The 138223-nt window shown below is 42.2% G+C and overlaps 17 protein-coding genes, 5 non-coding genes and 1 pseudogene across 28 annotated transcripts; 7 read left to right on the forward strand and 16 right to left on the reverse strand.

Annotated features, from left to right (window-relative positions):
- The first annotated feature begins 3623 nt into the window (after positions 1–3623).
- LOC127784499 (uncharacterized) lies at positions 3624–5791 on the forward strand. The gene is made up of 6 exons (XM_052311823.1): positions 3624–3968; positions 4254–4312; positions 4391–4469; positions 4553–4691; positions 5362–5475; positions 5600–5791. Exons 1-6 carry the CDS (start codon positions 3772–3774, stop codon positions 5789–5791), a joined length of 780 nt encoding a protein of 259 aa, XP_052167783.1. The 5' UTR covers positions 3624–3771.
- Positions 5681–8596, reverse strand: LOC127784496 (pentatricopeptide repeat-containing protein At5g56310-like; annotated as a pseudogene).
- LOC127784497 (fructose-bisphosphate aldolase-lysine N-methyltransferase, chloroplastic) lies at positions 8536–10937 on the reverse strand. Its single transcript, XM_052311821.1, has 6 exons — positions 10326–10937; positions 10152–10180; positions 9822–10033; positions 9450–9572; positions 8945–9349; positions 8536–8852 (listed from the first exon to the last, which is right to left on the reverse strand). The coding sequence occupies exons 1-6, from the start codon at positions 10829–10831 to the stop codon at positions 8640–8642; spliced, it is 1488 nt and encodes a 495-aa protein (XP_052167781.1). The 5' UTR covers positions 10832–10937; the 3' UTR covers positions 8536–8639.
- A 965-nt stretch (positions 10938–11902) lies between these two features.
- On the reverse strand, positions 11903–14272 carry LOC127784498 (uncharacterized). Its single transcript, XM_052311822.1, has 4 exons — positions 14029–14272; positions 13606–13715; positions 12490–12632; positions 11903–12216 (listed from the first exon to the last, which is right to left on the reverse strand). The coding sequence occupies exons 1-4, from the start codon at positions 14177–14179 to the stop codon at positions 12174–12176; spliced, it is 447 nt and encodes a 148-aa protein (XP_052167782.1). The 5' UTR covers positions 14180–14272; the 3' UTR covers positions 11903–12173.
- Positions 14273–18883: 4611 nt separating this feature from the next.
- On the reverse strand, positions 18884–19901 carry LOC127783773 (NAC domain-containing protein 79-like). Its single transcript, XM_052310939.1, has 3 exons — positions 19733–19901; positions 19313–19644; positions 18884–19210 (listed from the first exon to the last, which is right to left on the reverse strand). Exons 1-3 carry the CDS (start codon positions 19899–19901, stop codon positions 18884–18886), a joined length of 828 nt encoding a protein of 275 aa, XP_052166899.1.
- A 1004-nt stretch (positions 19902–20905) lies between these two features.
- TRNAI-AAU (transfer RNA isoleucine (anticodon AAU)) lies at positions 20906–20979 on the reverse strand. Its single transcript has one exon. It is a non-coding gene; the product is annotated as a tRNA-Ile (tRNA).
- Positions 20980–26328: 5349 nt separating this feature from the next.
- LOC127785523 (small nucleolar RNA Z267) lies at positions 26329–26401 on the reverse strand. Its single transcript, XR_008019775.1, has one exon. It is a non-coding gene; the product is annotated as a small nucleolar RNA Z267 (small nucleolar RNA).
- A 129-nt stretch (positions 26402–26530) lies between these two features.
- On the reverse strand, positions 26531–26614 carry LOC127785533 (small nucleolar RNA snoR122). The gene has a single exon (XR_008019783.1). It is a non-coding gene; the product is annotated as a small nucleolar RNA snoR122 (small nucleolar RNA).
- Positions 26615–26740: 126 nt separating this feature from the next.
- On the reverse strand, positions 26741–26844 carry LOC127785526 (small nucleolar RNA R44/J54/Z268 family). Its single transcript, XR_008019776.1, has one exon. It is a non-coding gene; the product is annotated as a small nucleolar RNA R44/J54/Z268 family (small nucleolar RNA).
- A 2327-nt stretch (positions 26845–29171) lies between these two features.
- LOC127784997 (SKP1-like protein 5) lies at positions 29172–29733 on the reverse strand. Its single transcript, XM_052312427.1, has one exon. It carries the CDS (start codon positions 29710–29712, stop codon positions 29173–29175), a length of 540 nt encoding a protein of 179 aa, XP_052168387.1. The 5' UTR covers positions 29713–29733; the 3' UTR covers position 29172.
- Positions 29734–30713: 980 nt separating this feature from the next.
- Positions 30714–33862, reverse strand: LOC127783676 (O-fucosyltransferase 31-like). Its single transcript, XM_052310869.1, has 10 exons — positions 33692–33862; positions 33327–33389; positions 33172–33253; positions 33020–33090; positions 32831–32919; positions 32540–32743; positions 31971–32226; positions 31644–31871; positions 31370–31567; positions 30714–31289 (listed from the first exon to the last, which is right to left on the reverse strand). Exons 1-10 carry the CDS (start codon positions 33827–33829, stop codon positions 31080–31082), a joined length of 1539 nt encoding a protein of 512 aa, XP_052166829.1. The 5' UTR covers positions 33830–33862; the 3' UTR covers positions 30714–31079.
- Positions 33863–36412: 2550 nt separating this feature from the next.
- On the reverse strand, positions 36413–37354 carry LOC127784197 (probable calcium-binding protein CML17). The gene has a single exon (XM_052311387.1). It carries the CDS (start codon positions 37118–37120, stop codon positions 36599–36601), a length of 522 nt encoding a protein of 173 aa, XP_052167347.1. The 5' UTR covers positions 37121–37354; the 3' UTR covers positions 36413–36598.
- Positions 37355–50368: 13014 nt separating this feature from the next.
- Positions 50369–51391, reverse strand: LOC127784150 (uncharacterized). Its single transcript, XM_052311345.1, has 2 exons — positions 51242–51391; positions 50369–51131 (listed from the first exon to the last, which is right to left on the reverse strand). The coding sequence occupies exons 1-2, from the start codon at positions 51309–51311 to the stop codon at positions 50950–50952; spliced, it is 252 nt and encodes an 83-aa protein (XP_052167305.1). The 5' UTR covers positions 51312–51391; the 3' UTR covers positions 50369–50949.
- Positions 51392–60689: 9298 nt separating this feature from the next.
- Positions 60690–62010, forward strand: LOC127784218 (uncharacterized). Its single transcript, XM_052311405.1, has 3 exons — positions 60690–60878; positions 60983–61053; positions 61633–62010. Exons 1-3 carry the CDS (start codon positions 60773–60775, stop codon positions 61759–61761), a joined length of 306 nt encoding a protein of 101 aa, XP_052167365.1. The 5' UTR covers positions 60690–60772; the 3' UTR covers positions 61762–62010.
- Positions 62011–65775: 3765 nt separating this feature from the next.
- Positions 65776–67791, forward strand: LOC127784127 (pentatricopeptide repeat-containing protein At2g36730-like). Its single transcript, XM_052311319.1, has one exon. It carries the CDS (start codon positions 65776–65778, stop codon positions 67405–67407), a length of 1632 nt encoding a protein of 543 aa, XP_052167279.1. The 3' UTR covers positions 67408–67791.
- Positions 67792–71246: 3455 nt separating this feature from the next.
- On the forward strand, positions 71247–76350 carry LOC127784734 (uncharacterized). 3 transcript variants are annotated; one of them, XM_052312082.1, is made up of 9 exons: positions 71247–71428; positions 72516–72625; positions 72719–73078; positions 74642–74713; positions 74798–74862; positions 74976–75126; positions 75246–75323; positions 75417–75526; positions 75899–76350. In XM_052312082.1, the coding sequence occupies exons 3-9, from the start codon at positions 72824–72826 to the stop codon at positions 75912–75914; spliced, it is 747 nt and encodes a 248-aa protein (XP_052168042.1). In that variant the 5' UTR covers positions 71247–71428; positions 72516–72625; positions 72719–72823; the 3' UTR covers positions 75915–76350. The 3 variants fall into 3 exon arrangements, with proteins under 3 accessions (XP_052168042.1, XP_052168040.1, XP_052168041.1); XM_052312080.1 differs by having other exon boundaries at positions 75417–75506; XM_052312081.1 differs by having other exon boundaries at positions 72516–72599; positions 75417–75506.
- An 887-nt stretch (positions 76351–77237) lies between these two features.
- On the reverse strand, positions 77238–80622 carry LOC127784732 (uncharacterized). Its single transcript, XM_052312078.1, has 5 exons — positions 80474–80622; positions 80152–80388; positions 78438–79073; positions 77923–78021; positions 77238–77824 (listed from the first exon to the last, which is right to left on the reverse strand). The coding sequence occupies exons 1-5, from the start codon at positions 80552–80554 to the stop codon at positions 77474–77476; spliced, it is 1404 nt and encodes a 467-aa protein (XP_052168038.1). The 5' UTR covers positions 80555–80622; the 3' UTR covers positions 77238–77473.
- LOC127784733 (uncharacterized) lies at positions 80553–84115 on the forward strand. The gene is made up of 10 exons (XM_052312079.1): positions 80553–80816; positions 81096–81184; positions 81423–81530; positions 81642–81724; positions 82011–82144; positions 82900–82949; positions 83040–83132; positions 83253–83344; positions 83636–83742; positions 83966–84115. The coding sequence occupies exons 1-10, from the start codon at positions 80553–80555 to the stop codon at positions 84005–84007; spliced, it is 1062 nt and encodes a 353-aa protein (XP_052168039.1). The 3' UTR covers positions 84008–84115.
- A 296-nt stretch (positions 84116–84411) lies between these two features.
- LOC127784731 (pentatricopeptide repeat-containing protein At1g74600, chloroplastic) lies at positions 84412–89980 on the reverse strand. 5 transcript variants are annotated; one of them, XM_052312077.1, is made up of 5 exons: positions 87336–89980; positions 86470–86532; positions 86232–86339; positions 85733–86038; positions 84412–84895 (listed from the first exon to the last, which is right to left on the reverse strand). In XM_052312077.1, exon 1 carries the CDS (start codon positions 89882–89884, stop codon positions 87452–87454), a length of 2433 nt encoding a protein of 810 aa, XP_052168037.1. In that variant the 5' UTR covers positions 89885–89980; the 3' UTR covers positions 84412–84895; positions 85733–86038; positions 86232–86339; positions 86470–86532; positions 87336–87451. The 5 variants fall into 5 exon arrangements, with proteins under 5 accessions (XP_052168037.1, XP_052168034.1, XP_052168035.1 ...); XM_052312074.1 differs by having other exon boundaries at positions 86232–86532; XM_052312075.1 differs by having other exon boundaries at positions 86232–86812.
- A 116-nt stretch (positions 89981–90096) lies between these two features.
- On the forward strand, positions 90097–90177 carry TRNAL-CAG (transfer RNA leucine (anticodon CAG)). Its single transcript has one exon. It is a non-coding gene; the product is annotated as a tRNA-Leu (tRNA).
- Positions 90178–90888: 711 nt separating this feature from the next.
- LOC127783527 (60S ribosomal protein L34) lies at positions 90889–92827 on the reverse strand. Its single transcript, XM_052310717.1, has 4 exons — positions 92661–92827; positions 92466–92545; positions 91302–91411; positions 90889–91217 (listed from the first exon to the last, which is right to left on the reverse strand). The coding sequence occupies exons 1-4, from the start codon at positions 92737–92739 to the stop codon at positions 91127–91129; spliced, it is 360 nt and encodes a 119-aa protein (XP_052166677.1). The 5' UTR covers positions 92740–92827; the 3' UTR covers positions 90889–91126.
- Positions 92828–94127: 1300 nt separating this feature from the next.
- LOC127784493 (uncharacterized) lies at positions 94128–98951 on the reverse strand. Its single transcript, XM_052311816.1, has 5 exons — positions 98281–98951; positions 95826–98185; positions 95150–95560; positions 94817–95046; positions 94128–94693 (listed from the first exon to the last, which is right to left on the reverse strand). The coding sequence occupies exons 1-5, from the start codon at positions 98445–98447 to the stop codon at positions 94442–94444; spliced, it is 3420 nt and encodes a 1139-aa protein (XP_052167776.1). The 5' UTR covers positions 98448–98951; the 3' UTR covers positions 94128–94441.
- A 12687-nt stretch (positions 98952–111638) lies between these two features.
- On the forward strand, positions 111639–116673 carry LOC127785200 (uncharacterized). Its single transcript, XM_052312627.1, has 4 exons — positions 111639–111901; positions 113746–114061; positions 114434–114593; positions 115971–116673. Exons 1-4 carry the CDS (start codon positions 111728–111730, stop codon positions 116437–116439), a joined length of 1119 nt encoding a protein of 372 aa, XP_052168587.1. The 5' UTR covers positions 111639–111727; the 3' UTR covers positions 116440–116673.
- The last annotated feature ends 21550 nt before the right edge of the window (positions 116674–138223 follow it).

Consider the following 138223-nt stretch of genomic DNA (forward strand, 5'->3'; position numbering starts at 1 on the left):
GACCACAACGCCTCCGCCATGGTCTCCGCGCTAGCCCTTGTCATCCGTGCTGCCACCGACCTGCAGCTCACCCACCACCACCCATCATCTTCATCCGCTGCCGCCCACGCCCACCCGCGTCGATGTGGAGCCCGACGCCCGGCCACACGTCGATGGCGAGCCTGGCGCCTGGCCGCGCGTCGATGGGCATCCGAGCGGCCGGCGGCGCGTCGGGTAGTCCCGGCGTTGCATCGATGGGGAGTCGGCGCCGCCTCACTGGAACTTTGGGAGACAGGGATAGATCAATTTGTCGGGGTAGACGGTGTGCTAATGTTTTTAGTCAACAAGTCAAAGGGTATTTTAGTCATTAAAAGAAAATTAAATACACAAAAGGATGCCAACTAACGGCTCGTTGACGGTGATGGCACGGAGTAGAGGTTCAAAAAAACATGATGGTATATTGTTCAACTTGACAAAATCAGTAGTAGATTATAGAAGTGGAGAAAACTCAATGGTACTGAGTGAATTCTCTCTTTTTTTTTTTAATAATGATGTGAAGTGTGTAAGGACCAACAATATAACTAACTATTGTATGTACAGGTTGCAAAGTGAGCTATAGATGAGTTAGGTATAATTGTAGCCAACTGACTACTTTACTATTGACCCTGCTCTTATAGTTGACTTATAAACCACTACTCTCAGCAGGTTGCCTTGTGCTCTTCAGCTGATCAAAAGGAAATGGCAAGGAGGGGATGAATTCTGTAAATTGTGTGGCAAGATTGAGTCTACTGATCATGCCCTTTTTAAGTGCCCTCTGGCTGTGTTTACTTGGTGTGTGGTGAGAGACGCTTTGGGACTAACTAATAGTCCTACAAACATAAGGGATTGCTTGAGGCTAAAACCAGGGAAAAATGTTCAGGGTGTGTGGGTGATGTTCTTTGCTAGTGTGCTGGGCTATCTGGCTAGTTAGGAATGATTGGGTGTTCTCAAATATTTTGGTAAAATCTCCCTTACAAGTTGCTTACAAAGCTATGTCTTTTGTTCAGCGGTGGTGTATCATGCTAAAGGAAGGAGATCAAGCTGCTATGAAAGGATGGGGTGATCTACTGATGGCTAAACTACAACAGCTGAAGCCGTGCTGCCTCCCTGCTTCAGTGTGATGCTGTTGTTTTTCAGTTTGTGTAGGCTTTTGTTTCGGGTGGGATAATATCTTGGGGAAAGGTTTCGCGTTTAGGAGGGTCAATGCCGAAAAGTCTGTGAGGTGTTTGTAAGATTTGCAGCAGTGGTCTAGAGAGAACCAGTCTTTGTACTGGCGTCTGTTCTTTTGTTTTGCTTTTGCTGTTTACTTTCAGCCTGTGTAAGACTCTGTATGCTGTTTTGGGCTTTCTTTCAAAGCCGGGTCAATGAAAAATTTGATCTGATTTTTTTAAAAAATAATAAATCACTACTCTAAGCCCTTGTTTAGTTCTAAACTTTTTTCTTCAAACTTTCAACTTTTTCATCACATCAAAACTTTCCTACACACACAAACTTTCAACTTTCCATCACATCGTTCAAATTTCAACCAAACTTCCAATTTTGGCGTGAACTAAACACACCCTAAGAGCAAGTTTAATAGTATAGTCCAACTAATAGCTCCAAATCATCTATAGCCAATTGATACAATAGTTACCTATAAATATATACTACACTATTAGCATTTGCTCACACCTGTCATACACACATTGTATCTTAAAGCCAGGGTACAAATCTGTAGCCCATTGCTCATCTCTCTCTTTTTTTATCTTCTCGATATATGTTTATAGCTGGCTTATAGTCCACTTTTGTACCTGCTCTAAGCCCCTTATCACTAGCCCCAAGGTACCATGTAGATCCATAAGATAATGTGCAAGAGAGAAAAGAAAAAGAAAAAGAATGAGCAACTTCTCTCGTGCAAAGTTCAATCTCTATCCAATCTTTAAGGAATGAGAGAGAGAAGTGGATTGGTACAGACGACGTGTTTAGTTCCAAAATAATTCTTCAAACTTTTAATTTTTTCATCATATCAAAACTTTCCTACACACACAAACTTTTAACTTTTCCATCACATCGTTTAAATTTCAACCAAACTTCCAATTTTGTGTGAACTAAACACAGCCAGAGTGTATTGGGAGTAGTGTAGATAGATGCACGGCCCTATCATTTCGCTTATTTCCTCTTTAGGGAATAAGCAAAACGGTATATTTACAAACAAAAAATAATTTGTGAATAGAACGTTTATATATGTGTTCTTAGTGATCTAAAATCAAAGGCTGAAAAATAAACTTCGATGAGAAAACCCTAAAATCAACTCCAAATTTAAGATTGAAAATTCAAACTTTGGCTCATAAACATAAACATAAGTATAAACGAAAAGATGAAGTCGGCAACCTATTGTATGTGTTAGTTCTAAATTAATAATAATTTAAATAAAATTAGATGTTATCGCTATCCCTATTATAAAACTTGCTCGTATGAAACTTGCGCGGGCAATAACCTTAAAGACGAAACAAGCGAGGAAATCATCTTCCCTTCACAAGGATTCCCATGGCGCGGCGTTGTGGTCTAGCTGCCGTGCCGCTCGCCTGACAAAGTCGGCCACGCAAGCTGAAACACGGACCGAGGAACAACGGCCAATCTGGACGCAACGCAGGCACGGATCGAGGCGATAGAGAGACGCGACCTTTGCCAGGTTGGTTGATGCTTCGAATCGAATCGGATCGCGCGCGTGTCCGTCTTGTCTCTCCGTGCAGCTACGACTCTCTGCGACGCTACGCTGCCCCAAGCAGCGGAAACAATTACCGATGCGGCTACTACTCTGCCGGCCATGGCCGAGCCAAAGCCAAAGCCCAGTGTCAGCTCCAGGTCTCCCCGTCTCCAGGCACGACGTGACGAGCGACATACCAGATGCCTCTCCCTTCTCTCTCTCTCGACAAATCTCGTTCCCGGCTTCGTTTCCTGAAGGTCATTGGTAAAAAATGAACATTTCTAAAATTTAGTAGTAATACTAAAAATGATAGGCTATCGTCGAAATTTTTTTTACATCACCAATATTTAATAACTAGTTAAAGGCTTGTTTAGTTTGAAACTAATTTTTACTCTACCAAAATCTTGGTAGTGCCAAAACCGTGGCAAGCTTTGACACTACCAAATTAAGTAGTGTTGAATTTGAACTATTGTGACAAGAATTTGATAAAAAACCAAACATGCATTTGCTATTATTGAAGTTACCAAGAATTTGGTAGGGCAATAAGTTGATATCAAACCAAACAAGCTCTCAATGTAACCACATAATTATCAATTTTACCAAATTAATGGTATGGTTTAAAATGACATCAATCTGAACAGGCCCGAAGTTTGGGTGGGCCGGGCTCATTCATCATCAGCCCATCACCCTGGTCGCGGGACGATGGATGCCGCGGTTGCGGGCGAGAATATTCCCGGCTGCTGCAGCCCGCGGGGGACTCGCCAACGGAAGATCCGGTGGGAATCAGCATCGTCTCGCCTCCCGTTCTCTTGGCGTCTCGCGCACTGCCGAGAGAATTCAACCCAGCACCGCGACACGGGTCTCTCCATCCCATTCCACATTTTCCTTCCCCCTTCGCGCAAACACGCGCACTATTTATTTCCTCCCGCCGGCTAGCCGCGGCTGCTGCACCGCATCGGCCGGAGAGGAGGAAGAAGCTAGCCAAAGCAAAGCAGGAGGGGGCCAACCCTGATCTTGCGCGTTCTGCAAGCTGTGAAACTGTGCTCGCCACACGGGTACGTTGATTGATGGGGGTCAAGCCGTCTCCCGGAGTTCTGGATGGGCTCTACGGGGTGCAGCTTGGCCGTCGGCCGTCGCCGGGCGACGGCGGCGGCGGCGAGGAGGAGGAGGAGGCTGTCAGGACGACCGTCGTGGAGTACTCGGCAATCTCTGATTCTGAAGCCAAGTTCGGGGACGGCACAACGCTGCAGAGATTGCCGATTAGGTAATTCCATTTCGGCTGTGTTTAGTTCATGAAAAAAGTTGAAAGTTTTGGGAAAGTTGAAAGTTCGGAAAAAAAAGTTAAAAGTTTATGTGTGTAGGAAAGTTTTAGATGTGATGTGATGGAAAGTTGAAAGTTAGGGGTAGTTGGAGATGCACTAAACATGGCCTTCGTCAAAAAATAACTGGCAAAAGAAGTAAACATGCCGTCAGTAGAAAAGCTCTCTAAAAATTTATACCCTTTGGTTTGCTGAGTCTGACGTTCATATACCGTTGTTGCAAACTGCAGGCGATTGTGGCAGCACAGGCCCTCGTTCTTGAAGCCCGTCCATTGTAGAATCTCATGCGGTAAAGCATCCAAGTTATAGCTGCATCAACATAGCTCTTCTCAGTATACAGTTTCTAACTGAATTTTCCTGCGAGCAGGTGACAAGCATGCTGGTGAAACTATAGCTAATGTAGTCACCTCGCTCCCCTTCATTATTCTCGGAATGCAAACGCCAAGGCGAGCTACTCTAGCTAATTTCTGGTTCTTTTTGGTTTAGATTCTATGCTTCCCGTCTAACGGGGCTGCTACCAGCTTTGCAGGACGAACTTAAACACGGCGCTCTATGCGAATTCGCTAGTCGGAGTAGGGATAGCTTCAAGCTTGTACCATTCCTCCAAGGGAGAAATCAGAAAACTCCTGCGGTGGGCAGACTATACTATGATAGCCACCACTACATTGGTAAGTCATATCGTCGGTATTACTTATTACTCCCACCGTTTCATATTATAAGTCATTTGACTTTTTTCCGCATCAAACTTTATTAAGTTTCACCGAGCTAATAGAAAATTTTAACAACATTTAAAATATGAAATTAGTTTCATTAAATATAACATTGAATATAATTTGACTATATGTTTGTTATGTGTTGAAAATAGTACTATATTTTTCTATGAATTTAGTCAAACTTGAAAAAAAAGTCAAACGACTTATAATATGAGACGGATGGAGTACTCTAGTACTCTCTGTTCACAAAAAAAATGTTGTTTTGAACATACAATGTTAACCACTATATTCTATACCAATATATCTATTACAACAAACAATTATCATAATATTATGAAAGTGCTTTCCGTAATGAATCTCTACATACATTTTTTATGATCCAATCTAAACATATATAAAGAGATATGCATGTTTAAAGTTTCAAATGTTTGACTTAAGGCATGCCAAAACAATATTACCTCTATCCCAAATATAAGGCATTTTGCCCATGCATGTAGTTGTACGAGCAAAATCCCTTATATTATGAGACGGATGTAGTAAGTTTTCGTGACCTGATGGATAATTGTTGTTACATTATCTGACTGATGCAAATTATGCCATTGTGACAAGCCTGTGGTTTGTGCAGTGTTTATCAAGAGCACTTCGGAATGAGAACCCGCGATTACTAATGGCAGCATCAGCATTGCTCCTACCATTTCAGCCTTTGATGGTTTCAGTTGTTCACACTGGAATGATGGAGGCAAGTAATATTAATGGCATGGCATATTGGCTAAATAAAACCAATCATCATTTCAACGATCACTAGGCATATTTGCTGCATAAATCTAGACTTCTCTAAAGATCTAGCATTTTCTATGTGCCAGGTTTCCTTTGCAAAAAGAGCATCAATTGAACCAGAGCTCAGAATGGCACATAACCTGCACAAGATGTCGTCTCTGTTAGGAGGCGCGCTGTTCATCGCTGATGATTGCTTCCCAGAGACTCCCTATATCCATGCTGCATGGCATCTCGCCGCTGCGATTGGCATCGGTACATGTAACAAGCTTCTTGAGTGATATGAGGAACTGCTAGTATCAAAAGTAGTTGACTTCAGTTACTCGGGAGGCCAGACAAAGGAATTTAGCAAACATCAATTTGTCGACATTAAGAACAATTTACAGCATAGGTTCAGACAGAAGAGAAGATTCAAGCATTTTTTAACTTGGAACAGAATAGTGATTTGCATCTCCTAGGAAGGATATAGACAAGAATGAGATGCATTAGATCAGCTTGTGTATGTATTCTGCTATTACTTTATTTTGGTATTCCATTATGACAATGTCCTGAGTTGTCATAAATAGTTTTGAGCACAAGATTAATAAGATGAAACAAGGGATTCAAAAAGAAAGCATCTCATTATCAGAAGTTCTGAGCGATAATTTACTGAAATATACATGTTCCTAGCAGTTTAGCTATAAGTTCAGTAAAAAGAGGATTCTCGGACAATTAAGGGTAAGTAAGAACATATAATATGCTAACCTGAAAAGAAGCAACACTACTGCATAATTTCATGGCTTCACCAGAAGATCAGGAATGCATGCTATACTTTTGCCCCAGCTCAACCTTTATTTTTTTTTCCCAAGGCATTCACGAGAACACCAAATAATTTTGTGCTTGCCATTTCCCTTCAAGCTCCCATGCTTACTCATAGATTCCTCCGAAGTCTTGTTAACGAAACTGCAGAATCAATTGGGCTCATGCCAGCATGCTATGTACCAACATGCTGGATTGGTTCGGATTCACCCTGCTTGTCCCTGCAGGTTTTCCAGCATTCAGGGCAGCTACTCTTTCTCTTACCTTCCCAGCCTGCTCCCATTGTCCAACACCAGCATACATGTTAGCCAGCAGGACAAGGTGCCCAGCTGCTCGCTCTGGCTGCAGCCTAATCAACCTTTCAATCACTTGTGCTGCGAGCTCAAGATTGCCTTCCCTCTTGCATCCGCTAAGTAGTGCGCCCAACACAGCATCATTAGGCTGCAAATGCATTGTCTCCACAAACTCAATTGCTTCACGCAATTGCTTCCCGTGGCAGAGCATGTCAACCATGCAGCCATAGTGCTGTATCCCTGGAGTGATCCCGTAAACTCTTTCCATACTCTGAAAGTATTGTCGTCCATCATCAACCCTCCCTGCATTGCTGCATGCCAACAACACTGCAAGCAGAGTAGCACCATCAGGACGCTCCTGCATTCTGTGAAACAAGTCTAGTGCCTCCTCGGCGCGGCCATGGATCGCAAGCCCTGAGATCATAGTCGTCCATGAGACGGTACTCCTCCTTGGCATCACCAGGAATAAGCGGTGCGCATCCTCCACAGCCCCACACTTGACATACATATTGATGAGTGCATTGTCCAGCAAAACAGTCCGCCACTGTCGTCCTTCCTGCTCGACATGGGCATGCACCCACCGCCCGAGCCGCAGGTCTCCCTGCTCGGCACAGGCCGTAAGCAAAGCAACCATGGTCACAGCGTCAACCTTCGCATTTGCCTTCCTCATCCTCCAGAACAGCTCAACCGCCTCTGCTGCCCTCCCGGCATTCACGCAACCAGCAATCATCGTTGTCCACGCCACAGAGTCTCTCCCAGGCATCTCATTGAAGAACCACAATGCGGCGTCCATCTCACAGCACCGAACATACGCCGCAAGCATGCAATTCCATGCTGCCACGGTCCTGCCAGGCATTTCGTCGAACACCCTCCGGGCCTCCCCCAGTTGCCCAGCCGCCGCATAAAGATCAAGGAGGCTGGTCAGCACGTGCCCACTGGACAGCACTAGCCCGCACGCTAGCGCGCGGGCGTGGAGAGCGCGGCCGTGTGGGAGCGCCGCGGCGCCCGCGTCCGCGAGGGCAGCGAGGAGCGTGGAGAAGGAGAAGGCGTTGGGGCGGAACCCGTGGCGGGAAACGAGGCGCGAGAAGAGTGCCACCAGCCGGTCCGGCGGCGCGCGGGACGACGCGGCGGCGCGGAGAACGAGGTTGGCCAGGGTGGGCGTCGACGACGAGGTGGAGGAGGAGCACTCGGCCGCGGGGGCGGCGAGGAAGAGGGACTCTGCGCGGGGGAGGTCGGCGGCGGCGGCGGCGAGGGAGAGGAGCTTGGCGAGGAGGAAGCGCTTGCGTGGGAAGCCGTTGAGGACCACCTGCGCGTGGAGCTGGTCGAGCGCGCGGCGGGCGGCGGAGGCGTCGCCGTCGCCCGGGGGGATGCGGCGGCGGCGGTGCTGGGCGAGGAGGTAGAGGCGCTGCTGCAGCGCGCGGGAGTAGGGGACGTGAGGGGGCAGGTTGGGTGGGTGGCCGGGAGGAGGAGGAGGAAGAGGACGGCGGCGGCCATGGCCATCGCCGTCGCGCGGCATGGCTTGCGCGCTGCGCGGGAATGGGTGAATCCGATCGAACAAAGAGAAGCGCCCACAAATACCTTGATACAGTTTGGAGTTTGGACTCTGCCACAAATGTGTAACAAAGTGGCCAAAATGTGAAATGTGCCTCGTCAATTTGAACCGATTTAAGCCCAATTTATAGGTTTTTTTAATTTAAAAAAAAACAGTTCGGTTGACGTGTTTGAAATGCAATAACACTACAAGTACTAGTGCAAATGTGCAATGATGTCCAATTTTTGTTTGTATGAAGGAAAATATTGATTTCAGGAATTGAAGTGATATGACTACTGGTAGAGTGGAAGTCATAATTTTGAATGTTGGCGATAATTCCAACTTGGTGGAGTACTCCGTAAACATCTACTACTATTGCACTGGTTACGGCACAAGGTGCATGTGCTAGAATATCTTTTTTTTTTCTCTTTTTCTTTCATTAATTTGCTATTGCACAGTGGCATTTTACAAAACCTTCTCTACCCTCAGCAAATGAATAAAAAATCTCTAGGATTCCCAGAAGATAATTTCACCATTGTCGCCAACTAAACCAATATCCTTGAGTCTCCGTTCTTGGTAGTACTCTAGGCCATCCAGTTCCTCCTCCCTCTGCTTGAAAATGTCATCAATCTGCTGTAACACTTTCTTCTCACCGGCCCTGACTTCAACGGCAATTTGAAGCCTTGGCTGAAGATTTTCACTTCCCAACAGTTCTTCGTCCTACATATATTTTGACATGTTTCGTAATACTAATTTGGAGATAATAACATAAAAAAGAAAATGAACAATGCTTATTCGGGTTATAAACATACCTCTTCTATGGTAGTGTGGTAAGCACCAAGGGCAGATTTGCAGGCATTTCGGATGACCTGACATATCGCTTCTTCATTATCTTGACTCACTGGCAGTTCAAGGTGGCCCCAAACAGCATTTCTGAAGAGTGCTTCCAAGAGAAATGCATCTGTTCCCCCAAGGCAGAGTAATCGCAGGTAAGGTAGCATTTGAGGAGGAAGAGATTCACCAAGGACAATATCAAAGTATGCAGTCTCCCCCATCCCATTTAGCTCTGCAATGTCAAGCTTGTCATCATAAAATGGATCAGATTCAGATATCTCCAAGGTCAGAGTATATGCATCCCTTGATGAATTTGATTCGGTGAAACCATAATCAAGCGCTAATTCTGCGTTGCTCTTGTCCAAATCATACTGAATATATATCTGTCAAATCATTATTTAGTATATAAATGTTGTCAGTGAACAAAAGTCACAGCTGCACAACTATATGATTTCCTTAAAATGAATAAATGGGAACCTGTACCTGTTCTCCAGATTTAACATTCACCGGTGTTCGCAAAGAAAACACAACATCCCTACCAAAAAGACCCTTTCCTTTGATCTCCCAACTGGACTCTTTTGAGGCTATATCATCGCTGTGATTTACCTGGTTTGGCAAAGCACCAAAATGATTAGAACATAATGGTTTCCCAATATTTTGGTTGGATTTGTATTATATATCGAGGGAAAAGTATTGAAAGAGCATATTATAGTGTATAATAAAAAAATTCTGAACGTTTTGGCATGACAAATTACAGGCATGGTTTCCAGTGGTATCTATTTTGCAAAGATAAGTCGGTTCACAGCATGTTGGAAAAGTAGAAAATGCAGGCATGATTGCATTTCAAGATCTTACAAGATCAGCAAATGGTATGAGAGCAAGCTTATCTCCACGGAGCTCCGCAAACACCCGTGATCTGAGTATGCCGAATGCCCATAGGAAATCATCGAATGTTACAGTACCAGGAAAGAGCTCCTTGTTCTCGCTTATGATCTCAGCTTCAACACTCTCAAATTCACTCTGCACATACTCCTTCACACCCATTGTTGTGCTCAGTAACTGTGTTCCTGCAAGGAACAAAAGCATACAGATTTCAACAAAGATACTAGCAACCAGTATGAACAAAACGAGCTCGCTTTGTAATTAAAATTCATGGATTTTGAACTTTTTGCAATGGACGCCCACCTTGTATCTCCAAGAGCTCTTCTTCTGACCTGCACTGGAGGCACGAAGCAACCACTCAAAAGCATCAGCACGGAGAGGAATGTGAGGTTACTCGTGATGAACCACCCAAAACAAACAGGAGCATTTCATCGAACACATGGAGGGCGATGAGCGATCAGCATCACCTCAACTCACCAGAAGATGGTGGAGTCGGTCTGGCGCGGGAGGATGGCGAGGTAGGGCGCCCACGGCGAGCCGGCGCCGCGGGCGGCCTCGCGGAGGAGGAGCAGCGCGACGGCGACCCAGGGCCTGAGCCCCCCGCCGCCGACGGCGGCGCCGAGGTCGGAGGCCGCGACGGCGTCGGCGTCCAGCCAGAGCTTCTTGGGCACCTCGGCGAGCACCTCCCCGCGGGGCAGGTCCCGCGCCGCGACGAGGCCGAGGCCACCCTCCGGGACGGCGGCGGGCGCCGCCGCGCCGGCCCCCGCGTCCGCGCCGTGGGACGACACCCAGCGCCTGAACTCCTGCAGCGCGGCGTCCGTGGGCGGCGGCGCGGCCGCGGTCGACGACGACGTCCCGGCCGCTGCGCCGGACGCGGCCGCGCGGCGGGGGAGCGGGCGCCGGATGCGGAGGCGGGGAGGCTGCGGGTGGACGGAGAGGAGGCGAGGAGGGAGGAGGTGGTGGTGGTGGATGGCAGCAGCCATGGCGCGCAGCCAGAAGGCGGACGAGAGCGGGGTTGCGGATTAGACGAGACGACGACCGTTGGTTCCGCGCGCTCTTGGGGGACAATGGATATGAACAGTCGCTCACAGCTGCTCCGTCAAGCCCGTCAAGGCCCTTTTATTAGTTTTAGGCTTAGCTTATTTGTTTAGAATTTTAAGTTACTAGTTTATTGGTTTGTATATGATTTATAAACCGATGAATTTAATGTTTTAAGGTTAGTGATGAAGTTATACATCTATCTCACATAAGAAAAAAAACTTCTCCAATCGAGTTTTTGACTTAACAGTGTTAGAGTGGCTTATGATTTAAAAAAGGCATTACTTGTTTGTTTAGTCTTAGACTTTTCGGTTTATAAATTAGCTTATAAGCCTAAATAAAGAGGGTCTAGATTCTGCTTATCGGTGTCGTTAGCTCAAAGCAAGCTACGTACCAGATTTCATTGAATAAAACAGAAGTAAAAAGTTTGTATAGTCGTGAAAGAAAATATCCAAAAAAGTAAAACTGAGGATGAGCTCCGATAGACGTTTCACTCCAACTGAGTTTCACCTTCCTCCTTGATTTTCACCACCCACGCCATTTCCGTTGTGGAGAAGTTTACACAGTAGTATTATGGTTCAATTCAGGCTGAGATCAAGTACTTCCTCCGTTTCATATTATAAGACTTTCTAGCATTATCCATATTCATATAGATGTTAATGAATCAAAATATATATGTGTATAGATTCATTAACATCTATATGAATGTGGACAATGCTAGAAAGTCTTGATTCATTAATATCTATATGAATGTAGACAATGTTATAAAGTCTTATAATATGAAACGGAGGGAGTAGAACTTATGCTTTCTAAACACTGAGTTGACTGAATATAAGTGTCATCGTCTAAAAGCTCTTGACATTCGGGAGATTACCAGGACAGCAAGCCAGCAACAGGAAACCACATCTACAAATGCTATGTTACTCGGGATAAATTGCTTATATGGCGCACAAGGTTTATGCATTTTCTAATTTTCAGGCAAGACCCGCCTTGTCGTAAGAGGAGGAACCATCCAATTAGAGACATAACAATAGCTAACAAGATGCCAATTAGATAAGAGACATAGACAAATGCTAAATCTCAGCATATCCCAAATAGATGTCATGCTTGACACCACAGGTTACTTACAGAAAGCACAGTTTTTCAAGACTCTTTCAGAGAGCATTAGGAAGGCTAAACATAGAATATGGATGCCCGTCATTCAGTGCTTATTAAGTTGACAGAGACACGAGGCATCTGCATCTTGTATAGACTGAGGTGCTTCTGTTCCAACCTGAAGCAGACTGATCAGTTCTTCCTTCCTTCACAGAGGATGAAGTGGTACCCATGCCTGAATGTAAACAAACAATGATCATGTTAACTGGTTAATGATGAGGCAGGCGATTAATAATCTAAAGGTGATAACAGTGCAGGCTAAATAATTTAGAAGTCCTTTTATTTTTGTCATAGACCACTTGTTGAAGAAATTCATAGAACCTACTTGCTAGGCCAAAAGGAACACTACGGTATCGCACAGATCAGCACTCATGTCATAGGCGCTACTTGCATTGTTAATAGACCGAAGATTGGAGGAAAAAGGGTAGTAATACAATTATACACATACGTTGACTTAAATGGTGCGCTAGTAGCTCCCACAGGTGTGCTAAATGCAACATCCTGAAAAGGGCCAGCCATTTTTCCACGCGGGAACCATCCAAGATCTCCACCTTTCTTTCCAGATGGACATTCAGAATATTCTTGGGCTATCTGCAGTATCAAAATAGTAATATCAGTCGGATATATACATAGTGTCTAGTGGGTTATGAAAGCAGCCTGAGCCTACAGACAGCAAGCAACATGTAAGTGGATAGCCCTGTAAGTCAAATAAATGATTTGTTTGAAATTGAAATCAAGTAGAAATATTGTCCTTATTTTCCTTCTGATGTCACACACAAAGCCTCAAAAGTAAGGTAAAATATAAGTCTCAACTCTCAAGTAGTGATTACACAATCATACAGAGAGTGAGTCAATTCCCATAGAAAGCAGGCCTACAATCAAAACTATATGTTGTTCAACAACTGACTATTGTACGCTTATTCCACATAGGTAATTCCCATAGAAGGCAGACCTACAATCAAATTTATATGTTGTTCAACAACTGACTATTGTACGCTTATTCCACATAGGTAATCCATCTTTTAAGTGTGTACTGTTTAACCACAATATTCTAATAGTATTATTTGTAATAATGAATAATGAGATCTGGGATCTCATTTTTCAAAAAACAGATTGATCCTGGCCAAGCAAAATATCCTAAGATTTCCTACCACAGTCCTTTGGCTAGTTATTATTCAACCAATTGTCCTAAGCAATAGTACTTTTTTTCCAGCCCGATACAATCATACAACCAAACATACCAAGTTCCACTTCAAGTATCAATATGCAATACTATCACATCAAAGCCAAAAAATCATTGAATGTTAGACACACTTCTCATAAATACCATCTGTGATTCATAGGAGATAACTGGAACTGCAGCATTCAGCTGTGCAAATCCAACAGATATGCATGATTGGTGGAATAGATTAGCAATTGAACCATCGAATCATCAATACTAACATACATAATAAAGTTGTACCATACGAATGTACCAAACTCCTGAAAACTGTAATTCCTTACTTTCTCTTTGGGCCAACCACATTAGTTTTCAAGCTGAGCTGCATGTACATCTGCCGCTTACCTTTGCAAACTCGGCAGGAGGGACCTTGTCCCCGTTGTCCAACCAGCCATCCTGCAACTTCTTGTAAGCTTCATTGATCTTCCCTTGCTTCTCGCACAGTACGTGCCTCGCTGAAAAACCAGTAACAACACAGCAGTCAAGTACCCAAAAAAAAAACATGAAATTTACCACGAACAGAATAATCCTAACCAAAAGAGCTTTAAAGCTAACAATAAATCAGCACCGAAAACAAGGTAGGTTCATGCCCACATCTATTTCAGTACCAAAGACCAAATCCATCCACTTACGATTAGGGACACCCGGTCCCCCCTCCTGCGCACCAAGATCCCAATCCAATATCGCGCCAATCCAAACCGATCTTACCAATCACGATCGAGTCCGAGAACAAATTGCTCGTAATCCGACCGAGAGAACTGGAGATACCTTTGACGTAAGTGCAGGTGCCGAGGCCGTCGGCGGACTTGCCGCCCTTGCCCTTGCCTCCCTTGCCGCCGCCGCCGGCGTCGTCGCCGCCGGACGAGCCGGCAGCCTGCTTGCCCTTCCCCTTGTCCTTCGGCTTGGAGTCCTTCCCCATCTGCTCTCCGCTCGAGCAGCAAAAACCCTAGTCTACTGCTCGGATAGAATCGACGAGATCGAGATGAGGCGACGAGGCGATGACGACGAGACGACCAAGATTTATTTATTTATTTATTTTTTGAGATGCCCAGTTTTTTTTTCTTTTAGAAGAAGGCCTTGTGTTTGTGGGCCTGGCATAATGGGCCAGATTTTCATGATAAGTGCAACTTGGGCCGAATTTTGGGAGGAACTGAATTTTCACAAGTTCAAAATTTAAGGTACTCCTATGCTTTGACGCTATTGAGACTTTGGAAGGAGCATTTAGAAATAGAATAGAGCAAAATCATCTACAAAACTGAATAAAATTATCACTTTGATATTAATTGCATTTTAAAAGTAAATGCATGAAATAACTGCAAAATTTATAACAAATTTTGAAATGCAATCCAACTCAGCGTAGATTGCAAGGAATATTAAATTAGGCTCGCATAGAACTATTGCCCAGTCCAAGTTCAAGGAAAAACTTCTGTGGAGGGTCAAATTCTATCATGACAAGCAAACGAACTCTGATTCATTCAAAACTAACTATCTTTTCTTCAAGTCTAAGAAGTGTGAAAAAAAAAGTCTTAATCTAAAACTCATCCAATGTAGCTAAGAATAATCTTTACTTCAAACCTCTCCCCCTTTTATTTGCAAGGTACCTTCCTCCGTTCATAAATATAAGCACCTATAGATTCTTTAGCAGAGATTAAGACAATGAGAAAAAACTTTGACGCCTCTTATTTAAAAGGGGTGTTTTGAGTGAGTTATGATTGGTATGATAAATAGTACTCCTCAAATGCTTATATCTATAGATAAATTTCAAATCCTTCGAATGTTTATAATTGTGGATAGAGGAAGTAGTGGAATACCTTGAAACCTCTCCCTTGAATCCTTCATTTGGTGGAAAGAAACAGTTGGAAACTAGGACTCCGATCCTATCGTTTGTCTTTCAGCTTGCAAGTCCCAGCTAAAATTTAAGTTTTAAACTTAATTTTTTTGAGCTGATATTTAGATTTGTTTTCATCGATCGTTGTTTTTTCCTATCTTTGACATGCCGGCACGATGCCTTGTGTGCTTCATCAGCAGATCAGCCTGCATGAGAGAATTCCTATATTAATAGCAGACCTGTCTACGTCTGAAGAATGCCGGCTCGGACTCTAAATAATCAGCCAGAGAATGAGAGAATTCTATTAATTCTTCTCTCTCCATTCAAGTGCTGTGTCAGAGAAGCTAGAAGAATGTATACTACAATATCTGTGATGAGACTGTGACTGACGCAAGCCGCGATCTAGAAGGAGATCACGCTCCCGTCTGTAATTAATCTGAAGTTCTTCAGAAACGGGAGGGACACTGAACCTGGCCTGCAGTTTAATTTCTTCAGTTTGATTCAGAGCTTGTGAGCTTCGAGAAAGCCTGCAGCCGTTTAACTACTGTTGCGGCGGTCAGGCGATCGCCGCCCTGGCCCAGTCGCGAGCCGCCACCGCGCCATTAAGGCTTTGACTCAGATCTTAACTGGGAGATTATATTAGCCCCCATCATTAGGCTCGATCAGTTACGCTCTTGGCCATCGCTGGCAGAGTTATTTAGTAGTTTGGAATAATGACATATAAATGCATATGAGTATATGAACATATACCGTGGTTGCAGAAGCAAGATGCCAAGATATCATGGTAGGTAAACAGTGTGTTAGGTCATATGAGCGTAGTTGCTGTTTCGTGCAAGCCAACTTCAGGTTAAGGGTCAGTCTTTGAATGAAAGGATTTATGTAGTAATTTCCTAAGATTCAAATCAAATCCTATATATGAAAAAATGTTCTATTTGCCCCTTTGATAAAAAAAATAGAGTTTTACAAATTCTATGAAACATTCTGTTTCATCACATGTACGTAGATTTTAAGAAAACTTAGCAAAAACTCCTCTCTCTTGAAAAATTTCATTTGATTCTATATCTCTTATTTGATTATTGTGTTTTTCTGCAAACCAATTAACCAGTTATTTTTGTGTTTTTCAATCCCCTGTTTTATATTTATATTTCAAAATCCTATGTATTTTATATTAATTCTTTTTTTTTTCAATTCCTACAATTAAAAGAGACCCTTAAACTGCATGCAACTGAGAACTGGAGATTTTGTCCAGATATCTTTATCGGAAAATGGGAGGAAGAACAAAAAACAATTATGAAAGTTTATTTTTTCCTACACTTTGATCAGATTTTGTAGGGAATGAAAACCGTACGTTGAACCCCGGTTTTTGGCTCAAGAACAGTTTGGTGAACCTTATGCATTGATCAGTTTGGTGAACACCTCTTGCCACCATTGTTGTGATGTATTGCACCCGTTTCAGGTTATAAGACTTTATAGCATTGCCTACATTCATATAGATGTTATATTAATGAATCTTGACACACATTTGTATGTTTAGATTCATTAACATATATATAAATGTGGGCAATGCTAGAAAGTCTTATGACCTGAAACGGAGAAAGTACTTGATAGTGCAGTGGCAAGAGGTGTGTGATTTCAACGTCGAGGTCCCGTGTTCAATCCTAACAAGTTTATAATTTCTTCTTTAAAAATGTTTGTGGGACGACGTCTCTCCCTTTAAATCTCGTGTCTTTTTTTCCATGACAATTTTTGGAGTGAAATGCTAAACACTTTGGAGCATATACCTTGAGATGGCCAATCTCTCTCTCTCTCTCTCTATATATATATATATAGAGAGAGAGAGAGAGAGAGATATATATATAGAGAGAGAGAGTGTGTGTGTGAGAGGGATATTGATAATCCAATTTTCTAATATTAATTTGACTTGGTCCAAAAAATATATGATGTCATGCAAAATCTAATCTCACATTTATTTTTTTTCCTCGGGGGAGGGAATGTGTGTTAGAGTGTGTGATGCAAGTTGACCTACAAATCCCTCTGTCCTGATCCTGCAGTGATGCAAGCAGACTAGCAGGGCTCAAAACAAGGTGAACACACACACGGAAGCAACTAATTAACCTGAAACGAGTTAAGTTAATTCATACAAAACATTGACATCGAAGGACAATACTAATAAGGCCTAACTCACTTCAAGAAAAAGACAGCTGAGCCATCAGAACCCAAGAAAGTCACACCAACATCGACCCCTGGATACTTATGTACGTACGTATGTATATACAGACGTACAAAAATGTCGTACATATACATAATCCTAGATACGCGCTGCGCGCTGGTGACTTACACTTCAGAGAGTCCACCCTCAACATGTATAAAAATTCACACCTATACATTCTTCACAACAACAATAATCTATTTATATGTATAGCACATACGCATGTCCTTACCGGAATATCACTATTACAATATCGATTTTTCTGGACAAAACACTCTTTAGGTTGTAGGCAAACTATAACTGATTCCGTCTAAAAAAATTGATCTCCCATGCACAGGTTCTTAACAGGCGCCGCATACGAAAAAAAAAACTTATTTTTCCACGCAATCCTCTTAAGCGGCCTGCATAAGAAAATACCCCATTTTCTTTCCATTCTTTTTTTTCTCCCCTCCTCTCTATCTCCCCTTTCCCGTCCATCTCACAGCTACACTCCTTCACTCTCCCTACTCCTCACAACCATACCTCTCCTCCATCCCGACGGTGGTGGCGGGCGAGGATGGCAAACACGGGCTCTGGTGGCAGCGGCGGGCGAGGGCAACGGCTGTGGCCCCCTCGCAGATCCGACGGTGGGCTCGAGTGGGAGGCCCACGGAGGAGCAGCGCGTTGATGGCTGCGGCCCTCCCCGCACCAATCCAGCGGCAACAACACTCCCCCGTCCTCTCCTGCACAGATCTAGCAGCGGGCAACGACGTCGGCGGCGGGATGGACTATGGCGAGTACCACGACGTTGGTGGTGGCTGCGACGAAGACATCAGCTTGTGACCTAGGGTTTGTGCCAGCGGTGGGCTAGGGTTTGGGGATGAACAGAGGAGTTAGGGTTTCGGATTTGATTTTTTTTTTGAAATTTTGTTTTTTTTCAACGAAATTATTTTCGCCTGCAGTTGGCATAGGTGACCGCATGCGAAAACCAGCATGATGTTGCTCTGCCCGCATGGACAGTTTTGATTTTTGCAGACACCATGGTGCATGCGGGCTGCCCAGCCGCCTACGAAAATCAGTTTTGGTTGTACGCAAAAAATAGTTTTTTTCTAGTGTATACTCGTGCATGTAGCATGTATACTTTTTTTTAAAGATAGTAGAGTTTTTATTTAACTCTCTATATAAGTAAGATGTACATAGCAAAAACACACAACCACACACTAGTTTTTATAATCTAAGAAAGTAAAAGAAATGCTAAGAGCGCCTGAAATAGAGGCGTGTATAAAATACGCAAACACAAAACGTATATTACATGAATGACTACAGTACAAATATATATACAGATACGTGCAAGTTTAATTACAGAGAGGGGACATATTAAGTAGCTAGTGATCTGAAGAAGTAGACATGGATGATGCATATGCATCTAATGATCAAATTATGGCCTTCATATATATCTCGATTGATCGATCTAGCTAGCTAGCTAGCTAGCTGCATCATCCTTCAGATTTTTTTTGGAGAATACGCAAAAGACTTATGTATCTTTTGTATTAAGAGAAGTAACCAGATCATACTTTAGATTTTAGAACATGCCATTGCTCGTTGGATCAAAGGTCCAGCGAGAAGCTCTCGTAGTCGAGAAGCTCTGGCAGATCAAAAGCCGAAGAACAGTTCATCATCAGCAACTCCTCCTCGTCGTGGCCATGGAGGATCATGTCGTCTCCTATGTTGAAATGGTCGCTTGGCGCCATGGACTCATTAGCACCGGAGAAGAAGCTGCAGCTCGCATGGCCTGCGCCGTCCACAGAGTTCGCCGGCGCCGGCGACGAACGGAGATGAGCGTCGTCGGAGGGAAGATGATGTTCTGTAGTTCCCCTATAGTTGTTACCATCTGGTGTCTTCCTGACGAACACCCTGCAAATCACCCACTCACTCTAACAAAAACAACAGAATTCAGCAGAAAATTCGATCCAATTTAGTGAAAACGTTTACAAATTCAGTCGCACAAGACATTCGAACTGTTGCATTTCACTCACGCGGGCGACAACTGTCGTCGGCGTCAGGGAAGAAGAGGCGGTGGCGGCGGCGCCGCCGTGCAGGAGGCGGTACTCGTGCATGACCCAGCTCGTCTTCTCGCCCCTCGGCGCCCTCCCCCTGTAGAACACGAGCGTCTTCTTCACCCCCACGGGGCGGCCGCCGCCGCCGCCGCCGCCGTGCAGCACCGCCTTGTCCTTCCCCGTCGACTTCCAGTACCCGGCCGCCGTGGCCCTGTTCGTCCTCGTTCCCGACGGCCACCTGAAGCTCCTCGTGCAGAAGAAGTAGCCGCACCGCTCCTCCTCCTCCTCCTCCTCCGCCGCCGCCGCATCACCTGCACACATCGACGACGACGACGACGACACATCGATCAAAGCCAACGCACGCACGCAGCAATGTCTCGTCGCAATCGATCGACTAACAACGCGGCGGCGGCAGGAGGTCCCAGGGCTCGGCGCGGTACAGGTCGGCGTCGCGGATGGCGGCGGAGGTGAAGCCGGCGTCGGCCGCCTTCCGGGCGAGGTAGTGGGCGACGAGCTCCCCGTCGGTCGGCCGGAACCGGAAGCCCGGCGGCAGGAGTCGCGAGATCATCGCCGTCGACGACGACGACGGCGCGCGGTCGCCGCCTCCGCCTCCTGCCATCGTGACACCGCCGCGCGCGCTCATGCATGCAGAATGCGCGCGAGCAATTACCACTCTACCAGGGCAATTAACGTGTGCACTAGTACACTATTTATAAGGGATTAATGGATGGATTACCGCGAAAGCTTTGTCTGCTTTTGTGCGCTTTGCATGCGTCGGCGGCGGCTGTGAGCCCTGATTCGGTTAGTCAACAACCGCCTGTCCCGGTTGGTCAAGAAAAAAAAAATACTCTGCAGTGTACACCCTGCTTAATTGGCTGCTTCGCCATTGTCTATAAATCAAACAAAACAATATATATCTTTTTAAACTTGAATATATGGTCTTGTGTGCATGGTTAGTGGATTTATTAGTCCGAACTGCTAGAAAACATGTGACAGTTTTTTCTTCCCTAGTTTTTAAATTTTCAATCGTACAATGATATGTCAAATTTCGCGCTACACTAACATAGCGCATAAGTTATAGATTATATTATAGTTACAATAAGTTGCAATGATTATAACTCATTGGTACTGCAACTACATCATAATATCTATACAATTTAGATAAAAAAATTTATATACATTTTTAAAGTAGTTGTATGCAAGTTATACATTTTTAAAGTACTTATATTATAATTATACTATAATTATATTAAAAAAATCACTTCGATAATTACTGCACTACCCACTGGGTGGCTAGTTCCAGACACAGGTTCAGGGGGAATGGGTGGCTAGTTCCAGACACAGTTCAGGGGGAAGAGAAAATCACAAAAAAAAAAAACTAATAAATAGTTCCAGACACAGATTCAGGGGAATGTGTGGCTAGTTCCAGACACAGGTTCAAGGGGAAGAGAAAATCACAAAAAAAAACTAATAAAACAAAAAATAATAAAACTAATAAAACAGAAAATCACAAAAAAAAACTAATAAAACAAAAAATAAAAAAAAATAAAATAACTTAAAACAAAAAAAAAATGGCCCATGCAGGTCTCGAACCTGCGACCTTCGCGTTATTAGCACGACGCTCTAACCAGCTGAGCTAATAGGCCTTGACGTCTGAGTACATCAAGAAAATTTTATAAATTCGTGTACGCTTGCAATGAGATCTCCTCGCAAGGCTGCAGCTTTGCATGTTAATTATGATCACACCCTGAACACGGTAAGCTGCATGAGAAGAAACCAATGTATATGTAGTGATTCGTGGTAATGCATTAGTAGTATCATGCATGCATCGATCACAGAACAAATTCGATCTACTGATTATATGGATAGCGTGTAATGAAAATCAATCCACGCGCACCTTTTCGCTCCAGATGCATATATACGTACATAGGAGAAGATCGAGAGCTTGGAAAACCTGACATCTTTGATCTAGCATGAGAGGAGGAGGCAAACATGTAGCCTGAAATGACTTGCCGGCGCCAACTTATATATGCACGCACCATCAACAGCGCGAAACGCCGGCAATTCATCCTTGGCTACACGATAAATTCGATCATCCTGATGATCATCATTGGCCTCCTCCCCACATGCAAGAACTCAAAGACGTCGCTGGGCTCAAAAGAAAAAACCATGTTCTTCAGGCATTGGTACTCATCCATCATGGAGCTAGCTAGAAGAAGCTATAGCAGCAGATGAATCAGAGAGGAGAAAAATAGCAGCTAGCTGACGAGAAGCATTCGCTGTGCCTTTTATACACACAGGGAATGATTGCAATAATGCAGCTAGCACAGATTCTAAGGGGTGTTTAGATAAGGGTGTAAAGTTTTGACGTGTCACATCGAATATTATATTGGGTGTTCGGACACTAATAAAAAACTAATTATAGAATCCGTCGGTAAACTGCGAGACGTATTTATTAAGCCTAATTAATCTGTCGATAGCAAATATTTACTGTAGCACCATATTATCATATTATGAAGCAATGAGGGTTAAAAGATTCGTCTCACAAATTAGTCGTAATCTGTACAATTAATTTTTTTAGCCTATATTTAATACTTCATACATGTGTTCAAAAATTCGATGTTAAAACATGCCCTAATTTCCTGGATTTTGGAGTGACCGGTAGAACGAAATCTGGTGATACATGTGACGTTGTTGGATTGGACAAACGACGACGTGGGAGAGCAGTAGCAATTAAATGGCTCTACTATGGAGGCCAGGTACCCCCAGCGGCCATAGCCGAGTGTGTAGAGATAGATAGGAGCGTGCAACTCCTATCACCCTACCCTACTCGCTGCTCTTTTCGATCGGCCATGCAACCAAATAGTAACATTTGTCCTCGCTCACATTCCCGTCGGAAATTTAGAATTTAGAACGAACCACAATACAAATCATACAACAATTTAGCAAGTTTTGCTCAAAATAAAGCTAGCCTACAGCTGATCGTTTGGCCTACACAGCTGATATAAGCAGTAAAACGGCATATAAACAACTTTAAAATAATTTATGCATAAAATTGTTATATCTATGTTTGTTCACTATTTAAAAGTTAATGCTGAAAAACCAATAAAACACTAAAATTAAAAAAAAAATTTGGTAACAGCATATATGCTGAATGGCATGTAGACAATGGGGACATGCACGATGAATCAGAAAAATTCAGAGTTACTACACGCATACTCCCTCTATACTCATAAATAAAGAAAGTCGTTTAGGATAATGTTTAAGTCAAACCTTGGTAATATAAATCACAAATAACTCTCAAGTTGTTGAGTTTGAAAATGTAAAAATTATATGAATAGATTTGTCTTGAAAATACTTTCATAAAAATATACATATATCACTTTTTAATAAATATTTTTATGGAAACAAGAAGTCAAAGTTATGTTTTGGAGACCGTATCACCGTTCAAAACGACTTTCTTTACAAGTACGGAGGGATTATAAGACAGTAAGAGAGAATACGAAGTTAGTAATGGAGTTTGTTAAAATTCAGTTCTTGTCTTTCCCAAGCTGACGGGGGTAGTGAATTCTGCAAGCATTACGTATACATGATCAGTATAAACTCAAGTCAACTCACAACAGTGGGGGAAGCTGTTGCATGGGGGCTGCCTCATCACTTCATATCTAACTCATGTCATGCGTGAATGCAGAGAAATATGGCCAGTGCTCATCAGTAATGCAAGTTCCTGCTGTTCCCTAGTAAGCCAGTCATGCGTCCTAGTACTGTACTGCAGATGCTCGAGCAAAAAAAAGCCGGGGAAGCAGAGCATGTTGCCCATTGTCTAGTCAAAAACCAGGCGCAGGGTTCTTTATTCACAATAAATTTGTGTGGAGCAGTGTTTTCATCCTACTCCTGTTTAGAATTAGTACCCAATCGTGTTATTACTCTATCCGTCCAAAAAAAAAAAGACAAACCCTGGTGTTCATGTCCAACATTTGACCGTCTGTCTTATTTAAAAAAATTATAAAAAAATTAAAAAGACAAGCCACGTTTAAAGTATTAATCATGTTTTATCATCTAACAACAATGAAAGTACTAATTATAAAAAATTTTTATATAAGATGGACAGTCAAACGTTGGAGAAGAAAACCCAGGGTTTGTCTATTTTTTTGTACCGAGGGAGTATGTATCTTTTATCTTATTAATTTTTCGCAAAATAGAGAGTTGATGTTTGATTTAAAGAGCTGAACAAATTAGACAAAATTTGCTACCGAGATTCAAGGTTCACAGTCTTTTCTATAGAACACGGAAAAACACGTATTTGCTACATTACTCTAAAAAACATGATAATTAGCTGCTGGCTAGACATTGAATATATTATTTTATTATGTGCAAATAGAGAGAGAGAAACAACACAAAAAGTATGAATTTGCCCCTATATCCATCAGCTTGTAAGGTGATTCTTCAGTTTTGATTTTTGAAGGAGGAATAAGGTCTATTTTGCCTCCCTTAGCTCGCAGTCGGGGCTGGGAGCGGCGGCCGGGAGGCGGGAGCTACTCCACAGATTACCGCCGCTACCCGATGAGGCGTCGCTGCCTTGCTCCTCGCTCGACGTTTGGTAAAAGCTTCCCGAAGAGCAACCCCTCGCTTCGCTTCGCAGCTCGATTCGATCCCCACCCAAACCAACGAGAAACATGGACATCGCCTGTGCAGGAGGTGGCGGCGGCGGCGGGGACGAGCATTCTCATCACGAGAACTCGCGGCGGCGGCGCTAGACGGCATCGTGAACGTGAACTCGCTCTTCACCATCACGACCTTCATCGGCCTGGCGTGGCGCCCCTCCGGCCTTCGCCGATGGTCCAGAGCCAGTGATTGCAATTTAGGAACGAAATTTCGATAATTCCCTCACCCCCAACCCCACCAGTAAGCACATATCTCGTCCCAAATTTTCGGTTTTTTCTATTTTTTTGAATTTGGTCAAAATTTATTCAAGTTCATTCAAAATTTATCAAATAATTTCGACCAAAGAAAGTGCCAAAATTTCGGTGATTTTGGTTCTTTTGGTCCCATCCAGCAAAAGGCCCCCATTTCGAAAACGCAAACCCTGTCCAGGGCTCGCCGAAGGCGCCGACCGTCAGTGCGCTGCCGCCGTCAGCTGCACGGCGATGATCAACCGAGTGGCGCTCCGCGTCGGGAGCCTGGCAATGGCGGTAGGCTCCGTGTGCTTGGGTGCAGGTTCCTGACCATGGTGCTCGTCGTCAACATCGTGCAGCTCAAGCTTGTCCGCCTCGGCTGCACGCGGGGCGCCGGTGGTGGGTCGCCGTCGTGCCGGTCGTCCATCACGCTGGTACCCACCGCCATGCTGATCTACATCGGCATCTGTACTTTTCTACACCTCCACCCACTACATCAACAAGCACAGCATTGCTGCCGACACGGCGACATGTATAAACAACTATGAAATTAAGAGCCTCTTTGAATCGCAGGGTTGAAAAAATAGAGAAATAAGAAAACATAGGATTCTGATAGAAATTGAAGTGTAAAACAGAGGATTGAAAAACACAAAAAAAACACAGGAATGGTCGTTTGATTGGAGCGCAGGAAAAACGCAGGAATCGGATGAGAGAGATAGACTTAAAAGGAATTTTCCAAGAGATTAGAGCTATTGCTATATTTCCTCCAAAATCAATATACAATGTACCATTCCATAGGAATTCCATAGGATTTGAAAAACTTCAATCCTTTGAATCAAAAGGCCAAGTAGAAAAATTTCCTATAGGATTTGAATCCTATGAAATTCTTAGATAAATCCTTTGATTCAAATAGGCCCTAAGTGTATGCTTGTGGCGGATTCAGGGCGGATGGAGAGGTGGGGAAGGAGAAAAGGAATTGACACGTGGGACCACCATATATGTTGGCTATCATATATCACTGGCAAGTGGACCATATGCAGAAACCGCTTCCTAAACCATATATAGGAGTCGATTTGTACCGATTCTCAAAGCTGAAGGATATGTTATACACCTCATTTTGTTGTTGTTGAGAGATGCAATTCAATCAGGAGGAAGAAGAAAGGATGCAGAATAGACTTGTTCCTTTGAAGAAAAGCCCACACCTCATCAATTCGAAGCCCATAAAAGATCTGGGCTTTCGGTCCAATTCAGCACATCAGAAAAGCGCAGCGGTCTCCGTCTCCACATCTCGCTGAGCTGATTTTATTTCCGGGCGAAAAAGAAAAATATTTGGTTGTTTCGTGGCTGGGTGAAATGCCTAGGTTGAATTTCATAGTTTGTATAAATCTTGAAGCGTTTCTGCTGCAGATGAAATCTTTCAATACATCCAGAATATACAGTTTGGTCATAGGGATGGCAATTTTACCAATGGATCCGGATATCCATAGTATCCGATCCGATGGGTATGGGTGTGACTTTTTACCCATAGACACACCCACCATAGACCCGAAGACATCATAGACAACAGACAGGTTTCATCTTTTACCTTTTACCCGTAGGTAATTTTCTTTTACCGTAGGTAATTTGTGATGCTAACTGATACTAAGTTGTGACATAATTTAAATTATTGTTGATAACCAATAATTTGATAAATATTGATTTTATTTTTCTTTGTTAAATTATATATCTTTCAAGTTATTATTCATATGAGATCCATTGGATACCCGCCGGACATACCCGCGCCCGCCAGGCACGGATACGGGCAGAGTTTTGCCCACTAACTCTAGTGGGTAGGGTTTGGGTGTACAATATTGGGAATCGGGTCAGGTATGGTTTTGCTCTACCCGTGCCCGACCCGACCCATTGCCATCCCTAATTAATCAGGTTGCAGCTTACAAATTTCTAGTGTTTTCCTTCCGTGAAGAATTCAAAAAAAAATGTATTAGCTTCATGAGCTTTCTGAGCAATCCCCTGAGGAAGATAAGCCTGAAAATATTTGGAGTGTACTGTTCAGAATAAATTGTACCAAAAAACTCATATTTAACAATGAATTCGTGATGAAAATGGCCTCAGATTGTAAGTATTTTTCACAGCGAGCTGCTCAAAGTATATTTAACACCATCATAGGCAATTTGCACCAAACGAACTGCAGATACAAAAAAACTACAAACAAAAAACAAACAAACGAAATAAAAAAAAACCTGGCAAATCAAAAGCACAACAGCAGATGCTTCTGAAAAAAAAAAGTAAGGCTGAGCTGAGCTGCCTCAGTGGTAGTGACAATATTTGTGTGAGATCGTCACGGAAGAATCCGATAATACGTGCATTTGTTTATGCATCACTGGCAGCAACACGAACCGCAAATTCACGTATTAATTAAGCTAAGTACCACAGAACACCAATCAAAACCAAAAGGAGAAGAGAAATAACGAAAAAAAAAATCAAAGCCGATCTGAGTTGGGGGGAAGGTAAAAAAGCATCAGAGAGATTCCCATTATAGACTTAGTCGATCATTCCCATCTCTCTCAAAGGAGAAGAGGGTGCTGATGTCCCTGTCTTGCTTTCATCACCTGCTTCAACCCATCGAAAATCCCCCAAAACCAAGATCCCAAATCCCAAGAGAGAAAGAAACAGGAAGTTGCTCGAAAGAGAAACGAGAGGCGCGAACAAGCAGCTGAGCGGGAAGAGAGGACGCCGGCGACGGCGAAAATCAGAGAACCCTAGAGACGAATCGGAGGAGGGGATCAGCTTCCCGGCGGGCGGCGGCGGCGATGGGATGAAGCCATTGGGAGGAGATGTATATATAGCGCTCGTGGTCGTGGGGTGGGGGGCCATGTGCTAGGGTTTTCTGGAGGCGGGCTTTGCTGGGCCGAAAATTGTATTAGGCCCGTCTTTTCACTCCGATTTTTGTATTGGGCCGAAAGCCTGTGGGAACCTGGAATTTGGCAGTTGGCAGCATGAAGGCATCCGGAGTATCCGACGTGGCAGCCAGGTCACTACGAGCGGCGAGAAGGGCCGACGATCCAGTGCGGTGGCTGCTCTCTCCGGCCGTCGCGCTTCGCGGCCGAACCCCCTTCCTCGGCAAAAAGAAACGACGGCAAGAGAAGGAATAAAAATAATACTCCCTACCTCCCTAAATATTTAACGGTCATCGACTTTTTTAAACATGTTTAATCGTTCGTCTTATTCAAAATGTGTAAAACTATATGTATACATAAAAGTATATTTAACAATAAATCAAATGATAGGAAAAGAATTAATAATTACTTAAATTTTTTTAAATAAGACGAACGGTCAAATATTTTTAAAAAAGTCAACGGCGTCAAACATTTTGGGATGGAGGGAGTAAGTTACAAACAAAGATGGGGTTTAGAAGGGGAGTGGATTATAATCCCTCGAGGGGATATCCCCTCGTATACCTTTTTTTTTCCAAATTCGATGTAAATAGTTGTGAAAAAATCTGAAAAAAATTGACAATGTAGAATATAATGATACCTACTAGTCGACCAAAATTCATGTTCAAATTCGATCTACACATCGAGAAACAAAAAAGACAAATTTAGATATAAACAGTACGCTACTATTCATACGCTGAATTTGTCTTTTTTATATCTCGACGTGTGAGTTGAGTTTGGACTTAAGATTTTGTGAAGTTGTATATATGTGTTATATGAATGTTGTCAAATTTTTCCAGAATTTTTCATAACCATTTAGATGGTTTTTGAGTAAACGAGGGAACATCCCCTCGAGAGATTAGAATAGTTTCCCGTTTAGAAGAGATTGCAACTCAGTAGCTGAGGTCCTGCAGAACAGGCTATAATCTATAGTGGTGGTATCGAGTCCGCAACAAATACAAGCTGATATATAGGGATTATAAGAACTACGCACATGAATGCGTTTGCTTTGGATATGATATTATGGGCCTGGTCAGATTGTAGCCAAAATAAGTCATGCCAAAATTTTAGTAAGATGGCAATATTACCAAAATTTGTCTTTGGCAAAATTTTGGCAGGTTTCTTATGTATTTATCAAATTTGGCAACGACCTAAACGTAGATTTTTTTTTTGGTAACTTTGCCAAAAAATGGTATGGTTGAAAATGACATCAATCTAAACAGCCCCTATATACTTAATCAACTAACTATGCTATAAAGTTATAATTTTTTTCTTTCCTTTCATTTTTTTTACAATATCCGTTGTAACACCTGCTTTTAGCTAGTAAAATAAAAGCATTTAGGGGGATTTAAAGGCTAAAGCTCGTTGGTCAATATCTATATCTATCTTCTACAATGAAATTTGCTTCTGCCTCTTTCCGTTGTGCTTGTGTCCAGGAAGATTCTTCTATTTTGTTCAAACCAAATGATCCACCATGACGTGAGGAGAGCTCCAAGTATTTCAATGACTGACATTCTATTTTACAACTTATAATTGTTTTATATATGCATTATGACTCGCTCGGATCAATCCGTAGTTTTGTTGTGTTGTTTTCTTTTTTAGCTGAAATGTCTGAGCCCGGGATTGAAATTTTGTTTCGAAATTTCGGACCCCCCTCCTCCCGCAAGTCAATATCATGATCGAAATTCGGTTTTTTTTCTTGAATTTAGTCAAGATCAGTTAAATTGTGTCAAAATTTTAGAAAATTTTGGTTCTACCGAAATGACCGAAATTTTAGCCGAAATCGAAATTGAAACCTGTCTAACCCTGGGCCAAAAGCACTGCGAGGAGCTACAGCTTCGATTTCGATTGATAATAAATAAACTATGCCTCGAAACTGTTACTGCAAAGCAAGAAACTAATGCAGCGAGGGCTACTAAACACATAAACCACCTAAATGGCTTCCACCTAAATGGCTTCTATAGTAGAATCATATCAGAAACATCTAAAAATTCTATGCTTCGATGATAATCTAGTCCTGGAAGGCCCACGCGTTCTCCTTGCGGATCTCCGCCTCCTCCTCGGGCGTGAAGTCGTTGGCGATGTTGAACTCGGCCCTGATCTCCTCCACCGTCTTCCCCCTGATCAGGTCGGCCGCGCGCTGGCACGCGAGGGCCAGCAGGCACGGCACGTTGAGGTAGTTCGCGGCCAGGATCAGGTCGAACAGCGTCGCGTTGTCCACCTCGATGAACGCCGCGTCGAAGCTCTTCAGCTCCTCCACCTCCTCGCCGGCGGCGGCGGCGGCGGCGGCGTGCTCGCTGCAGTACTCGAGCACCTTGGCGAGGACGGCGGAGGGGACGTTGGGGAGGGGGACGCCGTTGTCGGTGCACTCGTCCTCGACCATGTTGCGCACCAGCCTCGACATGCTCGCCACCGCCTGCGCCACCTCGAATCTCTGGCCGTCGGAGCTGATCAGCAGGATCATGTCGCCGGCGGCGGCGGCGGCGCCGGCGACCTCCTTTGCTGCTGCTTCCGCCATTGGAGATTTTGGTTTAGTTTTCTCGTCGAACATGCGTGTGAACTGTTGTTGATCACGGACGAACTCGTTGAAGCGTCTGTGGTGCTCGACGATCTGTTTGGAAGTCTGTATTTATTGCGGAGTCCAAATTAAATCAAATCCGATTCGAATTAATTTTAGAATTTTTGTTATTTCTGGGAAGATTGATAAGTTCTCTTTCCGTTTATTACTAGGGTTAGGGTTTAGGCTTGGGTTCCGTATAAGGGCATGTACAAAGGTAGAGTATAATATGAGCTCTCTGTATTAATTAATGTCACTAGAGACCATCCTCCTACAATAGTAGAGACAATAAGATTTATAAACCATTAATGCACTAAATATTTTTTTATTATACTTCTTTCCTTTACTATACCCTCATGCAACAAACTTTCCGTTAATAAATGCATAGCGACGATGTTTCTCATTTCTTCCCTCTCTTTCCTCCACGTAACCAAATTTACTTGCATGATAACGAAAAGAGCCTGCTATTAAACACCATTGTACATACCCTAATCTCTCTCCGTTTCTGTACATTTTACTAGGGTTACTGGGTTCCTGGTTCGAGAGCCTGATGTAAAACAACCCCACCTATTTCCAAAATACTGGCTGAGAATGGATGCAATCCAATCCAAACAACCTGATGTCACAGATTCTGCTTCAATTGGAAGCTAGAGATGAACCCCAGAAACACGAGGTTCCACCACACATTAGCATCATCGCTTAATTATCCTCAGCATGGCAAATGGCACTTTCACAGTTTCACACAGTATTGGAAACGTTTTTTATGCTACGATGACAAATACAAAAGGTAGAATTGTATATACCCAAAATGGGATTAAACAGATGCTCAAGTAGAGCAGTGGAAACTGATAGAGATCTCAGTTTGTGAAAACCGATCGCTATTAGCTAGCCGGTTTTCGTATGGCATTGACCAAATAACCATCGGTTTTACCAGTTTTCGGTAAACGGGTGAGGTGTGATTTTTACCTCGAACTTGAAATCGAAAAGTTCAACCCTGGTGGAAACTCAACATGTGTGCTTACAAGTTCACGGCCGAAAGATCCATGTTTACTTACATATGCACAGAATGTAGTACGGAAAGGACAAAAAGATACAATATGCCAAGTCTACATCACTCACGAAACTACAACCTTTACACTGAATATGGAACGAGACTGAATTTTTTTTCTAGGGTAAAAATTAAGTCAGCTGAATGCTTGGGTCAACCAAAACTTCTTCCCAACCCTATATCCAAAGAACCTTGTCGTCCTAAGAAACTGACAACAATTAGAACCTCATTGTAACATTCACTGGTCGCCGAGCAAAAATCCTTCAGCTTCACACACTAAAGAATCTAGTCTTTTGTTGCAAAATTTAGCAGTCTACCCTTGACACATACAGTCTGGAGCAGGGTAAGTATAAATAGATTGCTTTGGTTTCCTCAGTCTGATTTGCCCGTATCTACCCTTGTGCCCTGCTTGTACAGCCTCCTGAAATTCCAACCACTCCATGCTCTTGTTAACAAAGATGCGCCCAAGCAATGCCATGTTTGGCCTTATGGTCTTCATATTCTCAAAGGTACGGTGAGCCATCTAAATTTCAACAAATTATTCTAGTCAGGACCAGTAACAAAGGAAGCAATCAAGCAAATTCAAGATCGAACAGAACATACCAGTGCGTTGTGCATATTCCCAGGAGATGCAGAGATGAAAATGTCGCTGTGCATGCTGATATAGTAGTCAAGAGCTGCTAGAACAGAAGCCTTGCCTTCAACATTAGTCAGCTCCTCTTCCGACGCAAGGCTCCTCTTGTCCTCCATTAGGGGGAAAAGTTTGCGCAGGCTAGAAATTCTGGCTTCCCCGCCGTATACCTTAATACGTTATGTATATTAGACCTTCCTAATACCACCAGAAAAAAAAATTGGTAAACACACAGAAGAGTCAAACCTTGTGAGAGGCTAGATAGATTCGAGTTCTGCTGTCAAATCCAAGAGCTGCCAGTAACAGCCCAATTTCTTCTGGAGTCAATGGGCAGCGTCCCAAGTTCCGAAGCTCCTCATCAGTTAGCTGTGAATTTAATACCCTCCCTTGCCAGATGACTTGTCTGTACTTAGCCAGAGCTAATCTCTCAGCTCTGCCACCACCGAAGTCACAAGCAGAATGTGCAGCCATATCCTGAAAAATTGATCAGAAGCAGAAATGTTTTAAAGAGCACAACAATGCACATACACTGTGGATCCACAGAAAAAATGTATTGGAGAAGTTTCCATTTACCTTATCAAAACGGAGATGCAAAACTGCATATTTTCCGGCTTGGTTTGTGTCTTCTCCAACTTCTTGGATAAGTTCACCAGATTGGCCCTGGACGGGAGATCTCAAGCGTTTCACAAGAGTCTCCCCCAGTGAGATAATGTGAGGCAGGAAAACAAGAGCTTGGAAGTTAACTTTGCAACGCAGATGCTGAATGTCCACAGGCAAGTCATCAAATGCAAGACGGTGAGAAAAGGGGGCAATGGCAGCAATGCCATAGCTGCAAGGAAACAAATGGAAGGTAAGATGACTGCTAAACGATTTGCCTTGTAAATTGACCAACTAACAAAGTTATTAAACAATGACAGGATGTCATGTTAACACATATGGAGCTAGACCAGTGGAAATTGACCTAGGCTAAATGTTATGACCATTTCTCCGTAACCTTAATTGACCACCAGCTACATATATGAAGACCATTGCAAGGCGTGACTTGAGCCAATTATTTCAGAGAAGTCTATGAAGCTGACTCAATAAACAAAGCGCATGTTTGACTAATAGAGAAACAATCCAAGTCAATTTTTTTCACAAACCTTTGAAGGATAGGACTGACATTCTCCAGATACCAACTTGCAGAGGCATGAACAGGTGCGGTTTTTATTCTTGTAGCACGGATGCCTGTACCATAGTACTCTCTTGTGCTCCAGGAAAATTCTTTTGGGAGAACTTTGACTATTGAAACTTCAGCTTTTAAGGTGTTGATAAAATGATCCACATCAAAAATTTCTTCAAAGGAGCTACAATACAAAAAGGTAAACTATACTTAAAATTCAACAGTGGAAAATGGAAATTAAAAATATAGTGCTCCGAGACTCCAAAAGCACCTTGTGTCTTTCCAAACAGGGTTTACTTCAAGATGTGGGATCACAAGAGTCGCATTCAGAATTTTAGCAACAGCAACCGCATCACATATCTAAAGAACAGAAAGGAAAGAGTTGGATAATCTAAAGTCCCAAGGATGCCAGTTATGTTAAGTTATATATCATAGCATCAATGCATAAGAAGTGTGTTACCCCCATTCTTTGCTGATTCAGTCCACCATCAAGAAATACTTGGATATATCCAGTGGGTTCCAAAGGTACTCCTATAATTTATCAGAACAACTGATCAATAATCTATTTTCTATCGCTGCGGCTGTCGGAATCATGCCATTTCAGTAGGTTACCGTGAACACTTGATGACTTCAAGCATGGTTTCCAACCTTGGTACGGCAATGGTGACCACAGCTCTCTCTTTTGTTTGTTTGACTGTACAAAATACAAGTTACAGATGGGCTCCAACATAAATACTCCAGTTTTCAGCTAAGTATTATGTACTCACAATTGTTCGCCGCAAAGCCTCATTCAGAAGAGACTCATGCATTGGCTTAGGGACATTCCACTCCTGCAAACAATTGACAAAACCCTGCCTAGTTAACCCTCAAAGCAAATATAAGATCATAAAACCTAAACTAGAAGAGCACAAGCAAAATTCTCATCAATTAGACACACCAATTCTTCCCCCATACACTACAAGGAACTAGCTATCTGCCAAAATGGAAGACGACCTTTGCTCATCCCAAGTGATTGGGTCCCTGGAGCTACCAATCATAAATCTACGAAGAGTAGCTTTGAATCTTACTTCACAGCACATCGGCTCCAATTTCGGGCCGCGCGAGGAGGAGAGAGGGGAGGAGGGGGGCTCACCGAGAAGAGGGAAGGGAAGGCGCGGCCAAGCGGGGTGAAGATCGCGGGGAAGATGGACGGAAGTAGCACGACGACGGCCGCCGCCGCGGCGAGCGCCGGGCCCCTCGCCGCCGGCGGCGAAGGCGACGGCCTCCGCATCTCCCCGTCTCAAGTCAGGTGGGGGGAGGGGAGACGACGACGACGACGAGCCCGAAGCCCACCAAGCGACAACTTAGCCGAGCCGAATAGGAAATGGGCCTTATGGAGTGATCTGGATGGGCCAAAATTCTTCGCCTGGCCCAACTATGATCCGAAAAAGAGGAGGAAGGATCCGCGGGACTTCTGTACTGTACTGCTGTGCGGTTCACTAGCCACCCTGCTAAAAACATCTACAGTTACCTGAATATGATATGCTAAATGTATATTTGTAGGTGTCGACGTTTGATGTCGCAATTCTAGTATTTGCATGGTATGGGGATCGTCGGTGCTAGGGTATACGCGAGATTGAGGTAAAAGAGATGGAGACAGGGATTTTTATACAGGTTCGAGCCCCTGAATTGTCAGGTAATAGCCCTACATTCTGTTGGCCGGAGCCGATGTTGCTTTTTATTCACCATAATCACACCAGTACAATATGTGGGGTAGCCTATCTAACTGTTGTCGACATGGCGGTCTGAAGGTCTGACTCGTAGTCGACAACAGGGTAGCCTTCCTTCTCGAGCTCGCGCCCGACGGAATCAGAGACAATGCTAAATCCCTACGGCCGGCCTCTGAAGGTACCGGATAGGGTTGATCCAGGCGTATCTCTGATGTCGATATCCGGCGGCTTTCTTGGCGTATGTTGGCTTGTATGTTGTGGCTTTTGGTGGATGTATGTTGATTGTGTTGGTTCTCCTTGGTGGGTGTCCGCTCTCTTCCTCTCCTAGGGGGTCTTGTATTTATACCTATAGGTGTCCTCTTGTCCAAGTAGAACTAAGGAAATCAATATGGATACAATCCGAGTAGTACTTGTCGTTTCCATGTAGAACTCTGGTTGTCTTTCCTTATTCGGAACTCCTCCTATATCCGAAGGTTGCTTTCGTATAGGACATGGTATGTGGTGGGTCCTACCGAGATTTAGTCAACTACTATTAGTTATGTGGTATCCATAACCCTGACAGTAGGTTAAATCATACTACAAATATACATTTAACCTGAATATACATTTACAGCATATCATATAAATTTAACCTTCAGTAAAAATATACATTTTTTAAACATATACAAATATATATGAGTATATCATATACAAATATACCTGAATATACATTTGCAGCATATCAGATACATTTAACCTACAGTAAAAATATACATTTTTTAAACATATCATATTCTTTGTATTTATTGTAGAGGATATGATATGCGTCCATTATAAGACCTAAGAGGCGTGGACTTGCCAGGGATGTTAACTGAGCAATTATAAACCCATAATTCCAAAGCTTTGAAACATGAAAACATAGGAATATATTACCACATACTCCATCCGTTTTACAATGTAAGTCATTTTAGTATTTCTCATATTTATATTGATGTTAATGAATCTAGATATGAGAAATGCTCTATGTAATATCATAAGATTTCAGAACAGAATAGCACTCGAGATAATGTGTTTAGATGGCTCAGAGGAATTGAAACAGAAAGAATTTGGGAGGAAAACACATGCAAAAGAGCAGTATAGCATCGGACTTAGTAAAGAAAAATATCCTTGAGAATTTTACAATCCTATTCCTTTATAAAGATGCATTTTTTTTAGAAAGTGTGCCTTTTGTTATGGCATCACAATTTCCAAAAAAGAAGTCGTCTTTTGTAAATTACCTACACCTATAATGTAAGTACACTGCAAGTTTATAATTACATTGTAAGAAACATTTACAATGCAAATTTTCTAACACACGATGTATAAGAAAATTAGGATTAAACGTGTTTATTATTTTAGGTCGTGTGCATCTCCAGTCGATGCAGAGACCGGGTATAATTTCAGTTCTAATACAATTATTCCCATTATTAAAAAAAAGGAGTATTTATTATTTACATGAAAGATGAGATATGAGAATTAAAAGCTTATACCTACAAATAGGAGAACAATGGACTAAAATTAAGTGAAAAATGTAGCGACCTTTTTTTTAGCAATCCTGTTTTTCTTCCCTACAGATTCCAAATTTTTAATCCTCTAAAAATTCTACTATAAGTTTCCTTCAATCTAAAGGAGCCCTGGAAGGTTTTGATGAGCCTGAATATCAATTGTAAACTAAAATCAATGAGAGTTCAATGATCGGAGACATGTTTACCATTTATATAAAGGCTTAATTAAATCAAATTGAATCAGTGAAATTTAAACCTCGTTCATATTCTCTTACTACGTCCTTTCCACATGTACGGAGCCATCGTTGGCATATTTGCAAATAAAAAGTAATTGGTAAATAGACTTTTATATACGTGTTCTTAGCGATTTAAAAGTAAAAGTTAAAAATAAACTTCAATGAAAAAAAATCTCAAAATCAACTTTAAAATTTAAGGTTGAAAATTCAAAATTTGTCTGATAAGCGTAAGCATAAGCGAAAAGATGAGACACGTGCTTTAGGTAGAGGATAGAAAAACTGTTCGGTCTGTTTTTTAAGCCAAGGGTAAGGAATTTGATTCAGGGATAGAACCCAAGCACGGAAATTGTCATTTCAATTCGATTTCCATCGATTTCAGTTCAAGTAAAACACAACCCGTTTCTTGGCTCTTTGTATTGCCATGATCCAAACAGCACCTAAACTGATCATAAGTATACACATGCTGCCGTTCTTCATTCGGCTGAGCGATCGAAGTCGATTAAAGAGAAAAATAGAACGAAAGAACAAAGAATTTGCAGAGAAGTGACGCCATGGGAATCCTGTGGATTCCCTAGGCCGCAGCCGTCTCCATGAACTTGAGGAACTCGCGGAAATCGACCCTGCCGTCCTTGTCCGCGTCGTAGGCGTCGATCATGCGCTGGCACTCGGCGTGGCCGGCGCCGGCGGCGAACCCGAGCGAGGCGAGCACGCTCCCGAGCTCGCCGGCGTCGATGAAGCCGTCGCCGTTGCGGTCGAAGACGCGGAACGCCGCCGCGGCCTCCCCCAGGGTGGCCTCCTCCTCCTCGAACAGCGCGGCCGCCTCCTCGAACCCCACCGACGGCGCGGCGCCGCCCGCGCCGCCCATCAGGCCAAGAACCGTGTCCAGGTCAACCGCCGCCGGCGGCGCCACCGCGGGCGCTGCAGCGGCGCGGCGCCGGGAAGACGAACTCGATGAGGAGGAGGAGGAGGATTTGACGAGGGCGGAGAGGCCGATGGCGATGACGTTGAGGGAGATGGTGAGCACGGCCTGCGCCATGGAGAAGTGGAACGAGTAGGTCGACGACGTGCTCGGCGCCGAATACGCTGCCTCCATGGCCAAATCAATCAGTTGCTTCCGTCCGCTTCTCTTTCTCTCGAGAGATCGTCTCCTCTACCTTTGCTTCGTCCGCGTCTCCGAGTTGGGTTGGGTTGCCGGTTGTGTCTTGCGTGTGCCTTGCCGGGATCAACGGCGGGGACGGCATATATAGCTCTGGGCGTGAGGCGAGGCGAGGCGAAGGCGGGAAGGAAGGAGGGTTCGCGGAAGCCGGAAGGAGAGAGTCGCGTGGAAAAGGAAGGAAAGGAAAAAATAGGAAATTGAGGCGGTCTCGCGGGGAAGTGGGAAAGAAATGAACGGTCGTGGTCGTGGGGAAAGACGTGGAACGGGTTGGTTTGGGTTTGTGGGGGAGAGAGATGGTTCGCGGGAGGTTCGGGGGTTGGGCGTGGCGGGGGGGAGAGCGGACGGCGACGTCGCGGGCGGGCACGCAGCGAGGTGGGTCAGCGTGGGGACTTGGCGTGCGGTCGCGTTCGGGGTTTGGAAGGAGGCAACGTTTGTTTTTTGTTTTTTTTTTTTCCTTTCTCCCTTTTGTCTTTTGTCTTTGTTGTCATTTGCGCCTTGTTCTCTACTGCTCCTCCGTTCTTTTTTTTTTTTTGTGCATTTCTCGGTTGAATTTGATGTGTCTCGCGGTGGAGAGAGGGGCGAGTGGGATCCGGTGGACGGGGGGCCAGGGGGTGGTTAGGGTGGTCGAGCGGTTGACTGAATGTCTCAAGATGTGTGATGATAATTTCGTATGGACGCTATCTACTAGTGGGGGCAGATTTTTTTTTTTCTACAGAGATCTACGATCGATATATAGCGTTGATCGGCTGGTCATTGCTGCGGTAAACCCTTGGTAAGTTACATTCAACAAAACACTTATAATTTTCCTGATTATTATCCTCTAGGGTGGTAATTTTTGTAATTCTTTTCATGCTCCATGAATATAAAACATTGCATCGCCTGATGCTATTCGTTAAAAAAAAAACGCTTATACGTTGGCAGCATCTGATGCTGGAGGTAAAAGGAAATGACACGATAAGAATGCATTTTTCTAGTCTAAGAGAATAAATAAAACGGTGAGGAAATTTTGGCTGGAATAATCAAAAGTTTTACTACCTTTATATGTTCATCAGGAAAAAAAATAGAATTTTTTTGCCTTTCTTCACGCGGAAGGACATGACGGTATTGCTATTATCTCCTCTTCACCAAGACAAGAGAAAAAGGCACACAAGATCAGAGAAGAAAAAAAAAAGAACCATCTATTTTGCGGTCTGTTCCTTCTCAAAAAGTAGTAGTGTTTTTACTTGTCATACAAGATTAATTTGCAGTGCAAGGGAAAAATAGAATTGGCTTATGCCTGCTGCATTTCTTCCATCAGTAATTGCATCCACAATGTGCATATAAAATCGGTAATAAAAAATAAAATACTACTTCTATCAGGTTGTATATATTATGGAAATAGTAAGTAACAAATACTAGGTAATATGCTTACTACCTAGCCATAAGCAATAAACAAATGATTTTTCTCATCCCTCTCTCATGGCTATTGGTTGTGCGGCCCAGCTTACTACCCACTTTTGTTATTTCACCATTGTAGCTATAACAAGAACTAATACCCATTGACATAGGGCCCACCCTTATTCTCAAAGTAGGTCGTAAATATTGGTGATGCCCTAACACTGTGTACGTGACTGTGGTTAGGGTGGCAAGGTGGCACGGTGAGCCAGGGGGTGGTTGGTGGCACGGTGAGCCAAGGGGTGGTTAGGGTGGTCGAGCGGTTGACTGAATGTCTGAATATGTGTACGTGATGACAATTTTGTATGGACGCTATTAGTGGGGGTAGATTTTGTTCTACAGATCTACTATCAATATATAGCGTTGATTGGCTGGTCTTTTTTTCACGAACGTAAAAAAATTACACGTCAATATATTAGCAGGAAAAGAGTTTTTTTGTTATACAAAGGAATCAGCTAGACTGGCTTATGCCCTAGGGGGAGGGTTGATTGGCTGGTCATTGCTGTGGTAAACCCTTGGTACGCTACATTCAACAAAACACCTATAATTTTCCTGATTATTGCTCTCGGTGATAATATTTTTATTTTTTTCATACTCTATCAGTATAAATCATTGCATCGTCTGATGTTGTTAATTAAAAAAACACTTATCTGTTGGCAGCATATGATGCTGGAGGTAAAGAAAAGAACACGATAAGGATGCATTTTTCTAGTCTAGAGAATAAATGAAACAGTGAGGAAATTTTGGCTGGAATAATCAAAAGTTTTACTACTCCTACTTTTTATATGTTCAACAGAAAAAAAAATAGAAATTTTTTGCCTTTCTTCGCGCGGAAGGACATGATGGTATTGGTAATATCTCTTCTTCTCCTAGACAAGAGAAAATGGCACACAAGATCAGATAGAAAAAAAAAATAGAACCATCTAATTGCGGTCTGTTTCTTCTAAAAAAGTGGAGTTTTTACTTGTCGTACAAGATTAATTTGCAGTGCAAGGGAAAAATAGAATTGGCTTATGCCTGCCGCATTTCTCCATGGTGATTCCATCAGTAATTAACCACCTAACACTATGACCAGTCAGCTCTGACTGCTATGTATCATGTATGGTCCTGATGAGTCCTAACAAAACACTAACTAGCATTATTAAACATGATTTGGATCGCCCGAAAGATCAGTTGATATAGATTGGTCGCCTCCTGGGAATTTGACGCAGCCACATATTCTCAGCCGATATGCATATGGTGCCTGGGTCAGTTTAATACTTCTTTATTTTTGTTGAAAAAATAAAAGAATGCTACTAAATCCTTTAGAAAAGCACATGGTAAAGGAAAATCATAAGCCAAATAAGCTGACGCGTCATGCATATACACAAGAAGGAAGCCAGTTTCGTACTTCTTTTTTCATCGTAATCTGTATTGATTTTTAAACTACAAATAATATCGATATAAAAATTTCGCACATAGATTTTTTTTTACTTCGTTATTTCCTTACGGCTTACCAACCGTAGCTCGATCAAATGATCATAGACGCTTTCAACGATAGATACATGTGCAGCATCTGATCATGCATGTACACAAAAATCACAGAAAAAGAATAAGATATGGAGTTATTCTTCCCTCAAAAAAAAATTCCCTAAAAAAAAGATATGGAGTTATTCTAGTCTGGAGAACCATATAACTGTTCTGAGAAAATTTGGACGAAATTTGAATCTTCAAAAGTTTTGGTTGCACATATATTCAATAAATACCCTAATTTTTTTTGCCTGTGTTCGTGCTAAAGGACATGGTGGTACGGTATTGCTTTTGTCTCTTCTTCACGAGGACAAAATAAATACAAGTGTGGAAAAAATGCACATATCTGTTTTGTCTGCTTCTTCTCACAATTGGTGTTCTAATTTTACTTGTCGTGCTTACTTTTTTTTTTTCACTTTTTCCGCAAAGGAGGGTAGATTTATTAAATAAGAGGAGAAAGTATAACCCTTCTGTTAGAAAAACTAGAAACAAATTAAATCTCAACTAGAAAAACTAGAATAAAACAAAGATGCTTCACATCTTGAAATACCACAAGATACCATAAGCAATACGAACGGACGATTGCAGTCACAACAATAACCAATTCTGAGATAAGTAAAATGGAAGAAAAAACATATCTTCATTTTTCTAACAGAACAGCAAATTCATATCATAAAAAGTTGATGATCCCAAAATCATTGTGTCGATCTGATCATCGAACAACCTTTCAAACAAATTAACCCCGGTACGTCTTAATGGATGACCTTTTGGACGAAATAGCCACCACCAAGGAAGAAATAGAAAAGACAAAAGTCTTTGAAGAAGCCTAACTCCAAAAATATCATGGAAGACAAACCCTAAATTATCTACAAATCTAATCTATGAGGATTGTATCAAAAAAAAAAAAACCTAAAAACTAAATGGAGACGAACAATAGATGGAACTTAAAAAACCAAGGCAATGAAAAATAAAAGAATAACTCATAATTACTTTCTCCACGATATGACTCCATCAACAATTAATCGAACACCATGACCAGTCAGCTCTGACTGGTATGGTCCTAACAAAACACTAGCAGATTATTAACTACGGATTTGGATTGTCTGAAAGATCAGCTGATACTGAAATGAGTTGGTAGTTTCTCCTCCCGGCAAGCAAAATAAAGTATCTTATAAGCGCATGATTAATTAAGTATGAACTTAAAAAACTTAAAAATAAATTAATATGATTTTTAAATATACTTTGCTATATAAATTTTTATAACACACTGTTTATCAATTTGAGAAACGTGCGTGTAAAAAAGAGAGAGTAATACAAGATGGGAAAAGGTACAATCGAAAGCACCATGTATTATCAACTACTTCTGCATACCTGAGTCAGTTTAACAGGTTTTTTTTTCAAAAAAAAATGGAAATATCGGAGAGGCTCCTACATTGAGTAAATATATATAGTATAAAAAGATTACAAATTACATATGTACATTAAAAAAAAATCAAAGGTTGTCTAGCCATTCCGACATTAGGGGTTTGAGACTATCTTTTGCCCTATGCCCTAAGGATAACCAAAGCAAATTATTTTTTGAATATATCCTTACATATATGAAAATAAGGATTTATGCCTCTGAATATCATGTTGTTTCTTGAGATCCACATACTCCATGCCATCGATCTATCATAGATCCACATACTCCATGCCATCGATCGATCAATATGATAGTTGTTTATTTTTGTTGAAAAAATAATAATAATGAACTTCTACTAAATCCATTAGAAAAACATCTACCTTTTAGAAAGGAAACCAGGAATGCTAGGGGACGGGATACCATTGCTCCAACGGATAGCTTCCCCTCCACCTCCATTAGCCGCAAGAGCACAAGGCACAAGGCCCGAGCCAGCGACGGGGGGAGAGCGGTGGTGGTGGTCGGAGCCGAGGGAGAGAGCGACGGCGGTGGCCGGAGCCTGGGCGCCGGCAGCTGGAGCCAGAGAGCGAAGGGATGGGGCGGCGGCGGTGGCCGGAGCCAAAGAGCCGAGGGAGGGGGTGGCAGCGGTGGCCGGAGCTCGGGAAGGGGGCGGCGACGGTGGCTGGAGCCGGGGGAGGGAGCAACGGCGGTGGCCGAAGCCAGGGGAGGGAGCGACAGCGGTGGCCGAAGCCGGGGGAGGGAGGGGCAACGGTGGTGGTAGCCGGATCCAGGGGATGGGAGGGGATGGCGGCGTTGGCCGGAGCCAGGGTAGGGGGTGGCGACGGCGGCCGGAGCTGGAGGAGGGAGCAACGACGGTGGCCGAAGCCAGGGGAGGGAGGGGCAACGGTGGTGGTAGCCAGATCCAAGGGATGGGAGAGGGTGGCGGTGGAGTGGCGGCGATGGCCGGAGCTAGAGAGGAAGGGGCACTAGGGCGGCAGTGGTCGTCGGCGTCGATGTCGGGTATGTATCGCGTGATACCTGGCTGGTATCGCGTGATTCCTGATAGGTATCACCTGATACATCACAAGTATCATCTAATAGGCATCGCGTGATACCTGATAGGTATCACCTGATACCTCGTAAGTATCATCTTATATGTGGCAAAAATTGCATGATACCTCATAGGTATCACTTGATACGTCGTGAGTTTCACCTGAAAATATGGTAGAATCGCCTGATACCTGATATGTGTCACCCGATGCCGGTTCTGATAACTAACCAGTATCATCCCGTTCGGAAACGGGATTCCGTTATCGATTTTGCTATATATTTGTCGACAAATTTTTCCCCAAAAATTTGACGGATGTAATTACAGTACAATCGTAGTGTAAATACACTGTAACTTGCATGCAATTACACTGTAACTATAGTGTAACTTGTATGTAACTTTCGAAAATCTCTTCGTAACATGTTATTTCGGTAAAATGGAGGTTGTGGGAACAAATTCTTTCACATATGTGTGTGCTATGATTTGTTTTCTTCCTCACCAAAACAAATCTTGTAATAGATCTAACGATTCAAAATTATGTGAAACTTACATATAAGTTACACTGTAGTTATATGCAAGTTACAGTGTAATTACACTACGATTGTACTATAATTACATCTGTCAAATTTGAGGAAAAATTTGTCGACAAATGTATAGGTAGTCCCTTCCTTATATAGCAGCCCTCAAAGGAAAAATGACAAGCCAAATCAGCTCAGGCGTATAATGGGCCTACCGGCCCATCCAGCTTGCTCACACAGCCTAGCTTCCATTGGACGTAAGGCCCATTATATTTCAGCCCGATCACCGGAACAGGGCTGTGTATTAGTCCTACATAGTTGGGCCGGCGAACGGGACTATTAGATCACGGGACGCGTGGATGCCGAAGAGGAGTGGGAGGTTGGAGGGTGTCACGGCAATGTGGGTGACACTGCAATTTTTTATTTTTAACTCATACTAGAAAAAAAAATGCTCGTGCGTTGTAACGGGTAAAAATATTTTTTATCCTACGCACTATACTCCCTTTAATGCCCGTGCGTTTTAGACCAAACGAACGCACATTCCTTCCGTCCTTTTCAGCTCTAGTCCTAGTACAGTCCGCTATCTCCCTCTGCTTAGTCTACCTCTCTTTGGCTCAGTCCACAAATGGAGTTGTAGGCCCAAGTCGAACAGTATCGTGTCCATACTATTACAAAGCCGATCCTTCCATCAAATCCGGTAATCCGCTCGAGCTCCCATAGTCTTATACCATGACGGAGCCGATCCTCCCATAGTCTTATACCATGACGGAGCCGATCCTTCCATCAAATACGGTAATCCGCTCGAGCTCGCTTAGTTCCGTACCCGTACGATGACTAACGAAGCCGATCATCTCCATCAAATCCGGTCGAATCTTTCTCCATATCCAAAATTATTGAGGGATTTTTATCCACTTGATCTCCCTTTTTTTATTAAAATTAAAGCAATAAGCAAAACTCGGGATAAAAAATGACGACGATTAAATGGTTCATCAAAATCGAAGCAATCTGCAAAACTTGGGATACTTGGGATAAAAAATAACGATGATTAAATGGAGATTCAATCTGGTGAATTAAAGCTGAATCGAAAGGGGAATTCATGGGGAAAATAACGAGAGAGTAGATTCATGGGGAAAATAATGAGAGAGTAGTGGGGAATCGGTTATTGCAGTAAATAGGAGGAGGAAGCATATAAGGAGGAAAATCAACTTGGCGGCGGCGCTGGGTTTGGCCCGATGAAAAAACCGCAAAAAAAATATAGCGATAAAAGAAATAAACAGAAAAATTTGTGAAAGAAAAAACGGCGAAAAGAAAATACGCAAAAAGGGGGAAAAGAAAACGGACAAAGAAAACCGGAAAAAAGGTGAAAGAAAAAAAAGAAACGGGAAAAGAAAATAAAACGGAAAAAAAACAGAAAAAAAGAGAAAACGAACAAAATTAGATGGGAATCGGATACGGTAGTTTTTTTTTATTTTCGCCACTTTCTTATGGGGAATCGGACTTTTTTATTTTAGGTTTTTTTTCTATTTTTTTATTTAGACGGACGATGGAAGCACCTCTTATTTTTAAGTAGTATAGTAGAAGTAGATTCATTAACACGTGGGTCTCATGTTAATTTTTTACTTTAAGTGTTACGTCAACACCAAATAAGCGTCACATTAACTAAAACTGCCGTCCAACCTATCATGAGACCTTATTTGCACTGATTTTAAGGGCCTGTTCGGCTGTCATTCATGTGGCAGCACTGCAGCTGCAGTGCTTGTGTTCGTGCAGCTGCAATTGTGTTGTGTTGCTTGCTGCTGCAGCTAGTTGCCGTGCAGCTGCAGAAAATATCAGCCAAACAGGCCCTAAGAGTTCATGGACGAACTTCAGATTTAACCACAAATTAATCCTAGATTACGAGAAGCCCATCAGCGACGTGGACGGGAGCGTGCGGGCCCATGTAGTGATTTTCTATCTTCTTCGCGTTGTTTGTTGGCTGATGCCTCGGATGCACCGATGCACGCACAGCACGGCACAACCACACCACAAGTGAATATGTGATCAGTGATGTGTGCGCACGGCTAGCCGGCCCGGCTACCACCGTTGCCGCTAGCCTTGTTCCGTCGCGACGCCACGCGCACCCGTGCAGCTGTGAGTACACCGCTGCCAGGGCCGGCCCTAACTTTTTGGTGGCATCGTGCGGAATAAAAAATAAACACCCCTATTCACTATAAAAATATAAGATAATATTTAAAAGCTTATTGTCATTAACGAATGTCATTAACGAATTTCACACTAATAAGTCTAAAATACAATCAAACAGTCACAATATGCTCGATCGTCGATCGGTCTTCTGTCTTTCCTCTAAGCCTATCAGGTCTGATACCATAGTATATATATTTTGGAGGCCCCTAATTTTTGGAGGCCTAGTGCGGTCGCACCGTCCGCACTGTCTCAGGGCCGGCCCTGACCGCTGCACACTCTCGAGCTCGTTTAGCTTGACTCGGCTTTGAATGCCAAACGAGTCAAGCCCAAGTCTCTTTTTCAACTCGTTTCTGAAACAAGCCGAGCCCGAGCTGGCTCGCGAGCCGTTTGATTTGGCTCGTGAGCCTAGACCATCATGCATTTATATGGATGATTTATTTTTTACTGGAGTTATTATTTGTCAATATGTAATTTATCATCAATATTTGATGAATTGAATATATAAAGTTATTTTAATTTTACGTGTTGATGATTTGTTATTGCTTTTCTTAATGATTACAAATTATATAGCTTCAACGGAAGGCTAACCAGCCAGCTCGAGCTGGCTCGAGCCAGGAAACGAGCCGAGCCAAGCTCATGTTTTAGCTCGTTTCCCTAACCGAGCCGAGCCAAACCAAGTCTAACTTGTTACGAGCCATTGTAACTAGCTCGGCTCGGCTCGTTTCCACCCTACATAGTACCCACTACTAGTTGATCAGTAGCACAAGACTGGAGGCCAAAAAAGATATGCGCAAAGGCCGGAATAATTGAGCAAAGGCCAGAATATTTGGCTGGAGCTTGTTGAAGCAAATGCCAAAATATTTTATTTCATTATCTAGAAAAAGTTGTGCTCTCGCTGACAAAGTGTTTGACAAAAGAGGTCGCAGTTCTGTAATTTAAAAAATCGCTTAGGCTGAATGGCTGTGGAGATGTACCAAACATAGGGTGCATTTAGTTCACGTCAAAATTAGAAGTTTGATTGAAATTGAAATGATGTGACGGAAAAGTTAGAAGTTTGTGTATGTAGGAAAGTTTTGAGATGTGATGGAAGGTGATGGAAAAGTTGGAAGTAAGAAAAAGTGGGAACTAAACCAGGCCATACTCTGTTATTTTCTCCAAATAAACTTTTGGATAAAAGTAACACACTTTTCAAACTGTTAAATGGTGCGTTTCATACGAAAACTTTCTATACGAAAGTTGTTCTAAAATATCAGATTAATCATTTTTTAAGTTTATAATGATTAAAACTCAATTAATTACACATTATTATTATCTCGTTTTGTGTGAAACACTTAATATTTATCTTTGTCTTTATCTCTAGGAGATTCAAACACCACCTATGCCTCTCCCACCATATCATCACTCTTCCGTGTATAATTAAAAAAAAATGTTCAGACTTCAGCTGGAGTTGACACACAATCACATGCATGCATATCCGATGAGACATCTTATTCCCTTACGGCCCTAGTTCTATTCATATGACAAAGACACACTCATGCATATGTCCTTCTCGAATTCTCGATGACCATGACCTGCAACGTCGCGACGAAGAAGGGCATGCACACAGATCAATCGACTGGACTTTTTACATTTTATTTATTTTCAAAAAATATTTTACAAATATACATATGTAAAAACTTATTTCACATATCAACCCCTTTTTTCGGTGCTAAGGTCATTGGTGTCGAGGTCTAACGTCTCGACGCCAATGACGCTGGCGCTCTTGTCCTCTTGTGGAATCTAAATCACTGTTACGAAGGGGAACGGCGTTAATGACATTATCGTTGATAATCTATTTACAAAAAATATTTTAAAAATAACTATAATATAAACAAAGTCTTACAAATGGGTCCTCGATAGTCGATACAACAGATACAATATATACTAGGGTTACTGACGCCGAGAAAAAGTCCATTCTCATAAAATAAATTTCTTCAAAGATCTATTTATAAAATAAGTTTTAAAAATAAATGAAAATCCAGCACAGATCGATCCAATCCAATAGAGTCGTCGTCGGCCGGCCTAGCCAGCTGCTGCTCAGGAGTAGATAAACCTTGGGTTTCCATGCCTAACATTTGACTGTTCGTCTCATATAATTTTTTTTATAATTAGTATTTTTATTGTTGTTAGATGATAAAACATGATTAATACTTTATGCGTAGCTTGTCTTTTTAATTTTTTTTATAATTTTTTTAAATAAGACGAACGGTTAAATGTTGGACATGAAAATCCATGTTTAAGTTTTTTTTAGACGGATGGAGTACTCTCATGGAGCTGGAAAAGGTCGGCAGCTAGCTTCTGAATTATGATCAGATCAGGCCACCCCCAACTTGCTCTAGCTTTTGTCTGCTGTTCCATCGATCACGACGTCAAGGCGTCAAACATATCCGAATATCGCCAACGGCATTTGTGCCGATATGCCGGCATGTACGCCGCAGTATACACACTATACATACGCGACTCATGTCAAAACTGTAAAAGAAAACAAGGGAAAGTACGAGACAAGTCCAGTGATCCAAGATTTCTAAAGTGTGCAACTCACTTTTCTTTTTTTTTTTGAAGGCATACAACTCACATTTAACAAGAGGTAAACTACAAACTGATGAGTCAAAATGCTTGACCGATTGGCACAAAAACATCCGGGACCCACACCTAGGAAGCACTTAAATAGCATCTCTTCCATTTCTGAATAATTTATTAAGTTTCAGGCAATCAGATCAATCTGATGGTTTGTGCACATGCAGGGGCGGATCCAGCATGGGGGTGGCGGGGTCTCGAACCCCCACTACTGGCGTGAAGACTATAAGAGCCCCACAAAAACCCCATTAAAATTTTTTATCGTATGTAGATGGGAGGGGGACTGTAAATCTATCTAATTTGTTCAGACCCCACTACTATTTCTTTATGGATATCAAACACATCCATAATTCACATATGCAAAGGGGAGGCAATCATCAATTCGGCTGTGTTCTTCGTTCAGGTTCCTAACTCATCTTCCTCGTGTTCCGAGCGTACGTTTTTTAAACTGCTAAACGGTACAATTTTTTTAAAAGTTTTTATATTAAAGTTGCTTAAAAAATTATATTGATCCATTTTTTAAAAAAATAGCTAATACTTAATTAATCACACGGTAATGTACTGCTCCGTTTTCTGTGCTTCCTTTTTTTTTTTTTTGAGCACTATGCTTGTTGGGAACGGGCCGAACGGCTGCTTCCGAACACAGCCACAGCCGTCCTGTTCATCCATCCTACTACTATTCTACTCCTACCTCTTTCGATCGGAGCTAGTTAGGCAATGTGACGACGAAAAGGATGAGAGATAAAGCTCTCCTCTTCTTGGTTTGGCCATCCATGGCTCCATCTCCATGCAAATTAATCTCTCAAGTCTCAAGGCTGACCAAATAAAATGAAGGTGTTTATAAGAAATTCTTCTCCCTTTTTTTTTCCGTTTTGGCATCGCCGTGGACAATTTGGTTTTCTTTCTGCGTGAATGCGTCATCGTCGGATGGATGCATTGATCGGTGAGTGACCGACCCATCACGAGCTTGACATGTTCCAACCGATCAAAAGAATCTACTAAAGTATAACTACTTCACAAGGTGGCCTATTTGATAGAACCAAAAATTTGAAAATTGCAGATATTTTGAAATATTTTGGTCTGAAATATTTCAAAATTTGAATAAATTTTGTTTAATTCATTTTTTTTTGCAAAAATCTTATTTTTTGGATGAAATTGTTTCTTTTTTTTCCTACGGGGAGACCATCTCTCATTTAATCTATACCCTTATCTAAATGAATCTGGCCATTTAATTTCACCTCTCAACTTAATCGATAATTTTTTTCAAAGGTGCTTACTTTCTTCATCCTAAAATAAATAATCTATATGTCATGTGATCCATCCTAATATAATGAATCTAGGATGAATCTTTTCTAGCTTCATTTTATTAGGATAGAGAGAGTACATTGATGGAGTAGCTAGCAGCTCAATTTGCTAACTGGTGGCACGTCACTCAGCTAGTCAGCCCACGTACACTTTCCTGCAGCTTGGAGACGGGCATCATGGCTTGATGGACTTATATCCGAGAAAGAAAATGAGATCCGATCAGACTAAAGCAACAGACTAAAACTTAGGGTTGGTGCAGATCAAACTAGAATTGAACTTGGAGATCACATTCTGCAGCAGCCAGCCCGATGAGTTGACCCAGATCGATGGCCAAATATTCATGTATGTGATCGATGCTCATATAGTCATATATATGGTGTTGTGTTGGTCAAGCAAGCAATGATTTTTTGGTATCCCTAGTTGCAAAAGCATGATTGGTGCTCGAAGAAAGGGCACACAGCTAATTCAGCCAATGAAAAAAACACCTAGGATCGGACGATGACATCAAACTAAGGCAGGATCTTTGATCGAGAACAAAGAAGATTGTCCGAATATATTTCTGCTGAATCAAACCGTTTCCATCGTCAATTTCACCATGTAAGAGGTCTGTCTGAAAAGTTCATGATCCTTGCAATGTAGACGAGCCTAAATTAAACTAGTGTACCAATTTTCATCATCACCTTGCTTGCAACCAAATTTCAAAAACTTAAAAGAAAAAGAAAGAAACCTTGCTTGCAACCAACGACGATGCACACCGTGAGGAAGCTTAATTAACATCAGAAATGCAAGCTATAATTAAGTCTCGCCGACAATGCATGCCAAAACATGTCTGAAGTTCTGAACAGTATCGTGTTTCATTGACCCGTTGAGAATGAAGATGAGTTGACCACATTTGCAAGAGCAGTCCAATAACTGAAGATGAATGATTTCTTGGCTCTTGTTTAATTAGCTTAACTAAACTATAAACTATATTTGTGCGCGCTCACTGAAAAATGGTGTTCTAATTGATTTCACATGCACAAACCCAGACCGTTCAGTGGTCGACAGAGATAGATATAATGTTGTTAGTTTGTCACATCCATGGATAGATATATATATCAAGTTATACAGGAATAAATTAAATTCACGGAAAATGGAATAGAGACGAATAACTGAAGACAAAAAACACTCTGTTACATCCAACAATGACACATTATTATTGATGATTTTATTGCAAATTACATGGATCGGTTGTGATACAACGGGGACGAAATGCAGGACACATCAACATTACACACACGCACGTGTATACGTTCTAGTAACAATTAATCGTCCAAATTAATCAAACAAAACATTGTTCAGAATCTCATAATAATCAATCAACGACGATCAACATCAGACACGCAATAATCACACACACACATGACAGACAGTCAAGCACAAGTCTAGCTAGGTCTCTACTTCAATAATTGGCTAGTGTGTACGCCGCGCATACGTATACGCGTACATGTATACGTATGTACGCGTACATGTATACGGTCACTGCACCGTATATGCCCAAGGAGAAGAACGCCGTCAGCTTATTCCGATCCTTCCTCTTCCTCTACTACTTAATTACGCTTAATTACGCACATGTATTCCGAATTTATACGCCGTATTTACTACTACTAGGTATTTATACGGTAGTACAGTATATATAGTGTATTTATACGCAGATACGTCGCCGGCTGACCGGGGTGGAAGGAGACCGTAGATCGACGGTGGTCGGCGGCGGTCAGTGCGCCGGCGGCGAGTTGGGGTCGGTCGGGGGGAGCACGCCGCCGCGGGGGTTGGTGTTGGGCTTGGGATCGGAGTAGTCCGCCACCGTCGACACCATCCCATCGCCGGCCTGGAGGGCCGAGCGCCACCGCCCGTAGCGGCGCGCTGGCTTCACCAGCTGCACGTCCTTCGCTTCCCCTGCATCGATCGACCGCACACACCACACCACACCAAATCATGAAATTAACCAATCGAAGAAGGAATCTAGTTAACACAGCGAGAGATCGGTGAGGTGAGCGCGTGCGTACCGTGCGAGAAGGAGAGGGCGAGGAGGAGGGCGGCGAGGAGGAGGAGGGCGAGCAGCCTCGGCTTCGCCATTGCTGTGTGGAGGAGATTGGGGAGAGAGATAAGAGGGGGGGAATGGGATCGAGGAGGGAGGGAGGGAGAAGGAGGTGGTGGTGTTTCGTGGGGGCTTTAAACGAGGCTTTTGGAGGGTTCGATGGCGCCGGGATGCGGCGTTGCGTGCGGAGGGGCCAGGTTGGCCTGCCTAATTTCACGTGCCACTTCACAGCCACTGCTAACTGGCCCCACTAAACTCTGTGTTTGGAGGTGGGTGTTGGTAACCCATCTCCTATCCACGAAAAACGGAGTGGTCCATTAACACGTAATTAATTAAGTACTAGTTAATTTTTTTTTCGAAAATGGATCAATATAATTTTTTTAAACAACTTTTATATAGAAATTTTTTTCAAAAAACACACCGTTTAACAGTTTGAAAAGCGTGTACGCGGAAAACGAGAGGGGAGTGTTGGGAACTTGCTCTTGCAAACACACCTGGCTCTTGCAAACTAGGTGAAATCCAGAGTCTCCAAGTATCATAAGAGCAAGTTTAATACTCCCTCCGTATTTTAATGTATGACGCTATTGATTTTTATCTAATGCTTGGCCATTCGTCTTATTCAAAATTTTTATGCAAATATGAAAATATTTATGTCATGCTTAAAGAATATTTGATGATGAATCAAGTCACAATAAAATAAATGATAATTACATAAATTTTTAATAAGACGAATGATCAAACGTTGGATAAAAAGTCAATGACGTCATACATTAAAATATGGAGGTAGTAGTATTACAGCCAACTATAGGCTCCAAATCAACTATAGTCAATTTAATAGCCAATTCATATAATAGTTATCAATAAACATGTAATACATAATTAATGTCTGGTCCCACCTGTCATACACACATGTATCTTGGAGTCCATACTGCTGCTAGCTATAAATTTGTAGTCCGCTGCTCAGTACGTCCCAAATTAGATGTCGTTTGACCGTTTATTTTATTTAAAAATTTAGTGTAAATATAAAAAAGATAAGTCATAATTAAATTATTTTTGATAATAAAGCAAGTCACAAACAAAATAAATAACTATTCCATAATCTTTTAAATAAGACGAATAGTCAAACATTACAAATAAAAACTCAAAAAAGGCTATTTTGGGACGGAGGTAGTATCAAAGTGGCAAATTTTGCAATAGGACAATGTTATTGTGTGGTTTTAGTCGTGAGACACTGCTCAAACTCACTTTGGGGGAAAACACTCCATAAACATGGTAATTTGCCAATGGACACCGCGCCGATTAAAATAATGATTTCCGGTTGAGGAGGAGAGAGAAATCACATGAAATGTCAAAAATGCCCTTGGGCATGTCAGCTGGCCATCTCTCTTCCTCTCTTTCTTTTTCTTTCTCCAGGGCTTCGGCCACCGGCGTGCAGAGTGATGACGCAGCACCGGCGGTGTAGGAGATGGAGACCGAGACGGTGGCCTAGCGGAACGCGGCAATGGCGCGGCGGATGGAGGCGAGCGCAGCGGCGGCGACGCACTCGTAGCTGGCGTAGCTGTGGCCGTCGAGCGCGTTCATGGAGTAGCCACACGGCACAAACGCGTAGGCGCACACCAGGGAGCGCGGGTCGTCCACCACGCCGCCGATCCCCGACGCGCCGTCAACTCGTCGCCGATGGCGTGGTTGGTCCGGCCGTTGCCGGGGCGCTGGTAGAACCGCGCGGCTAGGCCGCGGTCCAGCTCCGTCATGCACACCTCCACCGTGAGCCGCGTCGCGCCACGAACGACGACGACGACGAAGATGCCAAGTAGACGTGCCACCTGTGCGAGGCACCGGGCGACGACGACGGCGGCATCACGGCGGAGTGGCGGAAGAGTAGGAGCTCACAGGGGAGGGCGCCGTCGAGGTACGCCACCTCGTCGGCAAAGTCAGCGTGCGGGAACGGTTGCGCCTCCGGGAACAGGCACTCGCCGCAGGAGTACCTGCACGACCGGAGCCGGAGTGCCCGGCTGAGCCCGCCCGCAGCGGCGGCACGCAGCAGTACGGGCACCGCGCGCAGCAGCGGCGTGGTGCCGCACGTCTTGAGCACCTCCCTGCCGCCGACACGACAGCACACTGCGCCGCGTCGAGCACCTCCCGCAGCGCCAAGGGAGAAAGAAAAAGAAAGAGAGGAAGAGAGATGGAGAGCTGACATGTGGGCCCAAGAGCATTTTTGACATTTCACGTGATTTCTCTCTCCTCAACCGGAAATTATTATTTTTATCGGCACGGTGTCCATTGACAAATTACCATGTTTATGGAGTGTTTTTCCCTAAAAGTGAGTTTGGACAGTGTCCCGCGGCTAAAACCACACAATAACAGTGTCCTATAGCAAAATTTGTCAATCAAAGTAGTACTAAAATACCGCATCTAAAATTTGGTAGTCCTAAAACTTTAACGATATTTTCCTCTCGGTGATCGTATATTTTTTTTGTCTAAAATTTGTTAGGACTGCACACATTATAGATATGTGTTTGTGAGATACTCCATCCATTTCACAATGTAAGTCATTCTAGCATTTTCCACATGCATATTGATGTCTAGATTTATTAACATCAATATGAATGTAGAAAATACTAAAATGACTTATGTTATGAAACGGAGGGAGTATTCATGATCGTTTTCATAGTAGTGTACTCACGCCTTCTAGTCGTCGCGACCTATTTATCATAGGTAGTGTGTTTGTACACAGTCTTTATTATCACCGATGACATTTTTAAAAAGTTGTGACTTATGATCCATCTACCAACAGGATTTGCGTACACCGCCTAAAGGTATGTCACGTTGCACAAGGAAATAAAAGAAATGCGAGTCTTTGCTTTGGAAAAAAAATATGACCTCTTCTTGCTTCTTGGGAGTAGAAACTTCTGTAATCGGAAGCTAGATTGGAAGAGATTCATGCTGGGTTTTGGTTGGCATCCCTTCTCAACTTTACCAAGATATAGGAGTGTTTATTTTGCTAAGAAAAAAAAATGTGTTGACCGTAGACGCAAAAGCTATTCGCCCGAGCTAGGTATGCCACACTTCTATGATGCTATATCTATCGCTGATGTGGTACACCATGCTATCATCTACTAAGAGCAACTTTAATAGTATCGTCCACTACTAACTCCAATTCATCTATAGCCGATCTAATAGCCAATTCATACAATAGTAGCTTACTATGCTATTAATATATGGTCCCACATGTCATACACGTATGGCATTTTAGAGTCCGTGCTGCAACTAGCTACAGATCTGTAGCCCGCTGCTTTTATCTCTTATCTTTTATCTCATTAAAATATCTTTAATAGCTAGCTAATAGTCTGCTATTGTACCTGCTCTAAGCATGTACTTTTTCTCATGCAAAGTTTTTTTTTCCATTGATAAAATAAATGGCACTAATAACTAGGCGTATTTCTATCCGGTATAACGTCGCTTTCATGTCAGTATAACATTCCCCAGTTGCTAGGCTATTCAGAGTTCTTTTGAACCTTGGGCCTTAGCCAGTGATCTGGACTGTTTCTCTCTCGACGATGAAGATCTGGTGACGGGCTTATCCTTCATGGTCTCACTGGCCGACTTTATTATTGGAGAGAGAGGATGATTGTGGTACGTAGGGTCAAACAAACTTTGATACTTCAACAGAACATAATGACTTCCAACATACAAATAGAAGAAGACAACGATGGTAGGGTTGAGCAGGGAAGGGGACTAGCTTTGTAAAATAGATGATAACTCCTAGAAATAAATCTTATTGATGATATATTGGACTGCTCATTATTGGTGGCATGCACAACTAATCACCGAACTTAACTCCAGTCAAATTTGTCCAAATTTTAACATTACAGAATTTCAGCTGAGAATCAGCCCAACCCAAAACCCTTTGTTGTCTCTCCCAAGCAAAAATTGGAAAAAGTCCACTTTGACTTCCTTAAATATCGGCCGAATCTAATTTGTACCCCTTAACAAGAAAACCGGATAAGATGGCTCCCCTAACTATTAAAACTGGTGCAATTTGACTCCCTCGGTGGTTTTAGGGGGTGGTTTTGCTGATGTGGCGCTGACGTAGCAGTGTTAACTTGGTCTTCGTACCACGTGGCGCTTATGTGGCATTAGAATTAAAAATATATATGTGGGACCCATTTGTCATTCACACAAAAAGAATATTATGGGACCCACATGTCATCCTCTCACTCCAACCCTTCTTCCTCCTCCCTCTCTCTCCTTCTCTCTCTTTTCTTTTTCCCTTCGGCTGTGGCGGAGGCAGGCGGGTCGACGGCCGACGGGTGCTGGAGCAACAGCGGCGGCACGGCCTCCACGAGATTCATGTACATGTCGCTACGGCGCAGCACTATGACCTCGAACCACCCCCCGCCGTCGGGGAGCGCTTGGATCGACAGGGTGATCTCGTTAGCTCGACGATGGAGTTTGCGACGGAGAGCAGCCAGTCCATCTCCCCGCATCCACATCGCCTTCCTCGCCAAAGCCAGCGGCTCTAGCCTCCACAACTCGCTCGATCTCCCATCCCTGCACCAGCTCCGGCGCCGCCACATCGCTGTCGTTCCCCTCTCCCTACCCCACACCTCACACTCTCTTTCTCCCTCTCCTCGCATCATCATATCATTTCCTTTTTCCGGGAAGGAAGGGACGGCCGAGAACAACGCCAACGCCTCTCCGCCGCCGCATCCCACCTCTCTCCTCGCCTCGAAAACACCCAACCTAGAGGCGGACAGCCTGGCCCCGCCGGTGCGAAGCTCGTTCCTCTCCTCGTGTCCCTCGCGGTCGGCCTCGCCGTGCGCTTCCTCGCGTCGCACCCTGCCGAGGTGAGCCCCCAGGCATGGCAGCTCCTCTCCATCTTCCTATCCACCATCGCGGGGCTAGTGCTGGGCCTGCTTCCCGTCAGCGCCTAGGCTCCCCGACGACGCCTTCGCAGGGCTCCTCGAGCACGCCACGGACGACGACACGGAGGGCCTGCACCGTGCGCTAGAGCGCGCCCCGCCCGCCGCCGCTGCTTGTTGCTGGGGCTCCCCGCCGCCGCCGAGAAAGAGAGATAAGAGAGAGGCCGGAGGAGAGAAAGAGAGATAAGAGAGAGAGAGAGAGAGAGGGGGGAGGAGGAAGATGGGAAGTAGAGGGAGGATGACATGTGGGGCCACATGTCGGTGGGTCCCACTTCTTTTTCCCTCTTATTCCATGTAAGCGACACGTGGGATGAAAACTAGGTCAACACCGCCACGTAGGCGCCACGTCAGCCAAAACCGCTTGCAAAACCATCTAGGGAGTCAAATTACACCGGTTTTAATAGTTCGGGGAGCTATCTTATCTGGTTTTCTTGTTAAGGGGTATGAATTAGATTCGGCCGATATTAAGGGAATCAATGTGGACTTTTTCCGCAAAAATTAGCCGGGTGAACGGTGCCCAGAATGTAGCCCACAAATCGTGTTCAGTAGACCGTAGACATAAGGCTTCTTTCCACCCAGTAGACATGCGTACGTGCAGGATCATATTTGGGCTTGAACATTACATTTGACCTTGGCTACTACGGGCCACACTTTCAGATATCAAAATTTGGCTAGTGGGCTCTCTATGCCACTATGGCGTATGGGCTGTCCATGCATGCATGACAGATTAGAATAAGTCCACATATCATCTCTCATCTTTACGTCGAGTTAATTTAATACCCCTAACCGTAATACCAGAAATCATAATCTCCCAACTTACAAAACCAGGTTAAATTAAATCCTCTAGTGGTATAGATGTTTTGTTTCATTGATGTGATGCTTATGTGATAATAAAAAAAAGAGAAAGTGGACCCCACATGTCAACCTCACTAATCATAGATGTATGTATTCCACTAAGCAAGAATATAGGGTCACTGATAATATGTTGTTCGAAATAAATAGTGCAACCATAGAGCATGAAACTGTGATTGTAAAAAGAGATGAACCTCTGATCGATTCTGAAACGTTGGAGGCGTCGTGGTTGGTGGCAATCGATCAAAGGCAGCGGCCGGGATGGTTCGGCTTCAGTTTGGTGGCAGGATCGATCGCATCAGGCGCGCGATGGGCGAGAGTTCCCCAAGGCAGCCCCGATTGGCGAAGGGGAGGATCAGCTGAGCGTGGAGTTGCAGTTGCAGTGGACAAATGAAGCAACGAAATCCAGAGTAACCAATCCTAATTTAGCACAAATTAAATTAATTAACTTTAAAGCTCCAAGCGAAGAGTAGATAGAGGCAGGTAAAGCATTATGCATTATACTAATTCTGCTTCGGTGCGATGTTGAGTGGAATTTACGATGCAACATCGAACATCACATAAGCAGCAGCAGACAAAATTTGAAGGGGGAACAAATACATTGGTCTCATCAGGTATTAGATCAGCAAACTGAAGTGAAGGGAACATGTGGGAGTGGAACCCGAAGTGCTCCCCAGTCGCGTGAACGAGGCGCCGTTTGGTCCGTGGAGGAAGGCCTCCATGACCATGACCATGGTGTCGTCATCAGCTGCCGCCACTAAGCTCCCACCACGTCCGGCCCGTAGTCCAGAGAGCTCGAGACGCACGACCGAGGGCGGTAGGGGCGACGGATCCGACGGCGATGGCGGGCGGTAGGGCCTGGAGCAGGCAACACCGGCGCTGTTGCGGATCTGGCTCGGAGGACGGCGGCGGGCTGCATAAATAGGATTTTTGCATGCGGTTGTGCTCGCCGCATGCAAAAATCACATTTGGCCGCTTGCAAAAATGATTTTTTTAGTTTTGCTTGCTTACTTGTATTTGATCATGCACTATGCTAATTAAGACAAATCAATTTATTAAATAAGTTATCACCTCCATGGGTGCATCACAAGTGTCCAACAACTTAGGCTATCTCAATTAGCTAGGCTGCAGCTTTACTGGTACTTGGAGACTTGAAGCAGGGAAGCAGAGATGAGAAGGATATGTAAGGTTCTCTTCATCCTTTACCTCTCACCCTGTTGTACAACATACACGATAGAGTGATACATTTCTTATACCCCATCTTTTTTCTTTGGGTTGCTCGGATGCCCTTCAAAGGTCAACTTGTAGCAGCTTCAGTGAGTGCGCTGCATGGGTGTGAGTGTGGTGACTAGGGAAGGGAAACGAAGAGTGTGCTAAGAAGGCGACAAGTGGATTACACAATTTTGTTGACTTAACTAAAATACTTGTGAAGTCTATATATGCTATCAAGGATTTACAAAAGCAACGAAAACAGAACTTCTTCCCGGGCTGGCTCGGGAACAAATTAATACGGCTCTGTTTCTCAGTCAAGTTAAAAAAAATCAAACTGGATTTAATTTTTTTTTTGACAAAATTTGATCCGATTTTACTAGTAAACAACGGTTTTTGGTCCCGTTTTTGTGAACCCTAATACAATCACAAGACAATATTTTTACAGTGACCTAATATAAGGATGAATATAGGCTGATCATTACTTTTGATCCGATCCGTTTTGTATGACTAATTGTCACAATCATATTGAACTAACACATGACTTTTAGAAAGAAAACGGGGATTGAAACACATAATGGTAGACTAAATTCGCATTTCATATGTCATGTTATAATAGATAAATAAAGTTAAACAATATTGAGGTGCAAATGAAATTAAAACCACACAAGATTCTTGTTTTGTTTTCATTAAAGAGTATAAATTGCATTGTGATACAATAACTTGGTAGATGGGTACGATCTAGTGTCCTAACTTAAAAAATGAGTAGACTGTACGTAAACTTGGCAACATTTTGGTTAAAAACATTGTTATGCACCTTTGATTAATCATGTTTCATTATTTGTATTATAATCTTAACAAGATTGTTGGATCCTGGATTCCATTTTGTGTTTTGCAGTATTTGTCACCGGAGACCATGATACGTATGATTAGTCAAATCGTTTGAAAACTATATTAGTTTGCGCACACTTACTTTTGCTAATCATTATATTTTTCAGTTTCAAATCAACATGCTATTTTATTATTAAAAAAACAATACATAATACATGTAAATCCTTATCGAGATTATCGAGATAGTCTGAGTGATTGCTTTTTTACATCGCTTAAAAAATATATATGGTGTGGAATATTGATTTTTTAACCAAAATATACACATTATCCAAGTCATCGCACCTCTATACTTATTTTTTAAGTTCTTGCATTAGATTACACCACCTATGTACCGTATACATAATTTACCATTTATTAAATAAACTTGGTTAGCACTTGAGCACGAGCTCATAGAGTGCACTATCTAAGTACAGAACTCGTGGACTAATTGCATACCAACCATCTATAGCAGCGCTAGCTAAAACTCTAATAAAGATCCAATCATTCAACACCCCCAGAATTTTAAAAGCACAGATCCACTCCTATAAGAAACCACCCCATTGCTCAGCCGAAATTCTCAAATCCACTGCATGCATGTCCTGTCCCCGTTGCAAATATACAAAAGTGACCACCTTTCCAGCACCATATCTCTCACCACTCTTGGATACCAACCGTACTTACCAACGCACAATCAAAAGTTCTTTTGTGGACTTGTGAAATTCCCATGGGTTTTTGTTCGTTCCAAGACAGACGCCACCACTACTGCCATGCCAAACAAGGAGTTGCAGCCACTGGTTGTTGTGGATGCTTAGCTTGTGCATCCACCACTATGGATGATCCATGCATCTCCCAATGGAAATATCTCTCTCAGTTCGTGCGTAATGCCGTGCATTATGCATAATTGAGAATAGTTCATCAGAAAGCCGTCCTATTAGTTTTGTTGTGATAGTGACATGCATATTATCTGAAATGCAGTACAACTTTGGACTTTGAAATTTCGTGTATGGCACTTTGTTTTGACAGAGGCTAGAAATAACTTTTCTTATTCAGGACTTGTTGCTACATTGAATTTCACCGCAAAAATATATAAACACCAACGTGATGGAGTAATTAAGGATTTTTTTTCTTTGTTTAGACCAAGTCGGTGGATTTTGATAAATATATCTAGTTATATTAATGTGTAAAATGAAATTAAGATGGTGACAATTTTTCCTTCAAATTAAGCAAACACCTCTGAAAACACAAGATACCCATGAAGTAGCTACTTACATATGACTTACTAATTAGTCTTCTTTTAATAGAAACTACACCATCTCTCACTCTCTCCTCATTCAACAAATGGCATGCCATGACCAAATACAGCAATATGAGATATGGACTAATAAAAGCACTTCATCAACTAGTGGACGGGGAAGAAAGGCAGAGAAAGGTTGGGCTAGTGCCAAATTCCACTGACTAGACTTTGTGAATCTCCACCTTGCCTTTTTGACTTTGGCTCCTAAATGAATGATCTAGGTTGCATGACATGTGCAATAAAAAGGGGTTGAGGGCATGACCAAGAAGTAGTGCAAGGGCACATGAAGCCAGCAGAGATTCCATTCCATTGAGAACTTGAGATAGTGCTGCTCAACAGCCTTCTATAGTGCATGCATACAATGGGGAAATCACCAGCACTACCACTCTACTATCTTCTTATCACCTTGTTGGTGTTCTACTTCTTGATTGTTCCTTCCAATGCTATACCTCTCTCAAGTGAGTTCAGAATCACACTCATTGCCTTGATTCCTTGATCCATTTGGTTTTGTTGTTCTAGCATGTAAGATCAACCTGTTCATTCACATCCCTTTTGATTGCAGGAGTGCAAAGGCTGCACTTGCAAGAGTCCAGTGAGATGCCATTAGTCAGAGGCAGCACAGCAAAGCCAAAGGTATTTTAAATAATATAATATTATCTTATCATTCTTAAGGACACATTGTTTCCATCCTTTTATCTTAATTTTCCTGGGTTTTTTTTATATGCATGCATATATAAGAGCTCATAAGACGAATCCTATAAACCGACACAGAGCATCTTGCATAATTCAAAATTTTCTTTTGTTACACATTTTTCGTACATCAAAATTTGTTCTCCAGTGAAGAAAAGGATTAGTGGTTCATAACCTGTTGCTAGTGCAAGAATTGTGTATAGGAATAGTTTTTCAAAGATTCCCATGTTAAAAAGGTGGATAGTTAGCACAATTGAAATCCCCAAGATATGTACTATTGAATTAGAGATGCATCAATTTGCGTCGAAGGACCTAGGTACACAGGTACTCAATCTACAACCTTATCACTTTCCTAGATATCGTTGTTATGGCCCAACCCATAGCCAACTTGAGAGAACCACTCCGTATTGAGTTATATATCAAGAGAGATGGTGGATTCATATCACATGGAAGTCAGAAAAACACTTACTTTACTATATACAGCATAGAATTGTTCGTTTTCATCAATGATATCTCTTTCAGACGGAAATGGAGAGACCGGTTGTCGCCCTAGAGGAGGACGCCATGATCAATGCGAGGATGGCTTTGGAGACACAGGACTATGCACCCTCGGGCCCGAACAACCACCACAAGCCACCGGGTTGGAGCTGAGCAGCTAGCTAGCTAGCTAGGATTCATATATATCACCTATATCAAAGTGTGTGCTTATATCTTACTCATGCAGTCTCATGTGCATGTGTCCTTCCCTTGATGACGATTTTGCAAAACCTCTTGATTGGTAGTCTGAGTCTTGTGACATAGCTTATGTATGAGATGTGGCTGTGAGTCAGCACAAGTGGCAATGATCACGTGTAACAAAAGGTGAATTATATTGCCAAGGCCTCGTATTTATTTGAGTTAGTTTGGGTATGTGAACTCTAGCTTAACTAGTCATATATATACTTCTTCCAAAGAGAATGAATATAGGATCAACTGTTCTTTCATCTGAGTAGTGTTGGGGGATCGGAGGCTCATTCTTATCCTTTCTTTCTCTCTCCTCGTTTGAACAGTGCAAGAGAGCTCTCCAATTCTTTCTCCATCTCCGATGACCGTGGGTCGCTAGGGACGGGATGGGGGAGGGGGAGGGTCCAGGGAGCAGTTGGGCTTGTCCCAGAGTTAGGTTTTTTCCGTAGTTTGTGTAGTTCAATGGAGGAAGTTGTGTCGTCCTTCTTCGTCCCGGAGGTGCTTAGTCATGGATGGAGTTGTTGAAACTTGTTCCAATACTCTCTATTCCAACGGTACTCATTGGGTAAGTACTAGACGCCCTACTCTTTGGTGTGTGCGGCTTCAAGTTCTCCAGATTTGCATGCGAAGAGGTTGTGTCGGCCGTCCAACTTTTCTCTGGTGACCAACACAGAAGAATGGTGTTCTTTCCTTGGTATTCGGTTTTTCGTCTTCTGGGGGCAGCTGTGGTTTTCTTGTTTGGCCAAGGTAGCTTCAACCTCCACTGCGGAGGCCCCGACTGGGTTTGCTCCTCGGCTCTCTCCTTTGCAGCTCGCCATGGAATCATCCTCCCCATCGCCGTCGGCACAAGATGGCTTGCCGTTCCTGTAGAAAAAGTAGGATCTGATTGCTTTTTAAGTTTTTTTAGTCCTCTTTTACATATTTTGTGTATAAGGTTAATTTGCTCATTTCTTAGGGTCTTTTCTACAATCTGGAAGTTCTATCTGTCGACTTCCTCTCTCATGTACGTAGTGTACCTTTACTTTAAAGAAAGTACATAAGTTTAAAAAAAAACATTGTTCATTCATCTTAATTAGACATCATACTGCAAAATGATATTTTATTTGTATTATTAGTAGCGCATTTTACCTATACTGGGTACATATTTTTAATAACATATTTTTTAATCATAAATTCATAAATATAACCTTAAATTACTACTCCCTTTGTCCCATTTTAAGTGCAGACATGATTTTCCGTGCACAACTTTGACAGTCTGTTTTATTTGAAATTTTTTTAAAAAATTTTAAAACATAAGTTACGTATAAAGTAATATTCGTGTTTTATCATCTCATAATAATAAAAATACTAATTCTAAAAAAAATTTAAATAATACGGACGTTCAAAATTAAACGCGGAAACTTATGGTTGCACTTAAAATGGGACAGAGGGAGTACTCAATAATGAATGAAAGGGTTAATTTTGGTAGATCCAAATACAATTATGGAGTCTCCCTTTTGGTGTTGTAACTACTAGAAAAGCAATTTTCGCAGGCGGCCAAAATTGCTCTTTGCAGGTGGTCACACACGCCGCTTGTAAGCAAAGACATGCGAAAATATTATATCTTCACAGGAGGATGGCCGCTCACCTAGAAAAAGCTATTTTTGCAAACGGACAGATGAAGACGGCCGCGTGTGGAAATAGGTTTTTCATAGGCGGTGTCTTTACGTCACCCGCCTAAAAAAATTTTTTTTGTCAAAAGAAAAAGAAAAATAACTGCATAAAAGCCGTTCCACCGACATAAATAGAATGGTTTAGAAATGATTTTTTTCCTCGGATTCATCAACAACAGCACTAAGGTGGTGTTTGGTTGGAGGGATTAAAGTGGGGCTAAACTTTAGTCCCTCTCACAAAAACATAAGTCCCTACCATAGGGACTTATACTTTTATGAGAGGGACTAAATTTAGTCCCTAATTCCCAAACACCCCCCTAACATGCATGCATCAACAGCAAACAAAACACGGACAGCAATAGCTAGCTTCGTACTCCCTCTGTTTCAAAAAATCTAAGCTAGGAACATAATTAATACAACGGATTTGAACTAGATTGGATTCTTTTGAGTCGAGTAATCATCAACAATTCAACAGCAGTATAAAGGCATTCATGCAACAACATCCTCAGATCTGGTTCATATGGGCTCACCGGCCGGCGAGCACGCTGGCAGCAGCTAGCTCGCACCACTCCGCAACAGCATCCGCAGCTGGACGCTTTTGGCTACAGCGTCCTCCTTATATTTTATGAAATCTTAGCAACTACTCCCTCCGTTTCACGATATAAGTCATTCTAACATTTCTCACATTTATATTGATATTAATGAATCCAGATTAAACGGAGGAAGTACGAGTAATTACCACTTATTCAGTTTCAGGATTATTAATTATTGAGAATAGAAAAATCGGGCCCATGTTCATCACCTAACGTGACAAAAAAAATGCAGAAAAAGTACACCGAAGATCACTCAACTTATCATCGAGTTACAAAATCGTCCTTGAACCGTAAAACCGGATATGACGCATCCCCCAATTTACAAAATCAGTGTAAATTAGATCCCTCGGCGGTTTTGACCCCGGTTTTGTCAGATGTGGTAGCTGACTCAGCGTGGGCCCCACATGTCAGCATGTTCTTCCCCTCCCATATCTACCTCTCTTCCTCTCACCTCTCTTCTCCACGAGCGGCGGCGGGTGAGCAGCTGCATGGGTGGCGGCCGGTGGGGGAGCAGCTGGGCGCGGCGGAGTAGCGCGTGGGCGGGCGCAGGCGGCGGGGGGAGTAGCTGGGCGCGACCAGCGGGCGGTGGATCAGCGCGCGGGCAAGTGGTGGCCATCCCTTCCTCTCTTCCCCATCGTCTCCTCCGCCTAGTTGACCCACCAAACACATCGCCCATAGTTTGGTTGGAGGGAGTTTTTAGGAGGGATTGGGAGTTTAGAGGGATGAGGCTATTAAGTGTTTTGTTTGATTGGGAGACATGAGAATTTTAGTGGGATGGGGATGGGGAATTGAGGAAGGAACTCCCTCCTTTTCAATACCTGGGTAGGGGCAGGTAATTGGGAGGGAATTCCTCCTTTACTTAATCTAAGCAAATCTCAGCCATCAGTTTTTATTAATGATCTAATCACCAACTAAACTCCCTATCAATTTCTATCACCTCTACCAAACAAGATATTGGGATTAAAAATCAAAATTCCATCTTAATCTCATCATCAATTCCCTCGTGTAAACTCCCAATCCCCTTCAATTCCACCCCGCTCGCCGCCACAATCCCCGCCCGCTGGAGGAGGTGAGCAGTGTCCACACCACACCCTCCGCCGAGTCCGCCCATTAGACCGCTGCCGTGCTCGTCGGGGGCTGGTGGCTGGAGGAGCTTGCCGAGGAAGTCATGGGCTTGAAGGGAACGAGGGGAAGAGAGAAAGAGAGGAGCCCCCGCCGCCGTCGCTTGAGGAGACCGCGCTCGACCTCCTCCCAAGTTCTACCCTTCAACTCATCGTCGTTTGTGGCCTCATGGGGACCGCCATAGCCAAGGAGGCCATGGCGCGGCCATCCCCATCAATCAACGTCCTCCGCCTGATGAGCACCCGCTACCCCGTGGCCCAACTCCTCTCACGTCGGCTGTCGCCCGCGCCCGCCGCACTGGCCTGCCGCATCTAGCTCCTCTTCGTCGGGCGCTGCCCATGGAGAGGGGAGGAGAGAGGAAGAGAGGTGGAGGGGATGGGAAGAAGAGGCTGACACGTGGGTCCCTTGCTGAGTCAGCTACCACATCGGACAAAACCGAAGTTAAAAATGTCGAGGGACCTATTTTACACTGGTTTTATAAGTTAGGGGATACGGCATATCCGGTTTTGCAGTTCAAGGACGATTTTGTAACTCGATGACAAGTTGAGGGACCTTCGGTGTACTTTTTCCAAAAGATGCAGATGCAAGTATCGAGCGGGCCGGGCCCGTTAGGCCCAACAGCAACCGCAGCGTGTGCTTTCCCCCACGACCAAATCGCCGTCGGCCGTCGCGCGCCGCCGCGCAACCTCCATGGAATGGGCGCTCTCCACCTCCACGCCCTCATCGCCGGCGGCGGCGCCGCCACCACCGCCCCCCATCTCCGGCAGATCCACGGCCATCTCCTCACCTCCGGCCGCTTCCCCTCCCTCGGCCCCGTCCTCCTCCGCCGCCTCATTTCGCTACCCAATCCCCACCTCCACCTCGCCCACCGTCTCCTCCTCTCCCTCCCCTCCCCATCCCTCGACCTCTTCAACCTCCTCCTTCCCCCGCTCGCCTCCTCGCCGGACCCCTCCACCGCCGCCGCCCTCTTCCTCCGCCTCCGCCGCGGGGGTCTCCGCCCCGACGCGCACACGCTCCCGCACGTCCTCAAGGCGCTCGCGCGCCTCGCCCCGGGATCCCTCCCCGTTGTCGGATCCGTGCACTCGGAGGCCGTCAAGGACGGCCTCGCCTCCGCGGTGGTGTACGTCCCGAACGCGCTCATGGCCGCGTACTCGGCCTGCGGGCAACTGGAGCGCGCCGTGCAGGTGTTCGACGAAATGCCGCGCCGGACCGTCGTGTCCTGGAATACCGCGCTCACCGCCTGCGCGGGCAACGGCCGCCACGAGCTGTGCGTCGAGCTGTTCGCGGAGATGCTAGAGGCTGGTTCCGTGCCGGACCCGACCACGTTCGTGGTCATGCTGTCCGCCGCGGCCGAGCTGGGCAACCTGGCGCTCGGCAAGTGGGCGCATGGACAGGTTGTTTCCCGGAGGCTGGACATGACGCTTCAGCTTGGGACGGCGGCAGTGAACATGTACTCCAAGTGTGGCGCGGTGAGTTATGCCCTGCGCTTGTTCGAGAGGATGCCCACGAGGAATGTCTGGACATGGACTGCCATGATCATAGGGTTTGCGCAGAATGGTTTGGCTCAGGAAGCGCTGGAGCTGTTTGACAGGATGAAACTCTCAAAGATCATACCCAATTATGTCACATTTCTTGGTCTGCTTTGTGCATGTAGCCATGCTGGCCTGGTTGATGAGGGGCGCCGGTTCTTCCACGAAATGCAGCATGTTTATGGTATCGTGCCGATGATGACGCACTACAGCGCCATGGTTGATGTCCTAGGCCGCAACGGTCTTCTCCAGGAAGCTTATGACTTTGTTGTAGGAATGCCAGTCGAGGCTGACCCAGTTGTGTGGAGGACATTATTGGCAGCCTGCCAGCTGCATAGCTCCAAGGACTGCATTGAGATCATTGACAAGGTGCAGGGCAAACTACTGGAGCTAGAGCCCCGGAGAAGCGGGAACTACGTCATGGTTTCAAACATCTACTGCGAAATTGGATCATGGGACGAGGCAGCGAAGGCAAGGAGGGTGATGAGGGAAGGAGGGATGAAGAAGGTTGCGGGAGAGAGTTGTGTTGAGGTGGGAGGACGGGTGCATCGGTTCGTCTTCGGGGATGATTCTTGCCCTGAATTTCATGGGGCTTGTAGGATTCTCCATGAATTGAATCTCAACATGAGAAAATGTGAACCTATTGACCCAATCTTATTTACTGATGATGCTGACTAGCTTTCAAATTTCGTGCATTCTTTTCCTTGATGATGCGTTTGGTTGTGTGAAACGGTCTAGAGCCTGTCATATAGTTTTGCTCTATTCTATCCAACCAAGCATTGCCCTTGTAAAATGAAGAGGACAATATGTTTTATTGGTCACTCTTCATTTTTTATTTGTCTATCCTGTATTTCGTCATGAGAAGGGCTCCTTTGGAACTCATGAATTTTACAGGATTTTCATGGGGTTAGTTCAATTCTTATGAAAATCCTTCAGAAGACCTTTGCTTCAAGGAGGCTTAAATAAAAGCCAAGTTCCTTTGTGAGTTAGAAAGAAAAGAAAGAACGGGCATTTTACTTGCTTAGTGAAAACCATGATGTTGTTCTACCATAGGAGTAATGCCACATTGAACTGTCCGGGCCTAAATTGCGTTTGAACTGTAACACTCCAAAATGGCGTTTTATTTATTTAATTTTTAAATATCTGCTAGAGACAGGTACACCGCCAGGTGCCCTCCACTGGCAAGTGTACCCTACTATCATCCGGATGTCGCCGGGCCTAACCGCAGAGTAAGGCGATCCACCCGTCCCATGCCGGCACATAGATGAGTGACGCCCATGAGCAAGATTGTGGATGAGGCCTCCAGAACTTGGTGGAAAAACATGGACCAGGGACTCACCTGGTGAGCATGTCGGTTCATCGGTCCACCAGTCGAACCGCCGATTTATTGCTAATTATTTTTTAAGTTGTAATCCACTCTCAAAGTAGTTTTTTCTATCCTCACCTACAAGATCCTCTTGCATAGTTGGTTAGGTGGGAGCAGCATCTCCAAGAGAGTGGCCATTTGACTCTCCAAGCTAAAATTTAGTAAGTGAAGAGAAAAAACACCCTCCAACAGATTTTGTCGTCCTACAGATTTTGTCGTCCTGCTTGCCAAATCAACCCCCCGACTGGCTAAATCTACCAAGCCTTCTTGGCTTGCCAAAGGTGGGTCACATATTCATATCCTCCTCCCCCCACCGCCGCCACCACCGCCACAATTATGCAGTCATCGGAGCCGCCTCTCCTCTCTGTCCACCGCGTCCGTCGATCGGTGGAGAGGGGTGCAATGGTAGCGGCAGCGACCCCACCTCCTTTTCCTCAATAGCAACCCCACCGGACAGAGCTGACAAGCGTTGCCGCCTCTCATCCTAATCCTTCCCCCCATGATGGGATTTGAATCGACGGACAGGGCACAACGATGGCAGCTCGACGGTTGTTCTGTCGCCCCTCCTCCTTGACGCAGCTCCTCCCTGTGCCCCCGTCCCCATCTCTAGCCCTTCCGATGTTGCCATCGCCGTCGCCAATTTTCGTCGTCACTGCCCATTTTCGTCACCACTATTTTTCACCGACGCCTCTGCCGCCGTCAGATCCGCTCGCCGGCTATCGACACGTAGGAATCGATGAGGGAATAGCGGTTTCAATGTTTGCCGCCTCTATCGGCGGTGGTAGGTGGGAGGAATGAGGAGGGGAGCGTTGTGCAGAGAAAGGAAGGGAGAAGGAGATAGACACTGACAAGTGGGTCCCATTGCTATGATGGAGAGCCTGTTGAATTGAAAGATAAATTTGGCTCTCCAAATTTTTGGCAAGTTGGCCAAATGAACATGTAAAGAGTCAAATTTAGATAACATGTTGGAGATACTCTATAGGCATGCTGATCCTTTCTCAAAAGGTTTGGGGTTGACTCTTAATTGCCCAACCAAGAATTTAACTTTTTTTCTATGTAGCTAGTACAGTTTACGATATGACTCGCTTTGGTTTTTAAGACGGTTCACCATAAAACCGTCCGGTCTTACCGGTTTTCGCCGGTTCATATGCATAGACGATCTTTTCTACAAATTGAACCATGCTAGGGACTGGTTCTGGTTTTTCCCGGTTCAACCGTCGGGCTGATCTCTTTTTTTACTATGCTCCGGAGTCGCACTAAAGTTGTACCTTGGGTAAAAATTATCCTCCCCTTCATTTCCTCTCTTCTCCCCCCCTCCCCACCATATTTCGTTTCCACCGATTTCTTGCAGCGCGTGGTGCGATTTGGGTATTGGATTGTTGTAGGGATGTTGGATTTGTGGTCGCGCGATTGGGGTTCCTTAGGGTTGAGGATGATGGCATTCTATGCAAGAAGCGGCATGCCGACGTTGATTTTCGGAGGTGGGATTTGGTGGATTCTGTTTAAATAGGCTAGCCCAACCATGCCATCTAGACACGATAAAACTATAGTTGGTATAGCAAAGCATGGGCCCGTCGGCTCATGGACAACCCAATTTTGGGACTGTTCAGATTGTAGCCAAAATAAACCTTACCAAGTTTTGCAATGCCAAAATTTTGGCAAGATGCCAATATTGCCAAAATTTTGGCAAGATGCCAATATTGCTAAAATTTTGACATGATTTCTTATGTATTGACCAAATTTGATAACAAACTAAATGTAGACATTTTTTTTGACAACTTTACTAAAAAATGGTATGATTAAAAATGGCATCAAATTGAACATGCCCTTTAGTTGTGCTGAAAAAAAAGTGTAAATTACTATTTGGGCTAGGTATTCTTACAAGTTTTCAAATTAGACCATTCTTCAACCATTCTTTTTACTTAACACCAGCTAACTTTACATTTTATTTCAACTTAGACCACCCTCATCTAATCCATCCACCTAAGTCCAATGACTGTCGTCGCTCCACACACTAGCTATCTCTCATCTTTCTTTCTTCTCTCCAGCAGCTGGGGGAAACATTGAATCCAATAAGGAGGATCATGGATCAGCGTCCCCACTCTCCACTAGGTCAGTTCCTGCCTCTCCAAATCCCCACTAGCCCGGTGCTACCGGTCTCGACAATGACCATAATAGCCGCGTACATTACGATGGGAGGCAAGAGAAGACATGTCGGTGGCTAATGTGTAAGATTGGGTGCAGAGGAGAAATGACGATGGCTCATGGAGAAGGAGCGGCGGTGGTGGTGCGTGGATGTGAAGAGTGGTAGCCAGTGGGTGTCGCTGGCATCCGTGGCGGAGGAGTTTGTTGTCTACACCCATCCCCAACCGAATTCCACCGAAAGGTGGGCCCCTAGTCCAAATTATAAAGAATAGTTGGTTTTAAATGAAAAGTTTGAAATAAGGTTGTTCAAAATAACACCTACTACCTCCATTATAAAATGTAGTAACCTAGTACCCGATGAGACATATTTTATTACTATGAATCAATTATAGGTTGCTATATTTTTAGATAAAGGGAGTACATAATAATGTGCTGTTTAGTAGACTTGACCACCGTCACGCTATACGTAACATTTTTAGCGGGCACTATAAGTCTGTAACAAACACACAGGGACTGTAGCGGCTGGCTACAGTTGCACTGTAGCCAAGCCTACCAAACATAAGCAATAAGCAATAGTTTAGACAAACCTATAATTTATTTACTTCCTCCATCGAAAAAACAAACACTTTAGATATTAATTCGGATGAGATAGTATTACACTAGTATCTCTACTATTATAAAATTTAAAGATGTTTTTGTTAATATTTTGGTACGTCATTCGTGTTTAAGTCGGATTTTAAATTCGTTTGCTTTTAAAAATATAAAAGGAGTCATATAAGAAATCCCTTTAAAAAATCCGTATGCTTACTTGAGATGAAAGTTGGACTGCTAATTGATGTTCATGATTTTCTAAAAAAAATCCAAGCAAATTCCCAAAGTGAATTTCATCTTAGCTAAATCGTACAACAATAATAAGATTAAAATAGCATTCACCCGTTGCAATACACAAACTTTTTTTTAAATATAAAAAGGAAATCTTTCGTCGCTGTCCCTTATGCGTAAAAAAAAAAAAGAAAAGGAAAGAAAAGAAAAACTCCCGTCGCGTGCCAAGAAAAAAAAAAAGAAGAAAAACTCCCGTCTCGTCTCCGCTCCATGCGCCAGCGCTGATCTCCATCTCGCGAGGAGGGCAGAGCAGGGCGCCGATCCTCAATCTCGCGACCGGAGCAGGGGAGGGGTTCCTGCATCCTGGTGAGCATCCAAATCCTCTCTCTCTCTCTCCCCCACCCGCTTTCGTCTCGAATTTGCTTTGCGTGCGTTAACCCTACAGCTTCCTCTTCTAGATCTGGAAGAAGCTTTTCCTCTTAATTTCAGAGCATTAACCTTAGTACTTACAAGTAAAAGTTTGATTTCCACCCCCAAAAGTATGGGGATTCAACTGGATTGAACCCCCATGTCCGGATCCGCCCCTGGGAGAGGGTAATTTCGTCGGTTTATTATGCTTTTCGGTGCTTCGCCGTGAGGGATTTGGTATTTTGGATTTGGGTGGGCACGCCCATGTGCATTTATCGTGGAGCAAGATTGGTAGGAAGGTTGGCTCGAGGTTTACCATGAAATTTGGGACTATTTTTCTATTTGTAATTCCTTGGTAGCGCGATGTACGATGGCAACAATTTATTTTAATTTTTGCCTCCTTCCTCTGGTTTGATAAAATTGAGGGTGGTGGCGGAAGGAAACCTCCATTTCATCAATCCTGAGGCAAGAAGGGTACCCTTTTTCTTGGAAACCTCATATTAATTTGTCATGGATATGCTTTCATGTAACCTTATACTGAGTTATCTTCGGTTTCGGTCCATATAAATTTAGGATTGAGATGATTTCTGAGATGTAATTATTGTAAATTGCATTTATAATCCTGCATTTGCATAATGTTCTGAGCTGCAGAACACCGGTTTCCATTCCCAAGCAATTATACCACAATAGAGACAATAACAAAGGCACGAAATGTAGGGTGGACTCTCGTTCTTGTTATTCTTTTGTTATCAAATCTTTAGGGAATTATAAGGATTATAGTTTAGTGTTCTTTTTGTAATCACACTTGTGACTCATCGCATTAAAATGCTGGGACATGTGTTACCATTTGCATAAGCTGAGCAATACCATTATGTGTGGTCTTGGACTTATCTTATCTGTACTGATTTAGCATTGCATTGCTTTTGATGTTATGGAAACATCGTTTATATATCTTTTTACTATTCAACTGAGAGTTATGACATATGAACTATGAATAATTCCTGTTTCTGCTGCAACATTTGCTGATTGAGGAACTTGCATGCAGAAAGGTGGAGCTCAAATCATTAGTGCCCCATTTATCTCGTACCAAGGACTTTGGTGCCTCATTTTGTGAAAATAAGAAATTTCTGTGAGCTGCTTCGCAACTGTCCTACTGTAGGTTTCATGTTCTTGTATTCGTTCTGTGTAGGTTTTTCTAATTAATCATGTCATTTGTTGAACCCTTTTGTTTTCTTTTCACTTTTTCAGCAGGGGGCTACACCTGATCTAGCAACTAAGATTATGAACTTTGAGCGGATCTCATAGGATTTGTAAAGAATTCTTTTGTTGGAGTAGTTTTTTTTATTTGAAACAATGAAGGATCATCTAATGGTAAATGTTGATGATCTAATGGCGCCTGAATGCTTTGAGACCACTGGGGCAGCCAAGAATTCATCAGGGGAAGCCGCTGCGCAGGCACCCACTACAGTGCATACCTTTTTGGCAGTTGGAGAAAGCATGGCCCCTGAAGAAGAACCTCTTCTGCAGTTGGTGGAATGTCGCATTTGTCAGGAGGAAGACAGTATAAAAAATCTGGAGAGCCCATGTGCCTGTACTGGCAGTCTAAAGGTTCAAACATTATCCCATGAACTCCAGTTTTAGTTGCAAGTGTTTATTCAAGTATCTCTGTTTAAAGGGCAACATATGAAATTAGGCAAGATTAACTCGTCTCGTTAGGTTCTGTTTGTTGTATTTTCGTGTTCACAGCAAAATGTGGTTGGCTGGATATTATTGTTGTCGTTCTTGCCTTTTTGTTTCCCAGATTGGCAGATTGGGTGTTAGTATGCCCTTGATTTGACTCGGTCTAGGTCTCTAGGAGATGTTGGCCCTAATACTAGGATAAAAGAATAGGTGCATGAACTATAGTATTCTTCATATATTGCACAAGCCAAGACACCATTTACACAGGTCGGTTTCTACAGTAACCGGCCTGCTACTTACAGCTCATGTTACACCTCATCTAATAGCTCAAAACTGGCTTGCTACCAAGACAGACATGCTGCTTGTCTGCTTACCAAGCTCAAGCAGCAATGAAACTACTAATAGAGGGTGCTAGCTAGTAAAATTTGCTCTGTATCCTTCCATGCCAACACAACAAAGCATACAATCACTTGTGTATTGTTGAACCTATTATCACTCATTTGTGCTAGAAACTTCAAGCAGCAACAAGCAACCAACTTGACCAATTAGTAGTCAAATGCAATTTGACTTCTTCCTCTTGAAGAAAATAATTAAATATCCAACAGGAGATACATATAAACCACCCATTTCGGAATGCTTCAATTATTTGGTTTTTCAGTTAATATGTATTGTTTCACCAATCATCATATAAATACCCAGTAAGATTTTTTTTTCCTAATTTCTGCACCGGAACTGTACATTATACTGTTTATCTTTCATAGTATAAATATCTTTTGGCACCAAATTTCTTGACAGGCTTTGTAAATTCAGTGCCATGCTTAGGATCTTATTTTCTTTTCTATCCACAGACCGCGTGCATGGAAAATTGAAGATAGATTCATGGATAATATGCAATTGTGAATGTTTAACCTAGATGGGTTGTTTTTGAATACTGAATCTTTTTTAGGGGATGAAAACTGAATGTTGATATATGCTGACAAGATGGAGACTCAAATTTGCAGCAATCTATGAACTGTTTCACATTTTTAGCATGTATCAAATATTTGACATGCTTTTCATGAAATGTGCAGTGTCTCAAGCCAGATTCTTCTGGTTATGTAGGCAACAAGTCATAGTCTACTAGGAAAAAAGTCTCACCTTAATAACATGATTTAGTTGCGGCATCTCAGCATGTCTTCTAAAATCTCATTTATGATGAGAAACAGCTCACAAGTTTCCTGATGCTACTAATGGTTCTTTTTTAACCATACCCCAGTATGTTGGCAAATATTTGCATTGTGTATTATATAATGTGTAAAAGGTGGAAGCAAAACCTATTCTGTTCCACCTGTATCCACACCTGTTTTTATCCTGGCTATATCCACAACTGCAACTGAAGTTCTTGCTGTGGCGCTCCTGATTTTTTTTATGTAACTATAAGTTTCCGAATTTATGATCCCTAGATACCGCCTGTGGATATTGCTCTCATACATTTTTAGTTTTGTGATACAGTATGCTCATCGGGCTTGTGTGCAACGATGGTGCAATGAGAAAGGAGATGTAACGTGTGAAATTTGTCATGAGGTGAATTTATGTTCAAATGATTCATCTTTCCTTCCTCCACAGGAGCAATCCTGAATTTGACCTGTTGGAATGACATTACTGCAGCCATATGAACACGGTTACACTGCACCTACTAGGCCTCATCCTGATGAAACTACCATTGACATCAGGTAGGGCATCATGCTTTTCTATATTGAAGACATGGGTTCTTGTTGATATTATATCGTGGTGTCATTTGTAGTATTCCAGGCTAATTGCAACCTATTTCTTTTGGAATGCACAGTGGTGGCTGGACCATTACTGGTACTGCATTTGACTTGCATGATCCTAGGATCCTTGCAGTTGCACAGAACCACATTATGGAAGCTGAATACGATGATTACTCTGCCACAAATGCCAGCACTGCTGCTTTTTGTCGCTCTGCTGCTCTAGTTGTGAGTTCCTAATTTCTGCGCCACAAATGTATTTATATATTTTTTGAGACAACAGATGTATTTATATTGATTGCACACGTAATGGAAGGTCTTGTTTATTTACCTTTGCTTATGTTCAGTTAATGGCTCTGTTATTATTGAGACATGCGCTGACTCTAACTGATGAAGATGACGATGATACTTCTGCAATGTTTTCAGTGAGTGAAAGAATGCTCTTTAACTATCTGGTTATCATTGTTTTGTTGTACATCATCATTAGAAGTTGGTATTGATGCTCTATTACTTGACAGCTTTTTCTATTGCGTGCTGCTGGATTTCTGCTACCATTCTATATAATGGCTTGGGCAGTGAGTATCTTGCAGCGCCGCAGACAGCGACAGGTCAGTATGTTATCATACAGGTGATTTACGTTATTTTCTACTATTTTAAATTTGTTAGAACTTGGAACGTGTGATAATTTTATTTGTTATTGCCTTGTTCTTCAGATATTTGCATTCGAGTTGATCTACTTGGCTGTTTGAATTTTTAGTTTTTATCTGCTCTCTTCCTCTCCATATGTGAGATCATAGAACTAGTTAGGCTACTGATCCTGGGGGATATTCGAATATCTTAGGACGGAAAATTTTGAACTGCTTTCATTAACATAGTTTTTGCATAATGCAATGGATATTTGAGCATCATTAGTTTCAATAATATTTGTTAGCTTCTGGATTGTAGTTAATTCACGGGGTATCTTGTTTTCAAGTGTTTGTTTCAATGTATGTTTGTTCAGGAGGCGGCTGCCTTAGCAGCAACTGAGGTGGCATTCATTCTTCAGTCTGGGCAAGGAACCGGAGTGCATTTCACCATTGCACCGGATTCGCCCACCACACCGCAGCACGAGCCACAGCCTTGAAGGAGTGGCTTGGTCGGCTGCAGCCGGGCAGTGCTCGAATCGCCCAAGGCTAGAATTCATCGACGGCTGCTGCTACTGTCAAGTGCAGAAACCACAGATACATTTGTTCGCGTGTGTGTGCCAGTGTACTAGTAGTAGAGAGTGTAAAGGCGCATTTGGTTTGGTGTCTCTCTCCCAGTTTGCGCTCCGGATTTCGCTTGTGCGTTTTGCTTGTCGGCCCGGGAGTAACGTGGTGTGTATATAAAGCAACAACGCTACTTTGATTAAGTGTTCTGTAATTGTTCCAAGATGGAACGGGCACTCTACAAGTGCAGTTTCTTCTCTGCCCATCTCGTTGTCTACTTGCTCATGTCATCTGATGCTAGTGCAAAACTTTGTTGAGAAAAATGGTATTATCTCTGTCTCAAAATAAGTTAATATGATACAGGATGCGACATATCTTAGTATTATGAATCTGCGATATATCTTAGTAATATGAATCTGAATGTACCTGATGTATTAGGATGTCTTATCTTGTACCATATTAACTTATTGCAGATTTGTAGTGTTAGTATATGTCATGTCCTATACCAGATTAATTTAATTTATTCCCAAACGAAGATATCCTTTCAGGACGGAAGGAGTAGGACTTGTAACAAAATGGGCAGCAGTTATACTGAAGGTGCTATATAATATCCGGTGTGTGTTGCTGGCACATGGCCAAATTTGGTTTGCCAAATTTCTGGCTAATCCTCGTTTTGGCTCATCAAAGAGCATGGCCTAATGTTTTGGGCCTGATCGCAACAATTGTATGCGATTTGCTTCATGAAAGAAAATGTCCATTTTCGCTCCTTTCTACCAGTGCTCGAATCTGATCTTCAATCTCGGATTTGTCTCTCAACCCGATCTTGTGAGAGTTGATATACCAGTTTTGCGGTTGAAGGATAATAATTGGATTCAGCTGATGATTGAGGGAGTACAAAGGGACCTTTTCCTTTCATGGATGGGCTATGCCTGATCAACCACTGTCTTGAAGACCCATTTCAAAGATCGAATGGGCTGAAAACAACAGTTTGATAGCTACTTTCCAGATGAGAAAGGCCAAATTGCTAGCTCGACTTTGTTTCCATCTCTCTGTTCTTCCTATGTAGTACTATGATTTTTCTGACGGGTTAACAGCAACTACCCAGCAATTATTCCCAAAAGAAAAGAAAGGAACTGTAAGGGCAACAAGAGATAACCAAATGTGCCATTCTCACATTTTCAATAGGTTCCAAGGTATCCTTACAAAAAAGGAGATGGGTATATATGGATGTGTTCATGTGTATGATAGCATTTCTACAGCCTGGTCTGTATTTTGCCTCCTCTGGGTAAAAGCTGAGAACTCAACAACCAGTATGAACCAAAATCGGGGATGACATACCTACAATGGAAGGCACCCATCGACCATCACCATCCACAAGCAAATTAGGCTCAATCAAAATCTTGGGAGCAGTCGAAGTCGTCCCCTTCACGGGGTTGGCCGAAAGAACTGTACGCCAGATGATCACCCTTCTTCATCTTGCCACCCAGGAAGCTCTGGGGGTCCTTGTCATCGTGCTGCAGCCTCCCAGTTACCTCCAGGCACAGGCCATTCTTGGCGAGTCTCTTGCTCTGTCGAGCTCTGTCAGTTTTTGGCTTCACTGGCCCTGTTTCGATGAACACGGGCTGCTCTCTGATTGTGGGGTTGGCTTGTATGCGGTGGATCTGATCCTTCTCTTCAGGTGGTCCCAAGATCCGGTGCTCGGATTCCAACACGGTGGCTCCATCCTTGTTCAAAATTACCTGTCGGAAACAGTTGCAAAATTACGTCCTCTTCCAAATGTTTTGCCTAGAGCTTTAAGCAAATTAGATGCTGTGCGACAGGAACGGCATTGTATTACCTTGCGGCCCACCAAATCAAATGTGACGACCACTTTCCCTTTATCCTTTTCAGCTGCTTCCTGAGCTTCCCCGTGCTGCTTCTTTAGGTCTGACTTTTCCTGAAGCAAGAAAGATTGAGAACTTACTTAACATTGTTCCAAATGGTTTGGTTGGACAAATTTGCTAGTATCTCAAATAGTTGCACAGTAAATTGCTGTCTGATCCCGTCAAGTTATATGTTCTTATCATATAAATATGATGATATATCAAATGCCAATTGTGTAAGCAATTTCAAGCGTAAGATGTAATTAAGAGTGCCGCTGTTTTCTCCAAGGTTTGTAGTATATGTTCATTAGTGTCCTCCAAAAAGGCAACCAGCAATTCTGATTGAAAAAACAATTTGCAGGCAGGATTGGGTGAAGTGTGCACATATAAATAAACAACAGGAACATTCTATAAGGCTGTTTAGCACAATGAATCAGTGAAAAGGTGTTTAAATGAGTCATTAGGATAGGAATGCAAATATAAAATTTACCTTTGAAGAAAGCCAACTATTTCCTTCCATTTCAAAGTAGTCACTTTGATCATCATAAACTTTAGTCCTTGCTGCAGAGTTTCTGTCATAGTCAACAAGCCTCTTTGCATACGCTTCAGCTTCAGCTTCTGCTTCCGAAAGAGGAATTCCAACATCACTTAAACCAGCATATGTGCTTCCTTCCATTAGAACAAGTGCACCACAGAAACTGCATGGTCCCTCACCCTCTTGTTCACACACAATTTTGCCACATGATAAGCAGTTGCTGACAAGGTTGTGCTGGCGTGCTTGGCATGAACAAGGTTTCCCCTGCTTGAAGACAATAGAACCCTTCGCTGCCTCAGCAAGGGAGATGGCCTTTACTGCTTTCTTTTTTGAACCTCTCTTGGAGGCAACTCGGGGTTCAGTAGTCTCTGGTTGATTCTTGGAACTCTGGCCAGAAGAAGATGCTGCTGCATCTTTTTGTGTGCGTGTCTGCTTCTTGGTTTGGGTAGGCCCAGCTTCAGCAGAAGGCTTCACATAAGGCTGAAGATTTGATGATTGTAGGTTTTCATTGCCCTTCAATGGATCAATGTAACCCCTCCTCTGCAAGTACTCCTGAATAAGGTCCTGAGCAGCTTCTACTCCAATAATATTCTGCACCATTACACTGACCATGATCAATGATGAAGAATAAGGACAAAGGACAAAGGACTAAGCAACAGTAATTTCAGATGCATTCATGCATAATATTTACCTAATGGCAAGCAGTGTCACTCGAAGATGAGCAATATGAAACAAATAAAGAAAATAGAACTAAAAATCCTCGTGAACACCAAATGTCCAGTTGAGAACAGAAAGCTAGGAGGAATAGATAGGAACATCTTATTTTTGGACTGAACACACAAGATAGTCCTTTCAACTTTATTGCAGATGTGTATCAGGGATATGTAAATTCCTGGTCATAGTCCTTTCAACTTCATTGCAGATGCACATCAGGGGTATGTAAATTCGTGATCAAGCCTAGAGTTTCAAATTTCAATTCAAAGTGACATGTTTGCTAGGAAAAAAAAAAGGTATCATTGCACACAAGTTCTGCAATTATGTCTTTGATGAAAAGTTGCAGCCGCATAAATAGACATGGATACAAACTAACAACTGAACAGAAACACAGCTAACTCAACAATTCAAGCACCATGCTGCTCCGAGATTGCAGATACACCTCTTAGGTAAAAGACTGTTCTAATGCACTCATCGTGCTTAAACTTAAAGTGACGCATCAGGTTATAGAGTTTCATTCATCACGGTATAATTCATAATAGTATCATCATATTCTAATAGTATCATAATTGCAAATCCCCCTTCTCTATTCTCTAACAAATCCATGAGCCATACATTGTTTTTCTAACCCCGCTTAAGTATTCATGTTATCCTCCCTTTGCAATAATAACTCGCAGAAATCCCAAAACCAAAGAGGGAAGCAGCACAACGCATCAAACTTCGCACCAAAAATCGCGACACACCGACGATCAGACTTTCAAAATTAACCCTAGAAATCGCTAAATCAAATCTCACAAACCCTAACCCGACAAAGGCGCACGCACAGATCAGGCCACCCGCGACACACCAAACAAACTAACAATCGCACAACCATCTCCGATCAGAACCTAAATAGAGTAACCCTGCATAGCTGCGCATCATCGTAGGGGGGATGATGGATAGTATGGGTACGGACCGCGAGGTAGTCAGCGGCGTCGGGCGGAGGCGCGAGCTCGCAGAAGGAGACGAGGCCCGAGATGAGGTCCGCGTCGAGCTCCAGCGCGCCACCCATCCGCTCCCGCAGCTCCTGCAGCGCGCCCTTCAGCCACTCGCCGGACGTGCTCGCCGTCGCCGCCATCGCCGCCGCCGCAAGAGCCCTCTCTACTCTGGAGAAGAAGCGGTGTGGTTCACTTTTGCAAATTCCACCCTGAAACTATACACAATTCCGGAGAAGGCTTATCACTTCGATTTTTATTTTAGTCCTTGTACTTTTACAGTTTTACAAATTGGTCCCTCACCTTATCCCGAAGGACACGTGCGGCTTCTTCGGTGAGCCAGCGAGCACTCGAGCTGAGAGCAAAGAAGCGCATCCTTCTCATGGCGGCCTCCTCGTCGTCGGCGGCGGCGGCGGCGTTGTCGCCGGCGATCTCTCTTCACCTGCTCCGGCCGCTCCCATGCAGAGCCGTACTCCTGTCCAGGCAACGGAGGCCATTTCCATCGCCAAGAGCTGGCTGCCTGGCGGCGGTAAGAGCTCAGCGGCGGTGGCTCCGGTCGCCGGAGATCGGCCGGTGGAGGAGGCGCGGGGGCTACGCCTGCCTCTCCTTCAACTCCGGCAACAAGCCGCCTCCGCCTTCCAGTGAGGTGACTCTACGCCGCCGCCGCCGCTTCAGATTTTGAGGAATTTAAATACTAGTAGCTTCTTGGAAGAACACACCTCTAAGATCTTTCTTCCTTTCTTTCTTTCTTCTTTTTTTTCTTTTTTTTTTTTACGGATGCATCGGTAGAATGGCAAATGTGCATTTGATAGGAGTATCTTATTATGATGGAAAACATGTCTAGTTTAGTTGGATGTAAGTATTCCTCTCTTTTGCGATGGTTTCTCTTGCTGAAGATTTTGTGACATAATTTGGATGTGAGCAGAATTCAGACGAATGGCCAATCCTTCGCCGATGGGATGTGCCGTGGGAGTGGCAGACGGTGGTGCTCACCATGGTGAGCTGTGGAGTAAGGTACTCCTAAACTTTTGTACCCTATGCTGGTTAGTGTTTTAGTGATGTCTATCTGCTATTGCAATGCTGCACATAGTATTGGATTTGGAGCTAATTATGAAAAGAAAATTCCATATGTTCATAACTTAGAATTGGCAGATACATAATGCTCAAATTTATTGCTCTTTACAGTATTTTAGTGTATTCAATCATCGACAGCTCTATTGAAGAAAGCTTTTTCTGAATGTTCTTTAGACAGCTTTGTTCTGACAGGATTGGTTGAGCAATCGGTTTTGACGTATGTGGGGTTTAGAGCTGTCGAGGCAACGGTAGATCAGAAGGCAGAAATACTTTTCCTTGGACAACTGTACGAATCCAAGCACTTGCTGTTTTTTTTTTTTTTTTTGCATTTTTCAAACAATGGATACTTTGACAGTTGCCAAAGTATTTATCATTTTCTTTTCGCTGTCTTAAGCAGTAGCGTGACAGCAGTTGTGCTGGGTGTTGTATATGGCATCACCAATACCTTCCGACCACTGCCAGATGATATATTTCGTTATGGTCAGGACATGATATTCTTTCCATGTTACTTACAATAGATTTGATCTTGTGCGAAGAGTACATCGTGCATTCTTTTTCAGAAAATATTTTCTCTACTGTGGAAAATTTTCTACAATTCTTTAGTGCAATTGGATTCACCCTATAACTAAGTGCGTGGCATAGCCTCATTTTCATTCGGCACTGCCTTTCATGCTTAAGTCATGATGGATAATTTTGTTTTACAACTTCTGCTTTTTCTGAATAAGAAATAAGCATATCTAACTAGCAACTTTTGCTGAATTTGCAGATATTAAAGAACCATTCAAGCTTCAAAATGGCTGGCTTCTGTGGGCTGGAGTTGGTCTCTTTGGCGCTATAATTTCTATTGCTTTAGTTGGGGTTGCTATGACTTATCTGAATGGTGAACCTCCAGAAAGAGAGGTCAGGCCTTTTACATACTGTACTATATAGATTTTTCTCAGGCCATACAATTTTATTCCCATTTAATTAATTATTACCTCTCAATCTTTAGTTTTTAACTCACATTGTTTTAATCCCATTCATCATTAACCTCTAATTCAATTTGTTCAGCAAGAAAAAAAACACATCTTGGACCGCTTAATATTCATTAAACAATAACCTATAACAATATGCCAAATGGAGCAATTCATGCAATTTGTATTAGACCATTGTCTTTGATTACCCAACCCTTTTGGCTTGCCTTGCATGACCCTAGGTCTTATCTAATCACAATCTTCTCATGTATGGACTGGATTAAGCTGATTGTGATTAAACAATGACAACTCAAGGCTATCATATGGTCACTTGTGCAAGATTCAGATGGTAGGGAAGCCAGAAAGATAGGTTTTCCATGAGTAGCATAGGAATTAGCAAATATGCCTATTCTCTTTGGTTTGAGATGAGACAGAGCATAATTAGGAACAGTTTGCGGCATAATTAAGATGGAATGTACCCTTTGATAAAGTGAAGCTTCATACACAAGGTTTATTCAATGCTTTGACTGACAAGCTTATGTGGTAAGGCCTCACTTTACATTGATAGGGGCTTACGCTTTTCCAAATTGAATCTCAACATGTTTTGTGTACTTACCTCCTGTTATACTGATTACCTTTTTTCAGTGTGCTGTTTCTTGAGTCCTGATTGCTGATCTATTTCTCTGGACTTTTTTTTTTCAGACTGACTCGTTAGTTCTTTTATTGCCATTAATCGGCTCATCAAGTGCCAGGTATCATCCATCCAGTTTTCAGTGGGTTTATGCCTTTATACCTGGCAGTCATAACCTGACTTTGTCTTCAACTTTTTAATATATTATTAGCACTGCTTTTCTGGTGGGCATTACTGGAGTTCTAGCACCAATTCTGGAGGAGACTGTGTTTCGAGGATTTTTAATGGTGTCCTTGACTAAGTGGTAAACAAACATATACTATTTAGCTCTTTTTAGTAGCTTCCTTTCACATGCTTGCATATAGCAACTTGGTATGTACAGTTTGCAGTTTTGCTTGTTTTTAACAGTTTGCTTTGTATACAGGTTTCCTACTCCAGTTTGCATACTTGTCAGTGCTGCTCTATTTGCCTTTGCTCATCTGACACCTGGACAATTCCCACAGTTGTTTATACTTGGTAATTTTATATGTCAATTTAGAAATAAGATATAAAAACCCTGTGAATTCCGTGTTTTGGCGAAGTGCATGAATGCATTTGGTTATCAACAAAGTTGATCACACTAAAGTGTAGCTGCCTCGTGGTGTCTTGCATTTGTGACCTCTTGTTAGAAAGATGATAGATGCAAACCCTCAGTGTGATACTATGATCAATTTATGACCAGTGATTTTCTTTTGGAAACTATCGAAGTATTTTATTACATTGTGAGATTATTATTCCATTTCCATAACATTTCTGATTGGTATGCAGGTGTTGCGTTGGGTTTTTCATATGCTCAAACCCATAATCTTCTAACTCCTATCACAATACATGCATTTTGGAACTCGGGAGTAATATTACTGTTAACCTTTCTTCAGGTATGTCTTATACTCCAATTTGTCAGCATATTCATTCTTGATCAAGATAGGGTTGAGTTGTATAACTTGCAGAGAATTGCATATGAATAGGGTAGTTATCTGATGATTGTCTATTTATGCTACTTGGTTATTTCAGAATTTAGATGGCATGTACTGGCATATTAATTTCATGCAGTAGTAACTATGAGATGTAACTGACATGTATAACTTTCAATTGCTTCAGCTGCAAGGGTATGATATCAAGGAGCTTTTGGGAGCATCTTGAAGGCTTTGACTGATCAGCCTACGGCTTTGTGCATATGCTTTAGTAACTTGATCAAAGATACTTGAAAAGAACAATGGGTTCTCCTTTATTTTACTGTTCTCTGTAATTTCATGTTTCCCGTAACTCCCAGAAGTAAATTACGAGCGAAATATATTGTGTTTGTACTCATCTGCAATGATCTAACTTTAATCTACAAAAGGAAGCACAGACAGCTTTCTATCTGACTTTGCCTTTCTTGTATCTGTCCAATTAAGTTGAATTTGGTCCTCAATTCTGTAGAAATATAAAAAAAACATCCACAGCTCTATCTGTAAGTTCTTCAGATAGTAGTTTGGAAACTTCTAGAGCTAGTGAAAATGGAGTTTACAAGACTTGTGTCATTTGTTTCTACCTATGAAATCTAATGGAAACACGCTTCAGATAATATGGTCTGAAATTTCTCTCTTCATTGCCGTATTGCTATATTTCTTTGTCTCTAGAAGGTATTGTAGTTCTCAAATTTCTATTGTACCTCACAGACTAAATGGCGGCTACACAAATGCAAATTGCTATAGATCTATTGTTACTAACAGAACAATAATTGCCATAACAAATGCATTTGTACTTTCCTGAATCGTTGCGAGTAGCTTTCAGGTCGGCTCAATGATTTTTTTTCCCTATCAGTGGCTGTTCATACATCATCTGTGTCAACAGATGATACTGATTCGCTGATTGTCCTTTCCTTTCGATATGATTGATCTGCTGTCTGCCTTACTGACTTCTCTGGTAAATTCAATGAGAAACAATCAAACAAATGATGTTGATGACTCCATTATATTACTGAGATGCTAAACGTTTGCTTTCTGGGTCCATTCACATCGTTGTGACAGTCATTAGATGCAGTCATGCCTGTAAGATTTGGGGGAGTGTAAAGTCTGTTAGTGTGTATGGATAAAGAAGTGATGCCAAAGTATGAAACATATTAGCTAATTGAATGTCTGTATTATACACATGTGAATGTAAATCATGGTCCATAGTTATTATCCACTTCAGTAATGCAAACAAAACATTTATTACACCCTTGACACTTTTCCCTGTCTTATACTACCTCCGTTTTTTAATAGATGACGCCGTTGACTTTTTCTCACATGTTTGACCATTCGTCTTATTCAAAAAATTTACGTAATTATAATTTATTTTGTTATAAGTTGTTTTATAACTCATAGTACTTTAAGTGTGATTTATATCTTATACATTTGTATAAAATTTTTGAATAAGACGAATGGTCAAACATGTAAGAAAAAGTCAACATCGTCATCTATTAAAAAACGGAAGGAGTACTTTTTTACACCGTCAACAATTTTCCCCATCTTTTTTTTTTTGAAAGGAACACAGCAGGGGAGGCCCCCGCTGATTTTCCCCATCTTATATCAGTGCATTGCCACTGGATCTAGAATTTAAGAATCTTGAGGTTGTAAATATTGGCGCCTAGTACAATTGTTGATGAGTGCTTAACTTGCACTATATACTAACATAAATTACTAGTATTTCATTTGGATACTGAGATGACAGTGGAAAAATAATATGCGTGAGTATTATCGAATGTTCGCTCATGGTGTTCTAGACTCCTAGATCATTTATCTAGGTGCAAATTGAAAGGGACTAAAGTCTCTTGTCAAACAAGTCAAGTGCGTTCAGAAAGAGAAGGAATAAAGAACTACTCAATACAAGGAGGTAAATGCATACCTGTGGGTCGCATTGTCATGTTCAAGCAGTTGTAATTTCATTTTAAAGCATATATTAAACTCCCTTTCTCATGTATCGGCATAAAGCATGACGATTTAGGGAAGTTTCATGAAGCTCGGATACAGTTCATCCTCTCTTCCTCTTTTAACTTCTTGTATTAGAGGCCCATCTACTCTTCCGAGGGAACCAAATGCATAAGCCTGAAGAAGTCTCTTGTCTTTTACAAAGGGAGAGCAGCAAAAGGGTTCAAGACTGATTGGATGATGCATGAGTTCAGACTTCCTTCACTCACGGAGCCTTCACTTTCTAAAATACCAATAGATAAAAAACCAGCCAAAGTGAGTATTTTACTGGAATTACTATATAGTTATAGCAAAAAAATAAAATAAAATAACTATATAATATCATTCTAATATTTTTCTGCACCAAACAGGATATCTGGGCTATTTGTAAGATATTTAAAAAGCCTAACTCTATGGCACAAAGAGCGTTATCTCACCTGGGGTCCTCAATCAACTGCAACAACAAGCTCGCATTTGCTTCAGAGAGTTCCTCTTGCTCAGAAGAAGTTGCAATACCGATAACTCAGTTGAACAGTCAGCAGTGCCTGCAGGGGAGGCAGCAGAAGCCCAACAATAGACAAGATGGCTCTTCTAGTAAAGTCATAAACTTCAAGTGCAGTCCATCTTTAACTCATCAATCAGACAAAGACAACCATAATTGTCCAGTCACCTTACCATTCAAAACACAAACCCTGCAGCATATGTCAGGTGCCACATCGCTGCTTCTCAGCATAACCCCTGGAATAATCAATAGCATATATGAAGCCTCGCCAAACATACGGTTTGGACAGACTGAACCATGCAATGGACATGAAGTTGATTGGGTTATAGGCACAAATGGAGGCATTGAAAATAGTGATGAGGATCCATATACAAGAACTGGTACTGAATACAGTACAGGCAGTGAATGTGGAATCCGGCAGAAAATAAAGTTTCCATTTGATTTATTGGGTGATCCTTCAGATAACTGGACAAGCAATATCAATATGCCATGTGAATTCCCCTTAACTCCCAACTCCTACAGTCATGTGCAATAGCATTTTATAGGAAAATGTTACATAGTCATATAGACACTAAGACCAAGAGAAGCCTTCAGTTGTTAGCAAAAGAACTACCATGCTATATATATCAAGTCAGATTTATACCTGAAAGTTACTCATATTAAAGGAAGATTAACTGAGGAAAGAATAGCTTAGTTATATAAATTGAGTTCCACTGTACTATAAAGATCTTATGCTTACTCTGAGAATTAGGGGTGTGCTCTATATGCCGAGTATGATTATATGAAAATTCTCATAAAGTGAATAGTTGATAAAGTACAGCAAGAGGAATCACAAACCCAGTTCTCCCAACAGTGGGAACTTTTGATAACTGTAACGTCCTTTCCATGAGCAGGACCACATAAAACCAACGGGTGTTCATTTCCAATTTCCCCAATATTATCACTCCAACTCAATCAAAATTTAGCACATGTGCTAATAAAGAATAGCTTAGGGACATTCAAAAAAGAATTTTTCTAGAAGTTTTAATCATGAACATACTCTGCAATGTCTTGGTCATAAAATAGAAATATTTGGCAAAGGTGCTTCTCTCTTTATAGCCGATCTCTGCTCGTGAAATATATGTTTATAGCTGATCTCCTCAAGCATTTCGGTTTTTACACCATACTCCATCCAGGTTCTTTATTTACACCCTTCATTGTTTTTCTGATTCTAGCTACTTCCTCCCAATCTCCAGAATTCGCAAGAATGTTCGACAGAGTTGCAAAGGAACCTGAATCATAATTTCCTTCACGGATCTTATTTTCTACAAACCGTCCAAGTACAGTGTCATCATGAACTCTGCAAGCAGCAAGTAGGGTGCTCCATACCATCAAGTCTGGTTTCATAGGCATGCTATCAACAAAATATTTTGCCTCTGCAAGCCTCCCAGATCGACCAAGTAAATCAACCATGCAACAGTAGTGCTGTAACTCTGGCTCAACCCCATATGCAGTTCTCATTGAATTAAAATAGTTAAAACCTTGCTCAACTAAACCATTACGGCTGCATGCAGACAAAACACTCACTAATACAACAGTATCTGGTCTTACCCCAAGCTGAACCATCAAATCAAACATTGCCAATGCATTCTGACTACTTCCATGCTGAGCATACCCATCAATTATAGTGGTCCATGCAACTAAGTCTGGGACACTTATTTCATCAAAAACTTTACGAGAATCATCCATATTGCCACTTCTGGAGTACACCTTCACAAGTGAACTGCTTACTGACTGATCAGACAATATGCCTGCTTTAATTGCATATCCATGTAATGGTTTACAATAGAATGGTCTTGCTATATCAGCACATAGGCTAAGAATAGACGAGCATATATAACTATCTATTCGAATGCTTGCTGCCACCATAAGCTGAAATAATGAGATTGCTTCCTCACCGCAACCATTTGTAGCATATCCAGATATCATTGAGGACCACATGACCTGATCTTTGCATGGAGTTGCATCAAAAATTCTTCTAGCTGTTTGTACCCCTTGACATTTTGAATACATGGAAATAAAACAATCGTTTATGAATGTGGTTTCTCCATAGACACGAAGTGTGTGACCATGAACTTCCTTCCCTTTGAGTAAACACTCTGGTCTATTACAAGCTGAAAGAATGGCAGTTAACGACACATGATCTGGCTTAAATCCATCAAGAATCATATTCCTGAATGTTAGGAATGCCTCAACTGAATGACCATGTGTAGCAAAACCAGCAACCATTGCTGTCCATGAGACTCCATCTCGTTCCTGCATCTCTTCAAAAACCTTGTAGCTATCCTGAACATTATCACATCTAGAGTACATGGTGGAGAGTGCACTGCCAACAAGAATACCATGAATGAACCCCTCTTTTATGGCTGATGAATGAAGTTGTCCACCAAACTCAATTGAATTTACAGAGCTGAAAACAGAAGCATAGCATTTGTCATTCGGTCTTAGACCTTGATGAAACATCCTCCTTAACAACTGAACTGATCTCAGAAGGCTATGGTTACTGACCCCAGATATGAAGGCTGACCAAATACTTCTATTGCTTACTGTGCCAGCTTCTTCAAACACTTTCTCCGACAACTCAATAAACCCAAAGTTAGTGTACGTCGAAATCAATGCCTCCTTGACAACGCAATCCAAGTACATCTCTGTCTTCAAAACCATACCATGTATCTGGCTAGCCTCTCTTACCATAGACATCTGAGCGCAAGCAAGCAAGATACTTGTGGCTGTGTATTTGTTGATCGCCACGCCATTCCGCACCATTTCCCTAAGTAGCAGCATTGCACTGACTGGCTCATCATCCTGAACGAAACCGGCTATCGCGGTGGTCCACGAAACCACATTCCGGACTGGCATTCTCCAGAACTCCCTCATGGCAGCACCCATATCACCACATTTGGAATACATGTTAACAAGCGACGTTCCAACGAACACATCGTACTCAGGATCACGCCGAAGCACCAGACCATGCACCGCCCGCCCAACGCTCAGCTCTTCACCCGCCGCGCACGCGCTGAGAGCCCCGGAGTAAGTGAACGAGTTGGGCTCGCACGAGCCCCACACCATATCACGGAACATCTCGACGGCGAGCCCGCCCTCGCCGTTCCGCACCGCCCCGGAGACGGCCGCGTTCCAGCACACGGCGCTGCTCGGGTCCCCGTCCGCGAACACCCTGAGCGCGTCCCGGAGGCGGCCGCTCTTGGCGAGCAGGTCGACCATGCCGGTGCAGACGTACGCGTTCCCGGAGAGCCCGTCCTTCCATGCGGCGCAGTAGACCTGCTCGGCAAGCGCGGGGGCGGGGGCGCGGGCGCACGCGGCGAGCGCGTTGCCGTAGGCGAACTGGCTCGGCGCGGCGCGCCCCGCGGCGCGCGCGCGGGCGAACGACGCGAGCTCGGCGGGGAGGCGCGCGAGGAGGTCGGGTGCCCGCGGCCGCATTCCGCCGAACAGGTGGGGCGCGCCCTCCCCAGCGCGCGGGGCGAACGCGGAGAGCGCGCAAAGGTGGGCGGCGGCGAGAGGGGTGGAGGAGCGGAGGAGGCGAGGCGGCATGTAGATGGCGCGAGGGGGGGAGGAGAAGGGATCGGAGAGGGAGGAGGGTAACCTACTGGAGAGCGCGGCGATCCGCCATGGCTGGCGAATGAATCAACTCCCGGTTCGGAAACGAAGGTAGCACTACTCCGTAAATCATGGGGGAGGTCCGTCGGATTAAGGATTCAAGTTTAACGAATTACATAAAATTTAAATGACGCCTTAAATGAAAAGTCAAGATGGCCGAGTTGGTCTAAGGCGCCAGTTTCAGGTACTGGTCCGAAAGGGCATGGGTTCGAATCCCATTCTTGACATAAATATTTTTTTTGAATATAGTGAATGAAATATTTTTTTTACAGGGTTGAATTATTATAGTTTGTTAATATAGTGAATGAAATATTTTTTTACAGGGTTGAATTATTATAGTGAATGAAATATTTTTTTTTGGAAATACAAGGTTAAATTTTGATTAATTTAGTGTAGATGTTCACTTTCGAGGCTGGTTTAGTTCTCAACTTTTTCTTCAAACTTCAACTTTTCCATCACATCAAAACTTTCCTGCACATAAACTTCCAACTTTTTCTTCAAACTTTCAATTTTAGTCAAACTTAATTTTGACGTGTTTAGTTCACGCAAAAATTAGAAGTTTGATTGAAATTGGAACGATGTGACGAAAAAGTTAAAAGTTTGTGTGTGTAGAAAAATTTTGATGCGATGAAAAAGTTAGAAGTTTAAAGAAAAAGCTTAGAAACTAAACTTGGCCCAAATCGTAAAATAATCAAATAATCGACGCTTCTGTGACAACAACAATACATCAGTTTAATCAACTATAAAATACACCATATAGTACTGTATACGTCTTAAGTCTGACCATGGACAGAAGGCTGATAAACGTAATATGAGGGCTTACGACTGCAGATTTGCTTATCCAAATGCATGGATCATATCGTACCATACGTTCATTGTCCTCAGGGGAAACAGAAGCACAAACAATCAGACAGACAGAGTAGAAACAAAACACCAGCTCAAGTAAGTAAAATTCATTCGCAATTCAGAGAAGTGAACAAAAGAGCGGATCAAATATGTCTCAGCAACATTTGACATCAAGTGCATCACAATGGTAGACGGATTTCAAGTACTCCAAACTCAGACAGTTATATTAAAACATTCAGCTAGAAGAGGCTAGACCATTGATCATCACCATCAACAAAAATGTTTTCCTTGTTTATAGCACATCGCCTTGCTTCCACTTCCAAGAGTTGTCTACTTTGAGGCTGACTTGTCCTTGGTTTTCTGTATTTTCAAGACTTTCTTCACAATCTTCTGCTCTTCAACCAAGAAAGCACGAATGATCCTGCGAGGCAATATGAATCATGTGAGGTGACAGAAGATACATGTTATAATCAAATGTGGATATGTTGGAGCATGTTATGCTGACCTTTCCCTAACTGCAGTTCCAGAGAGCACTCCACCATAGGGACGGTTCACAGTTCTGCGGTTCCTAGACAACCTGGATCTCTTGTACTCAGCAGGCCTGAGATGGGGAATCTGAAAATGGAAGCGACAGTATTGAGTCAAAATAATGCACCTCATACAGTAAAATAATACAATAAAAATGGCACAACACAAGTGTTATCTAATGCTAATCGTGACAAACATTCAACAATCAAAAGTCCAACAGTTTCATACATAGTACACAAAGTTCAGTGATTAGATTTGTGTAGGAACTATATATGTTTTCCAGCACAGTACATGTTACAAACCATGACGAAGAGTATGAATCAGAAAGCTGTTCATAGACCCAGCAATGAGGCCTATGAGTGATTGCCACAGCCTAAAGCTGAACATACGCATTTAGATAGGATGATTTCATTGCACATTTTATTGGAATTAGTTCACAAGGGATAAAATTGATATACCACCCTTAGTTCAATGTTCAAACTCTGATTAGTAGAATAATATCTTAATGTTCTATCATAAAAACTGTTATCCCCACAGAAATTACAGAAATATAATTGATATAGTTACAAACTATACTTGGCAGAAAGCAAATCAGCAAAAAATAATTAGACTGCATTAGGGGTGTGTGTGTGTGTGTGTGTGTGTGTGTTCAATATTTAAGAGCACAGAAACAAAGCAAAAGAAACATGAGTAAACAACAATGGTGATAATGCAATTCAATCAGTTTACAAAACACAGGTCAGCTGTTCTACATTTATATGCCAAGCTGAAAATCATGCAGTGCGTAGATTTCTCCAGAAAATTTCAGAAATGGTTGACCAATCGCCAGGTAATCAAATCCACCAGAAGGAATCATTTCTAGGTGCCAAAAAGACTAAATGCACAATACACAAGAACGTCCGATCATTATCAGGTCCTAGGCTAAATAAATAGTTAAGCATCATAAATCAGCACTCCAACACGGTGATACGCTAAGATCGAGCAACAAATGCTACTAATTCATCTTTAACAGAAATACTCATCGGCCTATCCCAAATTTCTACCAAGCCACTGCACCAAACCACTCAAGAAATCATCCTACCAAAACAAATAAACAAACAAAAAAAAGATGCATTGTAGACAAGATAAAGCAGGCACTCACTCCCTGGATCTTCTTCCCGGTCACGGGGCACTTGGGCCCGCTCGCCCTCTTCTTGGTGTACTGGTACACGAGCTTGCCACCTGCAACCACAACGCCACAAAAGCTCGCTCAACCAGGCGAAAAATCTTCCACCTCAACAGATCAAGAACCCAACCCCAAAAGAAAAAGTGCCCCAAGAAGAGAGAAGATCCAGACCTGGAGTCTTGACGACCCGCGTCTGATTAGACTTCGTGGCATAGCTGTGCCTCTTGCGGTACGTCAGGCGCTGCACCATCTCGCCGTCGCCGCCGCCGCCGCCGCGTGGTCGCCGGTGGATAAACCCTAGAGGAGGAGGAGGAGGAGGAGGAAATGGGAGAGAGCGCGTGGCGGCGCGGATGGGGGTATAAATGGCTGCATCCGGGGGAGGCTTGACCTAGCACGGACGGCTAAGATTCGCTTGATGCGGTAATGGGCCGGATCGGGATGGCCCAGGATCTACGTGGGCCGTCTGGCTGCTGTCGTGTCACTTCAAATCCCACTGCAAATGTCAAGTGTCGCAAATTTCATCTAGGCTGCTGAACAAGAAGTCAAATTAATTTATTTTTTTTGAAAAAAGATGGCAAATGTCACGTCCAGTTGAACACTTGCACTGAAACCTGATCTGAATAATTTTGTCCAATGCAAAGTTGGACGGGAAATTTGGCTTCTTCTTTATGTGAATATCGTGATCGCTTTTAGTTAAGTGATATTTCCGTGTAAAATCGGGCATGGTACAGACGTATAGTATAGTAGTAACCTGGATAGAAATTTCGTTGTCAACATCGTTAAGTTGGACTGATCGGTGACAAGTTGTTTGCCATCCAACCAGTTTTTGGATTTCTCGAATCGATTTTCTCCGGAAACAAGATTGACACGGTTTGTTATCATCATCTTACTCAACTCACCGCTCACAAAAAGTTGATAAAATCATACTACATCCATCCTAAAATGTAGTAATCTTGTACTAGATCATCCCAGTCCTACGAATCCGGATACGAGACATGTACACATATTGGCAATAGTAGGATGTGTCATATTTCATACTAGGTTGCTATATTTTGAGACATATGGTGTAAGCGATAATACATCCAAGCTTTCGCTGTTGAGCTCTAAACTCGCATACCCCGCACAGCCTGTTTGCATCTTGTTCCATCTGCATCCACCTTTGTCTGCTGCGATGCTGAGCCTCACTCTCGCATTTCCTGCTGATAATGGCGGCGGCCAGCAAACACCCAGGTCCCCAGCAGCAGTTTCCTTCTTATCGCTTTGCGAGTTATGATTTGTCTCTCTCTCTCAGCTGTGGTATAGTACGCAGCAGCAGAATGCAGCGTTTGCAGTCAGTACTTTGGTTGTTAGGACCGGTTATGGCCGCCATTAGTTTGCCTCATGTGGCAATCAGAAAAAAGAGGAGCACAGGGCACACTGTTCATCTTCACCAAGAGGACACAAGTGATCAATAACTGTGGATCTCAGTGCAGTGGATGGACCATCGGGTACATACACACACAAACAATCCAGCAAGAACTGAGGATGATGCATTCAGCTCATCTTTGCTCGGGCAAAGCCCTTATTGCTTCTTTATTCGCATACCGTAGTACTACAACTTCAGCAGTTGCATCCATGTGGTGACAGACAGAGGCAAAGTTACATGAACACAGTTCATCTTCAGATGTAGTAGAAATCTGTGCATTCTGAGGTAGATGTTTCCTCTTGAGAGGAAATGCTGATTTATTACACTCTGATTTTCTAGCTAGGGTACTGTAAGTACTGTACCGTGTGGACTCTGGTTTATGAGCTGTTTTACCATGTTACAATTTGTAATTTACTGGACATGTGTAAAGAGACCTGGATTACTAAAAGGTTAAGAAAAATCTACAAGCCGTGGATTACATGGTGGATATGATTTATGGAGGGGGGAAAAATGAACAAAAGAAGCATGTGTATTTATATATGTATTCTCAACAGGGGAACAACAAAAATGAAGCCTCCCTGTGGATCCTCCTATCTACAAGTGCGATCTTGTCCAGCTTCGCCTTGCACCACTGCAGCTGCTCGCTGGTGATCCTCGGCATCCGCAGGACCCGTGCCACGAGCCGCATGTCGACCTGCGAGAAGAAGAGGCTCTGGTTCAAGGTGTCCTCCTTGGGCTTCTTGAACTTCTTCACTATGCAGTTGCCGGTCCTCAGGAGATCCTTCAGCCTCTTCTCTTTCTGCATCCATTTCAGAGTTAATCACTTATCAGTGTCATGTACTGCAGCAAGTATTTTCACTACTAGTACTTACTGTAGCAAATCCACAATTTTGTCGGTACTGGCGAAAATTTGGTGATTTACCTTCTGTAACGTGGAGTGGATGTGCATCATAAGATCATGGTCTAAAGGGTCCTGGAGCTCAACATGAGTGCTCGACAAGCCCTTGAGCACCGACGTCGTCTCGACTCTGTCGGACCTGATGAACTCCCAAAAGACGCGCATGCATTCCTCCATGATCTCCTCCAGCTCCTCGCTCGTTATGACATAGTTCCCCTTACGCTGATCCTCCATCCTGTCCTTCAAGCTGTCCTCTGCAATCCAACATTCACATTCAAATAAATCATCTAGCACATGATATAAAGAAATACAATGGATGAACTATCTGATTATTTGGTTCTGAAATCTGATTCTAACCTTTTATTACTGGTACTTGCAAGAGATTTCGAAGAACACATCGGTTATTGATGTAGTTTGGCAACCTAGGGCCCTTGAAGGACTCATCCTCCACAAACCTCTGCACAACTACCTGAAATTGTTGGAATTCCCCTGCCACCTGGTTGTACTGATGGCTGTGGTAAGGATCGGATTCCGGCAGGTCATGGGCCTGCTCATACTGCCACCGAAGGAACTCCCATGATAGGCACATTTGGCCGACGTAAACTGTCTCCAAGTCATTCCGGAGCTCCTTGAGAAACCTTTCTGACGGGTCCTCGGGTGATTTTCGACGTGACGACCGGAAATTGTGAGACAGGATGGATGTCACCGTTGGCGATAAGGATTTTAGAGAATTTGCCGATTGTTGAGGCCCTCTGAACTGAAGAAAATCTGCGGCAAATCCAATTGCGGTACCATATTAGCACAACAGAATTTCAAGCAACCAAAAAAATATATCTTTTAGGACATTGAGTTGAACAAAAAATTTGCTAGGGAAAGCATCATAAAGCTGCATCTTGTCCTTAACTAGCTTTAAAAAGCTAGTGGATGCTATGCTTGATAGTTACAAAAGTAGCAACTGTACTCTAGTGCTAAATATTAGTACTAGAATCTGAGATAAATAAGGGTAAACTGGTAATGGTAAAAATGTGCATACCTATTGCATACATCTTCTGATAGCACAATATGTCAAACTTCCTCATTCTCTCCCTATAACTCTTGAAGAACTTATTCAGCTCGTCCATTGGGTCCTCGCGAAGGAACTTGGCGTCGATCCTCCATGGCTTGAGATCCTCCATCGGTGCCTTCGGCGTCTCCGACTCCTCCAAGATCGTCGGTAGCCCGATCGACCGCACCTTCTTCAGCTCCAGCTTCAGCTGCTCGATCAGATCCTGGTGCTCCCACAGTGACTCCAGCTCGTCCTCCTCCTCTTCCGTCAAATCCTTCCACTTGTCCTCTTGATCCTCCTCCACCACGTCCAACACCTTCCCCTTCTCGGCGACGGAGAAGGTGACATGCCGAGTGGCGTTCCCTGGACGCTCATTTGGGATATCATCTTCTTCTGCACGCTCTGAAATGATCCTTGCATCGGCAACTAGTTCATATGGATCATCATTTCCACTGAATTCCTGCTCTGCAGTCTCTGGGGTGCTCTTATGATCAGAAACTTCTCCATTTGAGGAATCATTCGTAGCACTGACAATTGCTTTGTGATCATCAGAAATAATCGCAACCGATTGATCAGGACTTCTTTCTTCATCGTGAGCTGATGCTAATGACTGATCATTTGCACCGACAATATCTTTCCAAACATCAGAAATGAGTTCGTGTGAGCGATCGTCTGTACCAGCAAATTCTCTCTCCGAATGCGGTGTGCTTCTCTTCTCATCAGAAACTGCCGCTTGTGATTGATCATTTGAGACCTCATGTTCTTCGTAATTGTCAAAGATGGGTTCAGATGAATGAACGTCCGGGCTTCTTACCTTGGCATCAAGAACAGCAGCATGGCGAGACGAGGCATCATCCAATTCTGCGTCAGAGATTGCTTCTGGGCTCCTCTTGACATCGGAGACAGATTCGTACGAATGATCATGTATCGTGATGGTTTCCTTCTCCGAATGATCCAAGCTGTTCTCATCTTCAGATTCGGCGTCGTGCACCGGTGATGATGATGATGATGATGCTGCCATCGCCGTCGTCTTCTTGCCGCCGGAGGCGGGCGGCCGCTCGTCGTCGCTCATGTCGAAGCTCACCTCCTCCGCCATGTTCGTCGCCTCGTTTCCCTTGTGCTCGTCTTCGTTGTACTCGATGTCCGGCGAGGGGCTCCGGGACCACATGTCCTCGGGGTACTTGGCGGGGTCGTCGGCGGCGCCGATGATGTCCGGCGAGGCCTGGCCGACGACCGAGCCCTGCGACACCGTCGTCGCCGAGTCCTGGAACGAACGTTCCAGGTTGGAGGCCGACGCGTCGAGGGCTTCCAGGGCCTTGAGCACCTTGGCCTTGTAATAGCCCCTGAGGCTGCCGGCGTCGTGCCCGGCCGCCGCCGCCGCTGCCGCCGCCGCCGGGAAGTCCTTCTCCGAGAGGAACCAGTCGCTGTCGGAGTCGACGACGAGGTCCTTCACCGAGTACCCGTCGCTGGCGGTTGACTCCGAGTCGGAGTCGCCGCCGAAGCCGGAGAACTCCGACGCGAAGCTCGTCCTCCCGCTCACGGCGGCGGCGGCGCTGCCCCTCGACGCGGCGGACGGGGAGCTCGCCGCCGGCTTCCGCCCCAGCTGCGACGCCACGCTCTGGCGCACGCTATCCGGCTCGTTCGCCGGGCGGAAGTCGTTGGTCGTGAGGAAGCCGCGCCGTGGCGCCCCGTCGACCACTCGCCGCTCCTCCGGCTGCGCCGCTGCCGCCACCGCCACCGCCTCCAGCTCCGGCGATGGCACGAAGGATTCCTGGACGCGCACCGTGATGGCCTCCGGCTCCTTGACGAACCCTCGGAAGTCACGCTCCGTCAAGAACCGGTAGTTGTGCGTGGTCGACACGATCATCGGCGCCGCCGCCGCCGCCTCCACGACCTCTCTACTCTGCTCCTCTTCTTCCTCCTCCTCCTCCATGACCACCTCTCTCTCCTCTGCATCGCGCTCGCGTTCTTGCTCCGATTCCATCGCAATCGCCGGCTTCTTCTCCGGCTCGTGTTCTTCCAATACTTGCACAGGTATTTCACCCGAGACCACGGCCGTCTCCCGGAGAATCTCGGGCAACTGGTGCTGGAACCTGAAGCTGAACGTCGACGGCGGCGGCGCGGCCGGCGGCGTCAGCGGCAGCGGCTCCGGCGCCATCCTGGCGACGACGTGGTCGTACGTAGCCATCCCCTCCATGAAATCCTCCTCGCTCGCATGCATGAAGCTGAAGCTCCGCATCATCTCCAGAATCTTGTCGTTCCTTCCCACCTCCTCCTCCTCCCTCTCCTCCCCGGCTCCGGCGAAATCGCCGCCGCGCCGCGCCTTCTTCTCCTTGTCCTCTTCGTCTCTGACAAAATTTAAAACAAAAACATCAAGAAATTCAGAATTCCCGCAAAATTATCATCGATGATTCTGGTGAAATCGCTTATCATCGATTCATACCTGGAGGGAGAGATGTAGGTGGAGGCGAGGTGGATGGCGGCGACGAGAGCGACGGTGAACAGCCAGAAGAAGAGCGGAGAGAAGCACCACCGCACGACGGCGTGAACAAACCCATTCGACACGGCGGCGGCGGCGGCGGGCGCGCCGCCACCCTCACCGGCATCCATGGATGGATGGATAAACAGCCGAGCCGACCACCACCACACCCCCTTTACCTCACCTTGCACGCCACCACATCACCACCATACCACCATGGACGGCAGAGCAGCAGAGAAGAAGAAGATCAAAGAAGTAGAACAAGAAGAAGAAAAGAGAGAGAGAGAGAGAGAGAAAAGAATCCGTCCGAGTGATCCTCTTTTTCGTGATTTTCCTCCCTACGCCATAGCCACCGAGTGGATGGATGGATGGATGGATGGAGAAGAAAACAACGTGCCACCACCCGTCGATCGATCGATCGATCCACCGATCCGAGGTGTGGATGAAGGTAGGACGGGAGAAAAACGGAAGAGACGACGACGACGAGAGCGACTGCTACTAGAGTCTCTGTACTCCCCTCTGGGCAGGGCTTCAAAGAAAGACCGCGTCCGTCGTGTATCGTAGCGCGCAGCCGCAGCATCAGGTCTGGTTGGTCGCACCTAAACCTCTCCTCTGACGAACGCGGCAAAACTAAACAAAAACAAAAACAAAACACACGCCCTTCGCCGTTGCAGCAAAGACGTGCGCCACGGGGCGAAAAACGCAGTGAAAACACCGCGAAAAAACCAACAAAAAGAAAGGAACCCAACCAACCGACGAACGCCACGCACGAGCGGCTCTCGCGGTGCGCGCGGGGGATCGGATCGGGTGGTGGCGAGTCCGCTTTCGCGTGAGACCGCCGGTCGCGTCGCTGAGGTTGGGGGTCTCACGCGGAGGGGGAGGCTGGCTGGCTGATGACTCGGCAAAAAAAGAAAAAAAAAGGAAAAAGGAGAAAAGTCTACATTCCAAATTATAGGGCGTCCCATTTCTAAATTATAGGGCGTCCCATTTCTAAAAAATATCAAACTTAATAACTTTTGGCTAATAACCATATAAACTATATCTATACTAAGTTTACTTATGCATGTTATATCACTATATCATATTTTGAAGTACTTTCATGTTATACGAATTTTATATCTGTTGTATGGTATTGAAGACCGTGTTAAAAAATATAAGACTTATAATTTAAGACAGAGCTTAGTTCTTACTAATACTGACATTGGCATGTCATGCTATGAGTGCCTTTAGAGTTTTTATAACTTTCATCTATCTAAATCAAACGGTTGAGATGATTGTTAGTATAAATTTAGTAAGAAAATTTTAGTAGGTGTAGTAGTGCTTAAAAAAACAGGTTTAACAACCACCGGTGACTGGGGCGGCGCCGGCGCCGTGATCGGAGCCACACCACATCAGGTTATTCCTTTCTTGCGTGAAGCCGCTTTGGTAGCTTGGCACGGGGGAGAAAGAGAAACCGACTCGGCAGGCTCGATTGATTGATGGTGCTCGTGTACCAAATGTGCACGGGGGAAAGCTAAATCACAAAGATTGTGGTACTTGTTCGGCAGCCATTGGGAAGATTTCTCCTCTAATTTTTAGTGGAGTCCAACTCGGCTGCCAAAGTGCCAGGTGCATGCCTCAACGATTAATTTAGGGCTAGCAGCTTCATATCGAAGATTTGTATGAGCTAGGCGTTTTTAACTCTAGAAATCCACGAATTTGGATATGCGATTACAGTGATAATATTTGAATGTATTGCTTTGTTTTTGTTTCATAGAACAATATAAAATTTTAAACCACTATAATTTAACTTACAAATTCTAATTTCAGCATGATCTGAGAACGAGAATTGTACCAAATAAAACCTTAACGCTATATGGTATAGAATAATCTGGATTTTTTTTCCCTTCTATATACCGCAGCTTGCACTCATCTTTCCAATGTTGGTGGAGTGAACTGCTCAGATGAGAGTAGGATACGATGCAAGGATACACCTTTCGGTTTTTGCAGCGTGTAATCAATCGTTGGTTGGTAGCCTTCCATAATGAAGGTTTTTAAGAGTATATATATGATCTGCCTTTTTAGGCATGTGCAACGGTATTTATTAGTGGTCTCTCTATTGCCATGCAAGTAAATTTGATGATATGAAAGAAAGAGAAAGGAGGAAAGAGAAATATGGTTGTTATACATGACAACGGCTTAGAGTCGACTCTTAGCATTTATTAGAGCAGATTTTGTTGCATGGTGGTGAAAGAAAGAAAACAATAGTAAGAAAAAAAATATTTTGATACATTAATGATTAAAGACCATATTGTCTCCAACTATTATAGGATGCTAGTCTCTATATAGCGTAGAGCTGATACCTGACTCTATTTTTGTACATACCCTTATTCTTGTTGCTAAGAGAGAGCTTTGTGCCTCGTAGTAATTAACCACGGCATCAAATGCGTGTGCATCTGAGATTCGCTCCTTTTTATGATGCATCCGTGCGGATATGGAAAAGGCTTAATGCGGAGACACTTGTGCAAGGGGTGGTGGCCTTGGCAATTTGGCATAAAGCCGGAGATCGATCCGACTCAATGCGCAGCCACAAGGCCCAAAGCTGATGCTGATGATACTGTAATCGCGCTGCTCCACTCGATTAGTCGCCGGCAACCAGGAATACGTGCCACAAATTGCGTGATTCAGATCTCCATTAATTTTGCCCGTTTAGTTGGGAAATGGAAAATGATACACATAAAAAATCCTTATAAAGTTTTTACGATTTTTTTAATCTTAGTTTTTACAAAAATTGATATAGCATGTCGTGTCGTGAGTGCATCGTTTTTTTTTTAAAAAAAAAACAAGCATATGCTCACATGCGCACGCCCAATTATTCCTATAAATATACACATGCAGATACCATTTATGAGACTGAGTGAGATTGATGAAAACATCATGAACACCTGTATTTTCAGATTGACGAAAACACTACTATAAGACTGGATCGACATATGTTGATATTGATGAACCTACAATTGAAAGAATTATTATCCATAAATGTAAAAACCATAGCAATAATTATCCATAGATACGTGTATGCATGTTGAATCTAAATAGGTTCTATCACGAGGAGGCTAATCAGCTAAACTACGCTCATTTTACTTATGTTACGAGTACATTTGATATATATATAGCATGTTGTGAGTGCATCTTGTTTTTCCATGACCACAACTAATTAGATTCAACAGTTTGATATCTTTCTTCATAACGCTTCTATAATTTTTTTTAAAAGTACGTGTAGCGTATTGCTCTGCCAGAGACTTTTTCCAAATGGTTAATCAAAGATAATCCCAGGACAAATTTTAAAAGAAATCCGTTTGGATTGTGCATAGCGGTTTATTGAATGATCTTTTGGGCAGATTTTAGATGATGCTCGTGCACAACCTTCTAACCACACGAGTCCAGTTCGTCACACCTGAACCGTTCAAGATCGATCACCAGTCAGCCACGCACGAAAGAGACGTGGCAACCCAAAACCGCGCTTTACACCAGAAGGGGAGCAAAAGGCAAAATCATTCACATGATTCCAACAAAATCTAGCAGAAAAACAGAAACAGGACATCTACCGGGTGGTGCAGATCACGAGCGGCTCATATCCAAACAAAAAGCGCACTAATTAAAATTGCTTAGAGCATAGCAGACTATTAGCCAGCTACAAACATATTTTAATGAGATAAAAGATAAGAGAAAAAAGCAGCGGGCTATAGATCCGTAGCCAGCCGCATTACGGACTCTAATACACAGTGTGTGTAACAGATGGGACAATATATTAATATTATAGTAAGCAACTATTGTACGAATTGGCTATTAAATTGGCTAAGGATAAATTGGAGCTAGTAGGTCTAGTGGCGGCGGGTCACGCTTAGCGGTGGCCGGTCGGTGCTAGCCTTCTTCTGGGCTTGTGTGTTGGTGATGTCGGCGTGTGGGTGGTGGTATTTTTTTTCTTTTTTCTGGTTACGACCCTTCAGGATTATAATTTTGTAATTTTTTCTACTCTATCAATAGAACTTCACACCATCTCGTGCGTGCGAGTAGTGAAAAAAAATTGGAGTATACTATTAAACTTGCTCTTAAACCGTGGGCCCGGAGCTCCAGAGATTAAGGCCCGGAGCACCACGGTGGCCCGCCCTGTCGCGCCGCCGGCGCGGCAGCTTGCGTGTGAGTCCGAATGAATCGGGGGCACAGTGGCCACCGTGCGCAGCGCCACGCTCTGCATTTTCCCAGGATTTGTATACTCTTACCATTCTGTCAAGCCCCTTGTTTGTGAAAAAAAAATTACATAGAAAATTTAGAGAATTTTAGTCCTAAAGAAAAATTTTCTGCAAAGACATTTGAAACAAGAATTGAATTCTATGAAACTATTTGAAATTCCTATGCAATGAACAACACTATAAAAATTTTAAAGAAAAGTTAATGATAGCTCCAACCAGTTAAAAAAATTCCTTTAAATCACTCTCTCATTTGATTCTTTTTTTCGATCTAATCAGACGATCCTTCTTTTTAATCATGTGTTTTAAGAAGCTATAAACTTCTTCAAACAAATTGCTAAGTAAGCATAATTCAACTGATTGGGTAAACCTGTCCACCCAAGTTCAATGTCATACACACACAAATGGTCGCAATTATGACTAATTATTTTTTTCAGTAGTAGGCGATATACCCATCAACAACAAGACGCTTACGGTGACTTCGTCAAACAAGATATATAGGCCCAGTCCTTCAAAGATGCTCATAAGGATATGGTGTGCATATGTGTGTTCTGTGAGTGTCCACGCTTTCGTGGATGTTCACGTTTGTACTGTGTTGTAAAAAAAAATTTATTCGGACAATTTAGCTAAGTGGCTATGTTTTTTTCTTTTTTTTTTTTACCAATATGGTAGAATAGCTGAATGATTTTATGATTACTATTCAAGAGAAAAACAAATAAATTGATTATTATAAAGTTTAAAAATTGGAATTTAAATAGTTTCTTAAGAAATTATTATATGGAATTTCTTTTTGATTTTTTTTTTACAATTTTGGTGCTTAAGAAGCGTGCCATTAATCCATTCTTCCATTTCTTCAAATAGAACAAGGGAACACATGAAAAATGAAAAGGAATCGATTAGTGTTCAAGTTTATTTGGTCCCCTTCTTCGGCAGCAGTACGGAAAACCAAGTAATAAATAATAAATGGATTAATTCAGCTCGCCTAATCTTAGAGGAGAAGCACTCCATATGAGTACGGATAAATGCAGAATATCTGAACAATGCATATAGAAATGCGAATGCAGTACACGTTTTCGCATGGGCTCCACGAAACAGCTCATGGTTATGGCATTTTGATTATTGCACACAAATCTGTTTTGTCAAGGAGAAACTTGTATGAACCGAGTTCGTACCATATCACAGTTGAGCCTTCAAGGAACTATTAGCCATGACAGTTCGATATCGAATATATCTGCACCAAATAAATCCACAGCAAATTTGTCCTTGTTGGGAAAAATGATGTCCTTGACACCAACACCGGCGAAAGGAAAATCTCACCTTTCATGTCGAGGTTGCTTGGGTTAAACCCAAACCATGACGAGACGAGAGGCATTCAGATGGCGACCAGAGGAGGAAAAAGAACCAGTGGAGGTGGCCTCCAAGTCGACCTCAAAATCCCAACTTTTTTTTGTCCATGAAACCAAAGCGGGGTTCTTGGTGGTTTCGAACGCACTCCCTCCGTACTGGCACAGAAAGTCGTTTATGACAGCAACACGGTCTTCAAAATGCAACTTTAATTTCTTGATATATGTATAATTATATGAAAGTATTTTTCAAGATAAATCTATTCGTATAATTTTTCCTTTTCAAACACAATAATTTGAGAGTTATTTATGATTTATATTCCTAAGGTTCGACTTAAACATTGCCCTAAACGACATCCTTTACGAGTATTGAGGGAGTACAAACTCTAGAGTATTTTGGGTGGCGTGAGGGCAGTTTCATTAAACACTTTTACCCTGTTTGATGGGTCACCACTTGAATGGAGCCATTTGGGTGATCGAATCAGTTGCCTTTGTGTGCATTCCACTCTGTTTTAATCAACTCGCTCTGATCTTGATTATTGTTAGTATTATTTTTTGAGAAAGCTCTGTTCTTGATCAGGACTGGGCCTTGTCTGCGTTCTTTGCAGGAATAAGCACAGGAAGTTGATAGTGTTAATTAGGCTCAATTTGTTGTGTCCAGCTTTGATAATCTGCATGCCTGCCTGGCAATGGTTGATTGTCTTTGCTTCAAATATTCGCAATAACAGTAAAAAAATCGCTTTCAGTGGGAGAAAGACGGGTTCCTGTCATAGAGTTAAAAACCGACAAATTTTCCATATGGGATTGAGGGAGACCGGTGAGAGCGACAGAAATTATTCGTTGCAACAGTTAGAGGAGAAGAAGAAATAATATATACATCAATCAACAAAAATAAAATAAGAGAAGCAACGAACTTAATTAGTTTGCCTTCAATAGTCCACTCCAACAATAAACTACATGAGATGTTCTTCTTTCTGGAAAAAAAAAATACTACTACTTTCGTCCCGTATTAATTGTCGCTTTGAGTTTTTGTTTGTATTTTTATCATTCGTCTTATTAAAAAAATTTAAAATTATTATTTATTTTATTTGTGACTTGTTTTATTATCAAAAGTAATTTAAGTATGATTTATTTTTTATATTTATACTAATTTTTCAAATAAAACGAATGGTAAGTAAAAAGTCAAAGCGACAGGATGTTCTACAAAGAAAAAAAATAAAAAATCAGTAACAGTTTCAGATGCGACATCTATTAAGCGACATGATGCTCAGAAGGTTTTGTTAGTTTCAGACCGCTGAAATTTCCCAGTTTCTGTCCAAGTAAAACCAGCAGAAACGTTCACGGTTCTTCGCAATTTTCAACAGTTCATACATTAGGTTGAACTCAACAATCTTTTCTCATCTTTGTATATACTCTGAATTTAAACTTGAGGGGGAGTCAACAACTTCAACGACTATTTAGCATTCAAGACTGAAGAGCCGTATCCTAATTGTTCTTCCGCAAAATCTCACAATTAAATTGAAGCCTCCACCTTTACATCAACGTACTTAATACAGTACCTCTACCTACTAACCATCCTTCTAAAAAAAGAGTGATCAGTATTCAATACCTGCAGAAGATTCCGGGAGAGCCACTAATCATTTCGTACATGATCATCATGCACATTCATACTCAGATTATGGTTATAGCAACTGATCGATTCAGAGACGTCCATTCATGCTGGTCCCAGAAAAAAAAAAAGAATGTTTGCAAATTGCATCCCACTTAAAATCAGGCCAAGATTCTTTCATGGTGATTTGCATATCATATCAATTTAGATTAAAGTATTTTTTTTGATGGTGCATGCACGGCTAGTACAACTACAGCCTCCAGGAATTCTTTTTTGGTGCCATTTGTGCCTCATGTTGATTATGTTGTGGAATATGGTGGCGCGTACATCCTCACCTACCTAAAACCCAACTACGATCAGCTCGAGAGCAACAGAGAGAGAGAGAGAGGAGGAATTGGCCTAGATTTTCTGTTGGACCCAGTTGTTGTTGGCTCGATCAGGTCGACAATACAGTATCAGATTTGGGTGGTGAGATCAGGGTTTTCAAGCATCAAAAAAGTTCTGCAAAGGAACACACGGAAGCACCGAAGCTGTGGTTGTCGAGACACGGAAAGAGCGTGTTCCTGGAGAAGATGCTAGATGGCAGAGCTAACATCTGAACACAATCATCGTTTCGCTTATACAGATTATTGTGGCCGTATACGTACGAAACTTCTAATGGGTGATCGATCGCCCGACCCATCGAGTAGCGATCAGATCCCCTCCCTCCCTCCACCTAGTTTTCTTTTCTGGCACTGCATTACTTTTCTATTTTAGTAAATTTGTGCACCTAAAGTTTATACACCTCAAGTTTACACATCTAAAGTTTAGAGACCCAAAGTTTATAAGTCAAAAGTTTATATATCCGATTCAAATTTGAATTTGAATTCAAATATTTTCTATATATAGTATTTTTATGCATCTAAAGTTTATACACCTAAAGTTTACAGACCTAAAGTTTACAAGGCAAAAGTTTACATACCAGATTCAAATTTGAATTTGAATTATATCTGATTCAAATTTGATTTTGAATTCAAATATTTTCTATATATAGTATTTCTTTACATCTAAAGTTTATAGACCCAAAGTTTATAAGCCAAAAGTTTACATAGCCGATTCAGATTTGAATTTGAATTCAAATTTTTATATATAGTATTTCTATACATAAATTTTTCTAACCTTTTGTTTTTTTAAAAAAATTTGTGTGATGTATTGTAGTAGGAAGAGAAGAAGGGGAGGAGGAAGGGGGAGACGAGGGAGGAGAGGAGGCAGGGCAGATCTTATCACTGGACGATCGCCTATTAGGCCCCCCGTATACGTAACAGGTTAACGACATAAAAGTATTTTTTAATAAAACATATTATATGTGTGTTTTTAAAATTTAAAATTAAATGCTAAAAAAATTATGATGAAGAAACTCATAATCAACCATTTGATTAAGTTTTAAAATTTAAATTTTAGACGCGGCTAATAAGCTGAAGGGTAAATTAACAATGGAGATGAAAGAACGAAGATGAATGATGAAAAACTCGGCAAAACTGAAAAAAATAAAAAAGTTCAACACTGTCGTACGAGCATGATTGTTTTTTATCCAACAACTCATGGTAAACAGAGTTCACGTTTTCGACAAAATTTCGATGTTTCGACGCAAGACAAAAAGTAGGTTCTGAGTATAATTTTAAATGGTTTACGAGATTTACTTTTGAAACACGCAAGAGACTTGCGCATCAATATATTAGACGAAATTCAAACAAGTTGCATAAGTCTACCTACTAGCAGCCAGAACCTCAAAACTTAGAATTTACAATGATTTTAGTCTACCCACACACCAATATTCACACATTTTCTCAAACCAATTTATCGAATAAATTATTTGTAAAATTAATTGTTCATCACAAACTAAATAATCAAAACACACATTGATTTCACACAGATTAGCAAACAAGCTCCAGCCGAGGAGATTGGGCAGAAGAGGCTAAATCATGAAGTAACGAGGGTGGCCAGCAAGATCCCGAGCTGTTGCGCCCCCGCATCTATCCAGAAGGTGGTCTTCTTACAAATCGAACTGCACGCAGTAGAGCCGGTATGGAGGTCAAGACACTGTCGAGGTTCTTAAAAATTCAAATTTAAGATAGTAAAATTCAATCAAAATTTAATCCAAAATTGAGGGAAAAAAATATAATACCATTGGGGGTCGGAATCCAACACTCAATCGAAAAGGGGAAACTATAGGTGAGTAGGAATCCACTATAGGTGGGTAGGAATCCAGCACTCAATCGAAAAGGTGAACCCATACCTATGGAAGAGTTGCACATACGACATACCTAACATACATAGTATCTCCTTGACGATGAGCCCCGGCGCGTGTAGCTAACGGGGAAGGACCTGCCTGTGCCTGCCGTGTGTGTCGGTCTAGACTCTGGAGCACTCGTCTTCCCGGAGAGCGACATGAAAGATTACTTAATTGGAGTATTATATATGTATATCTTATAAGCACAATCTCACCGTTTTCGTAGATGCTAATCAAGGTCCGATGATGCAAGTACAATCGCCAATTAATCGATCGATGATCCAATCTATCCATAAAGTAACAATATACAAAGTTTTGTGAACACATCACACACATGCTGGCGCTCGCTAGCTTAGCTAAGCGGATGAAAAGGACGGGGAGGCCAGCCGAGGCCAAAAAGGCAAAAAAGATGAGTAAAGCTCAGGCCGGTCCGTCCGGCCGTTCTTCCCATGACGTGAACTCCACGGCCCGATCGATCGAGTCGCCGACGACGATGACGACGTCGATGGGCCGGCGAAAAAAGTAGTCAAGATAAAGATTAAAGATTAAGTGTTTCACGTAAAACGGAGTAATAATAACGTGTGATTAATTGAGTTTTAATTATTGCAAACTTTAAAAAACGAATAAATCTGATATTTTAGAATAATTTTTATATAGACAGTTTTCGCACGAAACACACCGTTTATCAATTTTTATTGGGAGAAAAGAAGAGGTTACGACGTCGACGACAACGATGATAATGTTTTATTTTCTTTCCGGCTGGCGCGAATCTGGAAAATGCGGCTGGCCGAGCCGATCGATCGATCGAAACGGCGGACGACGACGACTCGTACGGTGTGCGTGAGGTCGTCCGTTTCCTTTTGTTATGCTCGCCTGCTTTTGGTTTGTGCGCTTGGTCGCGTCGCCCGCGAGAGCGAGAGCGAGACGAGACGAGGCAGGCGTGCTCGCGGCCGTCGGCGACTCGGCGTCGGGGGCGACGCGCAACCGGCGCGCGCGCATGCGGTGCGTGTTCTCTCCGGTTTCTGCGGCCCGCTCGGTGTGATTTGCGTGGGCAATAAGTTCACACTGGATGCATCAAATTGTTGAATCTGAGATTCGTCTCTTAACCGTAAAAACGAATACAACGCATCCCCAAACTTACTAGACCAGACAAACGAGATCCCCGATTTTAGTTGACGTGGCTTCTTTTACGGGTCTTCGTCCCACATATCTTCGTCCTACATGGCTCCTATGAGGACCTCGTTTGCACTCGTTTTGTAAGTTGGAGGTTCCATCATATCCGGATTTCCGGACTGAGGATGAAACTTACACTGGGCGACAAACTTAAGGGACCAAAAGTGAACTTATTTCTTTGCGTGGCGTTTGCGTGGCGCGAGAGTGAATCGTGCTGTCGCGGTAGGTGGGTAACCGTGGGTTTGGGCATTGGGCCTGTCTCTCGGGCGGCATGCACTTGCCGAATTTTTTTCATTTTTAATTTTTTTTTCTTTTAATATTTACAGAAATAATCCATCGGCGCAAAAAATTACAAAAATAGATCATGCCGCCCTCCACTAAGGTGGCAAGCTGACGTGGCAAACGGAGGAGGGACGGGCGGTGACGGCAGACGGGAGAGGGAGGGTTTTTTGGACCCCCATGCAAAAAAGCCAGCCCGGACCTAGTATTTTTTGGCTAGTACTTTTTGCATGCCAAAAGCAAAAAGTACTAGCCAAATGCTCTTTAGGGCTGTGAAAATTGCATTTAGCCCCTTGCCCGTCGAGCCGCCGTCTGCCAAAAGTACTAGCCAAATGCTCTTTAGGGCTGCGAAAATTGCATTTAGCCCCTTGCCCGTCGAGCCGCCGTCTACCACGTCAGCTTGCCGCCCTCCACTAGAGCGGCAGGGTCTATTTTTATAATTTTTTGCGCCGATAGATTATTTCTGTAAATATTAAAAGAAAAAAAATTAAAAATGAAAGGGCCGTCGAGGAGGGGTATGCCTAATGGGCGATCGATCGCCGTGGGGATGGGGTAGCGATCAGATTCGCTCTCCACCTTCCCCCTCCATCCCCCACCTCCCCCCTCCATCCCTCCACCTGGTTTCCTTTTTTGGCACCGAATTAATTTCCTATTTTAGTAAATTTATACACCTAAAGTTTACACATCTAAAAGTTTAGAGACCAAAAGTTTATAAGTCAAAAGTTTATATATCCGATTCAAATCTGAATTTGAATTCAAATATTTTTTTATATATAGTATTTCTGTACATCTAAAGTTTATACACCTAAAGTTTATAGATCTAAAGTTTATAAGTCAAAAGTTTATATACCCGTTTCAAATTTGAATTTGAATTGAAATATTTTTCATATATATATAGTATTTCTATACATCTAAAGTTTATAGACCTAAAGTTTATATACCCGATTCAAATTTGAATTTGAATTATATCTGATTCAAATTTGAATTTGAATTCAAATATTTTCTATATATAGTATTTTCTATACATCTAAAGTTTATACACCTAAAGTTTATAGACCCAAAGTTTATAAGTCAAAAGTTTACATACCTGATTCAAATTTGAATTTGAATTCAAATTTTTTATATATAGTATTTCTATATATAAATTTTTCTAATTCTTATTTTTCAAAAAAAATTGTGTGGTCTACTGTAGCAGAAAGAGGAGGAGAGGAGGAAGGGGAAGAAGAGGGAGGAGTACATCTAATAGTATAGGGGAGAGGGTGGGTGGGTGGGGGAGCGATCACCCGCCCATTAGCCTTTTCCGGTCGAGGAGTGTGATGCATCCGAGGCCGGGTTTGAGTTGCTGTGAGGCATCCGTTCGTCGTCTACAGAAGTTGTAGCCCATCAAGTGGCACGGAGCAGAGAGCTTCTGCCTTACGGGATAGAGGCCCAACAGTAGTTTGGTTGGCTGCGTGTTCACTTCACCATACGGACTTCATTTTCGTCGATTGGTGATCCTTTTGGACTTTGGAGCGTCCACGTTTTCGTATGGCTCCCACGAAAAACTGGTTTTGGTCGCAGATCATTCTGTTTCGTACAATAGTATTATCTTTTTTTTATTACGTACTAGTAGTGTACACGCGCACACACTACTACACAGATAATATCACACTTACACTCCCACATATACACTCTCTATCACACGTTCTAAAAAGATAAAAACCAGCATATCTTTAATCTTGCTAAAATCTGTGAAAAGCTAAAAACTAGCATCATATCTTTACTCTTCCTAAACTCCTGTTGAAAGCCGAAAATCAGGCACATCCCTAATCTTACTACAATACTATTGAAAATCCACCTACATGTACGTAATATTCGTGAACATTAAAATTTAAACCTTGGTGAATGGATCATCCACCCACTGCTCCACCACTACACCATTATTACTTCTTCTACATATATATATATATATATATATATTGAGCTAGTAACTGATCTAAATTTATTATTGCTATAAAGTTGTGTTTTTCTTAAGTACTCGGATACGACTAATAGGCTACGTATCCGTATCAGATATGGATACGTACTATCGTGATACGGATACAAGTACAGATACGTGGCCTATCAGCCATTTGCGTTTAGACGAGATTGAGTACTGACATATAAAATAAGAAAATCATTAGATCATAATCAATTAAGTTTTAATTATTAAAGTAATTTTTATATACAATATAAAGTTTTCGTATAAAATATACAATTTAGTGGTTTGGAAAAACGTGTTTACACCAGATAAAACATGTATCTTAATCAAGAGAAAAAAATGGAACCATAGTGGTTTGAGAAAAAAAATTCGAAAGAGACGAAAAAACGAGGTGAAACCTGCACCAGAGGAGAGGAAATGGACGCGACAAAACGACGGCAGCGAACGTTGGAGTCCCGAGTCGACGGCAGCACACGTCGTTCGGTTCCTCTCCACTCCAACTCCACCGTTGCTCCCACCAAACCTCCCAGAACTCCTTCCTCACCAACCATGCGCCCCACCGCCGCGGCCGCCACCGCCGCCTTCGCCTCACCGGTCGTCGCGGTTCCCAGTCGCGCGGCCCCGCTCGCCGCCCGCCGCCGCCTCCGCCGCGCGAGGCGCTTCGCTGTCCGCTCCGTCGCCTCCCCTCCAACGGTCCCCAAGCCCGCGGCTCCCCCCTCCAAGGTGAGATGAGATCGCCTGGTACTCACTTGCTCGCCGAGTTGGCCGCGGCCGGTAGTCATGTACTATTTGTTACATTGGTGCGCCTGGTGGTGGATCGAGCTCACCGGACGGATCGCCAATTTGGGTGGTCAGTGAATGCGTTGAAGCCATGCAATCCACACGGCACTAACTGCTTCTGTGCGGTTTTGTAGATCTCAAATTGGTGGGTAGTAGTAACTAGTAAAGTTCCCGTGTCGACTTGTGAGTCTAAAGTATGAACAAGCAGAATTGGTAATGCTAAATGTGTTCTGAAATGCGTAGTTATGCAGGTTCGAATAAAATCCCATTGATGTTTGCAAAACTTTGCTCTGATCGTGAACAGAATAGAACATTTGGGATCTAGTTGCTTAACTTTTGGCGCAAACTGCAGCTTATTTTGACCTGAAACAACGCAGTTTTGTTAACATGCATTTCTGTTACAGAATACATCTAGCGAATCCTTGAACTCCCAATTACGACGAGCTGTTCTTTTGTTAAATTATAAGATCTAGTTTTTACGTACGTGTTCTTGTGTTAGTCTAGTAATTGTCCGTTTAGTTTCAGAGTGCTAGGTTAACAGTTTGGAATATCTAGTTTTGTCTCGTTAGTTTCTTTTCATAATCAGTGCTATATCTTCCCATCATTAGATCAATCCTACTTGGCCTCTACTGAAGTGATTATGGAGTAGACAATTTCAGGGAAAATTGGAATTTTATTACTTAGCTGTTGACACACATGCATGCGCTTGGCTGATTGCATAGTGCGCATGATCTCCAGTTCTCATGAGAGGGAATTGTTGGCAAATTGCTCCTATGGTTAAAACGAGGAATGCGATTCAACCATATGGAGGGACAGAGGCAAGGGGAATTTATCACCCTGTTCTCTTCATTTCCTTCCTGGGATATCTTTTGAAAATTTTTTCCTAAAAGAAGATAGGTTAATGATCCATCACCTGGTAGATTTACAAAAATGGGACCCAGCCTTACATTTTTGAGATATGCAGGTTTTATTTTCTTCCTGTCATTTGCATGCTTTTATCTTGGGCCCTACCTTATAAACATGATGCCTCCTGCTCTGTTGGGTCCATGTTACTCCTGTTTATAATTGATGCCATTTTTTTAACCCTAAAACCAATGATATGAATGCCATTGGAAGGAAGCTAGTCATGAATGGTTTTGATTGTTGAAGGGTGAGAAATTCACAATTTCAAGAAAGGTGACTCTCAACTGCCAGATCATACAAGAATGCTTGTGGGGGTTCGGTCAAATAATGGGTGGATATATTATTTTTGTGTTCTTTTGGGAGCATAGAAGAATAGATATGGCAAGAGATCAGAAGTTCTAGTGGTATGCCTTTTTCTATCTTTTTGTTTGCCTGTGGTAGAGCGCCTCACCAGTGGGCATGGCAAGACTAGGAAGAAGGATGAGAGGGGGAGAGGGTTTTTTTTTTAGATAATGGAATATAACATCCCGGCCTTTACTCAAGAGAGCTACAGCCAATTATTATAGAGGGGGAGAGGGGTTAAATTGCCCATAGGGGCAAATATGAATAATTCCATTGTTGGAGCAGCAAAAGAAAAAAGATTTACATTGTTTATAATGGCATTTTTTTAATGAAACAGCACTCTTTAGAGTGGCAAATGATCAATTGTCCTTGTCTCAATTGTTAATGTTCAGAATGGATTTCAGTCACCACAGTGGCAAGTATTGAAACACTAGATTTTGAATGAAATGTTTTGGATGTAGTTGTATGGAAAATTTTGTTCTGCTTTTCTTTGTTGTTTGACTGTGACACTAAGCTATAACATTACATACATGTGTTTCTAGACTGGGAAATGGCAGTGGACATTTGAGGATAAGCCAATAAACATTTACTATGAGGAACATGAGCATGAGACTGCTGAGAACGTGAAGAACATTCTTATGATTCCTACAATTTCTGATGTTAGCACAGTGGAGGAATGGAGGGTGGTAGCCAAAGATATTGTGGCACGAAAAGGAGAATTAGGTTACCGTGCTACAATTGTTGATTGGCCTGGTCTGGGTTATTCAGACAGGCCATCACTGAACTACAATGCTGATGTGATGGAGAATTTTCTGGTTCAGTTAATTAATTCACCAAATAGTCCTGTGGCAAATACAGGTATACAACATTTTCATCTTAAAGCGCACTGATAGTCTGATACTGTAAGCATTTCCACTGTATTTTTTACCTGATTCAATACACTCTACTTCACTTGGGCATATTCTGTAATGAACAATACATTTCTTTCTTCTGGTTCTTATATTATAGATGACTACTTTATCTGCATATTGTTACTGTAATAGTCAATGATTCAACTAGAAATCAGGATTACTCATAGCCAAGGTTAGCAGTACTATTACCCAATGCAACTAAAACAGTGCAGAAAACATATTTTACAAAAATATTCCAGTTAATACTTCTGTAACAACACATTTTCTTGAATATCATTACTCAACTGATGGTGCCATTGTAATTCTTTATCATGATCAGATGGTGAAGTGGTAATAGTTGGAGGAGGTCATGCAGCAACAATTGCAGTCCGTGCGGCTGGGAAGGGCCTTATAAGGCCATCTGGCATTGCTGCAGTTGCACCTACTTGGGCTGGACCCCTTCCCATTGTATTTGGCCGAGGTTCTGATATGGAGACAAGGTATAGACTAAGTGTATAGCTTTGATATTACAAATATTTGTCAGAGAATGCTAGGAAAGGTCCTCCTATCACCTTTGCTCTTTGATTTATGCTCAGCATTATGCGGAGTGGTTTTTTTGGTAAGATAATTTCTAAGACAACATCAGTACTACTATAAAAAAGGAAGGTCCTCATCAGTTGCTTACAGCTTATTATAAACTGTAACAGCTTATTAACAACCAAAAATTAATTTATGGGTAAAACTTTTTTATATGTGTCCTTAGCGACTTAAAAGCCAATGCTGAAAAAGAAACTATGTTGAAAAAACATCAAAATCAATTTCGAAATCAAGTTTAGAAATTTAAATTTCAGCAGCAGCTTATAAGCCATGGGGCAAATGATGAGGCCCGAACACTTGATGCTAATATGAAATATTATCTTCACCACTACATTTTCAGCAACAGTTTGCATTTTCGATGCTCCTTGTTGATACCACACACACTATTTAAGATCTCGTCCTGCAGGTTGTAATCCTGTAGTATGTATTACCTATCCCTTCATAAATACAAATATAAGATGTAAATATATTTTGTGATATGTGTGAATTGTGAATGGTAATTGTAATCTGTCAAGGGTAAATGGGTAATAGTGCAGTCTCATGTGTATAGATGAGTAATTTCTAGATTTTTTGTCTTGTATTCTATATAGTAATCCTTGGGCTCTTGCAATAGAGCCATCTTTCATGTTGTCATCCGTTGAATTGTGTATACTTACTGACCTATCTCATTAAATCAAGAGGCACATTTGGTAGATGGGTGATGGGTAAGTAAGTATTGCAGTGAGGTTATGATGCATTGCAACTGAGAAAATATGGTTGTGTTTATGCAGTCAAGCCACTAGTAATATAGTCTTGGATGCCATTTATGGTTTGAATATGTTTATGGTATTGCATAGATGAAGTGCCAGTAGCAACTAGCATGTTTATGCAGGCATTTCGTTTTCCATGTTGATAAATACATATCTGTGTGTTATACTGTCGTTGCATACAGAAAGTGCCAGTACCATGTTTCTGCTGGCACTTTATTTTCCAAATTGGTTAAGAAAGCTACTGATTTGATTTTCCATTAGTCGTTTTCATTCCTTTTACGTTTATTAGTACAATTCATTTAACTAATGATATATTTGTGTAACTAATCAGTGAGATGTAGTAAAGTACATGTAACAAAATAACAATTAATGGTGTATATATATATTTTTACATTTTTGAAAACTGACTGATGTAGATAATTATGTGATAACATGTTCCCGTTGAGCCTTTTTACAGACATCTCAGCCTTTTGTTTCTTTAGATACAAAATTGATCATGCTGAAAATTGTTTCCCTAACCATTATCAACAGGTATGGGCTTCTACGAGGGACCCTCAGGGCCCCGGCTATTGGCTGGATGATGTACAATGTTCTGGTGAGCAACGAGAAGTCCATCCAGTCCCAGTACAAGTCTCACGTTTATGCCAACCCTGAGAACGTGACTCCAAATATCGTGGAGAGTCGCTACGAGTTAACCAGAAGGAAAGGTGCACGGTTTGTCCCGGCTGCATTCTTGACAGGCCTTCTTGACCCTGTCCAAACAAGGGAAGAATTCCTTCAGCTGTTTGCCAAGTTGGACGGTGACGTTCCAGTTCTGGTTGCATCGACCGTGAATGCCCCGAAGAGGTCGAAGGCTGAGATGGAAGCTCTCAGAGGCGCCAAAGGCGTGACAAAATTCGTGGAGGTTCCAGGTGCCCTTCTGCCGCAGGAGGAATTCCCATCACCAGTCGTGGAGGAACTCTACAGCTTTCTGAAGGAATCATTCTCGTCAGGTAGATGAATGTGCAGTTGCGACAACTACGGCAGGGTCAAATTCAACAACATCCTATACTCATACTGTACTAGAGCTTGTAGTAACAGAAGCAGCAGCATCAATTCCTGTCTGGGTGCCACATTTCCAAGCTTGGCAAACCAACCACAATTCCATATATACAGAGAGTGTGTGCAAAGCATATTGCCCTGATCAATAATTGCAGCTCACCATCATGCTCCTCAGCTTATGGTGGTTCCGGTATGATCGAATCGATGCCTAACCCTTTTGATCTGGTGGCATTTATTCATCGCACATGATTGCAGCGGTTGCCCGAATCTCTGTTCTAATTCCCTGATCCCCTCTCATCCATGGAAAGGAAGTACAAGCCCACACATCCATGACAATTGGTCTCCACAGGTAAACAAAACTCTACTTTTTTGACCATAGCGATATGCCGATCGATGCATTCTTGTTTCTGTTATTATCCCCCGGGGAATCAAATCATCCATGCTTTTGAAGGCTGAAAACGCGCTATCTCCTGCTGCTACAACCTGAACAAGTTGGTAAAGTACAGTACAGGGCGTTGTACGTGCAGATCCGCTCAATAATTGGACCTTCCCCGGCACGCAAAACAGCACCCGGCTGTGTGTAGTTCACACTAAAATTGGAAGTTTGGTTGAAATTAGAACGATGTGATAGAAAAGTTGAAAGTAGGAAAGTTTTGATGTGATGAAAAAGTTGGAAGTTTGAAGAATTATTTTGGAACTAGACACGGCGGTATTATTACATGAATTAATAAAGTATTAATTAATATTTTTTAAAAAATGGATTAATATGATTTTTTAAAAAACAAATTTCGTATAGAATTTTTTTTAAAAAGCACACCGTTTAACATTTTAAAAAGCGTGCGCGTGAAAAATGAGATATGTGAGTTGGGAAAACTGGGAGAAGAACCCAAACGCATCCTATTGCCGCGCCGTGCCGCAGCTACCATCAACGCGGCATTCGGCTCGGCCTGGTCTGGCCTGGCCATCGCCGTCGACCTCCTCGTCGGCTGTCGGCCGCGTCAGGGCGGGCGCCGTCGCCGTCGTCGTCGTCTGAGCCGTGGCGCGCGGCACAGGGTCAGGGATGCCGGAGGATGGCCGTGTGGGCGCCGCGTTGAACGGCTTGGAAAGCGAAGTTCGGTGTGGCAAGTGAGGTGTCCCAGCTCGCGGGGGTTTGGAGTTTTGGACGCTTGGACTCCACACGGGTGAAGGTAGCCGGTTTGGAGAAAAGAACGCGGTTAGAGGCGCCACCGCATTTGCATCGGGCGGGGTTATAAATGCGGAATGATGGGGGGTTGCCTTTGATTTGCCTGAGTGGACTGGTAGGATAGGATGCACGTGTTGGCGTGTGGCGTCGATCGCGCTTCCTTTTCTCTGCTCCGCTCTGGCTGCGTTCGGCAGTAGCAGTCGCGAACGTTTCTGGAATAAGTTTATATACAAAAGTTGTTTTAAAAAATCATATTAATATATTTTTTAAAATAAATAGTAAATACTCAATTAATTATGTAATAATAGAATACAATAATAGAGACTTCGTTTTGATTGCCCTCCCGAACAGAGCCCGTACTAGTGAACTGTTCAAGGTTGCGGTTGCGTGGAGTGCCTGCATTGCAGGAGCTCCGGTTGTAGAGCTGAGCTGCAGCTGCTGCCTAAAACCTCGCACATGAAAAGGACAAACAAAAACAATCAGAACCGGATTTCATAAGAGTAGCTATAGCCTATAGGGCTTGTTTGGGAGTAAAGCTCTAACTAGTTTATTTTATGAGAGCGTTTCACCCAGCTCCGCTGTTATTTAGGTGGAACTAAAACTGTTTGGCTGAATTTTAATTCTATGAGAGGTGAAGCTAGAGCTGGAGCTGTGCTAAACAACCTATAGTGTGTGGAGAAATTGAACTATCGGGAGTCGATTGTTGTCTGCCAGTGAACTAAATCGAGCTCAAAATATAAGTCGCTCTTAGATAATTAAAATAGTATTTGTTGCAGATGGGGTTGAACCCATCCAACCTCAGTCACATAATTTAAAATTTTCTCCGAACTTTTTTTACGTGGGTCCCATAAATCGGTGCGCACGCTGCAGTCATCGAATCAAAGTGTGTTCGCTATCTTGGTACTGCAGTAGTCAAACACACAATGGAGCTGCTCTAAGGGCTTTCGCAGTATGCCTAGGTGGCGTTTGCCCCGATTTCTCACGTCGGAGATTCTAGTCCGCCTCTCCGTTACCAAATGAAGATCCACGGATCCCTTGAGGCACGTTCCTCGTTAGGTTTGTCGCAACAAGACAGGGCATGGCTCGCACGTTGCATTAGAAGAGGGCGTTGCCCTATGCTGATGAGGACATCCTCCACTATTACCCGCTGGCAAAGACGCAAAAATCGGGCGGCGACCGTGTGATCCTCTGAATAATCCCACCTTGCTTTGCTTAGCTTGGGAGGAGGAAGCCACCTTAAAAGTGAGAGCCACCCTTTCCCCTATCGGACTAGTCTTTTAGGGAGATTGGACCTTTCCCCGAGTGGGTGTGCCTATAAACTGTTGGGGTCCGGGCAACCTTAAGTTATTGGGCCTCGGCCAACCCCACCTGGGCCGGATTGTTATCCTTTGGTATCAGAGCTGGGCCCTTGTTAAGGGGGTGGGAATGATGAGGACATCATCCACTATTAACCGCTGGCAAAGACGCAAAAGTCGGGCGACGGCCATGTGAGCCTCTGAATAATCCCACCTTGCTTTGCTTAGCTTGGGAGGAGGAAGCCACCTTAAAAGGGAGAGCCACTCTTTCCCCTATCAGACTAGTCTTTTAGGGAGATTGGGCCTTTCCCCGAGTGAGTGTGCCTATGAACTGTTGGGGTCCGGGCAACCTTAAGTTATTGGGCTTCGGGCAACCCCACCTGGGCCGGATTGTTATCACATGCGATGCCCCTAGACCCGTGTGATGTGGCGCAGTCGTCCTGCTGCTCCTTGCGTGGTTGTCGTTGGCGAGGGCACTACCCTGAGTTGCTTCGTCGTCCCTAAAGCAGTGGTGCTAGCAAACGAGCCTGATGCTAGATCTAGCGAGCTCGACAGGACAATGATGACAGCTTGGGGAGAGATGCAGGTAAGAAAAAAGGAAGATGGCGGTGGCAGATTTGGTGCCTAGGACCTTATTGTCGTTCCCTGTTCTGCGTTGTCGAGCTTGTTATCGTCCCCCACTCCAAGCCACCCCAACCCGTCCGCAACACCAGCTTGATGATGGCCGCCTCGACCCGTCTACAGCAGTAGCTTCCTTGCTACGGTGCCTTGGCCTCCTCGCTGCTTCTGCTCATCGCTGCGTTGATTTGCTCGATGCTTGCCTGGTTTGAGGCATTGCCAAGGTGAGGGTAAAGGCGGCGACGCCGGTGAGCAAGGGAGAGACGAAGATGCGAGTGGAGTGAAAAGTGACAGGTGGGTGTGGGGAAAATGTAGGGAGATGATTTTTTTTTAATTTTTAGAGTGTTCCGTGTAAAATATTGGACTGCTTTGTAATTTTCTTTAGAAAATGTCAGGATAGAAGTGAAGAAGTTAGCCACTAACATGATAAATTAAATCCACTCCTAGAACCACTTTGCACCATGAGATAAATAGATTTGTGACTTATGTGGCTCTCTAAGGTCCCTCATACCCATGTCCTGCATTGTGAGTGCCCTAAGCCTATTCACAACATGGTGAGCTAGCCAGCGGCTCTAGTTGACCATGTTGGAGACAAACCACCGTGGAGGAGAAAGGGGGTGGAGTGAGTGGTCTCGTGGGTGTGCTTGTGCTTTCCGCAAGTTACGGTGGCCTCACCAGGAAAAGCACGGAGCCCCATGCTGTGCCTAATTTGAAGGGAGGTGGACAATGGAGAGGCAATAACTACGAGTGACATATCGACTTTGCCTATGAAGTTTGCGAGGAGATGCTAAAGTCGATTTCTTCGTCCAGTCTCACAGTCGCTCAGCTCTTCGTTCGATTTGCCACTGCCGAGTTCATCCTCATCGCCTAATCCACTCCACTGGGAGCTCATCGGCGCACCCCACTTCATTCTGTGCTGCCGAGAGCTTGTTGGCTCGCCTCGTCTCCGTTTGCGTCACCAAGAAGGGTGAGTAGGCAGGGGAGAAGGGAGAGGTACCTGTCATTGGAGATGGGAAAGGGGAGAGGGAAAAGGCAGTGCCAAAGAGTGAGGGGTCAAAGGATAGGGGATCGACAGAGAGTGGAAGGGGAGGGAGATAGAGGAGTGATTTTATGTTAGTTTCTAGATTTTATAGCGTATAGCGTGAAATTTAATGAGGATTGAAATTGAAGATGTTAGGGCATCCACAATGTGGTGTAAAAGTAGTCCATAAGCAATAGAATATTCCATTCAGCCATCTATAACCATTGTTCAACTAGTCCGTATAGAAAAAATAACAAAAGATACCCATATGGATATGGACTACCCATATGGAATAAATTATATTATCTATCTCTACTCCTCTCTCTTCTCCTATTGATACCTTGTATCTATATACATTGTGGAGATTGCTATAGGGAAAAACTATTTATTTGGGTCCCATCTATATGGATTACTTTGTCATATACATTGGTATGCCCTTAGGAGCAGACATTTTAAATTAAAGCCACTCTTAAAACCACTTTGGAACAGGGTTTGAAATTCCGGTTCGAAATTTCTGAAATTTCGATAATTTCGCCCCTACCGGCATGTTCAAATCTCGCCCGAAATGTTTGTTTTTTTTTGTAATTTTTTACGAATTTGGTCAAATTTTATTCAAATTCAGTCAAATTTTCAAATAATTTCAGCCAGAAATTCCCGAAATTACGGTCACCCCTGGCATAAAATCCAATTTCGAAATTGAAAACCCTGCTTTGGAACAAAGGATTTTGGGAGGAATCCAATCCTTTGAAAAATTTTCCTATATGGTCATTTGTATAAATGGAATAGCTATGCAAAAATCCTGGGCAATTCCTTTCGATTGGCTCAAAACCTCAAAACATAGAAATTTTAGAGGAATAACATAAGCTTCAACCTCTTGGAATAAAAACCCTTTGTGAATATCTCTTTTCTGGTTCTAGCATTTTTCTCACGTCATTCATATAGTTTTTATGTCTTTTTTTTTTCAATCCATGGGATTTGAGGTGTAAGGGCACTTTAATTCTACATTTTTTCTTGTAATTCCTGTTTTAAGAATCATGCGTTCCAAAGGAGCTGGCCGCAGCCCGTGGTACTCTAAGACCTCCACTGTCAATACCCAAACTAACCTAAGCCGTATGATCTCTGTTCTTTTTAGCTCATCCACGGGATTATTGAACTCACGCTTCGAAAAATACGTTTTCTCGAAATCCTTTTTTTCTGCTGCACTGATTGGACCACTTATTTTAAACTATCTGTTAACTTTATTTTAGAAAATATAGTTTATCCCTTTAATCAGGTAGATAATCCACGACAACAATCCACTTAATAATCTAAATCAAAAGGGGCTTAAGAAATTCCATTGTTGTAATTTGCACTCCAAAATTCTGTGGGGTTGCTGGAATTGTAACGTGAGCTATGAGTGCCCGCCTTGCAACTTTTCCTTTTGTTGGTTGTATCATTCCAAACCGAATGGAAAAGGGAGGTCATGGGGGCCAAATTCCGGCTTTCACCACACGTATAGCCGTCACAAAGGTTTAGTTTGGTAAGCAGCGTTTCTCTGAAAAGTCTAGCTCTGGACACAGAACAATATCCATTCGCAATCCGCTCCTTATCACAAATAGCAACAGTCTTAAATACCCTTTGTCCTCTGCTTTCTTGTGGATGTGGATAACAACGCGCTGTTTTGGGGGCCTTTGTTGCTACGACCCCTTCTGCTCTTAAAAAAACTTAACCTAGAAATAAATGTGACTCGTCCTGTTTAAAAAAAGAGAATATAACCCTTACTAGATTGATTATACTAAAATTAACAGATTAATTGTACTAAGATGTGTTATATTCTTTTATAGAATTTTTTGGATGGAGGGAGTCCATGATAACTGAATTGCTACGTCAGTGTCCTCTATTCCCTGCTAAGTCCCACCAACTGTAACAAATGCAGGCTGCTTCGTGATCTCGATGGCCCTTTTGGTTAGCTCCCATCATCTCGGTACATATAGGTAGTTTCTTGTTCCGTTCTCAACGTTAGATTTTCATAGGTTTGGATGGATTTTTTTTACATATTTTTTTGTTCATTTCATGTGAGAATGGATGGTTTTCATTTCAATTTACATATTCACCGGATTGACACAACTGCTTTCTTCCCTTTTTTTTTTGGCATATAGATGGTAGGTCGAACAACATTAAAAGGGAAGGCTATTAAGAACAGCAATGAACAAGGCTGAGTTTAAAAGTGAGCAATCAGTAAGGCTGAATTTGAAAGTAAAATTTGTGTTAGATTTTTGGTGTCACGAAAAAAAAGACAAGTTATGTGTGTATGATTAATTTAGTATTAATTATAATTTTTTTAAAAAATAATTAGATGTTAAAAAATATATAAAAAATATTTGTAAAAAAAACACCAATTAAAAGCGTGTTTACAGAAAATGAGAGCTTATTAACATCCAAACTCAGCCTAGGGGTGATGGATGTAGCATGTAGAGATTAATTAGGACGTGGACTGCTGTAATCAGGAGTAAATTAACTAGAGCATTCACCAATTGACTCCATGACGCACACCAGTCTACCGGGAGAGCGGCCTTGCGATTGCAACGTCCCACTGTCCCACACGCGCCGACGCCGAGTTGCCGACGAATCTCGTCTCTACTTTGGATTATAATTAATATATATGAAGCTAAATTTGAATTGTTAATTTGCCTGATTTGATTTTAGGGGTTTTCCTTTACTGCATGCATGGTTAATTGCTTTCTTTTTATGATGGCTAAGAACACAAGTAAAATAAAATTATTCTTGAAAAAAACAAACTTTTGATTATGATCTGAAAGTAGAGCCAAGCATAGCTTTAATAGGACGAACACGGTATGCCTTATTTATTTAGAGTACATACATGTGTGTATAACTGTATATACGTTGAACGAACAACCAAGGGCTTTTTTACACGCGATTAAAAAGCAAGTGCAAAATAGAGAAATGTAAGTTATAGGAAAAATACAGAAATAATAATTTGAGATCGTAGAAAAAAAATACATGAATTGGATGTGAGATAGACTCAAATTAAAGAATTTTTTCATAAGATTTGAATTATTGCTAACTTTTCTATAAAATCTATATAGAATTATCAATTCCTTAAAATCTTATTTTTCATTAGTTGAATTTTGCAGCTGCATTGCTTAAACAAAGGTGATAAAGATGGTCTCATTTTTCGAAAGGCTGACCAAAAAGTCAATAAATATATTTATTGATGAAAATGATTGCTAAAAGGTGCAATATGCCATGGCATAATATGTTTCACAAACCGAACATTAGGATGAAAAATCTTTGGGTAACTGACGTGTAACAGTGGTGACTGTGAGATAGGTTTGGTGAAGGGTAATGGGGATGACGGAGAGCCACTTAGGCTGCGTTCGTTGCAGTTGGTTCCCAATTCTCTCCGTCTCGTTTTTCACGCGCACGCTTCCCAAACTGTTAAATAGTGTGTATTTTATAAAAAGTTTTATATACGAAAGTTGCTTAAAAAATCATATTGTTTCATTTTTGAAAAAAATAACTAGTAATACTTAATTAATCATGCTCTAATTGACCACTAATTATCCGTGCGTGGGAGATGGGTTCCCAAAACCCACCAACGAACACAGCCTATTAAACTTTAGGTGCAAAAGTAGTACTCCCTTCATCCTATAATATACTCCCTTCATCTACTTTTGATAGTCATATTTCTAAATCTAAAAAAATTATTTTTGATAGGCATATTTAATCCAACAACTTATCATCTTAATAGCTTTCTTGGATTTAATGCGTGACTCTCCATTCTTCTACACAAGATTGGTTACATGGGCATCGAGAAATATAAATATTAATGAATCACTTGTTTACGAGAAATGACTAGTAACATATTTAAATGGATGATAAGTAAAATCATTTATCGTTGGTCTGTGTACCAAGATGAAATATGACTATCAAAAGTTGATGGAGGGAGTAATAACTTAAGGTTGGATATGACATCACCCAGTACAATTTATCTAAATATGCCCTTTATCTAGATACATTGTATCAGGTGATGTCTTATCTAATCCTATGATACTATATTATGAGCATTAGAAAGAAACATTAACATATGTGTTAAAAGGATATAAGTAGTTATATAGTAAATCATAAAAAAAATTGCAATGCTTGACAAAATATATCTCGAGATAACTAAATTTTATCTCCAAGTTTTCCACCTTATTACAAATGTAGTAACTTGGGGTATCTTTTAAAGATAATAAAATTAACCTAAATTGATACATGCACACAAGAGACAACACATACAGTGGTTCGTCCTTTAGATTAATCGCCTTTGCCTCTCATCGGGAAAAACCTATTAAACGGTGCCCCATCATCTCATGTCGGCTAGCAAAAACCTGTTGAGTGTTGAGTACAGAAACTCAAGTGACGCTGGCGCTTTCTGCGCACTTCTACTATTTTGGACACGTCAAGCCCAACATGACAAATCACACGTTTGCAAAAACCATTTCGTTTTGCTGGCAGTGCAGCTGGGACGATATTGATCATATCCTTTTTGTTGCAACGCACATAAATTCACTTTTGATGAACGGGTGCATACAGCACACACAGATGACGATTCATCATGGACAATTAATTACAATTATCTGTTTTTGATTTTGTTATTTCTTTTTCAGTGTTCACGCGTATAAAAATTTGAAACACGATGGAATATATGTGCTTCCATCTTTTGAATATATAAAATAGTTATGGAAAATTTCAAAAGTGTTTCATGGTAGAGTATCATAGACTCTTCAAAATGGTAACCTGTGTTAATATAAGAGGAAAATAAACATATATTGTTCTTTTGAGTTTCAACCTATTGTCTAATAAGTTTGGGTTTCTTACGCACTTAGAACTTTTCTATTTTTCATATTATATTTCTTTGAAATATTAGGCATTCTTTTAAAAGAAAACACACAACTAAACGCCAAGTGGTGGAAGGGGTCTATATATGCGAGATTTTATATATGTATATGAGGAGATTTTTTTTTTCAAAGTAGCCTAATATGCATCAATTTCTTCGAGAAGTTTTTTTTTTAAAAAAAGGAGGAAATCGTTACAGGAAGGGCTAATATTGTCATCTTTGTGTAGCCACCTTAGGTGCCCTCTCTAATTTCAACAATGATAGTCCGTTCAAGCTGCCTGCTGACATTTTCTCGCCGTCTTTCCTATTTACTCCGATCCCTCTATCCTAAAAGACTCATGCATGTGTGTCTAGATTCATCTCTAGATCGAGTTGGATTCGTTTTAGGAAAGGAGGTTCTTTATCACCGATCGACCATGATGTAATAGGTTTCGTTATAGTGCGTCCAAAGTATGGCCTCCCTCCTAGTATCGACCTTTAGTGTCAGGTACTCTAGCACAACAGTAACATATGCTTTAGTCCATAGTAGACAACTAGACATATAGGTATCCTGTTGAGAAGGAGTATGATGAAGCAGTAAGGTCATAAAAGGTACGGTTGATTTCGATTATTTGCATAATCTTTTTCCTTAAGAAGACAACACGCGGAAATTAATCCAAACAAATTAATGTTGCCTCTTGCCACTTTGCCAGTACTGTAGATGATGTCCACATTGGGTTGTAAATAAGTAGACTTATAAGTAAGTCCTGTTTAGTCTTACTCTAGATCTCATACATACATGCTGGATTGAGTATGTGTGCTAAATTAGAGTGATTTAAAATTTAAAATGATTTAAAAAAGATTCATTCAAATATCATTAACATAGATAGTTACATATCTAAATCCATAGGTTTATGGAGTTAGAATATCCAGCTCTGGAAAACTTGCATACGGAGTTAGAGCAAGTTTAATAGTATAACTAACTACTAGCTCCAAATAATCTATAGTCGATTTAATAGTCAATTCATACAATAGTTACCTATAAATATATACTACATTACTAATATCTGGTCCCACCTATCATACACACATTACGTATTGGAGTTCATGCTGCAGCTGGCTACAAATCTGTAGCTCGCTGCTCATTTTTCTCTTCTTTAGTCTCCTCGATATGTGTTTATAGCTGGCTTATAGTCTGCTATTATACTTGCTCTTATACCACACATTAGAGCAGGTATAATAGCAGACTATTAGCTAGCTATAAACATATTTTAATGAGATAAAAGATGAGAGAGAAGAGTAGCGGGCTACAAATCTGTAGCTAGCTGTAGCACGAACTTCAAGACACAATGTGTGTATGACAAGTGGACCATATATTAACAATATAGTAAGCAACTATTGTATAAATTGGCTATTAGATCGGCTATAGATTAATTGGAGCTAGTAGTGGGCTATACTATTAAACTCTTATACTCTTTGCGTCGGTATCTGCTCATGCTCTTACCACGTGTCCAGGTGTGGCAATGGGCCATTGCTAACCCCATAAATTGTTAAAGCTGTTTACTTATCATTGATTATCCCAGTTTCTAGAACCATTGGCCAGTTGAGAGTTGCTTCACTGGGGTGAGTTTCGATTTCACCCTTTTCTCTTCTAATTTTTTGTGAAGTTATTTTATTTTTTACATATTAGTGTATATATTTTTTGGATATGAGAAATCTAGATTTCTATATAATTAAAATTTGAGCTGAATCTGCCACTTGAAGTGATATGGAGCTAGCTATATTGGTCGAGAACCACTTGATTGTAAGCTTTAAATTTATTCCACTAAAAATCAACTACTACGCGCCTTGCTGTGCAGATGAAGACCGCACCGTATTGCTGGATCAGTATTTGTTATAAATGCCCTGGCAATCTAGTATATAAATGGCACTCTCCATGGACTTGATCTCTCTTTTATATGGAGTTTCTCCAACCGCATATACATTACTAAACATGGTTAGTAGGGGCTTCCCTATATATCCTAGTATTTTTTTAGTCAAGCATGCCTAATTAATGCCAAATTATTTGGTCTATTATATTTGGCACCTCCCAAGTACACCCTCCGTCAAAAAAAAAAAAGCAAATCCTAGCTATATACTGGACAATTGCATATCCAGTTTCATAGCTAGGATTTAATTTTTTGGGACGAAACGAGTACAAAACATACATGTATTTTTTCCCTCATCCTTCCTTTCTCAGTATATCTGATTTGTAGTTCCCACTGCAGCACGCAAGATAACGTTAAGATTGGAGTATACTTGTCAAGCACACAAATAAAACATTATCATAATTTTTTTAACAGAAGTCATACATATACTTCTATAGTATTATACATACGCATAAAATCTCAACCTAAAATTCATCATATATATAGAGCAGAAATAAACAAAAGATTGACAAATTTATACTATTAAAGCTATCAGATTTTTGTTTTTTTAATTATGGCTAAAATATAATAATTTTGGAGTTGAGAGTTCATATATATACAAGTATAATACTATTAGAAATACTCGTATAATTTTTCTGGATTTTTGATGATGTTTATTAGTTGATGTACAGGGTGAGTGTACTCGAAATATGTTCCGAGTTAACAAATACTACCTTTGTCCCAATACATGAGGTGTTTTAGGCTTAAGAACAGGTATTAAGAAAATATGTGGAATTAAGTAGGAAAAAATTGTGATTGGTTAAGAAGGGAAAGTAGGTGAAGAATTTGAATGGTGGAAGGTTGTGCTTAGTTAAAAAGGAATGTAGGTACAAAATTTGTTATATTTTGGGACAAATTTTTAGTGTTAAAAATTGTTATATTTTAGGACATAGGAAGTAGCTAGTAAACGCGAAAACGATCCACTTTAACTCTTAAGAGAAACAGACAGTTGCTAATTGGTATAGACAGTTTTAAAACCAAAATAACTTCCTTGTCCACTTTGATCGATTGGATTGTGAGAGGATTAATTACTTGGGAGGATATATTTGAAAATGACCATTTGATCCTCTTGGTTAATTATTCTTTCACTCTCGCCGATACGGACACAACCCAACCGAATTTGCATATGGTTGGTGAAATGGGGACAAAATTAGGAATATGCAGAATTTATATTTGAAAAAAATATAGTTCCTCTCTCTCAAATAAAAACTCGATGTTTTAAGATTTCTCAGCCTATTTATTTGATTCAGTTATCATTTCAATATGTACACAACCCAACCGAATTTGCATATGATTGGTGAAATGGGACAAAATTATGAATATGTAGCATTTATATTTGAAAAAAAAATATAGTTCCTCTCTCTAAAAAAACCTCGATGTTTTAAGATTTCTCAGCCTATTTATTTGATTCAGTTATCATTTCGATAAGAGTACATGCAATTCAGAACACTACACTGGACAAGGTCACTAGTGACGGGCCCAAACCCTCACCTTTGACGGCTTTAGGCTTGGTCAGTGATCAGTGGTCACTGGTGAGTTCGGTCACCTTTGACGGGTGGAAGACCGTCACTGATGACAGTCACCTCTGACGGGCTAGAACTCTACGGCCCGTCAGAGGTAAGTGTCTGCGCTAACCTATGCCATTTTGCAACCCGTCACAGATGACTCACCTGTGACGGCTCAAAGAGTAAAAAACGTCACAGGTGTGTCACTTGTGACGACATCTATGTGCAAAGCCGTCACTGGTATGGTCACCTGTGACGGCTTTTGCAATATGAACCGTCAGTGGTGAGCTTACATCCAGAAAAAAGATAATTTCCCCTAGGATTTGTTAGCCATGCCTCTGGAAAAACAGAACATACACATGCAATATATATGTCTCCAGTTTCAGCCCATTGCATTAAAAGTTTCAAACTAACATCACATGCATTCCAAGTTGTCACCGAAAATCCATAGACATTCACACACATGCATTGCAGGTTCTCAAATTGAGCCAAGCCAATGCTTCAAAGCACTAGAAATAAATCCAGAAAAAAAAAGAGAACATACTTCGATGCCAACATACTGAAAAATGAGAAATATAGCCTAAGTGCCACAAACTTGAACGTAGCATTTCCATCTTTGGTTTCTGAGCCTGACGAATATGGTATGACATACAAACTTACAATTAGATCAGCATAAGTACAGCCCCCAGTGCCTGCAATGACATCATTCAGAGAAGTTTAATGCAACAATATCCTAACAGCCTAACAACCAGATATATGTTACAGATGGGATGATAGTAGCAGGAACAGCTTCGATATGTTACAAATGCATATAACTATGCAAGAATAGCCTAACAGCCAGATAATCAGCATAAGCTGCTCCAAAACAACAAATTAAAATGGGGTCACTCTGTCTGAGAAGGCAAAAATAAGTTTACCTCAGATTAGTATTCATTAGCTAGCCTTTCAACCATCCTTGATAGTCATCCATATGCATGTCAGTAGTTAAATATTATCTGAAAGAAACGGAAATAGATCAACTGGCAAAGTAAGCTCACCATTTATAGAAAGAACTAGTGTCTAATTTGTTCAGCTAGCATAGAAATTGGGGGATTTGTAGAGTATCCAAGAACACACCAAAAAAAACTTCTGGTAAGAGGTCTAACAAGGAAAATAAAAATAGATTTAGTGATGCATCAACTTAAATAGAACAAGAAAACAAAGCGAAACAACTTGCATGCTCACTATCCAAACAAAATACTAGTACACAAAAAGCATCTAACTAATGATCCAATAGCTCATGATTTTTGATGGGGTTAAAGCTAGATGCATCCTTGGACAAGGATTTAGCCACAGGAACCACAGGAGACGCCGGAATTGGTTGACCGCAAGCTCAGATCTGGATGCAAGAGAAGGAAAGGGTGACTTCTGCTTAGCACTAAACTGAGTAAAATAGATGAGGCGGTAGTGACTACTGAGGATGGGGTGGAAGGGGACAGCCGACGCCTGCTCTCCCCACGGCAGGTTGACCTCGATGACGTTGGGTGGTGTGGACGGCGGACCGCTTACCTCACGAACGGATCTGGCGTCGCTGAAGCTAGGACTGCAGGATCTGGAGCACCCAAACTCGGGATGGTTGGATCCGCGACCTCTGAGTTCATGGTGTCCAGATCTGGAGCCCCCGAGTTCATGGTTGCTGGGACTGTCAGGGGGAGGGTGGGGGATGTAGAAGCTCGTCGTCGACCGGAGATAAGCGGCGATGGACGGAGGGGCTTGTCGATGGCGTTGGGCAGCGGCGTGGTGCCCCGTTCGCCGATGGTCCTGGCACCGGCGTTGTCTTCGTCTTTGGCTCGATACGACCCGGATCTGGCGTGGTGGAGGCGGGAAGGAGGCGGTGACCCAGATCTGGAGTGGTGGAGGCATGGCGGCGACCGTGGGCGGTGGGTGAAGGAGACGGCGACCGTGGGCGGTGGGTGAAGGAGGCAGCGACCCGGAGGCGGTGGGAGAAGGAGCCGATGACGGGGCGGCGGAGAGACGGCGGCGGTGACCATGGGGTGGAGGGCGAAGGAGGCGGTGACCTTTGGAGGTGGGCGAAGGAGGCCGGCGGTTGGTGGGAGGAGAGAAGAGAGACTGAGAGGAGGAGGAGAGAGACTAAGCAGGTGGCGGTGGGCCCCATGGGTGGGGGGTGGGGGTTCCTTTTTTATATGTCAAAATTGATTACCTTTGACGGGTGCAAACTTAAAATCAGTGACGGGCCAGAAGTCATATCCGTCACAGGTGATGGCCCATCACCTGTGACGGGTTGTAACTCCCTGGCCCGTCAGAAATGAGGTCATACCAGTGACGGGTTGGAAGTCAAACTCGTCACTATCTTACCTGTGACGGCTTAAAATTCCAGCCCGTCACAGGTGAGGTGATACCTGTGACGGGCCAAGGCCAGATGCCTCACCGATGACGGTAAACCTAACGACCCATCAAAGGTGACGGTCATTTGTGACCAATTTATAAACCCGTCACTGATGTGCCGTCACAGATGTAGGATTCTGGCGTAGTGGAAGGTTCGAGAGAATATTTCCTGATTGTAATTAATTAAGCCTTCCATAACTTATTGCCACGTGCCACAGGAGTTACAATACACATTGGCGCCATGGACACAAACATTACATAGGGCAAAGCAAATCACGAGTGGTCTGGAATGAGTCGATAGAAATAGACTGACCCCATTTCTTTAATTACATATTGCTAAAATGACCTTTTTTTTTCTGGAAAATTGTTAGGATGTTACAACATCCAGTTTTTTTTTTATGGAGGAAGTAGTTGTTTTTGTTGCACAAATGTAATACTTACATATAAAGGTTAATATATGCCAATGACTTAGTTATCTTTGCCTCCCCCGAGCAGCAAGACCTTCTCCTTACAAAGGAAACCATGCTGTACTTTGGTGGTGCCTAAGGGCTGGCAACTAATTTCAAGACGTATCCGCTGCTTGGATGAAGACGTGGATCACATTCAATCTCTCCATCAAGAAAATTTTGAAGGTATAATGGCAACCTACACTTCTCATATGTGTTCCTTCCACCTCTAACTAGTTCCTTTGTCACATTCCTCCTTTTGTCGACCAGATCCAATTGATCTCGATGTAGCAACTTTCTGCCTCCAATACCTTCACTTGCCAATGCAAAATCTAGTGGAGGCAAAGAACAAGTAGAGGCCCCTTCAGCAATACATTGTATTTATATATGTATTGTGTTATCTATAGAGATTAGAATGTCCTCCCTTTCAATGCCTTGTGTTTATATCACTTGCCTGGACACCTCCTTATCCAAGCAGAACTCGAAAGGCAAAAGCTAAGACACAATTCGAGCAGTCCTAGTCATTCTTATGTCAGACTATGAGCTTTATCCTCTTTCTGAGATCACATTTCATGTCCACGAGTTTATCTTAGATTTGGGAATTTGTTTCTTGTCCAATAATAGGTATGTAGGTAGTATTCTTACTGAGGTATATGCGCGGGCGTACACGGGTACAAATCCTATATTTAGTACACTGATAATTAATTTTCACTTTAATCCTCTCTTTTTTAACTTTTAGTTTTACATTCAACCCTTTTACTCATGATATTCTCCATGGACACATGTCTCCACCACTACATTTAAGCTCTCGTTTTTACCTGGAAAATAAAGGAAATATTATGAAAAAGATCCAAAGCAAAACACAACATGTTAGAAAAGGTTCCAATTTGAAGCGTTGGAAATAAAATAGAGTCCAACCTAAAATTCACACTAACTGAAGTCCTGTGATGAATGAACCATCAACTCGGTTCTAGGATAATCCATATAAAAACTTTGAAAATGCCTCTTTTCACCCTGAATTATATTCCATTGTGGCTTTCGATCCAGTTTAATTACGTTTAGAATAATTTTACGGTCCTTGAGGAGGTACCATGAGGTACCAAATTTTACACTCATTTTTGAGTACCTCATGATTCCTCATAGTACCTAGATACCAAGAGATACTAAATTTACAATAAAAAGTGGTACCACCTTAACTACCATAAAATTGCTCTTATGTTTAGGATCAAATAGACATATGTACATGACAAGAGTACTTTCTTCCTTATTAGTACTCCTAATTTAAATTAATTTCTACTAGATGCTATACGGATATACGGCCATCTAGCTTAGCTGCTGGAAGCCTGGAATAATTATACATCACTGTAGCTGTTTTATAATTGTGACGTACGAAAGCAAGGAAAATATATACTTCAGTCACGTACATGTGACACTCATATGTATTCCTCTCTTTAACAGGCTGTTCTTGGTGGCTTGCAATAAATTTGGTGCTTAATTAATTCGATCTTTCATGTGGATCATATGCATATCCACACATATGTAATTAAGCAACCCTTTTTCTTTGTGTGATCAGATTCAAAGAAAACACACAAAAAATACCTTTTCGTGCCAAAGTCACGATTTGAAGCAGCAACATATATATATGGTACTCCCCCCGTTTCGGAATGTTTGACGCCGTTGACTTTTTAGCACATGTTTGACCGTTCGTCTTATTCAAAAAATTTAAGTAATTATTAATTGTTTTCCTATCATTTGATTCATTGTTAAATATATTTTTATGTAGGCATATAATTTTACATATTCCATAATTTTTTTTAATTAGACGAACGGTCAAACATGTCTTAAAAAGTCAACGGTGTCAAACATTTCGAAAATAAGGGAGTACTTAATTAAAGTATGCAATAACTTAATGATATGTGTTGGATAAATTGATGCATTTGTGCATCACTAGCTCGAAAACGTGGAAATTATTGCATCGCCACCCACCTCGTCTACTGTACCAGCAGCAATTGCCAACATTTTTTTTTCTCTATTATGGTTTTTTCCTCTGCTGGAAAATAAATCCACACATTTTTTTTAAAAAAACACAGTACAATCATAGACACTTGTAACGCGTGCGCATACTCATCTCTATTAACGCACACATGTACACCCTACCCTTATGTTCACTTCCGAAAGACTGGACCAGCATATATTGAGATTGATAAAATCATCACGAGCGCTTCACTTCAAGTCTAGGACTTGAATCTAGGTGGGTTGATTCCACCATAAGGAACCAAATCAGTTGAGCTACTTTTACTTCGCACAATTAAATCCACACATCTTGTTATACAGTGAAAATGATGAATATATAATGGTATATATAGTGTACACAGGTACTATCTTCATTTTATATTATAAAACATTTTGACCTTTTACTTCATCCATCACAAAATATATGTAATAGCATCTAGCCTTTTAAATTTGATCCAAAATATAACAACTTTTTCACCTACGTTCTCTTTTCAACAATCAGAATCTTTCATCATTAAAATTCCATATCCACTTCATCTTCTCAACCAATCACAACATTTCCTATTTAATTCCACTAAAGTGAGGTTTATGTTTTTAGGATCCGTTATTAACCAAAAACTTATATTTTACGATGAAAGTAGTGCGTTTTATATCTCAATTTAACGAGTCAGAATCAAAATGTGTGTGTTATATATATATATATATATATATATATATATATATATATATATATATATATATATATATATATATATATATGTATATATATGTAAATGCACGAGTAGCAAGTATTGTTGTGGACCAATCGAGAACGCAAATATAAGTATTTATATTATTTAACGTGCATCGATCCTACTGATCTGCTCCGTATATATATACTAAGGCCCCTTTAAATCAAATGAAAAAACCATAGGGATTCTAGAGGATTTTATCATATGAAAAATAATCCTATAGAATCCTTGGAAACAAATGATTGTTTCCTATCAATTTCTTTAAAATTCCTATGGAATAGATCTTACTAAAGCAATTTTGAAGGAAAATAAACTGAGACCTCATGTTTTCATCTTCATGTATCTAAAATTCCTGCGTTTTTCCTGTGTGCTAATCAAATAATAGTTTGGAGACTTTCTTGTGTTTTAAAATCCCATAGGAATCCAATAAGTGTGGCATTCTATTTCTCATATTTTTCTGTTTTCTCAATCCTGCGATTCAAATGAGCCTTAAAATTTGCACGCTAATGCACATATTGTATATACGCGTGTACACAGTACGTATATATGTACACGCGCGTATATATGCACGTACAGAACATACATGAGAGCTGGTTTAATTCTGTACAACATAGAAGATTCACTCAAAATAATATAGCAGCGCATGCAATTCCGGCTTTACTTAATCAATAAGTACTTACGCGTTAATTAATACATGAAGTAGACACTCAAGAAGGGACCATGCTGGCTTAATTTCATCGTATTGTACGTACATATGTTCAGTACATGATGGGCAGGACAATTAAACAAGACGTGTTTCTTTAAATTTTTTGATCATTTTTTGAAGGCCGGCCACATGCAGTAAATTTTAGAGCATATAAATTGTTGTCAATAATCCCTAAAAAAAAATGTTGTCAATAATACTTGAGTCATGCCTTTCCCTGATATCACTTGGCATACTCAAAGGGATGAGCCTAACTATATATAGCCGAGCAATCTTATCATCCAACATTTAATACCTTGAGATACTACGAATTTTTGGTACCTCCACATACTTTCTAGTGTAAAATTTAGTAGTTCGAGTTACTTAGTGGTACTTAGTAGTACCTTGAGGTACCAAAATTGTGTGTAAAATGTGGTACCTTGAGGTACTTAATTAGTGGTAGTTAGTACTCCCTCCGTCCCATAATATAAGGGATTTGGGCTTTTTGCTTGTATTGTTTGACCACTCGTCTTATTAAAAAAAAATGAAATTATTATTTATTTTATTTGTGACTTACTTTATTATCCAAACTACTTTCTTTTTTTATATTTGCATAAATTTTTTGAATAAGACGAGTGGTCAAATATTGCAAGCAAAAAAGTCAAAATCCCTTATATTATGAAACGGAGGGAGTAATACCTTGAGGTACGAAAATTGTGTGTGAAATGTGGTACCTCGAGGTACCAAATGTTGGATGGTAAAATTGCTTATATATAACCTGATGATCCAAGGCTTCACATATGTGATATCAAAACAATTTGAAGGTGAGCGACTTTTGAGTGAGATTTAACCCCCTTCGAAGGGTTATGTCCTAGGATACAACAAGAACTAGTGTTCTATACCACACATACTTGATCTTTCCTGCCTTTCTAAAGGTAAGAGCACTCAAGCAAAGTTTACTGCAAGTAAACCCATGTAAAAATACATAGGAAACGAGGTTCTTCAAACCGGCACTGTACTTTGAATAGGAAACCGTTCCCTATTTGAGTCTAAGAGTGTGATCGGTAGCACTTGCTGCTGCAACCGCTGCGGCTACGAGAGCTAAAAAGCAGCAGCAGCAGCTGAAAACGGCCACAGCCGTGACGGCTGTAGCAGCCAACAGTTCCGATCAGCCCCTAACTATAAAAATGAGACGTGCCTCTCCTCGATTGCTTGTTGTCTTATATCTATCGTAGCTAAAATTTAGATTTTAAAACATAATTTAGTTCATTGGTTTTTCGCAACCTATTTGAAACCTATTTTGAAGTTTTTTTTGCAATTTAGTTTCCATTATTAGTTTTTATATTGCTAAGAACACATGTAGGGCTATTTTGGATCGAAGAATTTTCAAAGGATTTGTGGAGAACTGAAATCCTCAAAAAAAAAAATTTCTATAGACCCTTTGGATCAAAAGCATAGAGATGCTAAAATTCCGATGGTTTGGGTTTGCCCCTGTTTCATAGGAAAATAAACATGAGCTCATACCTCTTTTGTCCAATGCACTCTCTTCCTTCCTCTACCCTATCTCTGGCACACACAATTTTCTTTAAAATTCCTACATTTATTTCCCGTGAAGCATCCAAACACACCAAATCTATATTCATGTGTTTTAACCCTATAAGATTAAGGCAAATTTTGTTGGTGGATGCTCCGACTTCATGATAGTTGGTGGATACGATAGAAGTCAATATTTAGAAAAAAAAAGACACCATCAAAACATGGTTATTTGCTATTAGACACCACGTTTATTATTTTATTATTTTCTAGCTAAAGAAGAAAGAGGAGGAGTGAAAGGTATGAAATTCCCCTAAAAGTCTATTTATTATTTTATTATTTGCTACTGAAACATGGTTGCCTAAGATCATTGTGTAAAACATGACATCATATTTCCGTATTTTTCTACTTTCGTATATTTTTAGAATCATGTATTGCAAAGTAGTCCGTATACAATGGAAGATTTGTCCATAAATTATTTTGGTTACTTAGTTTATTTTTCCATGACTTATCAGTCATAGATTAAACATTTAGATCATTGTCACTATTCTAAAGTGATGGCGAGCTGGTAATTTTTATCTGTTTGCCTAGTATGACATCCGAGCTGTATGAATAGTTTCAAAGATCATGTCCACGCTATTGACATGTTTTAGTTGTCAGACACAACACACTTACCATAATTTATCACGTTTAAGATTGTTTAAGTTTGATGAACTCAGATAATTGTTCCGTTGTAGCCACAATTACGATAATATTTCCAACCAACAAATTAGGTTCCATTTGTGAATGACTTAAAAAATGTGGAGATATTCTTTTAGCCTTGCTAATTAAGTTTGGCAAAGAATTTACGCACATAACCTTTGTCTCTGTTTGGGTGAGTTTAAGATTTTAAGAATCTGCTGGTTAGTAACCAGCTTCTGAGAATCTGAAGAAGGGGTTTTTCAGTTTTTGGGTTCTAGTTCATTTTTTAGGTTCTACAACTAGATTCTTAGAATCTGAGTGAAATTTAAACTCTTTGGGGGAGTAGCTCCCCCAAACATACCCTTAGACAAGTTGACAATTTTGCTAACAAATGATGGTAAATTGTAGCAGCAACCAAACATGCCATGTTCGGATGCTGCATTCATTTTGAAACTATTGAATTCACATTTGACCCGTTTAAAAACCTTAATACTACTAATAAGATGGTGTTTCTCAAAAAAAAAAGATGGTGCAGAAAAAGTGAGTTTAAGGAGGGAAAATAAAAGGTGTGTGGGCCGGGGACGATGATGATGAAGGGGGGCTCAGGAAATAAATGCACGCAGATCAGTTCACTCCAATCAAGCTGACTTTAGCGAGCCCCCATCCGATTAAATGCACCCTTGCTGTCCTCTTTTGAAGAACTCCCTACTCACTGCCAAAAAGATAATAGTACCACGTGTTTGGCGCATCTGTACACAAGATTTTACTGTTGTGTATTCTTGTGAAAAGATGGCTTGTTGACAATTCTTGTTAATTGTTTGA

The sequence above is a fragment of the Oryza glaberrima genome, chromosome 9 (genome assembly GCF_000147395.1).
Source record: "Oryza glaberrima chromosome 9, OglaRS2, whole genome shotgun sequence".
NCBI classification, from domain to species: domain Eukaryota; kingdom Viridiplantae; phylum Streptophyta; class Magnoliopsida; order Poales; family Poaceae; genus Oryza; species Oryza glaberrima.

Bases quoted from the DNA above. Each gene is read 5' to 3' on its own strand.
- LOC127784499 (XM_052311823.1), top strand. From the start codon at position 3,772: ATGGGGGTCAAGCCGTCTCCCGGAGTTCTGGATGGGCTCTACGGGGTG. The intron at 4,313-4,390 runs GTAAAGCATCCA...TCCTGCGAGCAG, and splicing joins CCATTGTAGAATCTCATGCG to GTGACAAGCATGCTGGTGAA. The intron at 5,476-5,599 runs GCAAGTAATATT...TCTATGTGCCAG, and splicing joins TTCACACTGGAATGATGGAG to GTTTCCTTTGCAAAAAGAGC.
- LOC127784497 (XM_052311821.1), bottom strand. From the start codon at position 10,831: ATGGCTGCTGCCATCCACCACCACCACCTCCTCCCTCCTCGCCTCCTC. The intron at 10,181-10,325 runs GTGAGTTGAGGT...CCTCCAGTGCAG, and splicing joins ACCGACTCCACCATCTTCTG to GTCAGAAGAAGAGCTCTTGG. The intron at 8,853-8,944 runs GTATGTTTATAA...AAATATATGTAG, and splicing joins ACCACACTACCATAGAAGAG to GACGAAGAACTGTTGGGAAG.
- LOC127784498 (XM_052311822.1), bottom strand. From the start codon at position 14,179: ATGGGGAAGGACTCCAAGCCGAAGGACAAGGGGAAGGGCAAGCAGGCT. The intron at 12,633-13,605 runs GTAAGCGGCAGA...TTGATACTGCAG, and splicing joins CTCCTGCCGAGTTTGCAAAG to ATAGCCCAAGAATATTCTGA. The intron at 12,217-12,489 runs GTATGTGTATAA...GTTTACATTCAG, and splicing joins AGCGCACCATTTAAGTCAAC to GCATGGGTACCACTTCATCC.
- LOC127783773 (XM_052310939.1), bottom strand. From the start codon at position 19,901: ATGATCTCGCGACTCCTGCCGCCGGGCTTCCGGTTCCGGCCGACCGAC. The intron at 19,645-19,732 runs GTTAGTCGATCG...CGATGTGTGCAG, and splicing joins CCTCCTGCCGCCGCCGCGTT to GTGATGCGGCGGCGGCGGAG. The intron at 19,211-19,312 runs GTGAGTGAAATG...TGTTTTTGTTAG, and splicing joins CGACGACAGTTGTCGCCCGC to AGTGAGTGGGTGATTTGCAG.
- LOC127784997 (XM_052312427.1), bottom strand. From the start codon at position 29,712: ATGTTCGACGAGAAAACTAAACCAAAATCTCCAATGGCGGAAGCAGCA.
- LOC127783676 (XM_052310869.1), bottom strand. From the start codon at position 33,829: ATGCGGAGGCCGTCGCCTTCGCCGCCGGCGGCGAGGGGCCCGGCGCTC. The intron at 33,091-33,171 runs GTAACCTACTGA...GATAAATTATAG, and splicing joins GAAGTCATCAAGTGTTCACG to GAGTACCTTTGGAACCCACT. The intron at 31,290-31,369 runs GTATGTTCTGTT...GTTGAAATTTAG, and splicing joins GGAATATGCACAACGCACTG to ATGGCTCACCGTACCTTTGA.
- LOC127784197 (XM_052311387.1), bottom strand. From the start codon at position 37,120: ATGGAGGCAGCGTATTCGGCGCCGAGCACGTCGTCGACCTACTCGTTC.
- LOC127784150 (XM_052311345.1), bottom strand. From the start codon at position 51,311: ATGGCGAAGCCGAGGCTGCTCGCCCTCCTCCTCCTCGCCGCCCTCCTC. The intron at 51,132-51,241 runs GTACGCACGCGC...CGATCGATGCAG, and splicing joins CGCCCTCTCCTTCTCGCACG to GGGAAGCGAAGGACGTGCAG.
- LOC127784218 (XM_052311405.1), top strand. From the start codon at position 60,773: ATGCATACAATGGGGAAATCACCAGCACTACCACTCTACTATCTTCTT. The intron at 60,879-60,982 runs GTGAGTTCAGAA...TTTTGATTGCAG, and splicing joins CAATGCTATACCTCTCTCAA to GAGTGCAAAGGCTGCACTTG. The intron at 61,054-61,632 runs GTATTTTAAATA...TATCTCTTTCAG, and splicing joins GCAGCACAGCAAAGCCAAAG to ACGGAAATGGAGAGACCGGT.
- LOC127784127 (XM_052311319.1), top strand. From the start codon at position 65,776: ATGCAGATGCAAGTATCGAGCGGGCCGGGCCCGTTAGGCCCAACAGCA.
- LOC127784734 (XM_052312080.1), top strand. From the start codon at position 72,824: ATGAAGGATCATCTAATGGTAAATGTTGATGATCTAATGGCGCCTGAA. The intron at 75,127-75,245 runs GTGAGTTCCTAA...GCTTATGTTCAG, and splicing joins GTCGCTCTGCTGCTCTAGTT to TTAATGGCTCTGTTATTATT. The intron at 75,507-75,898 runs GTCAGTATGTTA...ATGTTTGTTCAG, and splicing joins AGCGCCGCAGACAGCGACAG to GAGGCGGCTGCCTTAGCAGC.
- LOC127784733 (XM_052312079.1), top strand. From the start codon at position 80,553: ATGGCGGCCTCCTCGTCGTCGGCGGCGGCGGCGGCGTTGTCGCCGGCG. The intron at 83,345-83,635 runs GTAATTTTATAT...ATTGGTATGCAG, and splicing joins CCCACAGTTGTTTATACTTG to GTGTTGCGTTGGGTTTTTCA. The intron at 83,743-83,965 runs GTATGTCTTATA...CAATTGCTTCAG, and splicing joins TACTGTTAACCTTTCTTCAG to CTGCAAGGGTATGATATCAA.
- LOC127784732 (XM_052312078.1), bottom strand. From the start codon at position 80,554: ATGAGAAGGATGCGCTTCTTTGCTCTCAGCTCGAGTGCTCGCTGGCTC. The intron at 78,022-78,437 runs GTAAATTTTATA...TTCTTGCTTCAG, and splicing joins ATAGTTGGCTTTCTTCAAAG to GAAAAGTCAGACCTAAAGAA. The intron at 77,825-77,922 runs GTAATACAATGC...TGTTTCCGACAG, and splicing joins TTGATTTGGTGGGCCGCAAG to GTAATTTTGAACAAGGATGG.
- LOC127784731 (XM_052312077.1), bottom strand. From the start codon at position 89,884: ATGCCGCCTCGCCTCCTCCGCTCCTCCACCCCTCTCGCCGCCGCCCAC.
- LOC127783527 (XM_052310717.1), bottom strand. From the start codon at position 92,739: ATGGTGCAGCGCCTGACGTACCGCAAGAGGCACAGCTATGCCACGAAG. The intron at 91,412-92,465 runs GTGAGTGCCTGC...TTCCATTTTCAG, and splicing joins CCGGGAAGAAGATCCAGGGA to ATTCCCCATCTCAGGCCTGC. The intron at 91,218-91,301 runs GTCAGCATAACA...ATTGCCTCGCAG, and splicing joins GGAACTGCAGTTAGGGAAAG to GATCATTCGTGCTTTCTTGG.
- LOC127784493 (XM_052311816.1), bottom strand. From the start codon at position 98,447: ATGGATGCCGGTGAGGGTGGCGGCGCGCCCGCCGCCGCCGCCGCCGTG. The intron at 95,047-95,149 runs GTTAGAATCAGA...GTTGGATTGCAG, and splicing joins GCAAGTACCAGTAATAAAAG to AGGACAGCTTGAAGGACAGG. The intron at 94,694-94,816 runs GTAAATCACCAA...AAATGGATGCAG, and splicing joins TCCACTCCACGTTACAGAAG to AAAGAGAAGAGGCTGAAGGA.
- LOC127785200 (XM_052312627.1), top strand. From the start codon at position 111,728: ATGCGCCCCACCGCCGCGGCCGCCACCGCCGCCTTCGCCTCACCGGTC. The intron at 111,902-113,745 runs GTGAGATGAGAT...ATGTGTTTCTAG, and splicing joins CCGCGGCTCCCCCCTCCAAG to ACTGGGAAATGGCAGTGGAC. The intron at 114,594-115,970 runs GTATAGACTAAG...CATTATCAACAG, and splicing joins GGTTCTGATATGGAGACAAG to GTATGGGCTTCTACGAGGGA.